Source organism: Lagopus muta, chromosome 1, assembly GCF_023343835.1.
Source record: "Lagopus muta isolate bLagMut1 chromosome 1, bLagMut1 primary, whole genome shotgun sequence".
Classification (NCBI taxonomy): Eukaryota; Metazoa; Chordata; class Aves; order Galliformes; family Phasianidae; genus Lagopus; species Lagopus muta.
This window is the reverse complement of record NC_064433.1, coordinates 163,976,904-164,093,024: the sequence shown is the minus strand read 5'-3', so window position 1 is coordinate 164,093,024 and position 116,121 is coordinate 163,976,904. Positions and strand designations below refer to the sequence as shown.

Below are 116,121 nucleotides of genomic sequence, written 5' to 3'. Positions count from 1 at the left end.
GTTCACAGTGTCTCCAAAACACATTGGGCTGAGTGTCACGTTGTGAGTTGTTCACAGCATGGGTCACCACTGGTTTTACAGTGGAGTGAGAGATTAAGTCAGGTAGAGTCAAACTTGCCATGCAACAACAGTTGGGTGTCAGCATTTAGGTGCTGCTTTGGCAAGCTTCTGTTAAAGGCCTATTTTTCCCCAAACTTTAGCTGGGAACTAGATGAGCTGAGAAAGCCCAAGAGGTGCAAGACTTACTCCTTTTGCACCTTTTCTCTGCAGTGCTGAATACAAAATGGCACATCTGAATGGGATTCAGGACCCACATCTGCCAGCCTTGCCCCAGTGGTGCCAAATATAGGCACAAAGATTTTAGAGGGCTTCATTCTACCACTACTGCCACATCTTGAGCTTCCCTTTCCCTGCTTCCGAAGGAAGAAGGATGGTTTGCTTCAGTTGGTGGAGTTGGGGTCAAACTTCCTTTAAACCAAGAAGTTGACTTCCAAAAGATCTGCTCAATTTATCCAACATCTTTATGAGAACTTAGAAGTCATCGCATTGCTTGCCAGAATCTTCAAGGAGTTTGCACAGCAGCACACAACTGTAGGCTCCCATATAAAGGTATTTTTTTCTCCCTTTAAAGGTAACCCAGCACCCTGGGGCTGCTCTTCTCGGAGCCTAAAAGAGGATGGAATCACCCAGGTGAGATCGTATGGGGACCACAGACAGGAGCAGCAGAGAAATGCTGACCTGGTGAACACAGATACAGGCACATACCACATAAATATACACTTTTTTCCCACTTCTCCAGTTTCATGACATTAGATAAAGGCACCAAACATGGCTCTGCAGGTAGGCTAGCAAATCCCACACCACAGGAAATGGGGATGTCTGGAGGTTTGACATCTTTTTTCCATTAGGATTGTTGTAATTCTGGCACCGAGATGAGCTAAGGGCATTGGTTTCTTGATAATGGAGAAAATACAAGTTAGACAGTACAGTAGTTGGAGAAAAATCCAGCAGTAGTCCTTGTCTGAGGAGAGATTTGTTTTCCTCCCTGCTCCCATTAGCACAGTTGGTTTGCAACCGCACACTGCTACTACTTATCAGGGCTCCTTCTTGATAAAAAGTTGACATTTGCAAGACTGGCAGGTTTGTTCCTTTGCCATTTGGAGCTCACAAAAGCCAAGGGAAATTAATATTTATCTTGAAAGGTATTTATTACTTTGGGATATGGTCCACAAACTGTGGGGGAAACCATCTGAAATAATAACAGACACGTATTGCAAATGGATTTTTACTTTCATGTGTAAAGCATGAACTGTGAGGGGCTCAGGGAGAGAGGAGCAGTGGCTGAGAAAGGAAAGCAGCCCCACGCCCTCAGTATCCCACCCATCACTTCCCTGCTACTGCAGCTTCACCTCTGCTACCAGCCCTGGCTGTAAGGATTGTCATCATCATGACTGATAGGAAGTGGTTTCAAACTCAATGAGTAGTGATTTAGGTTGGATATAAAGAAGACTTCTACAGAGAGGGTGGTGAGGCACTGACACAGATTGCCCAGAGGTGTGGTGGATGCCCTTCCCTGGAGATATTCAAGGTCAGGCTGGACTGGGCTCTGAGCAACCTGATCTGGGTGTGCTTATCCCTGTTCATTGCAGGAGAGTTGGACTGGATGACCTTTAAAGGTCCCACCCAACTCCAAGGATTCTATGAATCAATGATTCTATGCCAAGCTGCAGTCTGAGCTTTTGTATGTGCATATGCAAGGATACATGCATGCAAACCCCACAGATCAAGGCTAAGGAGGAACTGGATCCATTCAGAGCGTTTCCCAGTTTGAATACCATCTTTACACCATCTGCTTGGAACTGAGTGAAAAAAGAGAAGAAGTTCACCTGAAAATTTCACCACAAGCTGGATGGGAAGTTACAGGCTTGACATGGAGGCACACCAAAAGTGAAAATTTCTGCATTAAAAATATCTCAAGGAAGCTTCACAGAAATGTTCGGGTGTTTTTCTTCCTGCCCTCCCCAAACTTGTTTCACGGAGTGCACATCACAAGACAGCACAGAAGCTCCACTGTCCTATTGTATTTTGAGTATCAGCCAATATTCAGTACTGAATTGAAGCACCTTTTTTAACGTCAAGCTTTCACTACGCAAAAGCCGAGAGACATTTCAAAACAATGATGTTATTCACAATGCCTGGGGAAGTCTGTCTCTTTGGCCTGGAAACGTAACATTTATTTTTAGGCAAAAAGCCGGCTGTTTTTGGAAAGGTCAAGAGAAAGCACAACTGGCAGATGCTGAGGTTGGCTGAACGGCTCCTTCTTGCTGAGCCACCCAGCTGTGAGGATGGGGCAGAAAGGCAGAAGGCTCGGTCCCTGCTAGGAGAAAAGCTTGGTTTAGCCCCCTAAACAAGGCCAGAAATGGACTCTGGGAATGAAATTGGAAAGACTGAGCCACTTCATATTAAATAAATACTAAAATGGATCTGACATTTTAAATACTTTTCCAGTTGAGAGTGCCCATTATTTTGGTGTGCGTTCCTGCCTCATTTGTCCCCATCTCCATGGAGACATATATGTGGGGCCTATCCTGTAAATTTGAGCCATTTAAACACAAAGAAAAAAAGTAACAGGCAGCAAATTCCAATAACCTGGTGTCCGTGCCCTTAATTGTTGAAATGTGTGTGGGAGAAAATACTCTCATAGATGAAGACTGAGCAGTGGATATTGCTGGAGATTTTCTTTCCACAAGGGATAAGGAAAACAAAAAGCCCAGTAAGGATAAATGCTGTCATCCAGCTGTCTTCATGTGCACAGTTAATGTGATTGTTAGGAGAATTTAAGGGTCTGGGGGGGAAAGAATGGCCTTTCCCTACCACACAATTCCTTTGGATCTTTTCCTGAGAATTTCAGAAGAAATGTCCAGAAGAGATTACAAGAGAAGCACAGAACGCTGAGTACCGTAGGAGTTTAACAAACCAGTTCCTATGCATCCATGTGCTCTTGCTTTACTCAAGGTCCTTGAAGTCCTGTTCCTTCTTAAGCCATGGACAATACTCTGATTTGCATCTTCAGGCTGGAGAGATGTAAAAGTGAAATATGTGAGAGCACTGAGATTTTTAAACAAAATTTTCTGGTGTCTTCTTCTAGCAGCCCCACTGAGTGGCTGGTGTTGGTCTTTGCTGGAGCTGACATAAGTCTTCATCAGCATTCAGCCTGCAGTTCTGCTTTGGTTGCAACTGAAAAAGAATAACCTGTGCCATCTTCTCCAAAACCCAGAATGAACGTTTGTCAAGGGCTGGGAAGACTCATCAAGTCAGAGAGGTCACCCAAGCACACAACTGCAAGGGACTGCAGGGACATGTACATGGGAAGGAAGTCCAAAAACACTAGGATAACCTGAGGCAAAAATGTTAATTCTCTGGGTACAATTGCATCTTCCTTCCATGATAGGCTAATTTCAGCATGACCAGGCTGCCTCTCCCCAACAAAATCACTTTTACAAAGACTCTTTGCAATTCATGTTACTCTCGTTAATTCTGGCATAGGTGGCATGAAAGACTAAAAAAGCTGTCATAAAGTCGTGTGTGATGATGAATTTCCAAGGGACTTTCTGGTAACTAAAAGTGTGGTCTCATCTGCTGGGCAATGCTGGGCAACCATGCCATGGCTCAGCCTTGGATATAGCGACTAAAAGCTGGGGTTGGTGAAGCAGATGAGATTCTCAGCACCAATAAGGGGTGTTCACCTCCACATTGATTTTAAAATACTAAAACTTGCAAAGGACCCCACCAAACAGAAAGAGGGAGACTACAAGCTAGAACATCTGAAAGTGGTCTCAAAAACCCTGAGATATACAGCCCCTTTCTTACTTCAGTGCTTGATGCTGCTCTGGTGCCTCTGAATGTTTGGGAAGGCAAGAATTCAGGAAACAAGATGTTAAAGTCGTGTTATACACATTATGTAGCCCTGCACACCTCCTAGTGCTCTGTATGTTGATCCAGGAAGAGGAGAAGTATGCAGCCTCTGGCTCTCTCCTCTTGCCTTTCTACAGCACTGAAGAGGTTGTGATGCAATTTGGCTTAATGTGAGAAGGGGCACTGGAGGGAATGCTTTTGACTACCTACACAATAAAGCTGGGTCCGACGAAGAGCTCATGGGAAGCATTTTGTGCTAAGAGATAACTTGCACAGATGGTAAAAGTATGAAGAACCGCAGCATCCCTGGTGAGATGCATGACTGAAATGCAAGGATACGGGTGTTTTTTGGATGAGTTTCTGGAAAAGCACTGAACTCTGCAGCTTCCACTGCAGTCAACAGGGCTGGAGCTGCCCTGTAGCAAGCTTGGAAAAAACACCCATCTGCTTTTTGTGCAGTGAGAGCTGGCAGGTACCAGAGACACTTGCCAGGGCAGGGAGTTCCTTTGAGATCGTTTAAGGCTGCAGAAGTGCTGTGAGCAACGCACACAAACAGCTCTGAGAGGAGCTCTTGGAGTCCCTAATCCCAAACTCGGCTCCAGTTCAGACCACCAGCTTCCTTTGGATGAGCCATGGGGTGACAGCCAAGCTCTCATCAGCTCCCTCTGAGTTTGAGTTGAGGCACGCTGGAGAAATTTGCCTTGTTCTTTAAGTGGAATTTAACAGTGCGTGCCAAGAAGCTTTGAGACAGCTGATGTGTGGCTACTAACGCCTAATAACCCAGTGGTGTATTAGTAGCACATTGTGCCAGCTGTCAACACAATAAATGAGCAGGGATGCTGTTTAGAAAGAGCTGAGCCCTCTAAGCAAAATGTGCGTTCTTTTTTCCTATAATAAACTCTGCAGATAAGCAAAGCTACTGCTCATAAATCAGTTTTCCAAGTGCATAAAACTATTAAAATACACACAGCGTTAAGAAGCCAACTATGAACAAAGACTGCCCAGATCAGTGCTTGGTGCTGCAGGAAAGCCTAAGACACTCAGAGCTTGAAACACTGCAGCCATGGGTCAGCTCTTGGTATAACCCTGCTTTCAGGGGACAGCAGTAAGACATGCTGGCTTTTGGGCTGTCCTTACATTAACTCTGCTGTTTTCAGAAATGGAGTGGAAAAGCAGGGGAGAATATGATCATCCACTTGAATCTAACCTAGGTGTTCAGATAGTGGTCTCCTGAGATGTTTTAAATAATGTCCAGAAACTTGTATTTACGCTGTATAATAAAGCTGACACCCTCAAGCCTTTCTGGAGCACCAAACAAGCCACTAGCCCAGCACAGCACACCAGTCCTGGCACAGTTAAATCCCAGCCCACTGGGGTCAACAGAAACTTTCACTACAGCTTTCAGTAGTATCCATTTGGTCCACGAAGTCACTGATTATAAACCCAGAAATGATCTGCAATTGAAATAGCCACTTGCTATGAAACACTTCCTTACCTGATGCCTTTACAATACACACTGTAGCACGGGGACATTTCTGGGGACTCCCTCTCCTTGTAAAGGCTATGGAAGGAGCCAAGGACAGCACCCTTACTGCAGTGTTTTACATCAGCACTTGGGTCAGGAGCGTCAAAATGATCAATACTTCAGTTTCCAAAACAGAAGTGAAAGAACAAAAGCAGCCAAATCTGTATCAAGTGGCCTGTTTTAATCCCCAGGGCATTTAACTGGTGACTCAGAGCCTGTAAGAAGAAAAGGGTCCTGATGTGATCTGTTCTACAGCTCTAAACCCTTGAGATACAACAGTCGGTATGCTCTTACATGAACGTGAAGCTACTGAGACAGCTAGAACTGTTAGCCAAGCTGCAGTGAAGTCAGTAATGTAGAACGCCTGTTAAAGTAACACAGAAAACAGGAGATCTCCCCACTGAGGATATAGTGTTTGCAATATTAGTGTGCAGAGCTGGATTTGGCTCAGGAGCTGTTGCTGTCACACTGGCTTTAGGACAATTATTCTGCTTCCAAGCACAGCAAACTGTGAAGTTGGAAGTTTCTCCCTAGCAGATGTGATGTCTAGCATATTTTAAGCACCTTCACATAAATTACTCTCATGCAAAACAGGCTCCAGTGTGGCAAGAATAACTCTTGGGCAGTAAACTGAGTTTCTGTGAGCTGATGGAGTCTGAGTTCACCTACAGAGACCCACGTGAGGTGGGTTTTTCCCCCTTCAGAGTGGTTGAAGCAGCAGGCTGATAGCCTAAAAGCAGCAATAAGAGCTAAGAAAATCTGTATATGCAGACACAGATGTTTCCCACCAGGAAGACGCAGTCCCTGTGTGTTCTCTCTTTGCAGATGTTTGATACTGAAAACAAAGCTGAAATACAGCCACCAAGCAAGTATCCGTGATGGAGATGAGGAGAAAGCATGGGCTCTAGAAGCAGGCAGAGGCTGCAGCCTTTCAAGGCAGAGCCTGATTTTCCATTTGCAGTCACTGACAGCACTACTCTTTTCCTACCTCACAAGGCCTCACCTGGCTGTAGGTGCACCAACAGCAGCTTAAGACACACAGGGGAGAAAAATCCTTCCTTCAGCTCTTCTCTCCCTGCTATAAAAGGCTCAGAAAAATGAGTATGTTAGCAAGCTTAATGAGTTACCACATATCAGCTGAGCCTGGGTGACCGCACTGAGGACACAGTCAATAGCAAACTCAAGATAAGACATATTAGCTCAAGCCTCAGCAATAGAGATTTAAACTAATCCATTTAACCTTGAATTTGCAGCAGGTAAGGAGCATACTTGTAAATAATTTTGTGCCTCATCCTATGCGTGTTAAACTGGGGCAGTATGTCTGCTTAGCCTAAACCTCTCACTTTGAATTCAGAAAGAGTGGTGTTGATTGAGAGACTGCTCTGAGTCCAAATTCTGCCTCACAGTTCAAGAAGGTCAAAACAAGGATTAAAAAGTCAGACTGGCCCACAAGGACAGTACAGCCTCCAGCAATACAGATAGAGTATCACAAGAACTTTTCTCAGCAGCACATTGTTCAGTGACACGTGTAATTAGATGATAAACTTAAATTGTAAGTATACTCCAGTGAAATGACATCTATATTAGTGCCTTTGTTCTGACACAATAAGGCTTTTGAAATAGAGCATAAACCGAAAGGAATTCAGACCATCAGCTTCACCAAAGACACTCCCATATTTTGTAGCTGATGACCTCCAGAGCTGCTGTGTAAGTAGGCAGAAATCACCACCTGTTTATGCATAAATAAGATTTAAAAAAACAAGCAGATGGTGATTTAATCCCCAACTCCATCCCTAGTTGACCTCACATTACACAAAATGAGGAACATGGCCTGCTTTAAACCTTTGCTTGTACGGGAAAAGGCTTCAGGATTGGGTGTCTACAAGGACCAAGCACTGCTCTTCCCCCAAAACTGACAGTAGTTGAAAGACATCACTCTGTGAAGGGAAACAGCCAGTTTTAAGTACTGCCCACAACATAGCTTCACCAAGGGCAATCCTGCCTGATCAACCTAGGAGCTTTCTGTAATGGAACAACTGTGTCATTAGTCAGTGGAAGAGCCATTGACATCATCTAACTGGATTTCATTAAGGCCTTTGACAACAGTCCCCCACTACATCCTTCTCTCCAAATTGGAAAGGTATGGATGTGATGGGTGAACTGTTCAATGGATGAGGAACTGGTTGTGAGACTGTAGCCAGAGATCGGTGGTCAATGGCTCAATGTCCAGATGGACACAGTGGTGTCCTTCAGGAGTCAGTACTGGCACCAGCAATGTTTAGTATCTTCATCAATGATATCAACAGTGAGACTGAGTGCACCTTTAGCAAGCTTATGGACAACACCAAGCTGTGTGGTCTGGTTGACATGCCTGGGATGCCATTCACAGAGGCCTAGACAGGCTCGAGTAGTGGGTCCAGGTGCAACTCATGTGGTTCAATAGATGCAATTGCAAGCTCTTGCACCTGGGTTGTGGCAACCCCCACTCTCAGTACAAGATGGAAAGTGTAAGGATACAGCACAGCCCTGCCAAAGAGGAATTCAGGTACTGGTGAATGGCAAACTGGACACAAGCCAGTAATGTGCCCTCACAGCCCGCAAAACCAACCGTACCCTGAACTGCATCCAAGGAAGCGTGGCCTGCAGGTCAAGGGGAGGTGATCCTGCTCCTCTACTCTGTGCTGGTGAGACTTCACTTGGAGTAACATGTCCACATGTGGAGTCCTCAGCACAGAAGAGATGTGGATACAGTGGAGCACATCCAGAGAAGGACCACAAAAAGAATCCAAGGGATGGAACACCTCCCTTGCAAGGAAAGGTTGAGAGAGTGGGGGCTGCTTGGTCTGGAGAAGGCTTGGAAGAGACCTGACAGCAGCCTTTCAGTATATAAAGGGGCTTTGTAAAAGAAGGGAACAGGCTCTAGCAGGGTTTGTTGCAATAAGACAAGGCTAAATGGTTTCAAACTAAAGGAGCAGAGATTTAAATTGGCTATCAGTAAAAAAGCTTTACAGTAACAGTGGTAAAGCACTGGAACAGATTGCCCAGTCCCTGGAGACATTCAAGGTCAGGCTGAGAAGGGCTCTGAGCACCTGATTTAGCTTGTAGGTATCCCTGTTCCTTGCAGGGGAGTTGGACTAGATGACCTTCAAAGCTCTCTTTCAACTCAAAATGATTTTGTGTTTTGATGGTCACAGGTCAGGCATTCAGCTGTGTCAAGCAGCAACTGAATGAGCACAGGGAAAGTGGAACACTCATGCTCAGTACCTCAAGCCATCTGACTTGAGTGATGAAGAAGCAAACAGCTGCTCATTCCCCTTCACCCAGCCATCATTATGTTGGCCTCCTCTGAAACACGTGGCTTACCTAACACACTGAGTTTGGTTATTTCTTTTGGAGCAGTAATATCCATGACCCACAGCCACATCTCTCACCTTACCAAACAGTTCAAAAGTGGAAGAAGAGAGCTAAAACTTTAGATGCTATTCAAGTAGCTTTAAAAACATGCCTTATGCTAGCAATATTTCTCAAGCATGAGCCAAGTTCTCTCCCAGGCATTCCCTTTTCTGAAAGGCAGCATCCCTCCCAACCTACATAGCAGCAAGTCCTACAGCAGATAAGGGAATTCCCCTCAGTGGCTTTGCACAGCAAAATAAGTCTTCATATGTAGGACCAGCAAGAAGAGACAGATTCCCCTGTTTCACAGAAGGGTCAAAAGGAAAATTTGCTCCTATGTGGAAAGTGTGGTAACATTGAATTTCCACACGGCTCTTTGCCACAACAAACCTACCTTGCTGCTCAAAGGTTTTCTACTGTGGAAGAATCTCAGTAAGGTCCTAGAACACACAGAAGCACACATCACTGGGACTTCCCCATGTTCCTGTAACACAAATTATTACAGTTCTTCCAGAACAGCAAGAAACCTCACTTTCTTAATCTTTTTAATTTTATCACCATTATTCTGCATTTATACTCTTACTATAGAATCATCTGCTATTCCAAGTGTCCTGGTCTTTAGCAGAAAGCCAGCTCACCCCATTTCTATTCCAAGTGACAAGTTAGCAACTAAATCTGCCATAGGAAACAAAGGAATTTTTCTTGTTCAGGAAAATACTCCTTCTGGTTGAAAGAAGGAACAGCTCAAACAAGTATTTTAAGAGGTTTCAGTCTTATTGGCATGGACGCCATTTCCATTTTCTTATCTGTGAAGAAAACCAGAAAGAAAAAATATCCAAACACATTACACTTAACACAATCCAAGTTCTTGATTATTTGTTTGAAAATCCAAAGCAGAGGGGTGGATTTGATCGTGCTGCTTCCATTATCAAAGAACACAGACTATGCTCCCCCTAGGTTGCAGAAGACAGGTCCAAATCCACCTGCTAAGCCCCTAAGCAACTGGTCACTGTGCCATTGGTGCAGATGTATCCTTTTCCAGCCATGGCCACAATTTTAGAGATAACAGCTCCAAGGGGCACAATACTTGAACCATTTCTGTGACTGTTCACTAGCCTGCTACAATCAAAATAAGACCTGCAGCTTAAACAAGTCTAGCTCACTTTGCCTGAAAGGATTAGAGGGCAATCACATGAGCAGCTTGGACAGCAGAGCTGAGTGTAATGCCTGCAGCAGCTGAAGGAGAGCTCACACATTATCTTCAGTGCTTAATGCATATGGAAAGAATCAGGTTCCTTATACAGAACAAAAGAATACAGCTTCACCTTCCACTCTTGCAGCGAGACAGCAATGGTCAGGCAGTCCTTTTAAAGGGATGGAGACTATTTTGGACACAAGTGTTCAGGTTTTTCTGACTCTGGACATTTGAGCATTTTCTCAATGCTGCAGTATCTCTTTAAACTCCTAGGCCTAAATTCCTAACCTCCTAATTAGTACTTAATAGAGAATGACATGTAACTTTAAAGACAGCTTTTAGACAGGGTTCAAACTAGGTGTTATTGTTCAAATCTGTACTAAGTCAATGTTATTTCAGATTACCTTTAATATAAATAAAAACTAACTTTATCTTCCTGACTGTAGTAAAATTTTACAGAGTAAAAAATACTTACTCAAGCAATTTGATAGGAACAGTATGAAGTCCTGTATGAAGACAGTGTAATACATTTTGCCTAATAAAAAATACAGTCTTATCAGATATTTTCAAGCTCCATGTAAGTGCATAATTTGTAATGATGTTTCACAGCTCACATGTTCATATGAAAGTTTCAGAGATCTGGATTCCAGTTCAGGGTTTATTTGTATAAAAATATATTATAATGGAAAAAAGCATTAAAAGTTCTCAACTATATAAAATTACAAATATATTTTCATAAAAGCAACTTTAAATTAAAATTCAAGCTATATTTTAAAGTAAAATATAGCTGGAAAATTTAAGTTATCTGATTCCAGCTGCTGCAAAGTAACAACACTGATGTTTGCCAGTTAAATACTTGTAGGAGTTTACAAAGGTTGTGTTCACAAGGTGAATATCTTGGGTAGCAAAGTTATCAGACAAAGGCAGCAGTTCTCCACCACTGATGTCACTTATCCTTCAGATGACATCCACAGGCAAGCAGTGCCAAAGATTCATTTCACATACCTGGAAATACAAAACAAGAGCAACTATGAAGTCTGTATTTAGTAAGATTGCTAGCTGCCTGATAGGCACAACTATTGGGTTTTTTTAATGTTTTTTAAGAAGTAATACAAAAAGGCAAAAGGTTAACATAAGAACTCAGGTCTATTATTATTCTAATAGTTGTATTATGCTTCAAGAAGCTGCTACAAAAGTCTGTGTAACCTCAAAGCATGTAAATAGTGACTCCTCAGAAAAAAAAGTGAAATATCAGATGGAAATTAGACTTTCCTAGAACTTGAACGTATGAAAAAGATGGCACATCACTGTAAAACTAGTGACCCTATAAATGAGAATCTGCTGAGATAGCTAAAGGTTTCTTTGTTGGTAAGAACTAGCACAGCAAGTAGCAATTCCTAGCCTCACTTTAGCTGTGCTCTGCAAGGAGGCAGTGAAGTCAGTGCACTACCAGCCCCTTCACAGTTAGCTGCAAGACAGCCGTGCAAGACAACAGCTAAGTCAAATTTGGAGATTTATAGAGAACAAAAATCCCCAAACTTGCAAACTCAGAAGTTTCTCAGAAGACCAATCTGTCAATTAAGTTGGAGTGGTAAGGACAGTTGGCTCAAGCATGCATATAAGACAATAAATAAACAAATAATCAGGAAGCTAGAAATCTCTTGATCCTGGTTTCACTTCTGAGATAGGGAAGTGGGAAGCTTGTAAGGACAGTTCTCTTGAGTTAAAACCAAGACAGATGGTTGCGGCTTCAAGAATTATGGGGAAAGGAAAATACCTCCACAAATACAAAAAACCCAGCTCACAGCTTTTGAACACGTGGCTCTGTAGATCTAGTCCTATGTTTTGTTGTTTTGGGTTCTACGCCCTGGTCCATGGGGGAAAAAATCACCCAGTATCACACCTCAAACAGCACAGGAAGAAAAAGAATAGGCAGAATACGTTGTGGGGAACATGGTATTGGGTTGGCTTCTTTATTTTGTTTACCCACACTCCTCTCAAATCATAATGAAGAACTCAGTAGGCAATTGGAATATACAACTTCCACCAATACACTGGCTTTCATCACCCCATGACTGTAATCAGAGACAAAGCAATAAGCAGTCTCCTAAAAACTTACTTACTTGCTAGTGTCCTGTCAAGATCAGCTATGAATTCTTCCAGTTCTTTTGTGTCTCCAAGTTTTGCTGCAGATTAGGAAGGGATAATCAGTATTAAGACGTGACAAAAGAAACCTCTGGAACCACACAATCCTCCAAATCATTTTTAGTGGTATCAAATCTGCTCTGGATTGCTTTTGGAGAAGTTGATGGTTGCTGCAGTGTCCAAATGCATTCTTAGAGAAGAAGGTAAATAACTGAAAACTAAAGCTTTTGATCATTTTGACAAAGGCAAGCCAAGCCTGTTTAGCTTCCTTTAAAAGAACACACAGAAGATGTGGGGAAAAAAAGCTGTAGGTCAAGTTTACTTGGAATAGCAAGGTCAACCTTGCTAATGTGGAACTTTTATTACTGCATTCAGATATTGCATTCATGTCCTTACCCTACTCAATTAGCTCCTAGTCCTGCCCAAATCCAAACCTCATCTATCTGTGGTTTGCTAGATGTTAGATCCTCTGATCAAGATCCACACATGTTCAGTTTACATCCAAGCATTTACTCAAATTTCCACTGCTGAGAACATCACTGGTTCCATTCAACCTAGGTTTATTTCAAGTGGCTTCCTTATCTCACTTCCAAGGTCTATTGCAGGGTGGTCCCAACTATTTCTACCTTCTCATCAGGAAAAAGGTCTTGATCTCATGTGCAACTCCTGGCCAAGTATTAACTGAGTAGTACCAGTTTAACTGAAACACTTAACTCCCTACTTCTCATTAACTATGACACATTTCTGCCTGGCATCTTGGTAATTAGTAAAAGAACTTTTTATTTGTTACTTGCAACCAATCACACATTTCAGCCCCACAGCTAACACTTCTGTGCACAGATGGGACACTAAGGCTACTTAGTTGCTTAAGTTAGACTTGTTAATTCTAAAGTGAGTATTCTGTAAGCAGTTTTGTAACAGATTTGACTAACCAAAGAACTTTCTGTAGCTGGGCAATTCAAAACCAAAAGCCACTGAATAACCTGTGAAGAAGCATGGATGCCTCATGACATTGTGTTGACCATAAGCAGCAATAATTCTTGCACTTGTAGTGTGCTTATCAGTAATCCTTACTTTTGAATGAAAGCAAAACTGAGAGTTCATGCATAAATGTGTATCTTTGCCCAAAGGGAGAAGCCTATATAGTTGAGAATTCAGGAGAAACACTGAGGATTTAAGTTTACCTTTACAAGGAGTTACTGATGGAGATGGCAAGCTTGGAGTAGATGCAGTTGGAGAGTTAAGTTTTTCATCACTGAGGCTGAAACTACTCCTGTAGAGTGAATCTGCACCTGTTAAAACAAAAAACAAACAAACAAAAAAATCATTTCAAGTTAAAAATAGCACTGTCTCAAATTTTGCAATAGGATTAAATGAAAAAACAGAATGTTTCTCACATGGGCTTCAAAGTCTGGAGAACTGAAGTTTACCAACTTGAAAGCCAGAGGGGTGAGTAAATAACTTATTGTTTGAAGGCTATTGTTCCCACACCTACTGTTTAAAAGGAAGAAGTCCTGGGCCCTTTCCTTGTCTCCTGGAAAGGAAAGCATCCCCTGCACTTAGCATCATCTAGGGAGTATTACAGCAATCACCCTATACCTAAATTAAATCTCACAAGGCCGGAATGATTCACAGTATTCTGGGAAATTTCAGTAACCAGAATTCTTCAGAAGTTATTTTAAAAGTGAATTAAGAGCTCTGGGAGAGAAATGGTTCCTCAGAAGCATCGCTATTATATGAGGCATAATTATATCACTTGCTGTGGCAATAACATACAGAAAAAGGCAGTGCCTCGTTAAGGACAGAAATGCTGACCTGCCCAACTGTCTGCTGCATCACACAACTGCAAATGCTTACGTGAGAGGCTTCACCCTGGCAGATCTTTTCTCTTGTACATATGTATATTGGGCTATCACAGTATCATCATACCTCATCATACAGTTCCCTCTGCTATTAGCTCAGCTCCTGCTACAAGGGCACGTGCTACTCACAGCACTGTGCAAACAAAATGGCATCTGATATCTGAAATGATGGCTTGGCCAAGTCAGCTGCTGGTACTTCTGGTGCAGAAGTGGAATGATGCTTCATATTAACTTTTCATCACGAGCTCTGCAGCTTCAGCCTTAAATGCCTGCTCTGTCTAAACCTGAGAGGATCAGAACTAGCCTACTTGAAACTTCTGGCAGATTTGGGGAATACAGGGCAGAATTGAGAGCTTCAGAAAGAAAAAGCATTGAAAAATGACATAAATGTTTTTTGAAGCAGCTCCTAAAAAGATTAACTAATCCTCATAAGAAGTGAGAGAAGGAATCTGACTCTGCTCTGCATCATCATCTTCTCAGCAGCATTGTACAATGAAATGAACCCTAGCACATTAGTGGGTTTCAAGTCATAGTTAAAGATATGACAAATCTCTTCCTGAAATTGAGCAACTTTCAACTAAAACCATATTAGTTTTTAGCCAAGATGCAAACCCTATTGAACAAGGAACTCAGAATGGAAAATTTTAACTGGGATAAAAGCCCTGCCATTATGAAAAAGCCAAATAACACCTCACACAAACAGGGCAATAGCCAAGGATACAACCCAATGAAACACCAACAGGACAGACCAATGATGAAACACATGTCTGAGGTAACATTTGGGAAGAACAGGCTGCGAATTCTCAAGGGATTTATTTTAAAGGTTTGGTGAATTCATAAGAAGTAATCCAGAGAACAAAAGCTATGAAGTCGAGTACGCTTTTACTGCAAAGCCCATGCTACTGGTATCCAGGCACCAGATGTAGCGATGCTGGGAAGCTATTACAAACCTGTGCTTTTCATGCATTACATCCAAAGCTCCTGTTGCTTTTACCCATGGCTGAAATAAAGGCTTCTTTTTGAGAACCCCTGTGAAGGCAACTCAGATTTCAGAAGACTACTGTGCCATTTAAATTGACCTCAATCTATTTGTGCATTTTTATGTACATCCACACACACATGCCTGAATTCTTCATCATCCTGATTCCTGTTGTATTTTTCCCTGTAGTCCTTCTATGTGCACTTGGAAGTACTGACCACTGACCTCACAATGTATTAAAAGCAGGGAAAGGTGAAAAGCTTTCATAGAACAGAGATACCCTCTGATGGGCTGTAAAATTAAACCATTTCAAGCATATATGGCTATTTATCTTTCACAAGAAGCAGAGTGGTGTTTTAGGTAGAGCCTTTGGCTTATGCTTGCCACCAAGCAGCAGTGATTTTGGTGCTGGGAATATCAACTTTGCAAATGAAAACTGAAAACAAAGCACTGTTGAATTCCTGTGGTCCCCACAGTGCAAAACCACCACCTTCATAAGTGATGTAAGCTCTGGGGCAGGCAGCTCTGGGAAAAAGGACGCTCCAGTCCTGCCACAGCCCAGGCTCACTGACTTGCCTTCAATAAGGGGCCCTGGAAGACTTCCACTGCCATGCAAATATAACATCCCCTGCAACTTAATAGCTGGAGGCTGATGCCAAGGATCTCATTGCTGCTGCCCTTCTTCATCCAACCCCTTCCCTCTCTCTGCAATGCAAGTTCATCTTGCATCCATTAATGGTTTTGGCTTTGTAGTTGGATTCTTTTGCAGTTGGATTTTGGAGAAGGTCCAGAGGAGAGCCACAAAGATGATCAGGGGACTGGAGCACCTCCCCTACCAAGACAGGCTGAGGGAGCTGGGCTTGTTCAGCCTGGAGAAAAGAAGGCTGTGGGGTGACCTCATTGCAGCCTTTCAGTACCTAAAGGGAGACTACAAACAGGAGGGGAATCAACTCTTTGAAAGGGTAGATAACAGCAGGACAAGGGGAAATGGTTTTAAGTTGAGGGAGGGAAGATTTAGGTTGGATGTCAGGGGGAAATTCTTTACAGAGAGAGTGGTGAGGTGCTGGAACAGGCTGCCCAGAGAGGTTGTGGATGCCCCGTCCCTGGAGGTGTTCAAGGCCAGGTTGGATGGGGCCCTGGGCAGCCTGGTCTAGTATTAAATGGGGAGGTTGGTGGCTCTGCATGCATCACAGAAGTTGGATCCTTGAGGTCCCTTCCAACCCTGGCCATTCTGTGATTCTACTGCCTGTGTGCCATGTACAAACTATGTCTCTTAGAACTGTCTTCAAAAAAAAAAAAAAAACCACTTAAAATCTGATAGTTAAGCAACTGAGCTAAACGAAGCCAATAGAGGCAAAATTAGGGGGTTGCAACAGATATGGGTGTATTTTACTTTGGCAACGTAATCTGTAGTTAGCATTGACCTTTGGTGTTCCAGTATATAAATAAACCACAAAAAGAGCAACACTGCAGTACCATGAAAGTATAAGCATGTTCCCATGATGTGAACAACTGTAAGGTTCTGGACAGTAACTAACTGAAGGAGGAAAGCCTCCAAGGCTGTCTGTTTTAAAATGAAACAGAAGAGACCAGCTGTCTGATTTCTTTATTATTATGTTATTTATAGAACCACAGCACAGGACATGGTACGAAGAAGAACTGGAATCAGTAAAAGTTTTGACTATAATTTGCAATGAGTGAAGTTGAAGAAAAATACCTCATTCCCAAAGTCTTCAGAGAAAAAGGTCTGCAATTCCACTTAAGTCTGCAAACTGTGAGTTCGTTATGTAACAATATTCAGCACTTAATGAATAGACTGCATAATTAATTGCGAGTCAGAACACAGATACGTGCTATAAATAAAACATCTGGGTTTGAATGCAACCCATAGAAGTGAGAAATACTCACCACCCAGAGCTCGCTTCACAACATGCATGTTGTGGCCCTCAAGGAGAAGGCTTGGTTCATCACAATCACACTTGCATTTCATTGCATTGTTTCGCTGCTTTTGCCCAGCCATCAACCATCTGTTACAGCACAGCCACTGGAATCTCACACCTCTCACCATTGGTATGTGTAGGCTGAACAGTGCAAGAGATTTGAGATCACACAGCTAATAGTTACAAGGAAGTGATCTTGGACATCTGAAACTCAGATGTGCAAGATCAACTTCTCATTATTTCAAAGCTTATCATCTTATTCCTCCATCATGCTTACTACTGGTGAGGCAGCATTGCCAGCTCCAGTCATCCCCTTCCCTAAGGTTTCCTTTCTGAAGGACAGGAAAGAAATAAGTATGCCAGAGAGGCAAGAACAAGAAACCTTACCAAAAAGCACAGTTCTCATTAAACTGCAACACCTGGCAAGAAGCATGTGTACCTGACACCCCTTGGCTTTCTTTCCCTTAAGTGTGTCAGTAACCTAAAACATTATTCAGATCATTTTTGCCCAGAGAGGCTGTAGATGCCCCATCCCTGGAGGTGTTCAAGGCCAGGTTGGATGGGGCCCTGGGCAGCCTGGTCTAGTATTAAATGTGGAGGTTGGTGGCCCTGCATGTGGCAGGGTGGGGTGGAGATTCATGATCCTTGAGGTCCCTTCCAACCCTGGCCATTCTTTGATTCCGTGATCATTTGAGTCTTGCTGGCTTAATTTTATTTTCTTATACTGGGCGAGGTCGCAGTCACTTTCCTGATGTCATTTGGGATGTTCTGGAAGACAGCTTGCCCCCACCCAAGCCATCTCATCTCTAGGCTGGCAGCTCAGTCTAGTCAGTCATTTGGAAACTATTTCATCTCTTCACTCATTTCTGTCGTCCCTCTGCAACTTCCCTACATACTGCAATAGATCACATACGTAAACTGGCTTTTCAGGATGAGTGCTGCAGCGGCTGAAGCTTCAGAGAGGCATCAGCCCAACCCCACAGACTTCCATGCACGTAACTATGACTCCTTGCACCATGCCTGGCACTGCACATTAACCAGTGATTCAGCCCCTGAAACTTGCACCTGCTCGGCTTTGAATTAAAGAATTAAGAGCTCCAGATGCACTCATGGTCTTTCATCGTGTTTAAAAGCCAGGAGGTATTGGTCAGAAAGCATTTACATGCCCCTAAAAATAGCTATGCACTGCAGGCTACATCAGTGCAAGAACTGAATTGACATATTTTATTTTGCAGCGCTGTTTAAGAGGCAGACTGGAAGCCAAACCTGTTCCAGAAAAAACAAAATGCATCTGTAGCTGATGTCTAAACAATTCAGAGTATACCATCAAATTATGGTAATTGGCTTCTAGATGTTATTGAAGCTTTGGTAGAATGCTAAAGCATTTTTCTTCTCTACCTCTTGTAGTATTCCTCTCTGTTCATTATTGTAAGCCTAAACTCGATTGTCCTGACATTAATATATGTACTGTAAAACAAAATACATCAAGTGAACACAGAATTTGCACAGGCAAGCCTCTACTCTTCCACAGGATCAAATTAGTTGGAAGGATCTCCCAAGGACCATTAACTCCAACTCTGGCTCCACACGAGGCCACCCAGACATCAAACCCTGTGTCTGAGAGCAGCATCCAAACACTCCTTGAACACCAGCAGCTTGGGATTGTGCCCACTGCCCAGAGCAGCCTCTTTCATGCCAACCACCCTCTATGAAGAACCTCCCCTTAAGGCCGAACCTAACACTCCCTAAAACAGCTCCAGGCCCTTTCCCTCAGGTCTTAAGCTTATTCCAACACACCAGCAGCAAATGATAGCTGTAAAGTCTATAAATTCTGCTGCATTTATGCTAGCAGAATCTAACTAGACTGCACTCTCTAATCCAAATCCTATTTTATCACAATGAACATACACAGCGAAAAACAAAGATATCCCTCAACTCAGAGGCTTCTGCACAATCAATAACCTGGAGCATGAAGCTGCTGTTCTTTCAGTTGAATTCATCAAAGTCAAAACAGAATTGGTATTCATCCAAGAATGCCTGTTGGACTGAACCCCCAACTGCATCATGGTTTCCAGCAGTGACTCAATCAGCTGTTGTGGTTAATGTAACACTTGTGTGCCAAGCACTAACATCATCATGAACATCTGCACACGCTAGCATTTTCATTACCGTAAGCTCTAGAGTCTAGTGTGTTAGATGTAATGCTTAACCACAGCCAAGACAGACCTGGTCCAAAGATCATCTAATCAAACATCAGGGTGAGAAGTGGGAGAGCCAAGCACTATCACATCCACTTTCCAAAGTAGCATCTTCAATCTTCTTTTTTTCTTCTCCTTAAGAGGTCAGAATACGCCATAGAAATTTTTCCATTAGTGCTGTTGGTGCCATCTTCTCCAAGAAGAGATTTTTAAAACGAAGAAAAAAAGAAAAGCAACAAAACCCCCACAAAGCACTATTTGCTGGTTTAACTGCACTGAAAACAATCTTTTGTAAATCCTTCTGTTTAAATTAAATGGAATCACCCTCACGGCAGAAGCCCCGGGAGAGTCCTTTCCTTACCACACTGTAAAACAGTATTTTTATGACCATTTGCTATCAGCTACTAGCTTCTAGAAAAGTAAATTGTAGACCAATTGAAGTGCCCTGAAATTGAGTTACAGCTTAAAACATCCCCCCTCCTCTCCTCCCCCCCCACACACACCCTCCAGTCAAAGATACCACCACGGGAGTGGCAGAAATCCTAACCTTCAGCTACTTCACATCAGCAGAGATGAGATCAGTACTTTATCTTCTTGATGGGAAACTAAAACGTAACAGTCGGAACTGCTCTGTAAATACATGACAAGATATTCTTAGAATAGTCTGCAGCAATGCATAATAAGACTTTGCAGAGACAGAGCCTTCATGAGCAAGACTATAAACCAAACCATCTGCAGATAACCTTGCTGGCATTTCTTTCACCTTGTTACATTGCAATTACTTGCTCTTTCAGCCCAGCTTCTCCTTGATCCTGAAGTGATGTTTAACCCACGTGTTACCAATAGCGAGGTCATGAATTTAGCACTGCACTTGTGCTGCAGGACAGAGACCAAGTGAAAGGTAGCCCTAGGGAGAAAACTTCAGTCTGAATGGAAAGAGCCTGGGTAAGTAGAAAAGTCCCTACACCTATTCTTGAAATAGCTACAGGGAGCATTGCTGGATTACATCAGACACCAGAGCCTGTTTTGTACAAGGAGCTCTTCATAAATCCACAGTCCCTCTCCAACCCTGCTCTCGCTTCAAAAGAAAAAGTTGCCTGCCCTGAATGAAGCCTTTTGCAAGTGTTTTACTGGGACTTTTCTGAGAAAGGAGGAAAGCAGACTGATGTTCTTTTCCTTTTCCTGTAAATATACCCTCATATGGTTGAGACAGCTGGATCCTAATAGGACTCTTAGCGCACACATGAGCACCCTGAAAACTTCCAATTCTTCCATAGCCATCCCCTTTAGACATGAGTAAGGGAGAAACTCAATTACATACCAGGACTGGGCATTAGACAAGATCCTAAGTGAAGATCCTTTAGGACTTTGCACAGAGCCTACTCTTTTCTACTGTGCTATTCCACTGATGTATTCAGTCTAAATCAGCTCACCCTTGTGATAAGTTATTATTTTCCAGATCTTCCTGAAGATCTCATCTGCTGATTTACGAGAGCATGCAGTCTCTCACTTGATCTTCTGCCCCAATCAGAAGAACACCTCTGTTTTCCCCAAAATGCCTTTCATTTCAGCCCTAACAGAGCAATTAAGAGCACTTGTTCAAGACACAAGTCCCATGAGTCTCCCCAGGACAAGGGGAAATGGTCTTAAGTTGAGGGAGGGAAGATTTAGGTTGGATGACAGGGGGAAATTCTTTACAGAGAGAGTGGTGAGGTGCTGGCACAGGCTGCCCAGAGAGGTTGTGGATGCCCTGTCCTTGGAGGCCAGGTTGGATGGGGCCCTGGGCAGCCTGGTCTAGTATTAAATGGGGAGGTTGGCAGCCCTGCCTGTAGCAGGGGGTTGGAGCTTCATGATCCTTGAGGTCCCTTCCAACCCTGGCCATTCTGTGACTGTGAGTCAGAGCAGACATGCCAAGTAACCACAGACAGCGGTCTATCTTCTTCCATAGACACAACTTAAGTTCCTGATGCTGTTTTCTTGGAGTTTTCTGCTGTTTGTTTGCATTTCACCCCCTCCCTTTCCCAATAGGAGAGCATTTCCCTAGTCGGAGACTCTCAAAGCGACCAATTTAAGCGCCTCTTGTTTTGCACCAGAGCGCAAGAGCAGACAGCGCCTTACAACGCCGCAGACCGCTCAAGGAACAGCAACGCCAGACACATTACGTGATCATCCATCGCATCTTCGCTTGAACGAAGGCAAAATCCAAAGCAACTCTAAGAAAGTTTTCTGCGCGGTCTGCCCGCAAGCACAGACAGACAGACAGACAGACCGACCGACCCGCACTCACTCTCGGAGTCGCTGAGGCCGCTGCCGTCGCTGACGCTGGCGCTGCTCCGCCGCTTCATGCGCTCCAGGTGCTCCCCGTAGTGGAAGCGGCTCCGGCCGGCGGGGCAGGCGAAGTCCTCCAGCACCGCTTCGAACTCTCCCAGAGCCTCCGCCAAGCCGCCCGCCTCCTCCTGCAACGCCGCGGGACGCCGGCCGCCCGCTGAGGGGGAAAAGAAAGCGGCGGCTGAGCGAACCGCTGCGCGGTGAGACCAGAACCCTTCCTCCTCCCACTGGATCCCGCCGCCATCCCTCAGTCCTACCTTGGCCCGCCGCACGCTGCGCTTGAGGCGGCTTCATGGCGGCCACCCCGCCACTGCCGGCCCCGCCGCCGCCGCCGCCTCTTATAGCCCGCCCGGGTCGGGGGCTGAGGGGAGGGAGCGGGAGGCGGTGCTGCCCGCTGCTGCGGGGAAGGCGGGCGGTGCAGGTGCGCCTTTCTGGGGTGTTGTGCCTCAGCCTGAGTGGGTTTCGCAGCCAGGAGCTGGAAGAGCTGCGTGGGAAGGAGCAGCGATTCCTCCTTGCTCGGCGATAAAGGTGTTTTGTGTTGCTGGAGCTTCAAGGATGAGCCCTTTAATCACTCTACAAATACTGGGTGCTTGCTCTGAGGCCGGGCTTTGGAGAGCACTTGGGTACGTCCCCAAGTTCGCTGCTATCCCAAATAAAAAGATCACCTCTTTTCCCCTGATGGCCTCCATCCAGAAGGACCCGGGCAGGCTGGAGAGGTGGGCCCGTGTGAAGCCAATGAGTTTTAACAAGGCCAAGTGCAGGGTGCTGTCCTCGGGTCAGGGCAATCCTAGATACGTGTACAGACTGGGAGAAAAACTCACTGAGAACAACCGTGCAGAGAAGGACATGGGTGTTCTGGTGGATGAAAAGCTCGATGCAAGCCAACGGTGTGCATTTGCAGCCCAGAAAGCCAACTGCATCCAAAAAAAAAAGGGGTGGCAGCAGGGCCAGGGAGGTGGTTGTGCCTTTCTGCTCTGCTCTCGTGAGGCTCCATCCAGGAGTGGGGCTGCCAGCACAAGAAGACCCTCTCCACACTGTTGGAGAGGGTCCAGAGGAGGCCATGAGGATGAGCAGAGGGCTGGAGCACCTCTCCTATGAAAACAAGGTGAGAGCTGGGCTTGTTCAGCCTGCATGAAGGGAAAGCTCTGGGGATACCTCACCACAGCCTTCCAGTAATCAAAGGGAGATTATAAATGGGAGGAGAACTGACTTTTTACCCAGACTTACAGTGATAAGACAAGCTGTCCAGAACAGTTATGGGTGCCCCATCCCTGGAAGCACTCAAGGCCAAGTTGGATGGGACCCTGGGAATCCTGAGCTCCTGGGTGGCAACCCTGATAATTGCAAGGGATTGCAATTGGATGGGCTTTAATACATCTCTTCCAACCCAAGACATTCTGATTTTCCAAAGAGGCAACGTCCTGTGTTTTATTGCTGTGTGATGCACTGTGAGCTTCACGTGTGGCTATGGCACATCACTACACTTCAGCTCACTGCCCACACTTACCTAAATCTGCCCATGCTGTCCTGTGCTTGTTTCTTGGCTCGATCCATCACTGAGCTGTGAATACAGCCAAGGGGCAGCTGGATTAGAGCATCACTGTGGTGACGTGAGCACAGGAGCAGGTGGAGAGCAAGGCACAAGGAGCTGCTAAACACACAGAGCCAGGGTACTCTGCAGTGGAGGGGTTTCTTTAATCAGAGCTGAACAATATTGGTTTGTCCTGAAGTCAGGTTAACATGATGTTTATACGTGCCACAGCTGCCACTGATCTTGTGCTGCCTCTCAGTCTTTTAAAATAAAAGCTGGCTGAGCAGCTAAAATATCTGTTCTGTAAAATGCCTGTTGGGCAAGATGCTGTCACATTTTGTTACAACCAGTGGTACTGAAAACAGACATCAGGTGCTATTCCATGCGTATGCGTCAGGAGCTATGATTATGTTTGTGTGTCGATGAGGATATCTGGAACTAAAATAGAGGTGCTGGGAACAGGGAGAGGGAAGGAAAATTATCTCTGAGACTTCTCGAATGTGAAGCTGTAACAACATTTTGAGACGTATTGTCAGTGCTCCTCGAAGACGTACAATGAGAAAAACAATGTTCCAGACAACAAATAATCTGTATTTAGCAGGTTTGTTCACCTTTTTCACCAGCTGACATGGAAGCACTTATTTATTTTTTCTGTGGATCAAAAGAAGTTCTCATGGTAATGTTCAATTCTTATTTATTCTGTGGTTTCCTCCTTTCTTGTGGTCTTCCTCTGTTTTCCTTTCTGCTAATAGAAGTGGTTACAAACAATCTTTTTTGAAGACCATAGTGAGCAAATGAGGTTAAAAAGCGGAGAAGAAGAGATAAGAATATGACGTCAAGAGCATGAGAAGGATGAAAGACAACAGGAACAATGGAGAACTATAGGGCATGTGGCTAGGAAGAACTCATAGCCTCAGAATACAAGGGCTTGGTCCCATAGCTGGCCTCAGTTCTCTCTTGCCCAAGAACCTACTTAGGCCACATCATCACAAAGAGTGAAGGCTGAGGCAATACAGCAAGGCTGGAGTTGCTCAACAGAACCTCTGCCACAGAACAGAGAACAGCTTCTCCTCCTTCTTCCTTCCCATATGCTAAATTCTCTGCATGCCATGTGTAATGGGTTTGTCTCACCTTACGCTGAGCCAGTTCAACACACTGGAAGAACAGAAGGCTAATCAAGAAAGAAATTGAGCAGCTTTCTATTGGATTGGGTTGAACTGTCTCAGCTGAGCCAGGTGAGCTCCAGAGCTGATAAAAGCAGAGAGCAGAGGGTTGCGGGCAGGGAACTGCTTCCCAGTAACAACACAAGAGCTTTTCCCTGGCCTTCTCCTTAATTGCTGCTTTACACACAGATTTACTATTTTTGCAATCATTTCTAGGCATGTTGAAGAAATAGCTCCCTGAACTTCCTTTCTTTTCTGTTTTGTGCTTGGGGATTTTCTTTTCCTAAGAAATCCTTGGTTATGCTCCATAGGCAAGTGTCAAAGCATTTCTTCCACTAGATATTCATATCACCTACTGCAGCTCTTTCTGTCTCCTAAGCAACTGTGGATTCCACTGATTGCAGCAGATATACAGCTGGTGAATTTTAATTTTCTGCATAAGCACTTAGCTTATGCATGTGGAATTAAAGACTGCCTTTTATGCCTTTTTTGTTCTATGTTACAGCGCACGTGTATCCACAGGTCACCGTAAGTATCACTGAAGGATGCTCCAGCTGAGCCTGATGCATTTTTGCCATCGATGCCAAGAGGAGCAGCCAACATCTGGCAAAAGGGAAAAGTCCCTTCTAAGCACAGTGCCCTGAAATGCTGCAGACAGACACGTCCGTCTGCTCTTGTTTGTTGGTGGAAGCCTCCAACACAGCCTGTAATGTAAACTTCGGCTACTGAATCCCTCCCTTCTTCTAGGCAGCAGTCCAAGGTGTATTTAAAGTGAGCGTCTTCTTGACCATTCGACACAGTGTCTCCAGACCTTCCTCAGCTGGTGCTGCAATGTTGACAGTGGTTTCCTATTGCATTTTTGACCCGACAAACTTGCGAGCCACAGAGCTATTTAAACCAATAAATCCGTTCTGTAAATATTCTTCACGGAAATACTTTTACAGCACCAACAGATACTCTGGCACTGCTGGGCTGCCATGCTTATAAGGTGCTAGTCTTCTCAGTCAAACACCAATGCTGGACACAAAACCTTGTCTTGATGTGCAAGAAGGGAAATCTAGGGCTCATTTACACAGACATGGATGCTTCTGCTGGAGTGATATGGTGGTTTTCAAACCCAGGGATACCTGCAGGTTCATAGATAACTTATGAAGCATTGGTGTAAAAAAAGGAAAGAAAAAATAAATTTACTGCAAGCAGGGCATGTGCAGCTCCATTGGAAACTGGAGCTGTAGAATGGGGGATGGGTTGCATGTCAGAGGCGGTTGAAAACTTCTGGTCTAATCCATCACTTCCTTTCCCTACCTCAAAGATCAGGAGTACCCCAAGGTATTGATCCTGTTGAGTAAGTACCATGTGCTCACAATTAAAAGCAGATGTTTGGTGAAATTTCATCCTGTGTTCTCACTGGCATTCATCTCAGACAAAAGCTAAGGTGTCAGATCCCTGCCTGTAGAAGCAGTCTACAGCTCTTCACATATAACATCCCAGAATCTTCTAATACATTTCAGCCTGTTAAAATAATAGTTATTTTAAAAAGTAGCATTGCTAGATAGTTGATGTAGATATTGCATTTAAAACCCAGGAAAGACCAAGAGAAACCCAATGTTGTCAAAATTATAGCCGAAGGAAAGTCAGGGAACCCAACATTTAGACAGCCATGAAGGAGAAAAAAATGAAAACTATCACAGGATGAAAAGGCACAGCCAGACTGACAGCTGGGGAAACCTAAGTCCTGGAGCCACAAAGCAGGAATAGCCTAAGCATCATAGGTACAACTTGTCCCCCAGCTCTGAGCATCACGGCCCTGCCCTCGGGGTGCTGCTCTGGAGAGCGAGCCAAAGCCAGTCATTAACCAACAGTCTACATTAATACACCAATCTATTTTATCCTTCACGCTGCAACTGCAATTGACTGTTTGGGGAAATTGCTAAGCTTGTTCTTTAATGAAGGCAGCTGCCTAATTAAAACTTGGTGGAGATCACACATGCATTTTACACAGGCTACCTAGCTGCCAACAGAGGCACAACCTACCATAGCTAATGGTTGGGCTAAATACATGCCAGTGACCTGCAGCTCCATCCATGACAACAGTGGGGAGCGTGCATGACTCACAGCAGTATAAATAATCTGAGAAACCACAAAGAAAATCTTCTGCCAGAAGTTTCCTCTCCTTCCTCTCCTCCCAGCCTTTCCTGGCTTTCCTTAAACCTGAACCTGGACCACAAACCAGCACAGTTCCTTACGTTTTTCTCTCTTGCTCTGATTAACAGTGCTGCAAACTCATGGACCAGCTTACTGACACCCAGAGCCACAACCAAAGCAAACACCTTATTGCTAACTTCTGCCAAAACCAGAACTTTCCTTCTGCAGCCCATTACTCTTATAAACTTCCTGCTTGTTTACCTCTTAAATGGGAACATAATATCATCGTTTTCCTCTGCCTTTTAGTAACTTGAGACAGCAGCTCTAGGAATTTTGAACGGATGTATTTAAATAAGTTATTTACTCTGAAATGTGCCTCTGGTGGTTTAAATGTAACCACAATTGTTCCAATTGGGTTAAAAGTCACTGAAACAGAATGGTGTAATAGTCATCCGTACCAAAATCACTAGAAGGGACAGTTCAGTGTAAGCTTCTGTCCGCAGCCAAAAGATATGCAAAATTGCTGAAGAATTTGGAATTTCTGGGTCGAGGGACTTTGAGTATTGCATGGAATGGGAGTAGAGTTCAAGTGAGGAGAGGGGTGGTGGAGAGTAAACAAGATAAGAAAAGTTTATAACAATGTGACCAGACTCAGTTTGGTGCCTTCTTGAAAGATGAAAGGAATAACATCATTTAATGAAAGCTCTGCTGCTTTATGAGATGGCTTCAGTATAGCGGAAACCAACCAAGCAAAACACTGCTTGAAAGCTGCCCTAGTGCTTCTGAATCTCAATGCAGGGGGAAGGATGCTGTCTCGTAGGCTTTCCTCTATCAGTACAAAGAAATAACCAGTGACCAAGCGGAGAAGAAAGGTCAAAAAGACAAGAAGTCAGCAAGAGAATGTAAGCAATAGGATGCTGATAAGGTCTGTGCTGTGCCATGAGCTGGAGAAGAGCAATCAATACCTTTCTGCCAGTTTTGCTTCTGAACTGTTCATGAATATCACTCCACGATGATTCAAATATGAATGAGAAACTGTTTTCCACGTGTTTTTTTCTCTGAATTGTTGAGAAACTGAGGAGCCAAGATTGCTGAATGCTGTGTTACTTAAAAACAACCAACAAAACAGCAGTTTTGTCGAGAAGGAATGTTGACTCAACAGCAGATAATGACATGCAGGAAACAAATGGGAATTTATGCCACAAGAGGCCTGTATTATATGAAAAGGATCTAACACACAAACCACTCTGGAAACAAACTGTAAGTCTTGTGAACTGAAACATGTAAGGCAGCTCTTTGTATTAAAATAATAAGACATCTCCCCTAATTCATCTCTTTTCTAAGCAAAGTAAAAGAAATAAGGATCATAAATTGAATTGATTAATAAATACTGTGGTAAAAAGTATATTTGTGGCCAAAATACCGGTCTGAAAAGATATTAACCACACACAAGCAAAATATTTCTTAGATTTCCCTAGAGACACTGAATTCCCTCCGAGCCTTGAGTTTACTTTTTTCTTTCTAGAATTTACTTGGGGTTCTATTTTGTTCATCTTGCTCCTGTGTGCCTAGACCAATGCTTTGTCTTTTCTATGGTCCAAAAGCATCGTTCTCTTGTACTGAACCAATCTCAAGTTAACTCAGAGCAGTACGGTCACAATAGAGGTATTCAGGAATTACGGGGGGTGCTGGATGCCATTCCCATCCATCCTACTGCAGCAAGCTCAGAAAAATTGAGTTTAACTTCCCCTTCTCTGCTCTGTTGGCACTGGGGCAGTAGGAGGCAGAGAATAAGCAAGAGCACTTGTTTGCTGAAGGCATGTGGCTGCGTATGTCAGAACAGAAGTGCAGCTCTTTATGTATTTGTGTTGCTGGAGTGCCAATCAAGGGCCGGGACCCCATTGAGCCTGTCACCATACAAAAGTGGAACAAAAGCCGTAAGCCTTGCGCTTCAGTTAGCCAGTAAATCACCCTCCTTTAAGGGACGGGGATTTGCATATTTCTGGTTGGGAAATAACCATGCTTTAGGAGGTTGGAGCCTCTCCTGTTAGGAGCGCACAGGGGGTTGTGTAGTTGGGAAGAAAAGGATCAGTGTTACAGGCAGAAACCACGTACCACATCCAGCTCTTTCCACCGAGACAATTGCTTTTCAGTTTAAGAATCATTCTTAAAGGTCTTGGGTTCTTTCCCTTTTCCTCAGCCTTGAATAATTTTTGTGACAAGCTATGGCAGCATCCTGTCTTCCTCACAAATGAAAGTTAAACAAACCATGCTCTAATTCTCCCAGCCAGGGGGATGATCTGTGACAGCAACTTCTTCCATATGCTCATTTTCTATTTTTCACTATTATTCCATAAATAACAGGATTTCAAAATTGCCTACTGCCCAGTACCCATTTATTAGTTGTTGGTTTTTTTTTTTCCTATGGTAGGGGATTTGCATATTAAACTAGTCAGAGTATTCATTAAAAAGTATTAAGAAATAATAGAAATAAAATACTGCTGGAAAAATCACAGAATGGCCTGGGTTGAAAAGGAACCACAATGATCATCTAGTTTCAACCCCCTGCCATGGGCAGGGTCACCAACCACCAGACAAGGCTGCCCAGAGCCACGTCCAGCCTGGCTTTGCCACTGCAGAGACCCGAAAACAGCAGCTCTGTACATCCAGATCTATCCTGCTATGGTACTGAAAAATGTGTATTGTATCCAGGATTACTGAAGCCACAAGCGAACTCCAAAGCTCACATGCCAAATTAGAGCACGTACTGCCACTTAGATAAGGTTGTATTTGGCCTAGCACTTGATCCGAAGATAAATTTCTTGTTATGAAGAGCAGGGTTATGAGCTCTCAGCATGAAGGATGAGACAAGAGAAGGGAAAAAAGCCACATCTCCTCAGCCAACCTGTGCAGCAGTGGGTCATGTTTCCAGTCAGGCTTGCACCACAGCCTTCTGTCCTAAGGAAGACCAGCTCTCAAGATGGACAACACTGAGGAGAAGTTGGCTGAAAATAGATTTACACAGAGGTAGCTTTCCTTCAATGAGTTATTTGTTGCTGCCATTTCCCCAGTACCTTTCACCCCTCAGAGGTGGGAGAGCTGTGATCTTTCCATTAGAAAGAAACATGCATGGCCACAGCCAGGGCTCTGCCTCAATAATCCTAGCAGGAGCATGGCTTCCTCCCAAAAAACATGCTTTCTATGTTTGGAGGCAAGGGAGAGGAATTTCTACCTTCCCTGAATGGAAGGCTGTAAACAAAGCATTCACATCCTGATTCACCTGTGTGTGGGCATCTCCTCAAGTATTTGATCAGACATCACTGCCTGCACTATTACTGCCAGTTACTGACAGACAACCAACCCACGTTTGCTGGGTTAGGTACCTGACAAGCTGTTGATTTGATCCCGCTCACAAGAAGTGAACAGCAAGTGCCAAGGCCCCTGTAGCAGGGGGAGAGGCTGGAGGAGGGATGCCGCAGGGAGAAGACAACCTGCTGCTCAGCTTTTAGAAATGAAGAAATCCTCAGGGAGGCTGAAGTATCGTGTGGTTGTGCATCTTTCAGCGCAGTACGTTACAGAGGAGCCTGCACGTCACAAGCAAACAGGATTTCAGCCTTACACATCCTGCTATCAAAATAATAAGGGTTAGAAGTAGGCTGCCTACAGTCCAAGCCAGTTCACGTGCAGGTGCACTGCCCAAGCTGACTAGCTAGATCATCTCTGAGGTCTCTTCCAACCTGAGCCATCCCAAGACTCTATGATGAGGCACTCTGTGCTTGTATGAAATACAGTCATGTGTGGATGAGGTAAAACTTGATTAGACATCTCCAGTGACAACAGATTCCTTTGATACCTCCCACACTGCAATGCACAGAGCCAGGACTCACGCAGTTAGTCTGCTGTTCATGGGCAGGTTTTAAGGCATACTGGTGAGCCAGGTCTGCCTCATGCCTTTGTGCAGAGAACAGGCAGGCAGCTCCTGCTCTGAGCATCACCTCCTGGTTACTTTAGGTTGGACCACTTATCATCCACAAACCATTCCAGAAACACCATGTTTCCTACTCCTCATACCTGAAATACCTCTGCAAACCTCTCAAAACCTGAACCTCCTCCTGAACCTTACCAGCATGCTCTCAAAAACTTTGTCTAGGCTTGAAGTATGTTTAATAGAAAAAAAAAAGGTGTGAGCAGTGAACAGGCAATGTATTTAGTCCATGACTAAATGCTAATCCTCAAGGCTGTTCTGCCTCTCTTCCAAGGCACAGGGGTTAAGGCAGGAACTAGGCTGCCCAATGCTTTCTGCATATGAAGTGAGGTCTCCCAGGTTATTCTGACCAGACAGGGGCTCAGATATCCTCTACAGTGCCCTCTGTTCTCCATCAGTTGGCACATTTGGCCAGGCTCCCAGCTTCAAAACTCCAAGTCAAGGCCTATGGATGCCTGGGCTACATGAATGCGAATCTGATTCAGCCATTTAAGCAAACGACCTCTCTCTGCTGCCTGAAGGAAATAAAGACATTAAACATTTCCTTGTGTTTGTCCAACAATATCAGAAAACACCTGAAAACAGACAGATGGCTGCAGGCTTTCATTACTATAAAATCATTCTAGATGCAAGACTTCCCTCTAGTGGAAATGCTACGAGCTGACAGCTTTGCATTGAAACCTGCGTACAGACAGGAAAAAGCAGTGCCAACAATACTTAAAATCACGATGGTGAAACAGTAAATGCTAAGTTGCATGGTTACAGGCTGAAAAGAACCCTAGGGTTTGAGCTTCCACGTGCATTCATTTTCATTTACCACGCAGACATTTTCGTTTATCACAAATTACCACAAGACCTGCCCAGACAAGCAGGTCCTGTGTTCTGCAGGCAGCCTCTCACTGCATTTGCATGTTCTCATTCTGCCTGGACAGAAAATCCCATCTCCAGGTAGTTCTAGGCTGCTAAAGCAGTCATCACATCATGCCCACCTGGACCACAGATTAGATTTGAAGGATGTAAGAATGCACCTCAAGATCTTAAAGTGTTTGCATTATACTATTACTAGTATGCATAGTCTTTAGTGCTATATATAATGCTATTGATATAATCAAAAATGTTTCTTGTTATTCTATCAAACCTTGCCTATATAGAAATGTCAATATGCCAGAGCAAAACAGTATTATTTATTTGATTAGTCAAAGCCTTTAAAAAATGATAATAATTGAGTATTTTCAGAGGAATAGGTGGTGGCGAAAATAAGAAACACCCTGAGTCTCAGCTCTTACCTATTCCTTCTGGCTTGCCTCCTTTCAGAACTGATAACCAGACTCAGATCTGAGGTCAGACAACAGAAAGAGTCCTCTGGGGTGAAGGAGATCTAAGGCTGTTCAACTTGCAGGTTTCCTCCACAAACTGACTGGATCTGGGTTGTCCACAGATCCTTGATGCATTCAAGCAATTATTTCAATGCCAGCAGACTGATAAGAAAAGATCAGCTACCTCCTGGCATATCACATCTGCTACAAGAGCTCAGTATGTTGGAATGTGAAATACTGATTAGACATACATACACTGTTAGCATTTATATATTATGGCATGCTTCCTCTTGGAAGGCTTATCAGGGCTGTTCAGCTTGATGCCTTTTCTAAATTCAGATTTACTGTGGACACCAAATCATTTCATAGTATTTTAAAGAAAAACATATTTGCTTATCATTTGCTGTTCTTCCTTACTTTTGTTATTCATGCCATACTACCTTACACTTCCTCTGCAATGATTTCTACCTGTAAAGACAGCCCCAAAACTCAGCAGCTTACGCCTCCAGAACTTCCACAGGAAAAACAACCACACACTGGGTCATAGAAGAATGAATCCCTATTTTCAGGATTCTCAGAACAGGACCTACAATTCTGGAAGTCCAGAAGTCAAGACTATCAGTTTTCTCATGCAATAAACTGATAAAAGAGAAGCCAAGTATTTTTGTTTGAGTTTGATCTGCAAAAAATGCAAGCTTAACAGATGCTGGAGGACTGGAATAGCAGCCTTACCTTCACATCCATACTGCTGCAGCTTTCTTTTGAAGATCTGAATTACCTTTCTAGCACCGTGTCATCATGCTAAGACAGGAAGGACTGCACCAACGTCTCCACTGTATGCAGGCTGATAGGTGGTGCCAGGGGTCAGCTGAGCCAAAACGACTCCATCATGGTCAGTTACCATTCCCTGCCTGAGACACAAGCTGCTCAACAGCGAACGGCATGGGGAATACATAACATAAAGATGTCCTGCTGCATTTCTAAGGGCAGCACATTACTACATATGAATTATACATCAATATGATAAATACAGCCATTACTTTTCAACTATTTCGAGAGTCTGGGTTAAACCAGTGAATATGCAACTGAAAAGAAAACAAATTAACAAATGTGTGATGGGCTGATGCTTGATGTCCATAAATACACAAGAATTCCAAAGCAAAGGCAAGTGTGTACAAAATAATTTATTACAGCATAACATATGTTGGCAATATTTTACAGTGAGTCTTCCATTCAACAGTTTTGAATCTAAATAGATGACACACAAAAGAGAATTTTAATTAGAACAGTTTATTTGTCTTAATAAAATCCCCTCTTCGTGAATTCATATTTGCCTTAGAGGGGCTAGTTAATATTACTGAAATTATTTACACTGCAGTGGAATAAAAACAAAACTGACTGAATGATTCCATTACAGTTTCCAGAAAATGGATTTTCTGTACAAGCCACAGTATAGTTATATTTTGATAGCAGTTCTTTATAGAATGTAAAGCTGTCATATGTAGCCATTTTGTCCAGCATTATGCTTTAAATAGGTATATTAGATTCAAACTTCCATTTTCATGTCGTGTGTTTAATAGTTAATGCACCAGAATAAAGAAAAAGATTCATTGTGATTTGTAGTCATCCTCTTCGTGCTCCTTTGAACAGCTTTTAAATATAAAACACACTCCTGACATACTGCTTGCTTTGCAGCACCTACAGCAATAGTGTTTAGGCAGGAGAAGTGCTGATATATTGGCCATAAATTCACAACTAAGACTTTTAATGGAGGTAATACAGTAAACTTAGCAGTGAATTTGTAGGATGTAGAGGGGAACTGCATCCCCCTTTACTGTACCTTATGCATTTACCCAATATTGGAGCAGCTTTTTTAACTTAAATGTCAGTAAGTGAACAGATGGGGAGAAATCAGAAGTGAGAGAAAGAAGGGGAAGATGGAACAACAACAATAAAAAACCAAAACAGACAACAGTATTAAATTCATTGCATTTTCAGGGAGTTGCTTGAGAATACTCAAACAGAAAACGTTAAACTGATCATAAACTTAAGAAATAATAGTTATGGAACACAAGGCAGATAGAATACAATTTTCAAAAACCCTTAGTTTTCATACAAACCTAATCTTCATATCCATCAACACCGGTTCCATGAGACACACACCTTACAAAAACATGCAAACCTCCAACGTCCACTGTGCTTCAAAAGAAACCAAACTGAGCAAAGGTTAAAAAATAAAAGGTAAAAAAAAATAAAATCCCAAGAACAAGAGTAGAAGATGAAGAGGGTCATTCAAGCAGCACTTCTGTCTTAATCTGCTAAAGATGCTCAAAAGATCATTTCTTAACAGGATATGATCACATTCATATGTATATGCAATGACACTTGTGAAAGCAGTCTAACATCCATCATTTTCCTTTTTGTGAGGGAGGGCTGATGGATTATTAAAAGACTTAAAACTGTACAAGTATAAACATGAAAAATGCTGATTAAAGATCATGTTTACATAAATATTGGCAGTTTTTGTTGGGAAGAAAAAAAAGTAACTAACAGGATACTCCATTTCATTAAGCTAACCAAATATTTCATTTTAGACCTGTTAAAGATATTAAAATGCAACCTGGAAAAGTAACCCTGATCCGTATCCAGCCAGCATGTAATGACAGTCAGAGTTTTGTATGTGTGTGTGGGTATGTAGGCACACACACACGGGCTTGCATATGCTACTTCATATTTCATTAGACAGTAAGTCGTGGTTAATGGCTGTGTGATTCACAGATGCAATGCTGCTATCATCTTCGTTTGTGGCAGGCATAAAGGCAGATGTAAAAGGAAACAGTTTATGACAGGCTGCTTGATATTCTTCACATTGAGTGTGGCAACTTCCAAAACTGCCGTCAAGCAGTGCCTCAAAAACCTTGGTTAATGTCTACAGAAAGAAAAGGAACAGTTAATAACTGTTAATGCCTTTACATTTTACTAATCTGAACAAACACAGGTATTGTGTTGGTATTTAGATATAATTACCTTTTTCCAAAGTTCAAAAACCTCACTCCTCTGAACATTAATTTATCGTGACAAATAAAGCATGTATGTTATCATTCAGTTAAGTACACATTCTTTTACACACTTCTCTCAATACTGCATTTTTTACCTTCACATTTTTGTCTCTCATGTTTTTATCCAATCTAGTAGCCACAGCAATTGCTTTTTCTTGCCTCGATTTGTCCAGAAAATACATCATTTTTGCACCTTATCACAAAAAAAAAAAAAAGCACAACATTGAGATAATAGCATTACTAAATGCAATGCTGCATATACAGACACACTCAATCCTGTAGAATTACTAGGACAAAATAAACATATTTCCATAATAACATGCAAAGAGAAAGTAGAACCTGGAAAACATCCAGTAAGATGCCTAACAAGATGAAGAGATTAGAACACCACATCTGAAAGAATCAGGAGCAAACATCTGCTGAGATACCTGTACCTGACTTCCCAACACCTGAACCTGCTCAAAGGGAAAAGGGTGCTAGTATTTCTCTCAAGATGCTGTTCTGAAACAGAGCTCTTCTAAGTTTGGGGTGACTTACCCCAAACTCCTCCTCTAAGCCAGGCCATTGGTTCTCTGGAGCTAACTTTCTCCAGTGAACCCTGGCAGAACTTGGATAACTTTTGCAAACTAAATGAGATCAGTACTGGAAATTGAAGAAAAAAAAAAAATAATCAAGTTTTCTCAACTCCAGCAGCTGTTCATAACTTTTCCACAGAAGTAATATGAATTTGTCATATTTGCATGTTTTCACTGTTGCCTAGTGAGCAGAAAAAGAAGTTTGTCCTTCTATTTTGATTCACGCTATTGCTACTTGACAAAGTTGTGACAATATCCCGAGACATTCCAGTTGAATAGAAAAGAGGAGGAAAAGCACTGCTTTTGCCATGTAAGATTTTTATAATTACATTTGCTAGACGTTCTTGTTTTGCTTTATATTTTCTAATTATTTCAACATTAAAAGCTGAAACAGAAGAGATGACATTGCTTCCATGCTTAAGCTATCAAATCCACTACAGGTGTTCTGCTATTAGACTTCAGAGAGGTAAGCAGCAGGTTCCTTATGCATCTAATGCACAAAGTGAGTAAGTTGTGTGGGGTTTTTTCTGTTTTGTTTTGTTTGCTTTAAGTGGTACAAGCAGGCAGAGGAAAAAAAGTAAACAGGCAAGTTTCTGTCTCTTTCCAACCGATGTATAATGAAGAAACTGACTGGTAACGTGAATCACTGAAATCAACACGTTTGCAAAAGCACTGGAAAGTTAAACAAACCTGAAAGTTGGTGCTGAATGGAGGTAGCATTGTGTTTGAGAAACTCCTCATTAAAACTTTCCAAGTTTTTATTGACAAAGATTTTCTGCATTTCTTGAGTTAGGACCTTGCTCACAATTTCTGGGAGGTTACTGTGGTCAGATACTGGAAAGGGGCAGGGTAAGAGGGAGAGGTGGGAAAAAAAAGTACTTTCAGACAACTGTAGGAAACAATGTGAAACAACAAACATCACTGCAAAACTTTCTTTTCTAATTCACAAATCTGTGCCCAGAAACAAATCTCAGATCAACAGTATTGTAAGTCAGCACTTCAGTATACAGAAAACAAATCTGTCAGAATGATTACATTTTGAAACATATTTGTTGCAAACACATACATGTTCTGATGAAAACATATGCTACTAGTCAGAGTGAATTTCAATCACCTATCTGTGAATGAAGTCAGCAAGAAATATTCAACTGTTTGTCTTTACAGTCTTATGTATAGTTTATCATCCTAGAACATTTAAGACTTCACATTAAAGTCTGATAAGCTGATATATATGACAAAAGGAAACACTTGGTTTGCTAGTGCTTCTTCTGGGGAGATCTCATTGTGGCCTTCCAATATTTGAAGGGAGTGTATGAACAGGAGGATGAAAGACTGTTTACAAGGGTGGACAGTGATGGGACAAGGGGGAATGCCTTTAAACAGAGACAGGGGAGGTTTAGGTAGGATATTAGGAGGAAGTTTTTCACCCAGAGGGTGGTGATGCACTGGGATAGACTGCCCAAGGAGGCTGTGGATGCCCCATCCCTGCAGGCATTCAAGGCCAGGCTGGATGTGGCTCTGGGCAGTCTGGTCTGGTGGTTGGCGACCCTGTACACAGCAGGGGGTTCAAACCAGATGATCATTGTGGTCCTTTTCAACCCAGGCCATTCTATGATTCTATGATTTAAGAAATTTATAAACTCTATAGTGCTTGTTCAGTTTCTATTCTTCATAATTTTTTTTTACATTATTTATTAATAGGCTTCTAAAAATCAAAGTAGTTGCACGTAAAAAGAAAAACATGCACTTGAACAATTTCATTTTAGCTCTATAAATGCATTACAGATGCATTTATATACGAGTTATTCATACAAGCTCTCTGCTATGTGTATTTTCTGCTACCTAACACACCAAGCTCACAGCACATACTTCAGTCAGAATCTCTCTCTCATATTTGATACTTGCTTTGTTAAAACATTTAGGAATTTCAAGGGACTCTGGAACACCTACTTCTCTGTAAAATCTAACCAGTGACTTAGTGGGTCCACCTGCTGGATTAATGCAGGAAAAAGTACATAAAATTCATGTATATTTTACCCTGCATAGCACAACCTGTGCTTTCTTAGGTATTGCCTAGAAAAACAAACCATTCATTTTTGTCTTGACTTCAGTTTGTGTTTCAAGAGTATATTTACACATGACAAAAACATGTATTTATGTATTCATTCACATTACCTCCTATATCCTTATACATACATATGTACGTACTTCCTATACACATACCAGCTTTAGAGAATTTAATCAAGCACTCATGAAGCCATGGATTATTACTGTTGATAGCAAAAGCTCTTTTGACAGACTGTAACATTAACAGAAACTTTCCTGTGGGAAGGGAAAAAAAACAAAAGCATGTTGAGATTAAAAACATGCAACTTCTTCTAGTTCTCTGTGTTAGCTACTGTTTTATTTAGTAAATCTGGTAAAAACATGAGAAATATGAAGGTCTACAGAGAAATCAGAAAGATTTACTTTTTGCACTCAACCTTCTTAAGGATACAGAAATTCCTAAAGATGAAACTGACAAAACTGATAATGCTTCTGTTTGGTTTTGTGTTCCCCTAAAGATTACACTACAGACATATTCCTATAGCATTCATCAGGGTATGCTAACACTTATTTTCCTCTTAGCATTTTGCATTGTATATGCCCCACAATTTCTGGATATCACATATCCCTGCTTCAGTCAGTTAAGGAATTATCTGTTTCAGGATATTTTAGACAACAGTCAAGAGGGGAATTGGACCAGATGGCCCTCAGAGGTTCCATCCAACTCTAAGGATTCTGTGATTCTGTAACAGTCAAATAACACAGGTCACAGTGAAGAATTAAAAATCTGTAGAGCAAAAAGAAGTGATACTTTACCTTTTCTAAAGTATATTTCAAATGCTAATAAATGGGTGTCTATGTTATCTCCAATAAGATTCTTAAGTGGAATAAGGAATTTAATGGCTTCTTCTAATGGATTTTCTGCCTGTTAACAAACACACAATGAGAGTAAAGAATACAAATAAAGGTCTGACACAATCTACCAATAATAGTTTGTTCTTCAGAGCATTTAAACAATCAGAGGCCAAAGGTGAAGTGTTCAAGCACTATTCAAACAAAATTCAGAAAGCTAAGATTTCAAAGTGTGTACTCATGACTTCATACTGACAAAGGCAACAGCAGTGCTAACTGTGGCACCACTCATGTAGTGCAATAGGTTATGGTCTAAGTTAGCAGTTAAAAAGAAAACATGACCACCTCAGGCAAAAAGTTTAAGCTTCTGAAGTTACTTTGATAAAGGGAAATTCTTTGTGCTTAAGGAAATACTGGCTTTGTTTTCATACTCTGTGGACTGCAATCATTTCGGTTAACTTCTTTCTTTTCGCTGTATGAAAACTAATGGTGCTTTGGGCAAGAATCATCTTTTTGTTCAGAATCTGATGGAAGACGGCTTACTTTTGGAAGAATCAAGATTTAAAGCAATAATATAAACACAGAATTTCAATTTATCAGAAAAAAATTATCATTCTTCAGTATAAGTAGCCTATAAATAAAAGGTATCTTTGCACACAGAAATTGATGGACTATTTTAGAAAACCTGTATCAATCTGTATCAATCAATCTGTATTATAGGTTTGTTAAGGTAATGACCCAAAGGTAACAAAGACACCATGCTAACCCTTTCCAGTTTTTCAGGAACTAGTTCTTCCCTAGGTCCACTAGTTTCCTCTTCCTCTTCATCTCGCTTTTTCTTTTGATTCTTTTGCTGTCTCTCTCTTTCTGCATGCTTTCTTTCCTCTTCAAGTTTTGCTTTCTTCTGTGCTCTTCTTTGCTTGCTAAGCATCTTCTTCAGTTCTTTGGCTGAGAGATTTTCTACAGATTAAGTAACAAACACAGTAATTGTTTCATTAAGATGTGTGTCTCAATCAGCCCTCAGGAATGCTGCTATGCTCTTCCATCCATTTTGATGTACTTTTATTTGCCAGGGTATCATATCACTGCAGCATCCAACTTTACTACTGGGTTACAACACAACAATTGATCTGGTTTATTTACCCTATGAAAATTGTTAAAAAAAAGCCTCATCTACTTGAAAGATTAACTACAGGAAGCTTTTAAATCCACGTGACAGATTTTGTCATAGAAAATGAATAATGACTTTGAAAGGTAATACTGAGCTCACGTGTTGACTCTGGCTCAGCTTCTTTCCAACTTTCTGACTAAAGCATCCTGACTGATTTGCATTTCAACTTCAAACAAGCCTGCCACCTTTCATTAACATGCCTGATCCATATACAGCCTTGATAACAGCCTTCGTTTTCTACATATCATCATTATAGCTAAATGGATGCAAGCAACCAGTGTAGTTTCGAGGTAGAATTTCTGGTATGTGTTAAATACTGCCATTATAGGAGACTTCATGCTGTTTGATGGGTTCAGATTTATAAATGAAGAATACACAAAAAACATGATTTCCTACAGGCTCATACAGAAGTGAGAAGCCTTCACTCTTCCCCACTCCCACTTCAGCTGGAATTACACTCATTTCCACTTGGCCTTCTGTCATATTTCACAGACAACAGGATTTGCACAAATAATGTGGCAAGGAAAGAAGAACAAGCTACTGAGGGACATGCATGTTTTTTGTGGCAATGGCATCACATCTACTGGGCCCATCCTGGGGCCAGCCACCATTAAGATGGTGGAGCAAGGAGAAAAATGTTTTATCCCTTTTTTTCTTCCCCTGTGGATAAGTCTACTAAATTGCAACACGAATATTAACTACATGACTTCACAATCTTCCTCACTTTAATTTTTATTAAATACTGCTACATTATATACAGAATCAAAATTAAAGGCAGAGTGGAAAATGATGCAAGTTGAACTGTGCTGTGAGGTGTGACTCTTTTTGTGTGTGCTTCATACATATAAATAAAGAGGGAAAGAACTCATTCACCTCAATAAAAGGTAAGACTCAATAAAAGGCAACATAAAAGGCTTTTGAGTTTAACATTGGGTTCAACATTGTTGTTGTTATTGTTCTTTAATTTCCATGTCAAATATCCTTCCCTTTGCAAAAAGCTAAGTATTAATTTAATCTCTTCTGTCTACTACTGCAGAGTTGACAGTCATAAAGACTCCACAAAAGAACAAGCAACTATTTTCTTAAGATAAAAAATAAAATCCTCATAAATCACTTGTCATTGAATATTCTGACATTCATGCCATGCACAACTGATTTCCAAAGGGACTCTGCATTCTCTTTACGGACTAGTTTCAAATGAATTCACAAGTGTATTACTTGTGCTAATACACACTTGTCCATGTATTTTTTGGCCCCAAAATTACACGAAAAATGATACATGTAACGCAATGCTAACTAGTATCACTATAATGTAATACTACCAAATCTATAAAGATTAAATACATGTTAAAATATAATTCTTACAGCAAGTCAGACTGCTTTCCCACCATATCTACCCATTATGTTTCATAATTCACCAGTTATTGACACTTATCTTTTGTTTAAATGTATAAATGGCTGAATTCAATTTGATTTTCCTCTTATGGTTCTGAAATACTACTCCTCTCTCAAATACTCTAGCTGCAGCTAGGTTCATTCACACACTGGTTTTACAATATGATGTGGGGAGCATAGAGGGGAAAAAAAAAGCTGTACTATGTTATCTATGATTTCTTTCCAGTTACTGATCAAATAATAAGCAACAGAAATGGAACAAGGCATTTATGTTACAACTCACTGATTCTATAGCACATAACTTATATAGCTTAAAAAGCTTTTACTTTTCATACACATATGAGCCTCCGTTATAGTCTAGATACCTGAATTCACTTCTTGTTCTTTGCTTTCATTGGTAAGAGGATTATCATGAAGCTTCAAGTAGATTTCAATTGCTGATCGAGCAGCTTTGAAGTAGAAGGCATGTTTCCTGAGCACATCTTCTAATCTCAAAAGGTCTACATAGGCACGAAGAGTCATCTTTCTCATGCAGTATGTGTGGAAGTCAAATTGATCATCCGTTATCTCAAAAAAATGCTTCAAGGAGGGGAAAAAAAGGAAACCAAGTCTAAGGCATTTCCCTGGCTTACTCTATTTTTAATATAAATGGAGATAAAATTATAACTGATTCTACAGGCATTATTTAACAAGCATAGAACTATTCTTATAATACTGACCATCCAAGAGAATCTGTCAGTAGGAAGAATAAACCCAGGAAAATCTCATTTTGTTTGCAAAAACTATAATGATAATGTTCAAAGGCTTAGGCACTTTTTAAAAGCCAATTGAAATATGATTGCTCTTATTAAAAAACAATTAGCAAAAAGACAGCGTGAAGTTAGTGCAGAAGTAGTAGGTAAGAGACAACATTTTATACTGAATCCTTTTCACTATTCCACAATAGTTTTACACATAACAGATAACAGATGCCATCCTTAGCTATTACAATAAATCACCAAGAATTAATCTGCTTTAGAAACTTTTAGAAAACTTGTATGCAAAGAAAATTGTGCTGTTTACAGCTGCAAATATCTTTATTAACAGGAATAAAATAAAGTGTTTTTACCTACTTACCCTTTCTACTTCGTGACACTTTTTCAAGGCTTCACCGTATTTCCCTAGCCTTTGATAAGCTGCAGCACATTCAGTCTGGAACCACATACACTGCATCTCATTTAGGTTTTCCATAGCAGAAGTCCCTTCCTGAAATAGGTGCTATTATCACTTTTTGCCATTAGAGTTTACCATCTTTTTTCAAACATGACTAGAACTTGTTTGTTAGCCCGACAAAACCTGTTTGGATTCATACTTCATGCTTTTTCATGGGAAGCATTATTTATATATTTAATATTCAAGGTCGAGAACAAACTGGAAGCACAATCCAAATATCAAGAATTCCAGTCACTGAAATCAGAACATTTTACGGCAACACAAAGAAAATCCCATTCAATTCATTATGTTTAAATATTTAGGAACAGATCTATCCTATCTTACTACTGGTATCTACTCACTTCTTGCCCTTGCCTTCACACAATCATATACAGTGACTTCACAGAATGCCAGAATGGCTTGGGTTGGAAGGGTCCTGTAAGACCTAGTTTTAATCCTCTTGCTGTGGACAGGATTGCATCCCAATATACCTAGCTAACCAGGGCCTCATCCAACCTAGTTTTGAATGCATCCAAGGATGGGGCATCCACAACTTCTATAGGCAACCCGTCCCAGTTCTTCATCACATTCTCAGTGAAAAATTCCATCCTAATATAACATTTAATCTAAATCTCCCTTTTTTTCTTTTTTTTTTTTTTTAAATTTTAGTACTACTCCCCATCGTCCTACTGGTATCAGACCATATAAGAAGTCAGTCTCCTCCCTGTTCATAAGCTCCCTTTAAATTCTAGGAGGGAGCCTGAGCCTGTCTTCATAGGAGAGGTGCTCCGATCCTCTCAATCATCTCTGTGGCTCTCCTCTGGACCTGCTCCAACATCCCCATATCTCTCCTATGCTGGGGATCCCAGGCCTGAATGCAGTACTCCAGGGGGGTCCTCACAAGGGCAGACTGGAGGGAGACAACCCATCCCATCATCCTGCTGGCCACCCCTCCTTTGATGCAGTCCAGGATACAGTTGGCTTTTTGGGCTGCAAGTGCACAATGTTTGTTTCAAGTTTATCACCATAAGAACTCCTAAGTCCTTGAGAGCACCCTTGCAGGGAAGGAATTCTCTCAGTCTGTACACATCTGGGATTACTGCGACTCACGTGCAACACCTTGACATGGCCTTGTTGAACCTCATTAGGTTCACGTGGGCCCACTTTTCAAGCTTGGATCTCATCCCTTATATCAAGAGCATCACTCAGCTTAGTGTTGTCAAGCTTGCAGAGAGTGTACTCAATCCCACTGAGCTTTAGCAGTCAAGTTTCAAATGGCTCCCAAAAATACCAAGGAAGCTTGGATTCACGTTCAATTTTTTTCACACTTAAGAAGAATTAAAGAGCCTAACTTACATACGTGTTTTAGGAAACCCCACCAAGTAGCTGTCTTTCATAGTCAGTTACACAAATAATATGGAAACCCAGACTTGATGAACCTGAATTTTATATAAATATAAAAAACTATTACCACATTTAAACTGTTTGCCCTGCTTTTTATAAATGGAACTGCCTTATAAAACTGTAGTCTGTAGCACTAGTTTCAATGAAACGTTCAAGTCCAAATTACATCTACGTAATATAATTGAGTCATAATGAATGCAGTAGCTTGCACATTCCTGTGCAGTTAGCTCAAATTATATTATTGGCAAATGGCAGATTTTGCAAACAAGGTATTCACCGGGGGCATTTTCAGAGAGGTACTTTAGAAGTATGTCACTACAGAAGTACTTCTGGACAAGTACCTCTGAATAACCATTTTCTCAAAATTTACTGGCTCTTGACAGTTATTTATCACTAAGTGCAAGCTATGACACGCATTATTTTAAAAATGGACACTTGAAAAAAAGATAACTTCCTGATCTTAGTGAAAAATTAAGACTTATATTAACAAAGTTAAACAAGAACTGCCAAAAGCAAACAAAACCTCCCTTCATTATAACAGGAAACTTACCCTAGTGAATTTAGAACACATCTCTTCTGCATCCTTCACCATATTGGCTCGCAGCATGTATTTAGCACATTTAGAATTGATAAATCTGTCAGCAGTATCCAAAGATTGTGCTTCATCCATCCATTTGGCAGCTTCCTTCAGGTTACCTACATGCTGTTGGAAGAAAGTAGTTATGGAGAAATTAAATAACTAAATTTCAAGATAAACTTTATATTGACCAACTCTTGAAATCTACAATTACCGGCATCTCTCTTTCAGAAGTAACAGAGACAATATTGTCTCAACATGTCCAAATTCACTTTTTACCTTGTAAATTTTTGCTTTTAAGTAGAATAGTTCTATTAATGTTGGAGTGCTTGCAATTGCAGCATTAATGTAATCCAAGGCCAAAGAACACTGGCCAAGTTTGTCAAAGTGCTGTGCCAGGAAATACCGAACCCAGAGCAGCGTCGTTGGGGGCTCTCTCTCTCCATTTTCTGGAACAAAACAGAAAAGGTTTCATTAACCAATTAAGACTGAACACAGCACGTGGAAAACATACCAAAAAAACCCCAAATCGTAGCAAATTCATCAAGTATTTCCTATAATGCTTTCATTTACTAAACATTAATTTATTACATCCTTCTCTTGCAAAATAAGTTTCAGCGTTACAACAATTCTTCTTAGCTGCCATAAACAGTAATTACATCATCATTAAGACAAGAATCAATGCATAGAAACTTACCACATGGACCAAAAAGGTCACATGTTCTCAAAGAGGCTTCGTAACCAGTAACAAGTTCTTGGATTGTAGAGACCTGCATATAAAAATAGCAACTTAACTTCAGCTTTACTGTTGTTTCTATGTACATTAAAACACTGAAAAAATACCTGGGCAAAATTTGAGAAGCTATTCTAAAATAATTTCTTAATTAAAAAAAAAAATACTGTAGATATCATCACATAACTTAATTTCACTTTCAGAAAGCATCTTTGATCACGTTTTAACTGGGGATATTGCTGAAAGCAGGTGTAATCTTTGGCAGCATATTTACAGGGGGAAGTGTATTTGATCAGTATCCTTCACAAGTTACACTTTAAAAATTGTATTTATTAAGAGCCAACTGAAACAAGGTGCTCTGGAAAAGAATGGGCACAATAATGAAGATAAGGGCCAGGCTGTTTTAGTTTTCTAGCAAATGATAGGTACTACTGAAGAACTATTATTTTATTAGTAAGAAGGCATTGCTGCTTGGAATACTGAGTGCATCCCTTCTACGTACCCTCTAAAGATTGATTAAGGCAAACACCTTCTGAAACCATACCTTGTTCACAGTATCATTACTCATTCCAAAGCTAAAGATTCAAAGTTCATTCTTAGTTTTAGTCTCGCACTACTAAAGATTGAAATGTGCAAGTGTCAGTATCTATCTTATTTATATTATCTTTTCATGACAAACAACTATTCCAGAAGCAAATCCATGGCTTACAAGTGTCACTTTGGATTTTTAAGCTTTTTATCATTCAACCTGTTTTGTTGCAACATCTGAGACGTGCCTGCCACACTTAGCGAGCAGATAAAGCCTCTTAATGAAACAAGAACAGTACTAACAAAGGAAGAACTATGACCCATGTTTGTATACCCAAAATGCTGAAAATGGGATCTTGAAAAATGAGATCTGGCTGTAAACATAATAGGATAACAGCTACATTAACCAATCAAGTCAAACTTACAGGTTGTAAAAACCAAAATCAAGAGGTAAAAAAGACGAAAAATAAGACGATCCTACATTAAAAATATGTGGTTACAAGAGTAAAATGAGGAGAGAGCAGAATTACAGAAGTAGGATTTGTCAAAGCACCACTTCATGATGCACTTGGGGAGGAGCAGGAAGGGGAGAGAAATCAACTTTGTTCCAGAAGACCAAAGCAGCACCATAGGCAAGAAATGGTGTTTGAAAGAGCAGAGGTGCCAGGCTCAAGTCACATGCAGCCAATGTAAATGTCTCAAAAAACATAATAAAATGTATAAGCAGATATACACGTTCTAGAAAACTCTGGGCAAACCTCATGAGAGTTTTCTGGTAACAAAAATCTCATCAAATACAATAAAACATTACTAGACTTCAAATCATTGCCAGATTATAAAGAAACAGTAAGAAATCACAAGTACATGGATAGAGGCAAATAACTGCATTAAGCTGTTCCCTGGCCTCAGATGTGTTTTCTAAAAGAAACCTCCAGCACTCTCGGAATATCTTTGAAGACTGACTTCCCTGAAATGAACTTACATGCTGAAGTCAGCAGCTACTGCAGCAGGGCTCTAGTACAGACACAGAGTGCTGTTTCCTTGCTGCTTTTCACCACAGCTTCAGAGTATTCCCACACTTATCTTCACCTGACTGTTAACAAACTTAAGTATCTCTCCTTTTTGCTAGATCTCAAGTGAGCTGTGTGAAGGAAGAAACAGACCCCTTCACCTTTAGAAGCCAGATTGCCAAGTTTTAAGTACCAGTTTTTCTTCTACTGCAAGCAGATTGAGTATACAACTGGATAGAGACCATGCTACCCCTAAAAAGAATATTCCCCTGACTCCTAGGTACACATGTAGCCAGACTCTGCCTTGGGTCAGAGCTGGTGGCTGTTTCCAGGCTTACAAATGATTTTACTCCCTGTTTTGTCCCCGTGTAGTGATGACCCACTGCCAGCAGTCGGCAAAGGACAGGCGGTACCATACAGACATACAGAGGGTCACAAGTCAGTGTACAGCAGAAGTGAAAGGAAAACCTCTAATCTTGAGGTGACTGACAATACCAAGTGACACCAAGTCTTAACAAACGCCAAGATCTTCCACATTCAGAAATCTCTTGTGGTTTTGGGTTCTACGCTCCGGTGCTGGAGTTTTTTTTTTGTGAGGAAAGCTGGTTTGAGAAAACACTGCAAGGATTCAGTAAAAGCAACAACTATAAAACTGTGAGACCGGTCATTAAAGTATTATAGGTATTCTTGATGAAAACAGTATCATGTTTCTCATGATTCACAAAACTTTTTTTTTTCTTTTTTATTTTGATGCTGTTTTGCCTCAGTCTCTTCCTAGCAACTTAGGAAGATGCTTTCTGGTCCATAGGCTGCTTCATAGAACTAATCTGTATGCTAAAACCATCACTTCCATCCTAAAGTATTCCATCATTTCGAAGCAATGCATCATTCTTCATAAAAATCATGTTAGAATTCCTGAAGAACAGAAGTCAAACTGAAATACTTGGAAATAACACAGTACTCATCCCGATTAATTTCAAACAGCACTCTCCCAGAAAAAAAAATCACATTTATCCTTCCCATGCATCTGAGAAAATATAAGTCATTATGAAAAGTATCTTAAGTCTGGTCCATAGGCTGTTTCATAGAACTAATCAACAAATCTCCTGTTCTGCTATGACAAGAATGGAAATAGTTCTACAGCTGGGCCCAAATACTGGAGAGACTACACCTACTTATTACTGGTGGATATGCATCTTTACTCACCAAAGAAGCCTCCGGATACAATCAAAATTCAAACCTCACACTTTTCCATTGGTTGCTACCTGCTACTTTAGTATCATCACAGAAGAACAATGAACTAAGAAGCATGAATCCAAAAATCAGAAAAACTCGTTTCCCTTTCTGCAGCTTATGTCTGTATTAAATCTGCATGTGCTCCCAAGGCAGTATAGATTTTGCAAGAATCCTGAAAGTTCCACACACCGACTTGAAGCAAAGATTCCACGAAGGTCAGAGTGGCCTCTCAGTTCAGTTCCATGCAATTTATTTCCATTTGCGAGCATTTTTTCCACTAGCAAAACTGGAGTCAATTTCTTCAATTAAGTACTTCAGGAAGAGTGAGACTGCAATAAATACCTACTTATCAATAATTTAAATTAAATGTTCAAATGTGAGCAACAAGAACACAACTCGCTCTAACACCAATTCTGAATTACCTTTCTATTTTGTCCCCTCTTTTGTAACAGACTACAAGGCCTAAGGGAAAATTCTTTTCCAAATAAATGGCTGATGGCTAGAATTCTTCTACTGTCACTCGCAACTATTACGGTGGTACCTTTGGCCAGCCATTAAGTGGAAATCTGTGCCATGCATTATATAATTTTCCTTTAGGCAGAGCAAGAGAGGACTATCACACACAGGAACAACGATACGGGGATGAAAAATGCAATGTTAGGGCTACAGAAGCTTAAATTTTATTTTCTTCTTATTTTTTCTTCACATTAAGTTGAATGAAATGACAAATAGAAGTAAAGAGGAACATGTTAAGGAAAGATTTTTAAGAGGCAAACATATAGAACAAAGGTGAGGTGATGTATGCAATGGGAGATGATAAAACAACCCACTACAAATAGCAAATACTGAAATTACTAATGCAAAACATTAGTTTTTCAAATAAAACTAAGCCGTTTTCTACGGTTCATTACTAAAAAAGTCAGATTACTAAATTAATTGCATATCCTCTTATTGCAGCAGCCAGGTAAGATAGTTTAATAGACTTCTGTTTCAACAAAAATCTTCAAAAGATTAACTCTATTTCATTCTTCAATGAAGTAACTGTAAGAAAAGGAACTGAATATAATTACCAGTACAAATAACACAGTTTCAGTTACTGCCACTGTAAGTCAGTACAAACTTATCAGCACTTCTAGTGCACAGATCAGAAGCTGCTTCAGGCAGTTTCAGAAGCAACCCAGACATTTCACATTTGGCACTGGCTTGCATCCCTGTCATTTGAATTCCTTAGAACATGTTTTACTCTACTGTTCTCAAGAGATTTTCTCCTTTTGTATTTCTAGAATCATACATCTTTTTTCCTTCTGCAAAAGTTTTGTTACTTGATAAATGTTACTTGGCTGTGAGTTAGCATGCTTACGTAGGAGATTCCTCAAGCACACACTCTCAGGTATATTACAAGAGAGAGAACTGGGAAATGCCTTCTGCATGCTTAGGTCGAAGATTGAATTATTCAGTGATTTTAATGAGGTTAACTTTGTCTTCTCCTTCAAGCAGCTGCACACTCCACTGCAATCAAGTAGCAAGTAGCAGCTTTAAGAAGATGCTGCCTTCCTAGAGACAAGTCCAATCTTGCCTCTGTGTCAAATGCACAAGCATCTGAAATTTCAGTGTTTCAAATAGAATGTGATGGATGCTACAATTCTGAGACCCCACAACAGGGCCAGAAACTTCTACACATGGGAAGGCTCTGGCTAGACCATTCAAATATTGTCATGAAGAGCTAAAGAAGGAAAAATTAACCAACAATTCTTCAGCTTCCAGTCATTGATCCAGCACGGCTTAAGAATTTGCTCTATTTTTCCACCTCAGCAGTTACAGCAGAAAGGCTTGCTTAAAAAAGCTTCACGAGAATCTCTCCTACTCTTGGACTCACCTGCCTCAAGAAACTCAAATTATGCTGTAAGAAAAAGACGAGTTTCTCTATTCAAATAGAATTCTGTAGCAGTACTTCAAATGGAAGAAGAGCCAGAAGTGTGGGCGCTTCTCATTCCTTATCTACAAGAACAAACATGCGCCCACTGCCTTCAAGGCACTCAACTCAGATGAATTGCATAAAACCTTAGGTAGCAAGAAAAACAGTAGGAATATCCAGGAATCAGAATTGTCTTAGCATTACCAAGCATTTTTCAAATAGTTAGCAGCCCGAAAGGTCAAACACTGTATTTTGGCACAAGTATTGTATTTCCAAGCAGAAATTCCTTTCACGTCAGAGGCAGGCGTTACACAGATTAGGGTTTCTGAACACTGGTGCAGAGACAATTTAAGTCAACTGTAAGCCCTCACGGGGAAGGGGATGGGCTGCTGCCTACCAAAATGAGGGAGTAATTTCAAAGAATAATCTTCCCCAATACTGACAAAGCACTCTGCTTTAGCAAGAAGATTTCCACTGCAGAAGGACCTGCGAAAGAGAGAAAAGGGGAGGTAGAAATGGATAGAGAAACGAAGTGTGGAATTGTTCATCATCATCATAGGATGAAGACAGTCTTCTTTGCTTGAAATGAACTAGGACGTTTCCCAAGACAGAACCTCACAATTTGGCTCGTATGTCAAACTGTGACAACTCCTTATGACTTAAGATGTCAACATGAGTGGTTTTCATCACCAGAAAGGTTGTTTTTCACAGCTCATTCTGAAGACCCACAGAGGGAGGACTGCATAATCAACTAACAAGAACCACATTCTTGTATCTTGCATTTTCTTTTAATGTGAAAGATACATATAAGAAAGAAACATGCATCATATTCAAAGACTACGTTATCTGTGAACTTGGAGTTCTGGAAATCTGTCCTGTAAACTTGGAATTGATCGACTTTTCCTCTTACAAAGGTCTCCATAGCAGTTTCTACTTCCTAAAACAAACAAACAAAAAAATGCAAGCAACCCTTGTTGCTTTTGTTGTTGTTGTTTGGGTTTTTTAGTCAGCAATAGAAACAGATCCTGAACAGCCACAAACTCCGTCTTACTAGCACAGGTATACCCCAAAGCTGAATAAAGTAAACTCCTTCTTGTCATCTCCAAATGAAGCTGAATTTTCAAGGTATTTCCCATTACCAACACTGCATATGGTAGCACTTGAAAAAAAGTGTTCAGGCTGTGAGTAAAATATGTCAGAGCATAACTGGGTTTGATGCTACCTTTCCAACGCAGCAGAAGAGGTATCCACTCAACTTGCTAAGTATACTGATGTCTGTGTGAAAAACCAAAACAGTTGCATCTTTTAAAGTATGTAAAACCATCTGCAAGTTGTTCAGCTACAGAGTACTCAAAGGTTGAAATCACTGTAGTGCAAAACTTCAAAACAGACCACACCATCTACAAAAGCTGGGATAACTAAAGACCAAAGGGCAAGCTAGCTTTGCAACAGTAGCACTGGCATTTTCCTTGGGCCAAAGGAAAGTTATGTTGGCATTAACAGATAAATACCTGCAGCCAAATTTATGGGAGTACTTTCATACATGCTTTAATCTTCCACAAGACAGAAAGTATCCGCTGTGTAGCCTGAAGCAATACTCTAAATTCTCGTGGGAAATGGAGGAACAATAGAGAGAAACTACATCAAAACTTCCAAGTCTTTCTACAATGAGATAAAGTGTTTATAGCATGCAGAAACAGTATCAGTGTACCTTGAAAAATATTTCAGAAAATTAGTACCTATTAAGTTTAGGCAAAAACAGAAAGCAGCTGCTAACAAAGGCTTTGGATGACTGCTTTTTGAACAGGCCTTGTGGCTGGTCTGTGGTGTGCAAATAAAAGCTGAGCTAAACCACCTCGTTCTTGAGTTGTCTCTTTTATCAGTCCATCTTTGAGATGGTGGTGATTATTTACACATGTAAACAAAAACCAGTCAAAACGATGGAGCTGAAAACTGAGGAGTTTAACCACAAAATAATGAAAGGGAATACAGTGAAGCGTGGTTTGTAGCTTTTATTTTGACGCTATGTACCATTCTGAACAGAAGAACATCTTCTAAAGTGACATTTCTTGAAAATTCATTTCTAAACTCCATTTGCTCACAGCAGCATATTCATGGCCTGAATGAAAATCGTTACTTGATTTGTGATGGACAGAAGAGACATACAGATTGGAAGGAACATGCATCCTCTCCTGTAAGTTCCTAAAGGTAATTGAAAGGAGAATCCTGGGTTTAAAGCCAGCCAGACTGTACCCAAAAGGTAAATTCCCAACCCAGAGTCTCCCCTCTACAGATACATAGTCATAGATCTGAACATTCAGGCCTCCAAAATATTGAAGAATGAAAATACTTCAAAGCAGCAGATGATACCCAGCACAGACACATCATGTGAGTAATAGTATTTCAGTCCAAGGGATGCTGAACATACCTTACTGGAGAGATATACTGGAGAGTGAATACTGTGATTCTGTGATACTGGAGTGATACACAGAGATTAAAGAAGCGTCAAATAAAGAAGCTACTAATCAACTCAAAAAACAACAAAGAACTCAATTAACAAAACAGAACAGGTCCACAGACAAAAAACCAAAGGTTTTGGTAAAGCTAACAAAGACAAGAAGCATCTTCATCTATAGCCAAGAAGTGGTTGGCATGAACTGAGATGTGCTTTTCATCGAGGCAGCAAAGAACAGAGCATGCCAAATATGAGCCAGCTGGCACACAGGCACTGTACAAAAGGTCTGACTTCAGGCTCTTATGGTGTATCCATACAGGAAGATGTACATAGGCAGCTACTTGAATAAGAAATTCCATTTCCTGTGGCTTACTACTATAAATTCATCTAAAGGAATATCCAAGATGAGAGCATGTATAAGTTCACAGAGAAACCAAAAAATGATTTCAGCAAGAGCCACAGTGCTTGATTTTTTTTTTTTAATACCTTCTATAAAAGCAGTAAAGAATCCACATTTACCAGTGCAAAAAGGAAAGGTATGGGGTATGCACATAAATGAGCATCTCCAGTTACATCCAAGGCAGCTACACACTGACTGCACTACTTGCAACCAACTTGCTTTGACTCTCTTGAAAAGTTTCTGTTCCATACCTTGTTACATATAAAATTGACAAGCTCCTTTGAAGCTGAGGAACAGTAACTGGTATAAGATCAGTTTCACATTAAACAAAAACTTGAAGATGACTATACGAGGGGGAGCCATGAATTTAAAGTGCCTCAAATCTAAGAGAATAAAAATTAAAACTAAATGTAAGGATTTGCTTTAAAGCAACACTCTTTGAATACCTTTCTTACACTGTCACGGCATCTGAATAACAGTGCTGCTGTTAAGGTACCTTTTGGAATGGAAAAATGCAGGACTCAGCAGCACTTGAAAATGAACTCATAAATTCCATATTGCCGGGAAAATTCTGTAACAACTGAGTCTTTTTCATTAAAACTTCTATTTGTTAACAAAATCAAACATGAGGTGGGGTGGCCAGCAGGGACAGGGAGGTGATTGTGCCCCTCTACTCTGCTCTTGTGAGGCCCCACCTGGAATACTGCGTCCAGGTCTGGAACCCCCAGTACAAGAAAGACAGAGAGCTGTTGGAGAGGGTCCAGAGGAGAGCCACAAAGATGAGCAGGGGACTGGAGCACCTCCCCTACAAAGACAGGCTGAGGGAGCTGGGCTTGTTCAGCCTGGAGAGAAGAAGGCTGCAGAGTGACCTCATTGCAGCCTTTCAGTACCTAAAGGGAGCCTACAGACAGGAAGGGAATCAACGCTTTGAAAGGGTAGATAACAGCAGGACAAGGGGAAATGGTTTTAAGTTAAGAGAGGGAAGATTTAGGTTGGATGACAGGGGGAAGTTCTTCACAGAGAGAGTGGTGAGGTGCTGGAACAGGCTGCCCAGAGAGGTTGTGGATGCCCCATCCCTGGAGGCGTTCAAGGCCAGGTTGGATGGGGCCCTGGGCAGCCTGGTCTAGTATTAAATGGGGAGGTTGGTGGCCCTGCATGTGGCAGGGGGGTTGGAGACTCACGATCCTTGAGGTCCCTTCCAACCCTGGCCATTCTGTGATTCTGTGATGACTAGGTTATTTACATTGTTTCAAATTCAACTGCACATCTAGCTATTATTATTTATAGTTTAACTTGCCTCAAAAATCTCGTACTAACTTCAAAGAAAATTATCCAACATGAACAGGTTTAAGAATACTCATGCTCACTAAAATGGGAGCATCCTATTCTGGCACTACCTGAAACAGTTTATTTCCTCTCCTCTCCATTTATTTTAAAATTTCCCTTATTTAGCATATACTGATACTGCAGAAGTAATGTCTTCCACTATGAACGTATCAGATATTAACCAGATTCTGAGCGAGTCCACATACCAGATTTCGACTCCTATAATTTTAACTCAGCCATCTTACTTTTCTATCTACAGTTAAACTGGCAGTCAGCAGAAACATGGAAGTATTCCTTGGTTGACTGGACCTTCATCACAGAGTTACTTCATCTTAAAATGTAGAGAGATTCAGAGCAAAACTAACATTTTTCTTACACAAACCACCAATAGTTCAGAGGGCAACTACAAAAATGGTTGCAACTCGTTTAACTCCTTTAGCTCGCTATATCAAGGAGGGAAGGTGCTCTTTCTTGTAAGAGGTAAAGAAAAATCTTTAGATTTTTCTAAACACTGTTGTTTCTGATGTTTCTTCCAGCCACACATTCTCTCATCCAGTATTTCCTCACAGTCTCCATGTTTCAAGCTGCCCTGAAAAAGGGCACATGTGCTCTAATGTCGGGCTTCAGTGGAATCAATGCACCTGCAACACAATTGAAGCAAACCTTGATGTTGACTAATTGAAGACCTTTACTCTTGGGATTTCTATCTTGTGGATATAGAAATCAATGTGTGTGGAGAACTAAGGAGCACTTGTGAATAAAGCTCAAGTACAAAGAGAATGACTGCTGTGGGGAAGGGGGGGTGTTAGTACTTCGAAATCTCCTGTGAGGAACAGTAAGGAATAAGGCTGTTTGTAGTTATTTGTGATACAGACAGTAGTTTACAGAGTATGAAAGCAGCTACATCTCATGTCTTCTCACACTCTTAAGGTAATTAGCTTCCAGCAGAACAGTTCTGTCAAGGGCCACAGCTACAATAGCCATGAATAGTAGCTTAGCATGAAAAACAGAACTCAATCTGTTGTGGGCACTCCTAAACACAAATTTTTGTTTCTTGACTATGCAAGAGACTACAGCTTCATCTCAATACAGCACACACCGTGTCAACTGTGTAAGTTGACAGGCACTCAAATCAGCATATGTAGTTTAAATTATTTAAAAACTAAAAGCCTGACAGATAAAAGTTTAATAAGACTCCACAGTATATAGCAGGCTTTTGAAAATAAAAGTCTAGGGTAATAGAAAACTTGATAATTGACCACTTAGCTTAAACTTTTCTTTTAAAACTTCAGAAACTGAAGCACCAGACAGAGTAAAAAACTGTAAAAGTACTTACAGTATAAAACAGCCTTGCAACTGAACAGCAGGTCTGCTACACCAGCAAAAAGAATAAGACATCCATACCAAAATACTTAACATACATGCTGTACTGAAACGTTCTTCTTGTAAATGTCCCATGGTTCCTTCAAATTTCTCACTCGCATATCAGTTCTTCAAAAGCTTATTGCAAAAAACCTTACAAATCCTGAAAACACAACTCAATACTACTCCAAAAATATCAGCCATCCACAAAAATCCCATCTTATTCACATTTAAAGACGTGCTTTATTTGTATATTCCAAAGTTCTAGTGGAAAACAGAGTACCCTGGTTAGAGGGGGGAAAAACCCACAGAGGCACAAGTTTCTTTATGTAGAATGGTGCTGCCCTTTCATTATAGTCTTCTGTCTGCCATGCCTATAACTGACTCTTTTTATTCAGTTATCTACAGTTCCCATCATTTTTAACCATTGACTAAGTAATAGAGACAACAAATTCACTTTGATATGCAAGTTACCTTTATGGTGTACTTATCAATCAGTGATACAGAAATTCAGTATTTTGTGGCAAGATCAAGAAAAATCAAATGAATAAATAATTTCCAGAAGCAGCACAAGTATGTTTTAAATGATATTCTTCTGAAGTAAAATGAACTATCTTTTCTAGAAATAAGTACAGTTCCTCAAAGCTTGCTATCAACAACAGCCCTGCTATACAGAAACATCTCCCTCAAAGCACGTGAACTTCATTTATTTTAACCATGCAATAGGATCTTTCAAACGGGAATAGTTTATTTTCACATCTTTGATCCAACCATCCTAGAGAGATTGACACTGCAGAAATGGTTCGATTGCTTAGAAACATAAAGCTAAATAGTAAAAACAAAGAAAAACAAACATGAGAACAAATTGAAATAAACTGCTGCTTCCACAAACACCTGAGCAGTTCCTTCAACAAAAACAAACAAACAAACAAACAAAACACAATTAAAGGACCTGGGCAGAATGAACAAGTGGGAATAGGAACCACTCTGTCCCTAAGTCTGGGTCCTTACATGAATCAAATCCCTCAGCAGCAGTATCTGCTGGAGTCACAAAAGCTCCATGCTTGTTACTCTCTCTGTCAGCATACAGAGCATGCAGTGATCACAGTATTTTCTAGGGTAGAGCTCACATTAATTAAAAAACCAAGATGAAGACGACAAAGTCTGGGAGTTGTGTTACCACCTTCTCAAAGAACAGGTTGGTTTAGGGTAAAAGACAGTTTTCTCTTTAACTGCATATCATTGCATACTGTACTACAAAGTACTGCATAACTTCTGTAAGTAAATGCCATTGCCGCTGTAGAAAGCAAAAGTTACTTAGCACAGTGAGTATGAGTTAGAGATAAAAGTCAAAGGCACTGGACACTCAAGTCCACTCATCTCCATAACACAGAATCTAATTTAACTGCTGAAAGCTTAGGATATGGTATTTGTCAAGCCTTGCAGAGAACTGCTCCACTGAGCATCCCAACAGCTGTTGAGTATTAACACAATTAGCACACCACACAATGATCCATTGCAATACTGTACCAATCATTCCTGCTGTTTACATTACAAACACCAGCAGGTTTGCCCAAGCAAATTGTCTTCATCTGCAGGCAACTCACAGTAAGCATGAGCTATTTGACCTGGGAAACAATTCCTGGGATAATTATGACTCAGGGCCAAAAAGATGATCAAAGAGCTGGAGTACCTCTCCTATGAAGAAAGGTTGAGGCACTTAGGCCTGTTTAGCTTGGAGAAAAGAAAGTTACGAGGAGACCTCACTGTGGTCTTCCAGTACTTGAAAGGCACAAGCAGGAAGAGACCAATTTTTTTACACACTCTCATAGTGACTGAACAAGGAGGGGATGGCTTTAAACTGAAACAGATGAGATCTTGGTGGAAGAAAGGATCAGGTTGCCCAGAGAAGCTATGAAAGTGTACAAAGCCAGGTTGGATGGGACCCTGAGCTGGCTGATCTAGTGGGGGTCAATCCTACCCATGGCAGAGGGGTTGGAGCTAGATATCTTTAATCTAAACCATTATATGATATGATTTTAATGACTTCACTGGAATTTTACTGGCATCTCTCCTCCACTTTTCCTTCAATACAATGAGAGCAAATTCAGCATCGGTGAACAACTCCATCAACAAAGCAGCTAATTGACTGATTTCTAACAAGTACAGAACATCTTTATACAGCTCTTTATCTAAAAGAACAGGAAGATAATCACTGATAAAACATCAAATGCACAATTGTTACACTGTCTGTTAGAATGTGCACTGTGGAAAATCACAGAAATAAAATGGGATGCTATATATGCCATTTTGAGGATTCCAAAATCCAGAATGATGAATGGAGGACTGTACTGAAACAACGAGGAGGTTCCTTTCTATCAATAGCACCCTCAGCCTAGCCAGATCACACACTTGAATAAGCAACCTACTCTTCTGTAAAGTGCCTACCCTGCAGCAGTAGTTACAGATGCTTCACGTGCCATGTGGCAAACCATGCATGTTCTCACATTTAACCTAACACTAATGCAAACCTGCAGCTATTCACCTGTATTTGAAGTGAACCCATTTCTAAAAAAGCAGGTTCTGTGGAAAGTGCTTATTTAACTCTTCATGAATGATCTGAGAAAGGAGAAGCAAGAAACATTAGGAACTGACTGGGAGCTTTGCTGATGAACAGATATAAAACCACTAAGATTCCAAATCACAGCATGCCAATTGGTTACCTCAATGCTCCTGCCTACATGCATTCAAGGCACGCCCATCTTTCTTTTACACTTTTGCACTGTTTACTCTAAGATCTTAATGTTGCCAGGCTTGTATAAAAAGCATTAACCCCAGTACTGAAGTACAGTTCATGGAGTAGCTTGCACTCCAGCAAGTCAAAAGCTACAAGCTGATCTTAAACTTGAAGGTAAGACTCTGTACAGAAGTACTTACACAGAACCATTAAGGCTAGAGAGGACCTCTGCAGACCACCCAGTCCATCTCCTCCCTTTACAGAACAGGGCCAGCTGAAGTCAGTTACTCAGGGCTAGGTCCAGTCACATTCTGACTGTCACCAGGGACAAGGGACTCTCTCACTCTGTTCATTGACAGTTGTCATGTACCGGTGAGCTCAGAGCTACACCCAGCACTCCAGATGCACCTCATGAAGGGACTGAGCAGGATTGGCCTCCCTCAACATCGTGGTGCTTTTCCCCAGGCAGCTCAAGGTGCTGTTGGCCTTCTTTGTCACAGGGGCATGCCACTGGGTTACGTTCAGTTTGTTATCTGAACCTCCATGTCCTTTCCTGCAAAGCTGCTTTCCAGGGTGAATAACCACTTCAGTAATCTCTACTGAAACACATGTATAGGTGAACTACACTATTTTGATTAAACCAAATACTTGTGAAAAGATTAACTGAATGAAATAATGTAAAGAAACGTGTTATATCCTTTACTACGAACTACATAAAGAATTCTGTATATAGTTATAGTACTCCTGGAAATATTGGAGTAGCAAAAACACTCTCTGCCTTTAACATCCTTTGTTTAGACATCGCATCCAGTGATGCATCAGGCAAAAGGATTTGAAACAACAGTTCAAACAAAAAAATTCAATTAAGGATTTGATCAAGGCATTATTCAGCCCAAGGTGTACATAAGATGTAAGCACTATATCCTTAACTATATCCTTTCTTATTGCCTCATCATGATTGCATGCTTCAGAAATGTTTGCACTGACTCCAACGCATTAAAAAATATTTCATTAATCTCCACAGAGATTGTCAACAGATGTTCAGTGAGAAGCCAGAAACTAAATGCAAAAACACCTTTGGACCTGTTACAATCTAGGTAAGAAAAACGCTGTTTCTAAATCTCAGCATGCAAATTAAAGCATCTTCTTGACTTACAATATCTGAAGCATGATCCTAAGATGCACTTAATGTACATACTTAACCTAGTGACTTATTCCTTTCCATACTGAGTCATGTAGTAAAGATTCCAGTGTCATAACAAACAGGTTTCAAAGCGCCAGAGTTGGATGTGAAAAATCCAAGGCAACAACTTACCATCTCCTGAGATATATAAAAAAAATAAATCTCAGCCTAACACAGGTTTTGCATATTTCTATACTAGATTTGAGAAGCAATGGTACAATGCCTACGGATACAGGCACACAATTGACAGCAACGTGAACTGCCTCCTATGCTTCCTGGTCAGATGAGTTCTAAGTGGTAACATGGATGTCTTAGCTGGGTTTAGATGACAAAGCCACCATGCCTTTGAGCAATTTGAAGTCTGTGCTGCTGTGATCCCTGTCTTGATTCAACAACTCTGGCACACTGTTTGTGTATTCACCTGTAATATTTACTGTCCTTCACAAACCTAGCGAGAACACGCAGAAAAGTGATCGCACTAATGCAAAGGATTTGTTTGCAGATGGATTGAGCATGAAGCAGCTCAGTGAGCTGTGTACTGATGTGAAGAGAAAGAAAATTGCATGACCACAGGGGCAGTTGAGCAAGCAGCTGTAAAATGATGTTCTGTTACTTAGACAAGGTGGGTAACAACTATGAAGGTATACAAGGTATAGTTATTGACTTAAAGAAAACACAGCTTGACTGAATTTCTTCCATCTTCAATAACTTACAGTACTATTACTGTAAATAAGGCGACTAGCAGATAAAAACAAAAACCATCTACTGCACACTGAGACATCAAGATTTTACACTTCTGAAGCATATGAACTTATCTGAGGTGTGCCAAAATTGATGCAAGTTCCTACACTACAACAGTGTCATCACAGCCCACCCCCACCTTGATCCCTTAAAAAGTAAAACAATGATAACAACATAAACAAACCCACAAAAAACACTTTTTTCCCCTTCCTTTAAAGAAAAAAAAAAAAGCTTTGTAAACAACCGAATGGATGAAGTTTGGCTTCCTATGTTTTAACCTGCATACTCCAGGCTGTTCCTTAAAATTGTTACAGCCTGAAAAGACAGCAGCGTTTAGTACTGTGCTTTGAGCAGCCTGCTGAGTGCTAACTCATGACTTACTTTAGGAATTCATACTTACTGCCCTTCTAACAGAATAAGCATTCTTGAATCATACTTAATCACACTCTCTATAGAACAACTCAAAAAGAGTACAGCAGAAAGTACCAGGAAGGATTTGCCTCTGCTATGAAGAAAGATTGGGGGAAGGCTTGTTTAGCTTAGAGAAGAGAAAGCTCCAGGAAGACCTCATTGTGGCCTTCCAATATTTGAAGGGAGCATATAAACAAGACTGTTTACAAGGGTGGATAGCAATAGGGCAAGGGAGAAGGTTTTCAAATTAAGGAGGTTTAGGTTAGATACTAGGAGGAAGTTCTTCACTCAGAGGGTGGCATTCAAGGCCAGGCTGGATGTGGCTCTGGGCAGCCTGGTCCAGTGGTTGACAACTCTGCCCATAGCAGGGGGATTGAAATTAGATAATCTTTGAGGTTCTTTTCAACCGAGGCCATTCTATGATTTTATCAATCAATTCTCAGAACATGAATGTAGTGTTTGGGGAACTTGTAAATTAAAAATTACTCGAGTATTCTTGGATTTGGTTACTCGCTTGTTCAGCACTTACCTTTAAGCCTTCAGTTACTCAAAGAATCTTTGATCAATAAAAACTAAAATACTAAAACACCACTAATTGATCATCAGTCAAACGTTATAAAAGAACATTTGAACTTTAACTCTGTAAGCAGCCCCCCCAGAAAGTGGGAATTTCTACTGTTTTCTGATATTATTTCCACAACTGCCACAAATACAGCAAATCTGTTTTAGATCTTTATAACAACGTGTCTGTTGGAAACTAAAGCATAATTTCCAACCTTGGTATTTGTGGTCTAAGCAGAGTAAGTACAGAAGAGTTTCTAGAATTTCCTTGAGAAAGCTTCACTCTGATCCTGGTGCATCCTGGAGATCTGCAGCACAGTGTAGCTGCAGTACCTAAATTACTACTAAGTGCTAGCAGAATATAATCTGGTTTGAAATTGAAATATACCAGTAATCTTTATGTAAATCACTTAGTGTGAAGAACCACCTCCAGTCAATTAAATACCAAACAACATTTTCCTCAACAATTCAGCAAACATTTACTTTTCACATAACCACTTTTCCTCTATCCCCTACAAACAGGCAGAGAGAGATAGACATCGCATATCTAGAACCAGCCACTCTCTACATTTTAGATTCCTCACTCAGGTTTAAGATGTGTTAACGTCACAATGTTCAAAGATACAGAAATCTAATCCTCCTCCCAGCTGAGCAAATCAAGTTACATTTCTTCCCCCTTATTCATCTATATTATTGCAGGCTTTTAAACTCCTTTCCCACCTGTGACACTGGCACAATTTTGTCTGATACAACCTGAAGGCTTCTATTAGTCTAAGCATCACTTATTTTACCCTTTTTCCTGAAACCATGCTATGCGAAAGACTCTGGACATCCCTGGAGTTCATGAAAGAACCTTCTAGGCTTACATAGAAACTCTTCAATAAAATCATCTTATCTATATGGTCTCAGACTGCAATTGCAGATTAGAACTGCTTCTGAAAATCAGAGGACAAAATGTACATCTCCAACACTTTTAGAGAACTTATTTCCTAATTATCTATAAGGCACAACATGATCTTGAGTACAATTCTTTCAGTTTTCAGTGAAAAATATACGAATAACTTAAGTTAGAAACTAGCATTAAGCATCACCTTAGATAAGTTAGATACCAAAGTGCATTTTCCTAAAAAGCACACATTAGCTGTCACACTTTTCCTTCCCATAACCCCTGAACTTATTTGTTATTGCTAAATTATATATATATATGTATATGCTAAATTATATATATATATATATAAAAATTATTGCTAAAACTGTCAAACATGAAAATTTCTGTTTCAAACAGATTTCTGTTGTGTTACATGAATACTCAACCACGTGAAATGCAAAACAGACTCGTTTTGAGGAAGAGAAGCAATAGAAGGAGAAGGAGGATGTTTTTGCAGAAGACAGCACTGCACACAAATCTGAAAATATCTGTCAAATGTGAGGCTAAAATTAGTATTTAAAATCAAGCTCCTCAAGTCCTAATAGAGGACTTGATCCCAATCTTATGTGATCAGACCAGTGATCATACCGAAGATAACTAGCAAGAAAGCAACTACTCTGAGTGAATCTGTCCCCAGCCATGCTAGTAATCTTTTTACTCACAAAACAGGTGTCAAAATACCTTTCCAAGCACAATGAGACTGTATCTTTTACATACATCATTATCAGAGGTAAAACTTTCGCAGTACTTCTTTTCTTCTGTCTAGGTACTCAATGTGTTGACATTTTAAAAAATTCAATCCGGTTTCTAAAGTTTACATTGAAAGCATGCATTACCAGTATGCGTTGTGGAAAAAGTTTGTACTGCACAGCATGCCAGAATTCCTTAAGAATTATGTCAACTTACAGGAAAAAGGTACAGATAATATCGAGCTGTTAGAGCAGGTCCAGAGGAGGCCAGGAAGATGATCAGAGGGCTGGAGCACCTCTCCTACAAGACAGGCTGAGGGAGCTGGATTTGTTCAGCCTGGAGAAGACTGTGAGGAAACCTCATTGCAGCCTTCTAGTATTTAAAAGGGGGTTATAAAAAGGAAGAGAAAATACTATCTCAGATAGATAGTGATAGGACAAGGGGAAATGGTTTTAAGTTGAAGGAGGGAAGATTTAGGTTGGATATTGGGGGAAGTTCTTCACAGAGAAAATGGTGAGGTGCTGGCACAGGCTGCCCAGAGAGGTTGTGGATGCTCTCTCCCTGGAGGTGCTCAAGGCCAGGTTGCATGGGGCCCTGGGCAGCCTGGTCTAGTACCAAATCTGGAGGTCAGTGGCCCTGCATGTAGCAGAGGGGCTGGAACTTGATGATCCTTGGAGTTCCTTCCAACCCAAGCTGTTCTATAATTCTATGAATAATTCTATGAATATTCTCAAAACAGAAGCATTTTGAAAATGATAGGAGATTCTCAAAGTCAAGAATAGCCAAAGCTGGTTGATAAGCATCATATATTGAAGTTTTTCTTCCAGCTATAAAAGCTGTTCCCAACTGGAATACCAAGTGTTCTTATTGCCTGTAGCAAAAACTGAACATCTGAATCAATTTTTTCATTTGCTGCACATTTCATTAACCTTAATTTGAAGCACTTACTGCACCTTTTGAAAGCTTGGAAGAAATAACTCAGTCTGAAATAACAGCTCCAGTGTGATACAATTTTTCCAAATCTAGGAGAATTTAAAAGTGTAGAAATTGAACACTAAGATTATCCAGAGACTGAAATGGGAAACAAGCCTTTGTGGTAAATAGTAACAATTATGTATCGATGCAACTCAGAAATATATGTAGAATATTAGCCATCTGTATGATATTTTAAAATCATTACTTCTGGTGACATCATAAACCATAAGCTGAATGAATCCTGACACACTTGCAGAGTACACATATTTACTGGTTACCTTTGAGCTTCAAAAAATAAAAAATGAATAAAGATCAGTGCAACCTGCAACCAGGCTTCAAGTATTTTCAAATCAATTATCAACAGAAGTAAAAATCTTGTCACAGATGAAGTATCACCCAATGATGATTCACATATGACAAAACAGCAACATTAGGGAGAAAAGTGTTCAGCAGAGGTTGTTTGCAAGAAATAGTAAAATCTAAAAACAAACATTTAGATTAACTTTTAGCAATTCAATACGGAAGACTTCATTAAAGCAAAGTAAGTACTAAACTTTACCTTTTCTGGATTGTAATATAAAGATTTCAAAGTGGTAAACAAGGGTGGGCAGCCTTTACTGAAGTTAACCCTCAGGAACTTATCCAATAGTTCTCTAAATTTTTCACCTAGAAACAAAAGTGTATTTGGTTATATGTCAGTGATTGCAAGTGTTATATAAATATTAGCACTACTCCGTGTACAGTTCTGGATAATAGAGCAACTGAAAAGCTGTAGTTAAGGGTTTTTATCTTTTAATTAAGAATGAGGTGCAAATATGCTCTGGATTAATTAAAATTAAAAAAACAGAAAGGAAAGTGCTTAACTTGCTAGCATTTAGGAGACCGATGACTAGAAGACATGGTAACAGTCTTCAAATCTGTAACAGCTGTTAAAAAGGGAAGGTATTAAAAGTTTTAATACTGCACATAACAAGGGCATTCAAATAAACACTGGAAAAAACATAGTGGTAAGAGTAACTAAGCACTGGAATAAATTACCTTGGAGATCTTGTAAAAGCTTCATCACTAACTTTTTATGATTGAATTACACGAATGTGAGTTAGCAATAGCACAAAAATTATCCTGCACTGAGGAAGAAGGATGGATAAAATGAGTTCTGCACCTCTCTTCCAGTCTTTTTTTAATAAGTAGGACACAACTTCAAATACAATGATTGTTTCTGGAATCAGAAACAGGACATGTATTCAGAAGCACCGTATCCACAACACTTAGTAAACTTAATGAACTTTTTACATTTTCAGGTTAATAAAAGTTGTAGTACTTGCAGTTTCATGTTCCTGAGAAATGCTGTTTGTGAAACAAAGCTAGACTTCAAAGAGAAGGCATCCAATGAAAAATAAAAATACAGCTGCTCTTCATGTCTGTATCCCTATGGAAAACAATGATTGTTTCCAATTGTTTCAATTCATTGTTTTTTGCTTCACTTTGCTTTGAATAGAGATGAGGCTGTTACACTTCACTGATTACTGTTGTGGACTTCTCAATCTTTAAACATAATGCTAACACATGCTCATAAGACTGTTGAAATAAGCCTCAATTCATTAAGAACATAACAAAATTTGATTAACACATGGCTTTAAATATCCAGGAAAAAAAGGCCCTACTGCTCTGCATGCAACATTTCTAATGTACTTCTACCAATTCTAAACTGTCCTCAACTTGTTATTGGCAACGTTACTGACACGAAGTTATAATAGAAGCTCTTTAGTAAAACAAACTGCTAAATAAAGGAGCTTCTACCTGTGGATGAGGGATCCATAACTTGACCATAAGCCCAGGCTTTATGACAGGTGGTTTAATTGAAAAGTTTTCTCACTCTACAAGGAACTGCTCATTGGCAACCAACCAACCAGACAAAACACTTCATTCTTAATTTCTTCTGTTGCAATATTCTTGATGGAATTGTAACTTAGAACCTAACAAAGCGAGGTTCAAGTTTCCATTAAGAATGTGGGTGGGTTTGGGTTTTTTTTGTATAGAAAACAGAACAGCCTTGAAAAAGAATAAGAAACATTAAAAAAAAAAGATGCACCCTACCTACAACATAAAGTTCAGCATTCACTCTTCAACTGATACACAAAAGAGACTTGACAGACAGACAGAGACAGAACAGTGAATCTATAGCAATTAAACAGATCTAAAACTGGATTGCCAGACTCCATTTCCCCATCTTTGACTGCCCCCAAGCTCCCAGAAGGGGGTTTCCAGCAGAATCAAGGATGTGATTTGCACCAATTACAAGGTTATTGCGATGGGATGCAAGGTAAGCATCTGGTCACTAAACACACAGGGACAGCAACTTCAACCAAATATTTTCCTCTCTTTGAAATTTGAAAGCACATTTCCACAGAAGTTTGTCTCTACATCTTAACATTTTCATTATTAACTTCAGCCAACAACATTTCTTATCTGCTCAATTTACAACACGAGGCATTTGGAACAGAAATGCAGACCTATCAGGTGATTTTCTGCAGGCTCAAAAACAGCCTTATTCAATCTGACCAAAGCAGACCTAAAGGATCGACAGAGAAGCTTTAAATCAGGGAATTCTTATTTATTATGAAAACCACAGAGTCAAATTAACTGAGAGATTTCTCTCAAATTTAGTTTAATTGTAAAATTAGATTTAATTGTTAATTATTTGGCTTTTGAAACAGCAGGAACAACTGATGTCTATAACAAAACTCATTTCTACTTGAATGAACACCAGCTGTAAAACCACAATGTCCAATGAAAGAGTAACCCAGAACAAAACATACAGTGAAGAAGTCAACACAAAGCACACTACTAATAAAGATATGGAAAATCATTTTGAAAGATACTAATCATTTGCTATGAATTGGTGTAAACAACTGGGTAACAAAAGAAAAAATTCTGTCATGTGGCTTTTTAATAAAATCTAGCTTAACTGTCATGACATTTTGCCTTTGTAGCTTCAAGAAATGTAAGATATCTGGGATTAACTGAGGCACAAGGTGTTAATTTCAGGGCTAACCTCTCATGAAGTGCCTTGTGCTTTCATACAAGAATGGTGTATGCACATTTAGACTCCTAAGCAGACAAGTGTACTAGTAATGTTTGGCAGTATTTAAAGGTACAGTGTATGCAATGCTCAGTAAATGAATGAAACCAAAAGCAAACCTTAGTTTCCTTCCTCCTCTCTTGGAACAATACAGTTTTGTGTTGTTTTTGTTTTTTCTTTCAACTATATTCCTTGCAGAGCTGAGGGTAGTTGGAGCTTTATTTCAATACAACTTGTAAAAGGATAGAATCACTGAAAAGAACTTTGTTATAAAACTAAAAATACAACAACCCATTACGAAACACTGCACATCTGCTTTTTGTTCCTGTTCTTAAATTACCAGCAACAAGTTGATAGATTTTGGATAAAAATGGCTCTAGACAAAAATGCTGCAAAAACACTGTCAGATTCACAAAAGTGACTTGGTGTTTTCTGGTACATTAACAGCATTAAAAAGGTCATGAAATTCATGCTTCTTGATTATAATATGCATCTTTTAGAACTGCTTTCTGTGGTTATAAATCAGAATGTAGGTTAGCCCACATGCCTGTGCATGTGTACAGAGACACAGAGCCCTGCCTCCAAGTGCAGCAAACTCCTTGCCTTTTATTTGATGCTCTTTAAGTTGATGATGGAGAAAAGCAATATGCAATCATTCACAAAATAGCTGGACACTATTCTGTCCTGTAATTTCATCAATGAAAACAGCATTACATAGTTGGTACCACCATATTAGAGTGTGTGAACTTTTCCTATCAAATCCTAAAACGTAACAAATACTTTTGTATAATCCAGAAAAAAAAAAGCATTTGTCTAATTTGTGTACATGCAAAAGTAGCAATTAAATGCACATCTAACAGCCTACCAAAAATTAAGAGAAAAAAGCAAAAAAAAATTATTATGGAACAGATATGCAACGTGTTACCTGAAACAAAGTTTAAAGGTAATCTTCTAGGTGAAACTGCTCTGGGATGCCTTTTACTAACTTCTTCATAAATCTGAAGCCTCTCTTCTAAAGTGCCTATTATCAGTAAATACAATAGATATAAGTAACAGATCAAAATCTATTCTTCTAAAGGTTTAAAACGTTGAGAATTGTTAAGATTCAGTATATATTTTGGACTTTGAACCATTTTAAACATTTCAAGCTCTCTTTTTCCCCAACTAATCAAAAACACTGTGAAACAGTGCACTGAAATCACTGTCAGAAGTACCAGCATAATCACTGTAGGGGTAAACTGCAAAAAAAACCCCAAACAACCCAATTACCACTCATGTTCAATCACTGTGTACACTGTGCAGACCCATTCATACAGTATTTTGTTATTGATAGCTTCAAAACATGTTTTTCACTATGCATTCAGGAAAATACACTGTGCATGTTATTTGTATACCTCCAATTTAGAAACTATACAAGCATGTCCTCATCATAAAGTCCTTTGGTGGCAGCAAAATTAGAGCACAACACTGCCAGCACAGACACTGGGCACAACAAGTGTCAATACCTTAACATTTAAAATAACTTTATTTTTCTTAAAGATTTTCTTCCCACTCCTCCCCTTTCCCCCATAATATGCTTTGGAGCTCCAATGTGGTTAGAACTTTAAATTAATCTGGTTTTTGAAATGCCATTTTCATACAACTACGATCAATTTTGCTTCAATGTTTTTCAAATTCATCAAGCAACTTCAATAAAAATGAATGTTTTTCACATCAAGACTATGGCACAACAGATGTTTAATGAATATTTCCAGTTTCTTTTCTAAGAAAAACGATTTCTGTGGTCTCTGAGCTCTGATATTGGGGAAGGGGGGGAAAAAAATATATTACCCAGCGGCTCCAAGAGATGCGCAGTTCTAATAGCAACACTGAAGTAATGTTTGAATTGGAACTAAAGCATATAAAAAGCCTAATTGAAGTCACAAGTTGGAGCTCCAGAACTTACCATGGGGGAGGAAATAGTCCTAAGACCACCTAAAAAATAAAGTAGCATTATTAGTTTTATAAATTAGTGAAGTTTTATGCTATAACCAATTTTAATATGTCAAATAATCTACTGTATTGGTTACTCGTTAAAAACCATTCATATCAACATATTCTATCAAGCAGAATAATCAATTTTGGATGATTAATTTTGAAATATTAACAATTACCATCTTTTCACCTCTAGAAATACACTAGGAAAAACATTCAAAGGGCAATGGTAGTCTCTACATAAATGCAACAAATGTAATCATCTTCAATTCCCAATCACAAGCTGCAATTCCAGACATTATTAAACCCAAAACATAAAACTTTCTGGAAGCTGGAAATACAATGCAGATCTCATATCTACAAACAACATGCTTGTGGGCTTATGATTTATGATGTCATCAGAATTATTCCAATAAAACTTCCATTAATTAGTCAACAGTGAAATACAAGGAATGCATTCTAGTGTAAAAGTAGACACTTGGCAAAGTTATTATTGCAAAGTATTTATTATAGTATACATGATTGCAATATTGTGGGATTATTTTTTTTTTAAATCCAATTTAGGTCATTTCTTGAAAAGACAGACCAGCAGTAACATGAAATAGCCCTGGGAGCAGAAAAAAAAACCAAACAACAAACAAAACCAAAAGGCTTTGTCACATTTATCACTTCTTTTTCCAAAGAACAGTCAGCTTCTAACAAAACTTTCTTATTTTTAAGAGGATATCTGGATTAGAGGTTTACTAATTATTTCCCTATATGTCAAAGTGGTGCCACTCAAGTTTTACAATGATAATTTTACTTCCTGGAGTAATAAATAATACTCTGACAATCAGATTGATAAGAACAAATTGCAATTTGGTTTCCAAGCTCACGCTCAGAAAAGGTCCTTCAAATTCTGAAGTAATTCTGAAATTACTTTTCAGAAAGGGTGGTCAGGCACTGGAATGCACTGCCCAGGGAGGTGGTGGAGTCACCGAGCCTGGGGGTGTTCAAGGAACATCTGGATGGTGTGTTGAGGGACATGGTTTAGTGGGAGCTATTGGGAATAGGTGAACGGTTGGACTGGATGATCTTTTAGGTCTTTTCCAACCTTGGTGATTCTATGATTCTATGAAATGAGCATATTAAACCAATGGCAGCTTCAGGCTCCAAGAAGAAAAAGACTTGCTGCTGCTGATGTCATGCATACAAGTGTTTATTCATTTCTTAAACGTTCAATGGAAAGCAACTATATCAAATTTAAAATTAGACAGTAAATGTTCTTCTGCTGAGTAAAGCTTTTTGAACTCTATTTGCAATACATCACGCAGAAGGTTTTGAGTATGTCCTGGATTGTAGGTATTTTCATTGTACCAGTACATTTTAACTTACTAGGTTGCAGGGACTTTTCCAGGCCTTCATAATAATACCAGTTTTCTGCATTGCGCTCAATTAACTCTTTGTATACTTCACCAGCTTCTTTTAGTCTTCCCAACTTCAATAGCATTTCTCCTAAAAACAAAGCAGTAAAGAGCTATGAATTATGTGAGGAAAACACAGCGTGGCAGTGAAATCTACAAAACTAAGTGAAAGCAAATCAGGATTTATCATAGATACTGAAAAAAACATTTTACAGAGGCATTTACAGAAATGACAAGTGCTACTTGAAGTCGTCATACCTACAGCTCAACACAATTTGGAGCATTAAGCACTGGTGAAAAACAAGATTTGCATGTCTTTAACTACATATTTAAACCAGTTATTCAGTTTATTGCAAAGAAACAAAGAAACTTCCTTTCAGAACTGCATAATATCATGCTTAGTAATAAAAAAAATATGGAGAAAGTTTGTTTGGGCAGATGGTCATTGCTTGAAGACTAGCTGGCAATCAGTCTGCTTCTGGAAGTGCTGTGTAATTGCCTATGTACTTCCATTTTGTTAGTTGTTCTTCTTTTTTCCTTCATTTAAGTTAACTTGATCTAACCCATAAGTTTTCTCCACTTCTCTCTCCTGCCTGATGAAGGGGACTGCAAGGCATGGGAATGAGCAAGCAGCCAAAGAATACATGCTATTACACTACATAATTGTGCACATTCAGAACCCAGTACTTCAAACCCAGAGAACAACTATGGGTGGTTTTAATTAAAAAAGTCAACTTCAGTATTCACTGAAGGCAGGGAATACAAAATAAATGCATTGGAAGGCTCACAAAGGAAACATTTTGTTATTTCAGTTCCAAAAAAAAAAGAAAATCAGTGTTTGTACTACAAACAATATTCTTCATTGGAGTAAAACTGGATTATAACAGCTTTGATTAACAAAGCCACTTATGCAAACACTAATACCACCACCTTCAAGATCTTTGTTCCACTGTCAACCCAAATTAAGCTACCTGTATCCACTTGGTTTTCCATAGGGAAAACTACCGAGCACAGCACTGTAGATCCTGTTTTAACAGTTTCCCAATATTAATTGCTCAAAATTAAAGATTTCACATTTATTCTTTGAACACATTACCATATCTGAAAGCTGGTAGCAAAAGTTTAGAACAAAACTGACTGAGACAAGAACAACTTACCTTTGATTTCTTCTACTATTAGTTTATCACATATTTGCTTTTCGTATGTCTCTATATGTTCCAGAGACTCCTGAAACAGATCTGCCTCTCTCATCACTTGATTTTGATATAAAATCAGTTCACTATATTCATAATCTATTTTATTTGGAGGAATCTAGGGAAAAAAAAGCAATCGATCAGTTACCACATGCCATCTGCCTGTATCTCAACTATATGCAATGTTACAGAACACACAATTCAGAGACAACACAATGTATCATGTCTATATACACCCTCCCAGGCATTCAGAAATGTGAAAATCTCTATATTCACAAACAAATTAAGCACATTCAGGATACCCACTGTTGTTATTTCTCTACTTCACTTTTCTCTACCACTGTGGCCAGGCCAATAAAAACAGAATTCTTGCATTCCCTCAGAGGAAGGTCTCAGCAATCTCGCTCCTTTTGAAGGACTCAGGTACAGCACAGTAATTTTGACCTAAGCTCTGCAGCAGGTTCCTTAGATTTCACAATACTGCATTTCAATATAACGCAAATTCTGGAATGAATTATTTCCAAAGAACAAGGAACCACTCAAACATTGGCCTCAGATTGAAAAACTTGCAGTTTTTTCATGTAAGAAACCTGAACTATTCTTTTCTAGCTAAACACTCTGTACTACACTTGAATTCCATTGAAAGTAACAGTTCACAAGCAATGCAGTGTCTTCAAACAACAGCTAATTCTTTTGAGGCCTGCATACATATAGTAAAACTAGTGTGCCACCCACTTCCCACTAATGCATCAGCCACTGAAAAAGGATGACACATTCAAAAGTATTTCCTTCTCCCTTAAATACATTCAGGCAGTCATAAGTCTTCCTAGAGTCGTGATAATTTCATTACAAATGGTCTTTGCTAATATGCACAGAAGTTGTAAATTGCAAGGATTTCAGAGAGCAAACATAGAAGCAATGGACAAGGCCCAGCACACCTTCACAGCAGTTCATTATTATTATGAAATCGAAGAAGAAAAGGCAATCACAGTCTACATGTAGGAGATTTTGTTACTTTTTGTTCCACTGTAGTAAAAATAGACAAACAGCAGCTCAGCTTGAAAAACTGTTACCAATTTTCTTTCCTGTGACACCATATATTCTGTTTATTCCTCAGCAAACAAGACTTCTCAGTCACATTGGTCACCAAATGCTTTACAATTACTGTTCCCTGAGTAGGACTTTTCTACCAACTTCATTGAAAAAACAAAGAATTTACTAAACAACAATAAACAAAAGACATTTAGCTGGTTGAAATTAGTGTTCATATTAAAAGAATATTGTCCTCAACTCTTCCTTCCAGCTCTTCTGAGTACGATCCAGATTTGAGATTTAACATTGCTGCTTACATATTCCTTGAAAAAGCAGCCCAGAGGAAAATTTATAGTATGGTATATATTTAAGAAGGAAGGACAGCATAAGTAAATACAGTGTTGTAAAGAAGCACGTATCTGACCATGAACATCAGGTTTGGGGCTGAAAGTAGCAGCATTCTTTTATTTATTTATAACTATTGACATATAGCAAAAGATGACTAATGGAACAAAGGTGATTGGCCTTGCCTTGCACCCACTAGAGTCAGCAGCTAGCAAGAATCCTATTCTTTTCTTATATTTCCTCCATCTGCATTTCCATTTCTGCTTCTACTTTTGCTCATTTTTTACCCCTATTAAACATCAACAAAAACAGCATTACCTGGAGAGCATTATCTACTTGTCAAAACAGCCACACACAATAAGCATTCACACGGGCTTTTCTGGTTATCAGCACTGCAACACCACAGAACTGAAGAACTGCAGAGCATCCGTTCTTTTTCCTTCACTTCCTTTATAAAAATACTGTCCCTCCAATTCAATACACTTATGTTTAAGTTACTCAGGTAGCACAGTTTTCTGGCACATTATCAATCATCTTTAAATGGCCTTTAAAATAAAGAGAGATGACCCCAACAACCTTAAAAAAAAATATAGGGTAGATTTAGAGTAGATATTAGGAAGAAATTCTTGACTGTGAAGGTGGTGAGACACTGGAACAGGTTGCCCAGAGAGACTGAAGATGCTCCCACCTGAAAGCATTCAAGGCCAGGCTGGATGGGGCTTTGAGCAACCTGGTGTAGAGGGAGGTGTCCCTGCCTACAGCAGGGGGTTGGAGCTGGATGATCTTAAAGGTCCCTTCCAACCCAAACCATTCTAATGTGCTGTGATATCAAAGATGAGAAGTAGATATCAATTAAACTTTCTCTGTCCTGGCTTGGCAGGACTAATAGAAAAGAAATTGTGAAACAACAAAGAATCACTGACTTCCTTCCTTCTCAAATATAGGACAAATCCACTGGAAACTTACTGTGCTTTCTGTCTCCCAGAGCAATTACAGATAAGATTTCAAAATTCTCTCTAAAAAGAAACCTTTCTGAAAATCTATCAGGTTAAAGACTGCTTAAACATGCAATTCATCGGAAGACAAACAGCTTAAGACCTCAGTGCTTAATCTGAACAATAGACTGTCCCAACTGATTCTATAAAAAGTTCCTCCTCATACACACTCCATTGCTATTGCCAAACAACACATCTTTATTCTTCCCTCCACCCAGGAAAATTACGAGCCTTGCTGTATATGAGATGCTCAACTTTCTCTGGAGCTCAATTCTGCTCTTTCAAGAGAAAATTCTTCCTCTCCTCAAGAGCAACAATAAAAAAAAAAAATCTGTTTTACAACTGCAGCCACCCTACCACAACTGTCACTGAAAGAATGTGACAAGATGCAGCCAAAACATACCTAAGAACAAACCCCCAGAACTCCAGAGGTTTTCTGTCCATATCTGTAATTGTGGGCCTGATGCAGAAATTAGGAATAAAATAAAAATGAAGAGTATAAATTCTGCTCTGGAAAGGAAAAATGGGAAATGTAACAGTAAAACAAATTGCATAATTGTTTTAAACTTTGGTTCCTGAAGTTCAGATTTCAAAGCAACTCTTAAACCATTCATTTAATTTGTACAGCACAGACTCTTGTATTTCCTGTAGCGATCTCTGCACTCCACCTCATCACCTGTTTTTGGCTGAAATCTTGTGCATCTGGCTAATTTACAACTTCCAGACGGCAAGCAGCATTGATCTAGATCTTGAAAGACTAAGACAGAAAATTCACCATTCTTAATGTTAACTTAACCACTAGAATTAAACTGTCACTGATGGAAAGTGATTTATCATTCAAATTTGTTCAGCCTCCAGCCACTATTTGTCCTTGGTTTTCTCCTTTCTCAGTAACCTCCCTGATTATCATTCTTCCCTCAAAATCCCCCCAAATCAGTACAGACCAGAATCACCTTTTTTTTTCCCCCTGCTTGCAGGAAACCAATGGGGTCTCCACCTTTCATCAAACAGCATTTTCTCTAGTGCTCTCATCTTTCCCTATAGCTTTTTATTTTCTAATATCATCAGAAAGCCATGATCTCCCAGTAATCAGACCTCAATAGAGCAAACCCCTGTTTCTTCTCAGAAATGAAGGTCTTTCCTGCTTATCACCCAGAAGCAAGCACTGAGAGACGATTTTACAGTAAACTAAGCCAACCCAACCATAGCCTGGATCAACAGAGGCAGTCCACTTCCCTCCATTATTTCCCTTCCTTTTCCCCTCTCACCTCACAGTTCAGCCAATGACTCCTTCTAAAAAGTGATTACATCTCTGTCTTTTTGCTTCCTGAACCACACGAGCCAAACAGTGCTGCACAAAGAAGCAGTGGGAGCACACTGGACATCAGATTGCTGGTTTTGGCAATGGCTCGCAGTTAATCAGCTCTGTTATTCCATAATACTGCATCTTAACATATTCACTATCCATCTACAATCAGTAAAATGTCTGTTCCTTCATTTTCTTAGTTTTAGTGCTTGATTTTGGCTGCATTAACTCACATTTCAATGGACAAAGTCGCCTGAGTAATCCAAGGAAACGGCTATGATCACCAACATTGCTATTACTTATCAATTATTGTGACAGCAGTATTTCACATTTATTCCTTTTTTATTCATTAACAGAACTGGTAAACAGTATCAAACCTAACACAAATAGCCATAACACTCCTCTAAAACATCAGTCTGCCCATGACTGCCATTCACTAGTGACTTAGAAACCCTTCAGTTTCAAACACTGAATACCAGCACCATTTGAAAGTGATACACAATACTCCAAGTCGGTCACAAAAACACATCCGTTAGGCTCAAGTAAATACAAAGCGTGGGGCAAGGGGAGAGATTTATCAATTAAAGCTAACAAACACAATTCCTCAAATTCACAAGTATAGTGAGCTAAACCATTTTAAGCACACAACTTAAATATCCAGAGACTGCACCAGCAGCACACTTGGGAACTACAGAAGGGCCAATGTGTAGCAAAACTGAGCTGTGATTTTGCTAAGGCTCTCTTGAGTGCAGAGAACTTAAACTCTGCTCTATTCCAGCAGCTGGACTGTATGTGGGTTTGCACTTCTCAGAAAGCTTCTACAGCAAAGCACAAAAGCACAAGGCACAAAACGTTTTCTGTTTGCAAGACACATGGAAACTAATGTGGTCAACTGTAATGACGTAGAGGAGAAAACAGAATTCATCACATAACCATATCTATCAATCACAAAACACTTGACATAACTGATTTTCTACAAACTCACACTGTCCAGCACTTATGGTATATTTCTGTCCTCTAATGCCTGAACATCTGCTGTTGGTCTGGCAAGTATTATGCTAAGCAACAGTAAAAATAGTTCACGTTGCTTGTATTATTGAAGTATGAAGCTTTGTCTTATTTACTGACATTTCCCAAATCTTTCCAGTCTTCCAAAAAAAAAAAAAAAAATGGCAGCAGAATTACACATCTCAAGATTTATTCATTTTTTTCTTTTTCTTTTAAGGATTGTGATAAATTCCACAGACTCAACTGATTTAATATTATCTGTGGCAGATGGTATTCAAATCTGGCTTGGTTACTACACTGAAGAGTATATGGCCACGACTGCCCTCAGATAAACATATTTACACACAGTCTTTAAGAAAAGGCAACAGCATTAGCAGCATCACTTCCACTCTCTCCAGAGAGTCAAGACTAATTTTAAGTGCTCTTTGATATTAAGAAAGCCTCAACTTCTTACAATTTGTCATTTGCAGTTTTTACATCTATTATACATTATTTTTAATTACAAAATTCATTTCAACACTGAGCTCAGATAGGGCTCTGCTGATTCATTAGTGAGCCATAACTTCTTGGCTGTCAAACACCCAAAAAATGACCCAATTTTTATTTAAATAGATTATTTTCAGCTTTTATTCAACACTGGAATGACAGCTCTCCAGTAATATCAAGCTATGTATCCCTGGCATACAAAGCCTTCTACTTGACCATGATACATGATCAACACACAAACACTGGACTCTCTCCTAGCAACTGCTGATTTCCTTTTCCTAAGTTAGTCCACTTCTGGCAGCACAATGGGATCTCAAATGCATTTATCTCAGATCGGATGCCACATCTTTGTTAACACAAAACAACAACCACAATCTATAGATCAGGTAATATCTTAGCACCCGTGCAAGTTCTCAAAAAACATGGTTTTAATTTCTACATTACAGGTTAATCCACTGTTATCATTCATCCAACTCTGTTAATTCAAACTTTACAATTCCAAGTCACTAATAATAGAAATAAATCAAACCTCCTTTTAAAAAAAAAGAGTTTTACTCAGGAATCTTGGCATTGATTTATTCAAACAAGTTTCAGTAACACCAGATCTTTTGGGCTGCACCAGAAGAGGAGCTACGGGAAAGAAAGGTACAGACTCTTTAGCAGGGCCTGCAGTGATAGAACAAGGAGAAATGGCTTCAAGCTCAAAGAGCATAGATTTAGGTTAGATATAAGGAAAAAAATCTTTTACAGTGAGGGTAGTGAGGCACTGGAACAGGTTACCTAGTGATGTGGTTAACGTCCCAGCCCTGAAGACTTTCAAGATAAGGTTGGATCAGGCCCTGGGCAACCTGATCTATTTGTGGTGTCCCTGATCATTGCAGGGGAGCTACACTAGATGCCTTCAAAGGACCCTTCCAACTAAGGATTCTATGATCTTCTCAAACATAAGGCTTTCTATCTCTGTTTTCTTGCAACCCTGATACCAAGGACAAGTGAATAGCATACAGATGTACATAAAACAACAGCAGTTTCTTTTCCTGATATTTGTAGAGGTGCAATGAAATCCAGGTTATGGCAGAAGAGACAGAATGTGTGTGCACACATCCAATGTTAAATGGTGCTTTCTGAAGTTTTACCTACTATAATGAGACAAGATCAACAGTGGTTTTCTTTGGCTACAGGCCTCAGAGACATTAAGTTATTTCACATCAATCTACCTGACAGCTTACTGCCAGGGAACAAGTGATCCTGTATAATTTGCATCAGCTGCTAGCTCTTTGAGATATCTAAATGTTCAAAGGAAAAAGTTCCAGAAATAATAGAAATGTCTTCCTAATTCTTAAATGATTCATAATTTGGTTTCCCTAATTATGAAAAACTAATTCACAAAGTGGCTTGGGTTAGAAGAGACCTTAAAGATCATCTAGTTCCAGCTGCCAGTTCTTCAGATTCTCTCTTATCTGTAAAGAATTTCCTGAATAGAATAGCAAGTCTTACCTGTTGGGTTTTTCTAAACTCTTCAAGTAGTTTTAAGGCCATATCATAATCTTTAAGTAAGTGGTATGCAATTGCATATCCGATCCAGGAAGCTCGTTGTGTGGGGCGCAGCTGAAGTAACTGGTATCTCGTCTCCTTGAGTAAAAAGAAAGACATTAAAAAAAAACAGAGAGGTTAAGTTACTACATTATTACCACAAACTATCATATAAATCTACATTTTAAACATAGTCATGGCACAAAGAAAAAACAACACTATTTTTTGGTACATAAGAAGTGTCATTTTAAGAAGCCTCTCTTAGGGCCGGCCTTATTCCCAAAGCTAGAACACTGAAACCTCAGAGGTGTGTCATTAATAAACACTAGCTCACTGCCACTGGAAAAGCTGTCCCACCCTTCTCATGCCCAGGCACAAAGTCCTGCTACTTACATTAAGCACTGCTTCTCTAATCTCCCTTATTGAGCCGCGCCACAGCTTTAAGTCAGCTATCCACTCTTCCTCTATTTGAGAATTCAACATGATCAGTGAAGGAAACCACCTAATGCTAAAACCCACAGTCCAGTCCTCTAACACTTTGGCAGCCAAATACATTCAGCCACTTTGAAATCACTGACTCAGTTCTTACAGAAATTTAAAGCTGTTATTCATGATAAAATCTGTATTTGAATTCAAGAAAGCAATTAGCACAGGGCAAGTTTCCCACATACTCAATAAAACAGAGTGCATTTTACTGAAGGGAGAAGGAATCGCTATATAATAATGCTCTCAAAACAGAATAAAAGCAGTTTCATGATTCCATAAGTCATACCAGTACCCAAAATATTTTAACATCCTTTTTTTTCCTACTCTGCTTTGAAATATCATGACTGGCACAAGTTTCTACAGACTTTCAGAGTAACCTGGAATTATTTCTGTGTGATTCTGTGATTTGTTTTTTTGCAAAAGCCCTTCTTGTAGGTTAGGGATCATCTCTATCATAATTCCTTTGACTTAGAGATATTTCATTTCCTTGCTCATTTACAACATTTTAAAAAGTTCACTGGAGTGAGAATGTATTTCTCACAAGAAAACACCCTCAGTACTTACAACCAAAACATTGCTTGCAGTACCTTCCAGTAACACAATACATGTTAAGCTTTAGGTCTTATACTTTTTATTTTAGTAAAAAATGGTGGATAGCCTGAATTTTAAAAGGTGATTCACTAGTCAAGTTTTAAAGAGTAAACGTACTTCTGGGGGTGTGTTCTCAATAGAGAATAACAGAGCCCTACTGCAATTCATTTTCATACACAAACAAGAACTTAAAACACTTCCTACTTTGAAATATCAAAAACAAGTAGTAACAGAATGACTACCAATAAAAGAATTAAAAAATGGAACATAAGAGAATACAAACAGCAATAAATAGGAGTTTAAATAGAATACTTACTCTATATCCTTCTAAATCCCTCATTTGAATCTGCAACAGTGAGAGATCTCTCAGGATCTGCAGATTATCCTTATCCAACTTGAGTGCATTCCGGTAGCACTTGATGGCTTCATCGTATTTCTTATCAGAACGCTGCAAAAGACCATAGACGTGCCAACCTAATACATGTTAAGGAAGACACGTCCACAATTTACACAGAGTAACTACAGTGCATTGGTGTTACAGAACAAATAACTCTGCAGCTTCCTTGAAGATCAGTACCCTCGTAAATTAAGTTTGATTACTGCAATCAGACTTTACTGTCAGAAGTTAAATTGAACGGCTTCCAAATATGTAAAACACATCATAAAATCTTCCATTAAATCACATTCATAACATACCTCCCCACCAAACTTTGCTATACAGACTAAACAACTCAAAGTCTTAAAGGCACCCTAGAGAAGTATTGTTTAAAAGCACACTACTGTAACCAAAATGGGACTTTTCACCCCAAGAATTATCTCTGCCTACAAATACAACTGGTGCACAAGTTTTACCCTTCCATCCCTGCCAATCTGCAACCTTAGTGTCCAGATTTTACAGTAAGGGATAAAAACAGAGCTACCCTTTATTAATTGAGAAGAGGATATTTCAACATTTCTGGGCACTGAAGTATTTACCAGATTCACAGGATCTCAGACTTCCATCAGTGTATCATTTCACATTTCAATAGACTTCTCTCCCCAAGCATCTGTTTAAATAACTTTTTCTTAGGGAGAAAAAAAAAACAACAACAAACAACTGAAAAATTGGAAAGGTTTTGAATTAAAAACATGAAACCAAGTGGTACCATAGCAACACATTATCTATCCTGTGTGTTTACAACAGTTTCCTAGAGTTATATTAACAAAGATATTGCTTGATATACTACTTGCTACTTCAGGATATTAGTAGCTCATTGGGGCAGCACTAGTAAGTCTGCACTAGTAACTCAACACATTCAAATCAAAAGTGGCTCTTAAGTTCTCTCACGAGGCTCTCCAATGTGCTTCAGAACCAGCTGAATCCAGTTGGGAAGAGCTATAGGCATCCTTAACCCATTTTCAGTTTAAAAGACAAAAAGCTCACAGAGCTAACAGAGAAAAAAAAAACATTTAAGATGTCTCATTATACTGAGGTGAAAATGAAGCAACTGTTCCCCCTAAAGATGCTATTGTTTGGAAACTACTGAGAAAGCATAGCAAGAAAATTCAAAGCACTAACACGGACAAATAAGTAGAAAGGTAAGTTCCTCCTTACTTAGAAAGGCCTTAAGTTCTAGACATTAAGAAAGGCAGTTTGTAATTATGAATGACAAAGGACAAGTCTCCAAAAGTGTTTTAATAATCAACAGTCTGAAGGAAGCAGATAATGTACAAGCAAGAGATCCTGGCTTCTGTCCCTACTGGAACACGAGCCATTGACAAACTCAGTATTCATCCTTGAGCCTGCTAGCAGAGCTGCTGTTGCTGCCATAAGACTAAAAGGAACAAACAATTTTGGATACAGTGAGAGCAGCTGGCCTAATGCTGCAGCTACTGTCTATTGATGCTCCTTGTCTCTTAGAGACAAGTATTAAGGACATGGATCAGACTTAAATGCAGCCTCAAGCCTCCATATCAGCCTCAAGAACAAACTACTGATAGTTTAGATTCCTGCCCAGAGCAAGACCAATCAGTGCAAGAGAATTTGTAGCCTAATGAAGATAAGGCTTCAAGTAATTTATGGGGTATTGCTATTATTCCCAGATCCAAGTGGTGTTCCGTTTCAAATCTCCATTAACCACATTCCTTACAAAACAATCAAGTAAAGAAAGGCAAAAACTCCTTTGGAAATAGGTCTGCACAATGGCAGAAATCAAGCACAAGAAAATACAACAGCCAATATAGGCCAATAAAACACAACACTACTAAGAAATCATAGTAGACAGCTTGGGCCAGCCTTGCATGCATTCCCGTAGTGCACTGAAACAATAACACATCACTTCCTGATGCACTAAACACCAAAGTAAGCCTATAGCTCTGACCAACCATGATTGAAATTATATTCAAAATGGGTCAAAGCTCATCTGTAGCTCGACAACAAAATTTCACAGAATCACAGAATGGCCAGGGTTAGAAGGGACCTCAAGGATTATGAATCTCCACCCCCCTGCCACATGCAGGGCCACCAACCTCCACATTTAATGCTATCCCAGGCTGTCCAGGGCCCCATCCAATCTGGCCTTGAACACCTCCAGGGATGAGGCATCTACAGCCTCTTTGGGCAGCCTGTAATGTTTCCACATTTCTGAACAGTTTAGTTTTATTTTCCTCCAGAACCTCAAAGTGGGAAACTATGTGAAATGGCAGAGGAATTAAAACTTTCTTCCATTATTCCATAAACAAATCAGAACTCCAAGGTGACCAGTCATACTTTAATCATCATCTGCCATATGTTTTTAAAAAGTACAGAGGACAAAATACATCAAAAACACTTTCAAACATTACTGCTAGAAAATAAAATAGATAGATTGCTCCTCCTTGAAACCAGCTTCTCAAAAGACATGATTTTAGTGGCTAGTCCCAGCTTCTCTGTCTAATCAAACTGACAGGCATTAAGATGTCAGTGCTTCATTTCAGGGGGAATGTAAATATTATTTTAGAGATCTTCCCAAGCTCTGCTTAGGTGGTACGGAGCATCAGTTTATTATCAAGCTTCCATCAGAACATCAGGGCTGGTCATAAGCCCTTACAAATTATGCAGAACAGACCTTTATTATTAGAAAGCTAAGCCTCAAACTGAGTTTCTCATGGGACAGAATACAGTCTCTTCTCTTGACTTTGTACACACTGAAGTCTCACCATCAGAGGAAATATATTTGGGCAGTGACACTGTGATTGGCAGCTGCTCTTTTAAGCATGGTACTAAAAGACATTTCCCATTTCTTAATAACTTTCCCATTTCTTAATAAATTTCTTAATCGTAAGTTGACAACTGAAATACTGTGTCAAACTTCCCATATCTGTTGGAAATTGATTTGTTATTGGTAAGCTTTTGCTCAGTAGAAATGTAATTCTACAGGCAAATTGCTCAAGACATGAAGGGAAACTTTGGAGAGCTACATAACAGCTGAGTGCAAGAGGTGGTGGTATGCTTAGTGATAATGCTACGGATACAGCTTTAAAAAAAACAAAAGGAAAGGAGGTAAACAAGGGAATGCATACCTAAGTGGATTCAGATGGGTCTACACTACTTGAAGTCAGAATAAGAAAGAATACCTTGTGGTCATCTTGTGGTAAGAGAAATTCCAGAAGTCAGTAAAACAGTGAAAAACTCACAAGAACTCCCTTATGGAGTTGTTTGGTTTTTGTACAAGTACTTTGCCAGGAAGCATCTCTTTGGCTCCAACCCTTGAAATAAAACCCAATTCTTGCAGTGAGCCCTCCCAGCATTTGAAAACAAGGGTTCTACATGGTTTAAAGATAGTCTTGCAGGTAAGAATGGAGGTTGCAGATAAATCCCACACTGGAATTTTTGCTGGAAGAACAAAAACACTTCCTTAACTCAACCACATTATTTTGCTTCCCGACTTAATCTGTGAGAAGTCTTCCACAGAAGAAAGTTGCTTTGGTATTTCTGAGATGTTCAACCCTTTAGATTGGGAAAGTACAAGTTGTATTTGCTTGTTCTATGGGTTGTCCTCTCTCTACAAACTGAAGACTTCTCTGTGCTTAGAAGTGTTTCTTAGCCTTGTTATGTTTTCCCATAACCTCCAGCTTCCTGGGAGTTTAAAACAGGAGTAAACAGCAACTGCACTGTGATAACCACACAGCACTTCAAGTATGATTCCTAAGGACAATTTTATCTTTTTTATGGTTAAAAAAAGACAATTGGAAACTCATCCCTGAGTAAGCTTGATATGTGTGCAAATGTATACAGCAAAGCTGAAGTAGTCACCTGCCTGTGGCATGACAAAAGACAGCTACCCCCAAAACTACTGAGTATTTGGCATGTCTCTAAGTTGCAGATTTTTGGAAGATAAGCTGAGAAGAGAATGGCAGTCATCAAGCCAGTAGCCCCAAAATCACTACTCAAAATTCAGATTTCCAAATAACAAGTATATGTTTTCACAGTACCTCTAGACAAGATTTCTTACACTCTCATTAAGAAAGACAAACTCCAGAAATGAGCCACATTTTACACACAATTTCCTGCAGAAAGCAAGCACCCGTCATTGTGTAAGAAACTTAAACATGAAAGGCATTTTGTTTTTCTTAAAGATTCTGTATGATTGTATAAACGAAATAGAAGTTCTACTTGAAGTACTTGATTGCAAATTAACAATCATCACACACACCTCATTTCCAACTTCCTTTTATATGTAGACCACATTGTATACTTCAAAAGTAAAGGCTGATGCAGCACCAAAATCATGCACACAAGTGAGAAGAAAGCAAAAGAGATCAGGTTTTGTATTACAAAGGATACAGACGTGACTCTTTACATCATTACGGAGTCCTTTACGAACAAATTCATATGCTTCTTCCTTCTTCCCTAAACAGTTCAAAGTCAATCCTTTCATAGCCAGCGTCTCTGTAAGAAATATCATATACTTATGCTCTTGATTTCCCATATGCCAGTTTCACAATACAGATATCCTTTGAAGTTGCTACACAGTGAAGTTCCCCATTAAATGATAAATTTAGATCAGGATAGCTGCCTAGCACAGCTGAAGACCGTTATATGGAGGCATTTCCTTTCTTGAAACTGAGTTTGAAGTCTTTTGCAGAGCTTAATACAGATGTGACGAATGCAGACAACACAAATTTTATTCGCAAAAAATGCATTTATCTAAGTGAGTTAACAATTAGCTACAGCAGTTTTAAAGTGCTTTTCATTATATGTTAAGGTTTCACATAGGCAGAACAACAAATTATTTAGGTTGTGTCACACCATAAGAAACAAAAATCTTTGTCACAGTCTGTTTATTTACTGCAGATTGCCTCAAAATCATAAGTTAAGAGGACCATTTTTCCTGCTATAGCACTTGGGAGAAGAAAGTCTCTCTAAGTAGGATTTTAATCAGTACTCTGAGAAGCAAAAGATTCCAAATACGTTGATATGACTATCGCTCTTCTTCCTCCGTCCTTCAAGTAACACTGAAAAACAAGCTGTATGTAAGCATGTGCTGTGCCAGAAAGCTGTTGCAAATTCGTGGGTGGTTTCTTTTAGATCATCTTCCCTACTAAATAGGAGACCGCTTATTTTTGCCCACTGCCAGACAACAGTTTCATTTTCATCCAAGTATTCCATTTTCCCTCAAACTACAAAGCTTGTTAATGGAAAGGGCTTGTGATCAAGTTTAGTTGTAACACTCACTTTAACTTCATTAGTAGACCTGTCTCCAGGTGTACTTTTAAAGAAGTGAACAATTATTCAAAGACAACTTTTTTTTTTTTTTTTTTTTTTTAAACAGATTGCCCTATACCCATACTCTAAGTTAACCACTGAAAGACAGAATGATACCTTTCAGTAATATAAGGAAGGCTGAAAAAGCACATCTGTACTGTGTGAATCACAGAATTATAGAATGGTTTGGGTTGGAAGGGACCTTTAAGATCATCCAGCTCCAACCCCCTGCTGTAGGCAGGGACACCTCCCTCTACACCAGGTTGCTTAAAGCCCCATCCAGCCTGGCCTTGAATGCTTACAGGTGGGAGCATCCTCAGTCTCTCTGGGCAACCTGTTCCAGTGCCTCACCACCATCACAGTCAAGAATTTCTTCCTAATACCTACTCTAAATCTATTATTTTCCAATTTAAGACCATTTTCCCTCATCCTGTTGATACATGCCCTTGAACAAGTCCCTCCCCAGCTTTCCTGCAGGCCCCCTTCAGGTACTGGAAGGCTGCTATGAGATCTACTTGGAGCCTTCTCCTCTCCAGGCTGAACAGCCCCAGCTGTCTCAGCATGTCCTTATAGTGGAGGTGCTCCAGCCCTCTGATCATCTTTGTGGCCCTCATCTGGACCTGCACCAACAATTCCATGTCATTCTTGTGTTGGGGGCTCCAAAACTGGACACTATACTGCAGGTGGGGTCTCATGAGGACAAGCTACTGCTACCTGCCCGCACCAGGGAGATAGCTGTCCAGTCACAGCAATCCATGTTTATCACCTCACTCAATTCTTTATAATCCCTCATCTCTGAGGCTAAGTGTGACAACAGCACAGCTTCCCATCAGATCATTTCGCTGGCTTAGTTCTACTTCAGCTGTTCATTTCAGGCTTTGCTCCCAAGCTCCAAAGCCACTCATGGCTTAGAGCCCATGCAGTATGTGGACTGCCAAGGCAGCTAGCTGTTCTGAAGAAGTTTAAGACAGCAAGAGCAGAAAAGATACAGAAACACATAGTAGGAGGTTATAAAAGCACAAGTGCTAGCAGAGACAAGTGATGAGGTCTCAGAGGCAGAGACCACTCCCTAATTTTGAGACAACAAAAAATCTGTTCTTTTATCTCTAGGAAAGTAACGAAGACAACCAAGAAACACCAGGCACAGACGAAAGAATGACTAGTCAAACATTTTGCCAAGATTTGATGAGGTCAAACAGCAAAACAATTTTGACTCAGTACATGCACAGTCTGTGTTAAATTGCTCCAACAGCAGACAAACAAAAAATGCCTGTATCAAAAGTATTCCTTGAACCATGCAACAGATATCCTGTAATGCAGCAGCACTTGAGTATCTTAGTGAGGATTAAGTTCTGAGAGATGTAAATAGAACCAACACTTTCCTGTCCAATTTCCTGCAGTATTTATAGGAACAGGCCAGCCTTAACACCACAACTCTTACACTTCACTCTGTTTGTCTTAAGTAGCAATGTGATCTGCAGTACAAGAAATTCAAAATATCTAGTTGACAAAAAAAGAAAGATTTAATTCCTTAGCAAAATACCTTAGTGTAGTGCTCAAAAGAAGGTAGGGCTTGCAGTTAAATAGAGATGTAAGAAAAAAAATAAAACAGTACACACTCACATTCTAACCTGAAAATCTAGAAAAGCAAATTAAGTGGAAGCTTCACTCAAATGTGCTTCACTGAATCATTTGATCCTCATGCCACAGAATGTTCCTGACTATAAGCTAGTGTGGAAATTTGGTATGAATGTGCTACATTTGAAAAAAAAAAAAAAAAAAAAAAAAAAAAAAAAAAAAAAAAAATCAAGAGTATTATTCACTTGCAAGGACAGAACAAAACTCAGTGACAGGCTGCATTCTCTCTCAACAGTACAGAACAGAATGACTAAAACTCAGGACAAGAAAAACAAAAACTTGTGAGTTGAGCAGTTACCTCCATGTTCAGCAAATTTGGGGTTAGAAAGGATCATCTTGCAGAACTTGAGTCCATTTTTGTACTGCTTTTGTTCATAGCATTTCTGGAGGGAAAAAAAAAAAAAAAAGAGGTGAATTACACACTGAAAGGCATTTAAATAATATCTTAACATACTACTACAAATGCAGTAGTAAGTTCAGTGAGGTAATGAGGTCACAAACAAGCTCTAGTTGAATATGACTATCCACAACACAATACCTTTTTTCCAGGATTCAGAACAATATCTGCCTTCATTTACATGCAGCCAGTGCTCTGCCTCATGGTCTCCACTGAAACTGAACTGCTGGTACCAAGTTAGCTATTCCTTTTCAACAGAAACAGGAAAGGCAAAGAGGAGTGCTTGCACTTTGATGAAGAAATTCTTAAAATGGAGAGCCAAGTTACAGATCTTGACTCCACAGAACTTTTGAGAAGAGTCACACACAAAGAATCCAAACACTTCTTTCAATATCTTATTTCCCCAGCTTAGCAACCTCTCTGAGTGAGATCTCAGAAAGAAACCTTTGGTTGTCACTAATCTAGACTTTGGGGAAGAAGAGAAAAAGCCATGCAGCAGGACAGACCTGCTGTCACCTCTAAAGAGAGGCATACAGAGAACTTACCTGGGGATTAAAATATTTAACCAGTAGTTGGAATAGCACAACTAAAGGCTACTTTTACCTTTGCTGTAGGGTACTTTGTAACCTACAGTTACATAAACTGACAAATAATTCCACAGTGGAAATGAGAAAAAATACACTACTTCAGTTCCTCTTATTCTAAGCAAGGACACTGCCTCACAATAATGAGTCAATGAGATTTTAGTCATTTAGATCACTACAGCTGATCACTGTGTAAGCCGGTTAAAAGCATGCTTATATCAGTAAGCATGAAAGTGAATTAAGGTCAGCTAAGTTATACTCATGATTTCTTAAGTTGGAAGAAAAAAAACCTCAACAGGCTGAACTTGGCACCATTCTGTTAATAAGGTGTATTGTCCTGCTCCAATTTAGACAGGAGAAGTTACGTAAGATCAGTTACATACTTTAGATCTTTAATTGTCTGTAAAGGACCTCTCCCATTCCACCAGCCTTCCAGCACAGAGAGAAAGAAAAAAGATATACGTAAAGTAAATGCATTGTGCAGTAACTCCTTTGGAGTCAGAATCCACCATACTACTTCTCAAGGTACAGGCAATAAAAAAAAGCATGCCTAAGCTTACTTTGGTAATGAGCTGAGATGCTAAACACAAGTCCTCCCCAAGTCTGCGTGAAGGGACTTCGCTGCAATCAGTTTTTAGACTTAGCTGTCTGAAATTCAAGACAGTTGTAGTTTACTATAATTAAGTGGAAACTAAATCATGCAATAACTTCGACAGGCAGAAACCTTCAGAGGTCACCTAAATCGCCTCTCAAGGCAAAGGTGGGCTCACTTGGCATTCGATCAGGTTTTTCTGCCTGGCTGACTTCTGGCAGGATGGCCATGGAGTTCCCATCAGAGGCAAATGATGATACGATGGCAATTCGCATTTAAACAACAGCAAAATCACTCTGAGATCTTTTAAGCTAAGAAACCAGTTTCCAAATCATTATTTGAAATAACCCAGGCTGCAGCAAACTTTCAAGTCCCCTCATGGGACTTTTGTTCCTTTTTTCTCAACATAAAATGTTTAGTCTCTTTTATAAAGACTCGTAAGAAAATATCAGCAATGCTTTAAGTAATGCTTTCTGAAGTTATTCAGGTATACCTAAAAAACATAATAGAACACTGAACATTCATCCGTGATACTACAACAACTCTTATTGAATAAAATGTCAAATAGACAGTAATGCTTAAATACCAAACAGGAGCTATTTGAGCCAAGAGTGCCCTTACAACAGATTAACTACTTGAAATACACATCTATTATTCTCATTCTAATGTTTGCATTTTTTCCCTCCTACAGAGCTCAGGCACAGAACAAGACCTGAAGCCAGATAATCAGTGCCAAATTTCACATTTCTAGAAGACAAACAAGATCATGTTTTCCAAAGACTAATGGATGGACGGAAGTCAATGCTTTCCACCAGCAGGGAAGCACAAGCTCATCATTCCCATAGGCTTACAGATCATAGAATAAATTAAGTTGGAAAAGACCTTAAAGATCACCCAGTTCCAAATCCCTGCCATGGGCAGTGCTGCTACTCAGGTGCTCAGGCTGCCCAGGGCCCCATCCAACCTGGCCTTGAATGCCCCCCAGGATGGGGCACCCACAACTTCTCTGGTCAATGCAGTCAAGCCTCTCACCACCCTGTAACAATTTTTTTCCTAACAACTAAACTAAACTAAACCTCTCCTCTTTTAGTTTAAAGTCATTATCTCTTGCCCTATCAGTATGACACCCTGTAAAAAGTCAGTCCTCTCCTGCCTGTAAGCTTTCTTCCAGTACTCGAAGGCCACATGGAAGTACCTCTGGAGCCTTCTCTTCTCCAAGCTAAACGAGCCCAACTGCCTCAAACTTGCTTCATAAGATAGGTGCTCCAGCAGTTTGATCATCTTGTTGGAGTGGTCCCTCCTCAGGACCTCCACAACCTTCTTATACTGGAGGTCCCAGGCCTGGATGCAGTACTCCACACGGGGCCTCACAAGAGCAGAGCAGAGGGGGACAATCTCCTTCTTCTCCCTGCTGGCCACCCCTCTTTTGATGCAGCCGACCTTCCAGGCTGCAAGCACATACTGCTGGCTCATGTCCAGCCTTTCATCCATCAGGACTCCTAAATCCTTCTACGCAGGGCTGCTTTCAAGTTTTCCTCCTAGTTTGTACACGTATCTGCGATTGCTTTGACCCAGGTGCAACAGTTCACACTTGGCTTTGTTAAACATCACTAGATTCTTGCATGCCCACTTTGCAGGCCTGTCTAGGTCCCTCTGGATGGTGTAACTCCCTTCTAGTGTGTCAACTGCACCACTCAGTGCCAACAACTCCCAGATAAATATAACTTATTTACAAACACATATGTAAAATATAAGAGAAAAGAGACCTTATTCAGCAATCCAAGTTATTTAAAGCTTTTCAACGTACACAGATATCCCAAAAGCCTTGCAGATATAGTTACATTGACAAGCCTGAGGCTTTGAAGTATCCAACCTTTCTTTGTGAATGAACTGCTTTTAGACTTCCACTTCTCAGAACTGTGAATGAGCACACCATGCTCCACCTGGAACTTGTTTACAGGACACAGTATCAGATGGCATCAAACTCCAGTCTTATCTCATTTCCTACTACAGATGGGAATTTCATAGATGAGAAACCTGATGTCTCCACGCACATTCGAGTTCGGTACTTCCCAGGACCAATATAACTGCAGCATGTTCATTAGGATGCCTCCCATTGAATTAAGCCTTTTGATACATCAAAAGCTCAAGCTAATATGCTGGCTCTAAAACAAAAAAAAAAGAAAGAAAAAAAGAAAAACAGCCTGATGTGCTGTGCTTCATGTGAGGCCTCCATCACCCGTTCATGGCAATGATTTCCTGCTAAAAACTAAAGCCAAATCACAAATGTTTACACGCCTGGAAACCTCAAAGGGAGATTCTGGCAAGGCCAAAGTGATACCCAGAACTTCTGCTACCAGATGTTCCTTTAAGGACGTTACCTCCTCTGGCAGCTCTCTCATCCTGGTTTATTCCCTTTGTCAGCAATAACTCAGATAAAACCAACTTGCAGAATTTGCTATGCAGCCAGACCAGACATCACTGTGTGCTTCCAGCTAAAAAACAAGTGCCACTATCTAGAGGCTGAACTGCACAGCAGCCAGGAAATAACTGGACATTTAAAGACTAAAAGAAACCAGTAACAAGTATACAACACGTAGGGCTAAAGAAGACTAATATTATACTACAGTGCTTTGCTTCTTTTACTCAAGGAATCAGCATTTACAAATTATGTTTTAATTATTGTATTATACCATCTTTTTTTAAAGACAAAACCTTCCTACTCATCAACAGCCAAAATCCCTTATACTGTTCATTATTAACAGAATCACAGATCTGAACAGCTCACTAAAGCTACTTACAAAGCAGCAACTTTGTGTAGAACTAATCAATTGCATATATATTATATATATAGATATATATTGCATATATATATATGTTGCATATATAGATAGATAGATATGGGTAAATCAAACTCTTTGCAACACACTACGCCACACCAGACAACGCGTTCGTCACTTCTAGTCAAAATGGTCTTGTATTGATGGAACAGCTACATTTTGAACATACTGAAGATGAAGTTAAACACCCAGATCAGCAATTGTACAGCTGAAGAACACCTCATTCTGTTCCTCAGGCATTAGCACTTCTGAGAACTGTCTAAACAAGAAGCTGCAGTTGCCATAACCAATTCCTTGCCCTTCCTTACTCCCCGTCCCGAGGGCCCATGAACATATTGAAGTGATACCATACTACTTCATACACCATTTTCAAGTGAAGGCCAAATAAACCAGAAGACTGCATTCAAAGAATCAGGACAACTGTCACATCAACCCAAACAGCTTGTGTTAAGAATAGCAACAAGATTCTTACCCAAAAGTAGTTCAACCCAAATGAAACAGGCTGACCAGGCTTACGATGAGCATTTGACATTTTATTTAATAACAATCGTGCAATTCAAAACTTGATTCTGCTGTTTCTTGACAATATCTAAAGGTAAAGACACCATGTATCAAAGCCTACGGAAAGAATGCTAAAAGTAGTGCTGGAAGCATGTCCAAGCCATAGTGGTGGTGGATAAGTCCAATGGTAATTAATCAGCGATAGAGATTTTGAGCGGTGTCTTTTCCTGGGAGCTGACGGGTATTTAGTTGCTGTTCAAATTATTAATAGACATTTCTGACCAGAACCAAGAACAATCAATATAAGGACATCAGTACTCTTCTAGACTGACTTAACAGTTGGACCTCTTACGGTCCATTCTGTTTCACTGCACTTCTACAGAACGTCATCTTATGCTTCTAACAGGGAAACTAGCGCTCCTCAATGCAGCTGATGAGCTCAGTCAACTAAATACCTCACTTAGATTTGGGGTAGAACTTAAAATACACTGTTCCTATGATGACAAATAATTACTAGAATATTCATCAGTTCGATAGCAAGGTCTAACACCATCTTCTTTGAGTAATAAACAGTTAAATTATGAAAGAGTTCACTACCTGTATTGCAAGTGCTCCTTGCATCATGAAAATGTGGACACTTGGTAAGATTGATATAGCAAAAAAGATCATCACAACACTCTCCAGTTTGAGGGATGTTCTAGGGATCTCTGCATAAGATTTTTCCATACAGCAGTCCTCTCCACACCGATTTTTAAGTTCTTTACAGAGAGAGTGGAGAGGTGCTGGAACAGGCTGCCCAGAGAGGCTATGTGTGCCCCATCCCTAAAGGTGTTCAAGGCCAGGTTGGATGGGGCCCTGGGCAGCCTGGTCTAGTGTTAAATGTGGAGGTTGGTGGCCCTGCATGTGGCAAGGGGGCTGGAAATTCATGATCCTTGAGGTCCCTTCCAACCCTGGCCATTCTGTGTTGATTCTATGATTTCAGTTCACTGTTTTGAGAGAACAAAAGAAAGAAACTGGGGAAAGGGAAATTGTGCAGAAGAGGCTTCAGCTCATAGAGGCCAAGAAAAAGATTCATTACTATATGTCCATTCTCACAGCGTTCCACACTCCTAGTCCCAGGACAACCTTTTTCCAGTATCAGCACGTTCTTCAGTCCTTTCCTCCAAGCCCTACCAGCAAGCTGCATATAGAATCATAGAATGGTTTGGGCTAGAAGGGACCTTTAAGATCATCCAGCTCCAACCCCATGCTATAAGCAGGAACACCTCCCTCCGGACCAGGTTGCTCAAAGCCCCATCCAGCCTGGCCTTGAATGCTTCCAGGCATCTACAGCCTCTCTGAGCAACCTGTTCCAGCTTCTCACCATCCTCACAGTCAAGAATTTCTTCCTAATACAGAGTCTAAATCTACCCTCTTCCAGTTTAAAACCATTTCCAGTTGTCCTGTTGCTACACACCCTTATAAAAAGTCCCTCTCCAGCTTTCCTGTATGCCCCCCATCAGGTATTAGAGGGTTGCTATAAGGTCTCCTCAGAGCCTTCTCTTCTCCAGGCTGAAGAGCCCCAGCTCTCTCTCAGCCTGCCATCAGAGGGCAGATGGTCCAGCCCTCTGATCATCTTCATGGCCCTTGTCTGGACCATGCAGGATCAATTCTGCTTTCCACACAAAAGAGCAGTTTACCTCAGGAATTGAAAGGAAGATGAAGACAACCTACCCCCAGCCCACCTCGCCTCAGCTTGGTCAGGCCACACTGGTTCATTCCTGCCCATAGCCATGGGCTTGGCAACACAGAAGCTGAGTCAGGCCACAGATGGCAGCGTGCAATAGAACAAGTGGCCAGCATCAGGCAGAGTGGAAATATTTGGTCATCAAGGAACTAATGTCATAGTTGTATTTTAAGCTTTCACTATCATGATTCTTCATAAACAACAGAATTCCCCCCCCCCCCCCCCCTCCCTTTAACCAGATTTTTCCACTTGAAGTTGCCACAGAACATCATACTTTCACCTGCATTCTGTGCAACAACCATTGTGATTATTATTCGTATTCTATGCTGTTGGCAGAACAAAGTTGATATTGCATTTACTATCAGGATGAATACATGTAATAAGAGAACAATGTTTCAGTGTTTTCTAAGAATCATCTTTCAACAGCCCTACAAACCACTCCCGTTCAAGTGTGAAACTACTTAAAAATAATTGTCTTAACTTATAATGAGGTCTCACTCAGTGAGATACACCAACATTCAACACAATTGGAGTTGTTGGGATATCCCTGGCTTCAAACAAAGGAGAAGAAACAAGAGAACATTTGGTAAAGAGCTCTTAAAAGTGCTGTGTGGAAGCTACGGCTGTTCAGATGGGTTGTTAGAGCTACTCTGCATTTTATGAACATGTGTATGCCTCTCCAAAACAAGCCATAATAGCACACTAAAAATTAGACAAGTCACAGCCCTATCACACATTTTATAATGGTTTTTAATCTGCACTTTATGTAGGATTGGAGAGAGCAATCTGCCGCTTCTGGGACAGAACTGCAGCGTGACCAGCAAGAACTGAGGCTGAGCAGGTGCTGCACAAGCCTGTGGGACTGCATCTGTGAGCAATAAAGCAAATGAAACCACCAACATCAGCGGTGCTTTAAAAAAAATAAATAAAGCTCTCGGGCTTTAATGAAAGTTATGTTTTTAATCAGAAGTCCTAAAAGAAGCTTACAGCAAATAGCGATATAAGCCTAAAACCTTAAACCCATCTCAACGTTCTCTGTAAGATTTCACAGTGATTCAGACAAAAAAATAGCAGGAATCATAACAGATCACATGCCAGAGCAACCAGACCCACCTGGCCCATGTCACTGGAGACAAGATACAAGTGATACATCCCTCCAGAGCATCCTCAGCCTCCACTTACTTGTGGCTCACCCGTTCCTGGAGCCAAAGGGTAAACCTTTACACAAGCATTTACAAGGACTTGCACCCCATGAACCCGTGCATGACTATAACTTCCAGCAGGTGTTGCACTTTGTTGTACACTGCACTGGAAATGTGGACTTGAGTGGTGCCACAGCAGCTCCTATGATTTGCTGGCTTTCAACTGCTGCACAAGGAAATTGGTTTCAACAGAACCCCTTCAGATCCCTAAAAACCTCCTCTCTTCAGAGTAATCCATCTCACAGCCAATAACACAGTAGAGTTCCTTAGCGTAATACATTCATTCACACAATCAATTTTACCCACTATGAGCCAACTGAATCCAGAATTCCTCCTGCAGGCCTTCTTATTTCTGCTTTGAATAGCTTACAACAACTGAACTCACCTTGCTACTCTTTTTTTCTATTCAATGAAACTGTAAGCAATTAAGAAAAAGTTCCAGCACGAAACACAAGAAAAAGTTACTCAGAACATTTATTTATCCATACAGGAACACTAAGAAATCCCGTGTGAATAAACAACCAGCATCACTCCAAGAAAGCCCAGCTTATGAGCCTTTCAGGATGGCATTCAATTCCTTTTGAAAATTAAACCAGGAATTTGTATTTGGGATACAGACTTCTCCAGACCCAACTTGCTCAAGTCGCTAACAAGTGAGAAGCATGGCCTTACCTTACAAAAGCTTTACTGACTCTTATCAGTAGTCTATGATATACCCTTGGCAGTTCTATCATCTCAGAAGCCTGCAGTTTGACCTGGAACCCTTGTCACCTCTTGTGAAAGTTAATATCAAGGAAACAGCCTGCATTTTTCCTGTGCTGCCCTCCACAACAGCACAAGCAACAGTTGCATTGCAACTCAGTCCAATGAGCTACACCAGGAGCCTGGGCTGGTTGTTGGTGATCCTGCACAGGGCAGGGGGGGTTGAAACTAGATGATCATCGTGGTCCTTTTCAACCCAGGCCTTTCTATGATTCTATGAACTTTGCTGGCAGCTCTGTTCTCCTCTCTTTGAGCGAGAGGATCTTTAAGAGACACTTTCATCATCCCCTGCTCCAGTGGTGGATTACAATGGCTATCTTATGTTATTCATCCGGTTTAGGAGGCATTAATTAGCATACTATCATAGCTTCCTAATTACCAAGTTTAATGGTTCGTGGTAAATCCCCATCATTACTAGGAAGTGAACCAGTTGCATGCCCATAATCCATTATTATCTCACATACTATAGTTCTAGCATTTCATGAATAATAATTAATCTAACTCCTAACAAATACGTGCATATTTATCTTTTATCATACTTATCTTAGGAGAAGTAGCCTAAGACAGCCATAAAATCCAGAGAGCAAAAGATAATACAGAGTTGAGCAATTCCTCAGGCAAAGGCACTTCAGATAGAATCCGAGTTTTCTTCCCCCCAAAAAGAGGCATGCCTGCATGAATTAAGCAGTAACAAGGCACTGCTACAAAGTGATACATCTGCTTTTGTGTTCCCTTGCTCCAGATCAAACAAGTAGGTGGCTAAACAGTTCTTAGAAAGAGTAATGCCTTGTCAGAAGGGGGACTAGTATGTAGGCCTTTCTAAGGGAAACATTAACAAGGTAGCACTTCAATTAAATTTTGCTTGTTGCAATTAAAGCAACAATCCTTATTTCATGCAACATTATGGTCAATTCACACACTCAAATGCATGGCAGTATCCACAGATACTGCCTGCTGTTTCTCTCATAACCTCATGCTTCATACTAGCTGGTAACAAGGCAGACACCAATAGCTATTACACTACACTCCCCAGTTCTTAGAAACAGGACCAGTTCAGCAAGTAAGCCCTGAAGATATGACAACAATCCCACAGCCTTCCTCTAAAACACCTATAAGGACCATGGCCACACCCAGATAGAGCTGATTTGATCCCATAAAGCCAAAACTCAAACCCCATTTTAAGAGGCACAGTTTATCATCTGGGCTCTCAATCTGAGAGGATCAAACTTGCTTAAACTAAAACACACTTTGAAGGTAAATGACACTTCGTTTTAAATATGTGAAATAAAAACCGCCTACGTTTACTGTAAGCAAGCTTCAAATGCACATTACTGAACTCCAATGTTAACAGAAAGCATTTTTAAGTTACCACACTTGCATGTTTATTTTAGATTGCATCTGCCCCACTTAAAGTGTCACAGGAGCTGAAGACTGATTTTATGCTGCAAGAGACACACCAGAGTTCCTGCGTTAATTCTTCCTTATGGATGCCTCCCTCCCTTCCCATAAAAGGGAGAGCCAGGAAGCCTTCGAACACTTCCTCCACGCCTTCTGCGAGACTGAGAAGCACAGCACAGAGGAACCTCCAGTCGCCCAGCCCCTCCCTCCCAGGCAATGTCTCACCTCTAAGTGGAGGAAGAGCACTGTCCAAGAGTGAAAGCAAGGCTTAAGTGACCAAACAGCCCTGGAAGTCAGGACAGAAATGAGTTATGGCACTACATCTTACAGCAGTTACAGAGAAACTAGGTCTGCTACCTACATGCTAACATTTTACCTATGTTGCAATTGCTGTTGGTTATGCAATCACATCACACCTAGTTTTGAGCGAGCTTGCTCAAGCACTGCTAAGCATGCAGCATAGACTCCTAAACTAATTATCAGGTTCTCCAGATAAGTTTCTCATTTCACAACTGTTAATTCTCTGTCAAACGTTTATAAAGTCACTTAATACATAAGTAGTTACCTTTTCCTCTGTTCCAAGTGGTTAAATCAATCTCTGTATGCTTGTGCGACCTTATTATACAGCCTTCCATATAAATGATTTCATTCATTTTCATTTCTAAAATGCCCACGGCAGCACCAGCAATTTCAAGATTTCCAGCAGTGCTGAAAGCTCCCTCCATTACAGAAGAGCAATCTGTAGCGTTACTATACCGAAATACTCTTCAGTGCCAACAAAAGGGTCAGCTTAGACTATCAAGGTTTTACTCTTCCAGGAAAAGAAACCTTTGAAAAAGTTAAAGCTACCTATAAAGAACAGTGAGAAACTGAACTTCAGGAAGTATTAATAATGTAAACCGACAAACTAACATCATAAAGCTCAGTGGTTTCCTTGCCTAAGAACTTGTTTAGTTCATTATTTAGTAGACTGAGAGTTTTTCTGAAGTCCAATTTTTAAGAAATTCAGAAGTGATCGCTACTGTGAGCTTGTTTGCTACTAGTAAGAATAATCACTTAACTGTTCTAATATTAGTGACTTATTTTTAGCAGAGAGGAGTGCTAGAATGACTTACTAAGATGCATACCATAGGCATGCAGTAAGCAACAAATCACCCTTAAGCACCATTAAGTCTTAAAAAAAAAAAAAAAAAAAAAACCTATGAACTACCTAAAACAAGCAAAAGAAAACACTCAGAAACTCTTGCTGAAACGCACCAGTCGCAGAGCACGGAGGCTTACACACTGTTTGCTCTGAGATCAGCTTCCTGAGGCTGAACCACACAAAATCACTGCATTTAACCCAACAAGCTCGGTTAAAACCAAAGAAACTCGCACTGCCAGCTGTGCTCTGCCTGCAGAAGGCCGAACAGCACCGGGAGCCTTAACTTCTCTGAGGCCGCAGCTCCCCTACTGTCACACCGAAGAGCTCCTGAGGAACGGGCTTTACCCACGGAGCGGAGCGATCCTCCAGAAGCTTTAACAGCATAGCAAACGAAGCTGTTCGAACGGAAGTTAAACGACTTGTTTCTTTAAAACCACCACGAAGTCTCAAAGGGACGCGGATAGCAATTCAGACAGAGCTCTGCAGCTCGGCACGTGGAGACCTACGGCATTTCGGAGCCAGGATGCTTTTCCTCGCCGTCTGCCGGCGGCACCGACCCGGGGCTGACAGCTCTCCGCCTCCGCCGCCCCCCGCTCCAGGGCCGCTGCCGCCCGCTTGCGGCGGGAGGCGAGGGGAGAGACGGAGCGGCGGCCCGAGAGCGGCCCGGAGTTACCGCCGCGGGCGGAGAGCCGCGAAGCCGGGGAGCGGCGGCGACGACTGCGCGTCCCTCCCCGCCTCTCGCCCGCCCTCCCCTCCCGGCCGCCGCACGGCCTGTTCGGCGGCCGCAGACAAAGGGAGGAAGCGGGGACGAGCCGGGACAAGGAGGCGGCGGCGGCCCCGACAGCCGCATCCTTCCCCACTGAGCAGGAGCCGGCGGCGCGCGGCGGGAGGAGGACGGGCCGGGGGCTCACCAGGATCCGCTTGAAAAGGTTGCTCTCCTTGGGCGGCAGCGGCACGGACGGCATGATGCGGGCGGGCGGCCGCGGGGCAACGCGGCTCGAGGTTGCGAGGAGCGGCTGTCGCTGCAAGAAAGGGAAAGGAGGCGGGGGAAAGGAAAAGGCGATCCCCAACTCGGCTCTCGGGCGAGCGGCGGCGACTCTTCAACTCATTGGCCTGCACCGCCCGCCCCGCCGGCTCCCCTCGGGCGCAGCGCGCGAGCGCGGCTCCTCTGCGCAGCTGCCGGGGAGGCCTCGCCGCCCGACTGACGCTGCAAAATGGCGGCCGGGGTCCCCCGCCGCGCATGCGCACCGCAGCCTGGCGCGGGGTGGGGGGGGCGGGTGGCGCCGGGCTGTTTGCTTCCCGCCCGCTCCCTGTTGTGTGGAGGGGTTGGTTGGGTCGGGGTTTGCTTTTTTCGTTTTGAAGGCAGCGCTTGGTTGTTTCTTGCTGGCTTCGACCGCACACTGAGGCGAGGGGTCCTCGAAAGCGCCCCGAGTGGGGGAGGAGGAGGAGGATGGGGAGGATGGGGAGGAAGGGGACTGCCGCCCTCAGAAGGTGTAAAAATAACTCCGGCTCGCTGAAGCCCTGAGTCATGGCTATTTCAAAGCCTTCGAAACTGGATGCTTTTTTTTTTTTTTTCCTTTCAGCGCTCGGCCTCGCCCGGCCGTGCTGAGATAAGGCAGAAAATCTCTTTGTCTCCTCGCAGCCTCCCCCTCTCCTCCGGCCCTCATTGCCCGCTGTTGGTGCCCGCTGTCAAGCTGGGCTCTGGGTGAGCCGCCAGCCCGGCCTTTGGGATGTCATCTATGGCATCAGCTCTTTGTTCAGTTGCTTACACAAAGCTTCCCAGCATTACCGTGCGTGCTTAGAGCAGTGTTTTGTCGTGGCTTGGCTCCTCCGACAAGGGAGGCTTAAGGTCTTTTGAAAAATGACTTTTTCCTTGTCATTTGCAGAAATAGCTTTTAAATGGATCTTTGCACAGCTAAAGAACAAGCCAGCAGCACTGAAACCACACAGCATGGGGTGTTTCCTTGGGAGGGAAACTGGTTAAGCCGTCAGAGTTGCAATCAATTAAAAAGATCGTGCTGGGGAAGGAATGGTGGGGCGGAAATTAAGCAGTTTCAATTAGAGTCCCTGTTAACCACTTTTTAAATACATTAGTTGTGTTTTAAAATAATATTATTCCTATAATAACATGGTTATCACCTACTTACTTTTATAAGGGCGTATAGCAACAGGAGATGAGGGGAAATGGTTTTAAATTGACCGAGGGCAGATTTAGATTAGATATTAGGAAGAAATTCTTTGCTGTGAGGGTGGTGAGACACTGGAACAGGTTGCCCAGAGAGGCTGTGGATGCCCCCTCCCTGGAAGCTTTCAAGCCCAGGCTGGATGGGACTTTGAGCAACCTGGTCTGGTGGGAGGTGTCCCTGCCTACAGCAGGGAGTTGGAACCAGATGATCTTAAAAGTTCCTTCCAAATCATTCTGAGATTTCTACTGCTCCGCTGATGAGCTTAGTGGATGCGCATAGCAAAGCAAGCATGTGGAGATAACAATTAGGAAGGCTGTACACTTAACAGGCTGTATTTGGTTACACAGAGCAAGCAGTGGTATGGCTGAGGCAGCAAATCCCAAGCAGCGTGTCCTTTGACTTCTCAGAAGCCTTGCTAAACTCCATGGACATTGGTCCTTCCTTTCGTGTTGGAGGGACAGAAAGTGGGCATGGTTTTGGAATAGTAAACTGTAAAGCTAAGCCTAATTCAGGGTCTCAGAGTCTGAATTTTTTTTCTGAGCAGGTGTACTGTTGACAAGGACAGCTCTGCTGCATCATTTTCAAGGTCTGCACCACAGCACTGAATTAGCACTGATTGTAACTAGTTGGAGCCACGGCTTCATGAACTCAGATCTTCTGTCCTTGCAGTAGGCTTTATGCCTTTGGTTGGTTTCTGTGGTAAACACCTCCAAGATGGTCAGGTGAATACTGTGCTCAGTGAACTTTTGGTCTGAGACAGTAAGGCTGTTCTTTATAGCAAAGTGTCAGTTCCCTGCTAGTCCAAATACTGGAACAAACGCCATCTGAAAACAGGCAAAACTGCAAATGAGAGGCAGGCATTTGATCTGCATTTCAACATGTGTCTGTATTACAAATCCGTGTTGAAAGCAGCAAGAAAAGGAGAGCAAGCTGGCAGTAAAGAAACAATTTTAGACTAGCTGAGAGAGACTAAAGATAGAAATGAGCGTTGTGGGGGGGGCAGAGGGCTGGTTGAAAGTGAGGTTTGGAAGTACAGTCAGGAAAACTTCTTGTCATTTAATCCCACTGCGCTTGGCCAAACAAAGCGCTTTCTACAGGCTTTGTTAATAAACAGGGCTGTATTCAAGGCATGTGTGATTCTGTCACCAGTTTTCCCTACAAACAGAAAGAATTCAGAAGTCTGTCAACAGATTATTTAGGTCAAAAGCGGGAAGAAACATCCAAGCACAACTCTTATGAGGAGCGATTGAGGGAACTAAGATTGTTTGGTCTGGAGAAGAGGAGGCTCAGGAGAGACCTTATCGCTCTCTATAAATACCTGAAGGGAGGTTGTGGTGATGGGGGGGGGGAGGAAAGGGGGTCAGCCTGTTCTGTGTAACTAGCAATAGGGCTAGAGGGAATGGCCTCAAGTCGTGCCAGGGGAGATTCATATTGGATATTAAGGGAAATTTCTTCTCTGAAAGAAAGGTTAGGTACTCGAATGGGCTGCCCAGGGAGGTGGTTGAGTCATCGTCCCTGACATCTAATCTAAATCTCCCCTCTTTTAGTACAGCCCCCCGCAACCCCCCTTGTCCTTTTACTATCTGACCATGTGACTGTGTGAAAAGTTGGTCTCCCTCCTGCTTATAAGCTCCCCTCAAGTACTGGAAGGCCTCAATGAGGTCTCCCCAGAGCCATCTCTTCTCCAAGCTAAACAAGCCTGGCTCCCTCAGCCTGTTTTCACAGGAGAGGTGCTCCAGCCCTCTGATCATCTTCATGGCCCTCCTCTGGACTTACTCCAACAGTTCCTCATCCTTCTTCTGCTGGGGGCCCCAGGCCTGAATGCAGTACTCCAGATGGGGCCTCACAAGGGCAGAGTAGATGTGGACAATCCCCTCCCCCCCCCCCCCCCCTTGTCCTGCTGTCCATCCTTTTGGAATCAAGTTGGCAGCTTAAAGTTGCCAGATTTGAATTTAAAAGCACATCCCAAGTGCCATGTCCCATTCCCTGGAGCCTGGGAACCTGCTGCTGTCACTTCCCTACTCTGCCTACTGGCCGAGGGCAGCAGCACCCTGCCCTGAGCACCACCTGCAAGCCACAGGCCTCACCAGCTCTATAGGCCAAAGTGAACCATAAGGGAGGTGGAAGCACAGGCAGAAATGGAATTTCCCATCTTTTATACTCAATTCCCTTATTCCATTTCAAACATCATCCTGGAAACGGAAGGAAAGAGTGTTTCTATTCGCTGGTATTATGAGATATGAGGAATATGTCCCCTGAGTCCAGCCCGTGTCCAGTCTGCTGGCTGCTGGGGAGTACTGAGAATCTGTTAGCCTGTACTGTCATGCACAGAGTTAAGATGAAGAACTGCCAGCAAGGATAGTGAAAACTGAATCACGATTGCTTTTAATCAGAGGGTTTAATGTAATAGCTGTTTCTGGCTGCAGTAGGAGCTGATGTGATTTTTCTTGGCCTACCCTCTTCTTTTTCATTCTGTTTTGTAATTTTGAGTGCATGGCCTGCCTTTAGTTTTCATGTTCTTATTAGCTTTTTGGTTGATTGCCCATAGATCATCTTTTCAAGATTTTTAAGTGTCAGATTGAAGGCTCCTGGAAGGCTGCAGGGAGCTGTTTGCTGTGGCCTCTTTGTAAATTGGATGGGCTCTGGGATGGCTCCTGCTTTCTGAGGCTGTTTTGTAGTCTCTTCCCTTTGCCTCCTGTCCTCCTGAGGGGCTGAGCAGAGCCAGGAGCAGCCCTGAGAGTGAAACAAGAGGCTGGTTATCCTTTGTATGCTGGTGAGGTTTGGTACAAATCTTCCCATCGTCTCATTTTCAGCCTTTTAGGTGTATTTACCTCACCAAAACTTGTTGATGTTATATGTGTCAAATACAGTGTTTTATATATATATATATATTTAACCCTGTTGAATGACAGCAGCTAAGAAGAAAGAAACCTAAAACCCAGTGTTCTCTAAGGCATTTACAGTGGAGTTGGATTTGCTAAAACATAAAAAAGATAGGGAAAGTTCCTGTAAAAGAAGCAAACTTTGGAAGAGAGAAGGACTTCTTAGTGCAAGCTGTGCACCTAGGGAGAATATAAGAGTTTCAGGGAGTTTTTCATCTGAGGTTTGAATACATTTTCCTCCTATGACATGCATAGGAGTAAATTGGCCTTTAGGGTGATTATAGGTATAAAAGACATTGTTACGTAAAGTCTTTTTAGAACATGAATATAATGAGGGGTATAGATAATATCAAACAGATTATACAACTGCCTGCTAGCTGAATGATGAGAACGGTTGTGTTGAGTAGCATTTTATGAGTGGTGTTTGCCTTGTGTAGTGTAGTCCTAATTCATATGGAGTATAATTACAGCCAGCCCTGACATGAAGTGGAACTTTGATTTGAGTAAAGTTTACGTAAAACAACAATCTCTGCATAACCAGATTTGAAACTTGGGGTATTTTCAGCCCATGTTTTGGGAACATACACAGGAAAGTCCACTTATGTCACAGCACAGAACTTGGAAACAGGACTATTCCCACTTGTTGGTGCACTTGTCATTAGACAAAGCGTGTGCAGCTCTGCAGCTGTGCAGAAAATATTGAGAATGTGGGTCGAGATTCACTTGTGAGATCTTTTAAAAATTATCTCGGAGCCAGCATTTCACAATTTACTTGTAAAGCTGTTAAAGCCGTGCTTGCAAATCTGCGATCGCTGCTCCCAGGGTGATTGCATCCGCGGGCTGGAGGAGAGCAATGCGCTGGAAGGACAGACGGAGGGACGGCCGAAGACAGGCAGCTGCTGCAGCACGCCGGGAGTTGTGTCTGTGAGCAGGCATGCTGGGAGTGCGAGTCTTTCCACTTTACTTCCTGTCTGCAATGGCCTCGTGATGTAAGGCAGGACCTGTCTGGCGCTTCCATTTGGGGAGGGTGAGTCTGTAGGCTCTGTGTGCGACACGGAGCCCGCTCTCTGCCCACTCTGGGTTGCAGGGGCTGAGCCCAGCCAAGCCAAGGCAATTACCGGCGGCTGCCAGCCGGCCTCTGGCTCACAGGGCTGCCCTCCTGCTCTCCCAGTGAGCCCTGCGCTGGGGAGGGCTGCACGGGGTTCTGTGCCTGCCTTTTGCAGGAGGGCTGCTTGGTGTAGCTGAGGTGGGATGCAGAGGGCTGTGAAAAGGGGGCTGAGGGCCCATGAAGCCTTGAAGGCACCTCTCTGAGGCTGCATCACTGAAACCCTTCCCTTATGCGTATGTATTCTTATGCATCTCAGCGGAATCGGTTTCACTGTGTTAATAGTATCCTTGATCATTACAAGTGATTTTTAAAAGCTTTTAAATGAGTTACAGCCTTGGTAGTTGTTCCTTAACTAGAAATGAGCTGATCTATTTATTTTCGTAATGAGACAATCACAGCTGTCGTTGTTACAGACCGGTTTTGATTTGTGATGTGTTTATGTTGCCCACTGGGTAATTTTGTCATGTTCAGAAAGTTGCTAAGAACTAGTTTGAGAAGCAGTTAATAGGCAGTCTGCTGTACGTGACTCTGTAAAAGCTTTATGTGGGCTTATTTCTGCACAAATGCAGGGTGACAGCATCTCTCTAAGGAGGAAACAACTTTGTTTTGTCAAAATAATAATAAAACAAATCTATTTCAAAATCTCTGACTCTCTCGAGGATTGGTGTCATGCAGTTGCTTAGTTCTCTAGGCGTTTGAAAGTGAGTATTTTACTTCTGAAAGCTCAGGCAAAACTCTGCAATGAATTAGTTCTTATTTTCACACGTTGTTAGCTCTAACTACAGCAGCATTTCTCTTAACAGTGGTTACCACTTGACTGGACGATGAGTGGCTATTCTGACTTGCAGTAAATAGAGGCAACACCACTGAAATCAGCATAATTAAATGTTTTGAAGTTAAGTCCAACATGTGCCCCAAGGAATTAAGTCCAGGAGTGCAGATGCTGAGTCTGACTTGTGTATTCTAACTTATTCTTGGTGAAGGAAGTGGTGTCCCTCTACTACTCAGTCACTGGAACAATCCATAAGGATTACTGTTGGCTTTCTGTAAATCCAATTGTCCTTAAAAGTGCAGCTGTGAGTTTGGTAGTGCCTGCCACCTGCCAAAGTTGTATTCTCTTATGGTAGTGGGTCTGATATTGTATATACTGCACATTTTGTACCTTCTTCATATAGAATTTGATGTCTGCACTGGAGATGTGTTTTCTCACAGCAGCATTTTTGTTTTGCCAGTAAGGCAGGAAATGGTTCAGTTTCTCCAGTGAGAAGTATGGCAAATGAAGCTGTTGTCTCTAAAGCAGCATCTAGAGTAGATCTTCTATAGCATAAACACTGAGAGGGTAAGGGAAAAGATTTTTCCAAGCCTTTGCTGGTACAATGTTGCTGATAAGAGTTTCTAGTTTAAACTAAGACTGAAAGGAATAGTTCTGTCCATAACGGTTCAATCTGTGTTGGTGTAGTCAAGAAAAGAATTTGGGCTTGATACAGGTTGGATTTTTATTATTATTATTTTAACCAAATGCTTTTCTATAGATGGTGAAAGTGCTCCGTGTCTCATACTGCTAATTTCAGGCAGTGGAAGAATAAGAAACGATATGAAACCTCCACAAAGTGTCTGTTTTTTCAAGAACCTGCTTTCCAGTTTCTACTGTTATGGTCAGCTTCACAATTCCCTTCTTCCTTCTGTTGCAAAGAAGATGAGTTGTGTGATGAGGCTGCACAGCCGTGGATTTTGGAGGCCAAACTCTTTGCTGGACACAGCTGGATTCACTCTGTCATTTCACAGTCAGCTTAGGAAGAAGCATCAGGACTCTCGAGCATTGTGGAAGCATGAGGCTGTGCAGAAGTATCTGGAAACTCTGAGCAAGGAATACCAGCAGGTTAATAGTCTGCTAAATGCTGATTCAAAGAATGAATTTGAGCAAAGGACCCTGAGGAGAAGACATGCTGATCTGTCCCCAGTCGCAACTGCATTTCAAGAAATCAAAGAGGCTGAAGGCGAGCTCCGGGAATTAGAAACCATGTGTAGAGGTAAGGAGTGCACATCTGCTTAGTCATTTTGAAAGAGTGGCTTTGCTTGTGATAAACCTCATTGCTCAGCCTTCATGGAGAGCTTTTAAATGAATTAAGCCAGCTCTGGAACGCTCTCTGGTATTGTCTGTTCCTGGGAGCCTGAGTCCCTTTAAGGCTTTCTAGATCCAGACGTTTCCTTTTATTTTTATGCTATCTCTCTTAATACAGGTCTTAATGCAGCCAACTTGGGAAAGTAGGGGCTGTTTGGACTCTGAGGGCTATGCATCTTGCAGAAATAGTTTGGAAATCTTTGCTTTAGGTTCTCTTTTGGTAGAGCCAAGAGCAGTACGAACTGCAGGATAAACATCAGCAAGTCTTGCCTGTTGAATAGACACTGACTACAGCCATGCCACTTAAAATGGGATTCCAACTAGCCAGTTTGATGCTTAGTAAGCAAGCTATGTGAACTGCCATAATTAGGTCCTGAATTGGCAGCTTCCAATGTAAATGGCAACATTTAATAGGTCTTGGAGGATATTTGAGAAGTCCTACGGGGAAAGCTGATGGTTATCCAAAAAGCTGCTGCTTTTCAATACTATGTTGCAGTAAAAGTTGGGGTAAAAAAAAAGAAAGAAAAAAAAAAAGGAAAAAAAAGAGCTTGACCCTCTTTTTGATACTATTGAGGAAGAAGAAAGTAGGTGGGCAGTAAAAGGACTTGTGGTGCAACATTTTGAGAAGATACACTAACACACTGTGAGAAGAGTGAGGCACTGTGTACAGCAGGAAGGAAGAATGTGGGGCATTCTGCTACACCAAAACAGACATTAAGATAAGATAGAGTGACCTGGAAAAAATGGGACTTGCACTAACACAGTTAAGGAAGGGAAAAGCAAAGAAGGAGAAATGGATACGTAGCAGTTTAAGAGGAGGAGGATTGAAGTTCCTGGTAATTCTGGGAGAAAGAACCATGGAATGTTGACACATCAGTAAAAGCCATGTTGAAATAAAGCTTGTAGAAACATAGCTGGTAACATTTCCTGCCTGCTTAAGAAAGACAGAAAATACCTGTGTTCCTCAGTTTTGGAAATAAATGGATATGTTTGTGCTTTAGAAACAGTGGCTATAGAAAACACTTTACAGAATCACAGAATCACAGAATGGCCAGGGTTGGAAGGGACCTCAAGGATCACGAATCTCCAACCCCTCTGCCACATGCAGGGCCACCAACCTCCCCATTTAATACTAGACCAGGCTGCCCAGGGCCCCATCCAACCTGGCCCTGAACACCTCCAGGGCCGGGGCATCCACAACCCCTCTGGTTTCAGTACCTCAGGCAGGGGGGTTGGAGATTCATGATCCTTGAGGTCTCTTCCAATCCTGGCCATTACATGATTCTGTAATTCTATGAGAATTGATAAAGGTCAGGGAGGAGGTAGGAATGGGACAGCAGTCATTTGTACCCCAAGCTTCTTGCCACCAGCCCATTCTTCCATCTCTGCTGACAATACCTCATCTGATACTTTCTATTCAACCAATCCATAAGGATGCTTTTCAGACCACCTCGAAGCCTCCTGTTCAGTGCCATCTTTTGGTGGAGCTGTGACATACAGGTAGGGTTACCTGTGTAGTTCCTGCATTAAGTACAGAGGATGCCTGGCTCACGTGTTGATCTGCCATATTTTATTTAAAGAAAAACAAAACCAACCAACAAACCAAAACGGAATGTAAATTATAAAGCAGAATATGAAGGAGCTGCCACTATCCTTGTCCATACAAGGCTGGTTCAACATCTCAGCCCACTCCGTTCTTGGGACTTGCTGCTGAGGAGAAAAAAATGAAGGGGTGCTCCCTATTCTGGCATTTTGGTTTTGATTCCAGCCATCTTTTAACAGTCCGTTTAGTGCATGATCTCGTGCATTGGCATCTTCCATTACTCTAAACTGGAGCCTCTGTAGTAGAAAAGATTTGGAGCTTCTGTTAGCTCTGTTTGAGAATGTTTTGCAGCTCTAAAATGAAGGAGAGCACAACTGAATCACAGAACTGTAGGACTGATTAGGTTGAAGGAGACTTTTGGAGGTGATTTTGACTGATGTTCTACTCAAAGCAGGACTGCTTAGAGCAGCCCGACTGCGGTCTTGTCCAGTTGAATAGATCCAAGAACAGAGATCCTACAGCTTCCCCGGGCCCATTTCAGTGTCTGACAACCCTTAGAGTCAAAATAATTTTCCTAATACCTAATCAGAATTTCCCATGCTCCAGCTTCTATCTTGTTTTATGACAATATACTTTGAAAAGACTTTGTCTTGAACTTTTCGGTATCTTTCTGTGAGTCAGTTGTACACAGCAATAAAAACTCCCCTCAGTCTGCTCTTCTTAAGGCTGAACAAACCCAGTTTCATAGAATCATAGCTTGGGCCTGGGTCGAAAAGGACCTCAAAGATCATCTAGTTTCAATTCCCCTCCCATGGGCAGGGTCACCAACTACTAGACCAGGCTGTCCAGAGCCACATCCAGCCTGGCCTTCAATGCATCCAGGGACGGTTTTCTTGACCTCTCCTAATATTTTCTTTGTTTCCATCCTGGACTATCTCTGTGGCTCTTAGCTAGACTCATTCCAGTATCTCCATGCCTTATCTGTACTGGGGAGCTCAAAACTGGACAAAATACTCGCCTAGGCTGAGCAGATGGGAAGGGAATCTCTTCAAGCAAAGAGTTAAAGTGAGGTCTTCCACATCCTGATGGCTGAAGCCATAATTCTCATATCTCATTGATTGCTTGATTAGCAGGAGGCAGAAGGTTAGAACCCGTGTAATTGTCATCATACTTACATTTTTAATGCTCGTCCTAATGAGCTGGCTGCAAAGTACTGCACAGATAGCAGTTTCTATGCTAGTCTAGAAATGGAAAGTCTTGTTGCATGTGAAATAGTGGTAAAGAAAACTGAGGCACTCTTTTCTCCAAGCGTGTTTTTGACATGTTTTGTTAAATCTCTTGGTGGGTTTGCCTCTGCACTGTCAGTCTCTGTCACATAACTGTCAGTATACTATAATTGGCAGCAAGTAACTGTTAGGTGGGACTGGCATTTGTGTGATGCTGACTTGGAGTCATAGCCAGGAGACTGGGAAGTAATATATCTCAGCTCCTTCCAGCACCTCTGGAAAATGCAGTCATTTAGTTAGCAATACACATCCTGGCTTCAACTGCTCTTCTTTGATATTTCCTGCTGGCACAATGGAACTGCATGCACTGCAAGCTTTTAAATGCTGTAAAGTGTGTCTTTTGACAGCTGTGTTATGATCTGCTGTAAGCTAAGTAAGATTGGCTAACATTTATTCCTGTTGTTGGAATTTAGAGCTGGGCAGCAGAGAAGAGAAGCAACTGCTAGAGCTTGCCTTAGAAGAGAAGGAAACCCTCGATAAAAAAATCAACACGCTGTGCAGAAAGGTGAGCCTGAGGTAAAAATACACAGCTTCATAAATAAATGTCAGGAAAATGTTCCTTTGTGATCTTGCCAATAGACTCTGACACTTGCATTTAATGAAACAGAAGGCCAGCTTCTCTATTTTCCCTGAGAAGACATGGCAACATTAATTACTGGTAAGCTTCTTACTGACAAATGCATCTTGGAAGCTAATTATTTTAGGCATTTCTGCTTGCTTGCTTGTCCATCTGGAGATGCTGAAGGGGATGTGAAGCTGTGTGTGCTGTTGAGACCTTGCGTGACATCCAAGTAACTCTTGTGGCAGCAGAGCGTGCATTCTTGAAAAGGTTTCTGATTGGAACCTTCAGTATTTCATTTTCTCTTCAGCTGGCAGCTCCCCATGAGCAGGAACATAAATTATAAGCAGAGAAGCTGAAAAAGTGTGGTAGAAAGCTCTGTGTTTGGGCTCATTTCTATGTTGAGATTGAGAAAATGGGAAATAGAACCTTCTGAAACGTAAGGTTCGTGTTTGTGTGAAGAGTGGCTGGGCAATAGCTGGTAACTTTGTGCTCCAAGGTAGTTGGGGCTGCAGTGGGTGACCAGGCACCTGACGCTGTGGGATCGAATTTTCAGCTAGCTTTCCTGTGGATGCACCAACGTATCCCATTTCCACACCAACTGCACTGAGCTGCAACAGCCTTTGGACTTGGACGGTTTTTAGTCCTACTTATTCATTTGCCAATAGAAATCCGTGGCTGTGCGTGCTCAAGCCGTGGCATTTGTGAAGGCTGGCTATAAACTTCATTAAAAGGAGATAGAGTCATGAAAGAGATAGTGACATTCTTTTTTTTTTTCCTCTCCCCTTCTTTTCTCTTTTCAGCTTTTCCAGCTTCTAGTGCCAAAGGAGAAGTATGATAAAAGTCACGTTATATTAGAAGTGACAGCTGGCAGAACAACTGGAGGTCAGCAAACTCTCCACTAAAGATTACTCCGAACCTTCATCCAACTTTTTAAGTCTCTTATGGGTTAATCTTAATGCGTTTTTACACTTCAGTGGCACAAAGCCATACTTCCTTAATCTGTATTATTTATTATCAGCATTAATCTGTTTTATGAGCGCGAATACAGTTGCAGTGAAATCTTCAAACCCGTGGCTGCCGTTTTGCAAACTGCTATTTATGTTGTAGCGCCTTTATATTTATAGGTGACATCTGCCAACAGTTCACTAAAGAAATGTTTGAGATGTACCAGAACTATGCGGGCTATAAATGCTGGACCTTTGACATTCTGAACTACGTGCCAGCTGAGATAGGTACAGTAGTTCTCCAGACGTTCCATCCAGACAACGACACTGAAGGCCGTGTTTGTGGGCTGTGCTTTCCACGCGTTATTTGTCTCTATAGGTGGGTTGCATCACGCGGCTGCTCATATTTCAGGAGATGATGTCTACAGGCATCTGAAATATGAAGGAGGGACTCACAGAGTCCAGCGAATCCCTGAGACCGGGCTGTCATCGAGAATGCAGCGTATTCATACGGGGACAATGTCAGTTATTGTGCTCCCTCAGCCAGAGGAGGTAACTATCTGTTCATCTCAGCAACAAGGAAGTGTGTTGCTGGCACTGGAGTGGGTGTTATTTAAAACCACGGTACTGTTAGGGGATTTTATTGAAACCCAAGTGCTTTGAGCAAGTCTCAGCGAGTAAAACCACAGGCTCTGTGGTTCTGGAAGGCAGCAGGACTTGGCTGTGTACCTTACATTTTTAAATGGGTCGTCAGAAGCGACTTCACAAATGTTTGCTACTGCCTGAAAAAGCGAGCGCATCGGTGGTCATTTCAGTGAGTGTTCCAGCCCCAGTGCCTGCAAAACTGGAGCGAGCCAGCTTTGAATTAAGTCACGTATTAAGATGGGGGATATATCCAAGAAAATATTCAGTGTTGCCTAGGAAAGTGACTCAGCAAGCCCTTTACTACGTTTTTGTTCATTTAAATTGTTGGTGTTCAATCAAGGACTGTATGCTTTGCATTTGAATGAGCATGTTGGGTGGTCTTCCTGAGATTTTTCTGATACCACCAGATCTCTCTAAAACTGGCAAGTTATGCAAAGAATAACCAAAACCAGATCTTGTAGACTTTTCCTGCAAATTCTCCTGCTTCCTTGTAGTGCTTTCCTTGCAACACTTGTCAGATCTGAATGTTGCTTTCGTATCCACTGAGCTCAAACTTGGTCCACATCATCATGGTCTCCTATCCTTAGCTGGATCTGGATACACCTAATGTTTCCCCAGGTAGATGTTTTTAATCAGTGTTGCAAAAATCCCTCAGGCTTAACTCACAGAACTCATTCTTTTAGCTTCCCATGCAGACATACCTTGTTTTCTGAGGGATCTGGAGCAAGAGCAGGTCCAGAAGAGGGCCACAAAGATGATCAGAGGGCTGGAGCACCTCCACTATGAGGACAGGCTGAGACAGCTGGGGCTGTTCAGCCTGGAGAGGAGAAGGCTCCAAGTAGATCTCATAGTGGCCTTCCAGTACCTGAAGGGGGCCTACAGGAAAGCTGGGGAGGGATTTGTTAGAAGGGCATGTATCAACAGGATGAGGGAAAATGGTTTTAAACTGGAAAAGAGTAGATTTAGACTAGAGAGTAGGAAGAAATTCTTGGCTGTGATGGTGGTGAGATACTGGAACAGGTTGCCCAGAGAGGCTGTAGATTCCCCTCTCTGTAAGCATTCAAGGCCAGGCTGGATGGGGCTGTGAGCAACCTGGTCCAGAGGGAGGTGTCCCTGCCTGTTGCAGGGGGTTGGAGCTGGATGATCTTAAAGGTCCCTTCCAACCCAAACCATTCTATGTTTCTATGATAATGATTGTAGCTGATACTCAAGCACAGTTGAAAATTAGTGGGTTTTTAATAAGTGATTTCTTTTACTCTATCACTGAAAAGGCAGTCAAAATAATTTAGGAAGAGCAGAAAACAGTAGTTTTCTTTGATTTTAGGTTGATGTTAAAGTGGATCCCAAAGATCTGCGTATAGACACATTCCGGGCCAAAGGAGCAGGAGGGCAACACGTCAACAAAACTGACAGTGCTGTGAGGGTTGTACATCTTCCCACAGGTGAGTCTGGCTGCGGTTGGTAATTCTAAGCACTCTGCATTCTGGAATGAAAGCTTGTGACTCTGTAAGTCTGCAGGGTTGTGCCAGGGTTGTGTACAGACCAAGAGGTCTGTAGCCCCTTTTTGTTCTGTCGTCTTCTAACAAAGCGGCGTGTGGGAAGAGGAACTTGAGGAGTGGCACGATGACCAACATGCTGCTGTTATGCTTAATGAACACACTGTCTTTGAAGGATGAAAGAATAAATGGAGGATCTCGGGGATGGGATGGAAAATGTAAATAATTTGTGCTGACTGATTCAGGAGTAACGGCCATTGTCAGCTAAGGGTGAACTTTGCCTAGCTGCAGCAGGCAGAAAGAGGAGCTTGAAGATTTCCATTCAGTACTAGATAATGCTATCCAAAGTTAAGTAGGAAAGAAAATGTGCTGATGGGAAGTTAACATAGGTACTGAACCACTCTGTCTTTCTTAGGATTTACTTGTACTGAAGTTCAGTGGGCCTGTATCTGTCCAACCTGAAAAAAAGCCTTTGGGCTTTTCATTTTGGAAATCAGGCAGGAAGTAAAAAAACAAAAAATCAGACCTTTTTATCTTATTTCATTATTTATAATTCAGCTTAAGGCTCTCTAGTATGGCTCTGGTGCTCTCCTCTTTTAAAATAAGGAACTTTCCAGTTTCCAAGAGCTCGTGTAGATGAAGACATTCAAAACCCACATTACATTTTTTTAAGCATGCTCTTGTAGATTCAGCAACTTCACTTTTGCAATGACAGCTACCTGGAGTAAACCTGTCCTCTGGAGGCAGCGTTTAGAGAATGATAATTCCAATGAGAACTGTTTGCTTTATGGAATCTCACAGTATCCCTAGCTTTTCTGTAGCACCAAACAAAGCTCCTGGTGCAGCTGTGAGGAGTTTAAAAACATGCTAATGGCTTGAGACATTGTGTTAAAATGACTTTCTATCCTGCAGCTGAAAGGCCCTAAAAATGAGCACTCCTAGAAGGTGTCATTTGCCTAATGCGATTGAATTAATTTAGCTTGTTTGTTCTGTGTTTGAATGGGCTTTTTGCTCTGCTCTATCTGATATTCTACTGTGAAGGGGTGGTGGTTGAGTGCCAGCAGGAGAGATCGCAGCAGATGAACAAGGAAATAGCTCTGAGGACGCTGAGAGCTAAGCTGTACCAGCAGATCATTGAGAAACAACTGAGTCAAGAGCAGAGCGCCAGGAAACTGCAGGTGAGAAAGGATGACTGATGAACTTGGGAAGGGTGCTTTGTTGTAGGGGTGTTTCTCCCAGTGTCCGTGTCTGATAAATTGTGCTTAGAAGGAGAATCCTGTGTTTGGTGTTTGACAAGCTGGTGTAGCTTCTGGGAGAAACAAGTACACAGAGGAGCCTGCCATTTCACAGCTCTGTTTGCTGTGGGTTAAGTAACCTCTGAAAGAAGAAACTTCAAATCCGAGTTGCCTCAAGTTGTGCTGCAGGCTGTACTTTCCTCTTAAGTGTGCCAACATTCTTTTCCCATTCTTTGAGTATTTTGCTGTTTGCAGTGCAAACTTCAATAGCGACCAACAAGAATAAAAATACTTGGCAAGACCAGAATTCTTCAGCGTTCCACCGCTTCCAGCTTAGCTATTTAATTGCTCACTTCAGGCTGTGTGTCAGTGTGTTGTTCCTGCAGATTATTAACTCTGTCTCTGTAATCGGTGAGCCATTTATCTGCTGTTAATCATTTTTGCTCGAGAGTTCTCAAGGCTGCACTAAAGGACTTGAGATTTACATTTATGTTAATGCTGTAGAAAATCAGGCTACAGTGAATTAGCTTTTATAGTGATTCAGAATATATAAAATCCCTTTTTATTTTTTGAAATACAAATGTGAGTGCAGGTGGAATTTAAAAGAAAAAAGCAGCTCGTACAAGTAGACACTCATTTCTCTTAGTAGTTTTCAGCGTGTAGTTCTCCTTTTTAATACAATGCTTAACCGTGCAACCAAGCTATGCTTGGAGTTGAGCATGAAGTCTTTTCGAACTGATTGCACTGCTTTACTTCACCACCAGAGGACTCCTCTGTGTCCGCTCGATTTACTCTCCGCTGTTTTCTGACGGCCTGATGTTAGCAAACCCCTTTGCCACCCTCTGTGAAGCAGACATCGGTTGTGCTGCTACTGTTACGAATGGCTCCCACTCACTGCCTTTTGTGGGAATGCCTTCTGCCTTCCATGGCTTTTGAGACTGATGTAATTCTTGTTCTATTCCTGTGGTGCTCTGCTACAGTTGGGAACAAGAGCCCAGTCAGAGAGAATTCGTACTTACAACTTCACCCAGGACAGAGTCACTGACCACAGGATCTCGTATGATGCACGCAATATCAAGGTAATGGTTGCTTAGGAGGGTTTTAAGACTTGGATACTTAACTGTGCCACGTAAAGCAAACTGCAAGCTTGTGAAAATAATTTAAAATATATGGGGAAATCACATGGCTATTCACATCTAATAGAACACGACTAATTCAAGAAGCCTACACTGCTCTGCCTTTCTTCAGGACATAACGAGCTGACCTAGGGCTCTGTGTATTTCTCTCCAGCTATATGAATGAATGATGCTCAATATGTAGTCCTCCTTAGTGAGCTCTGTGAGAACTCCTGAAGTAGTCCCCACTGCAGAATGGTACTGAAGTATCCTCTGTAATGCTTTGGTCTGCTGTTATTTTCCCATAGGAAATTCTGAGTGGGAAAGAGGAACTGGATAAGCTAATAAACAGGCTGCTGGAGTTTGCGGAGATGGAGGCTCTCACAGAGTATCTAGAAAACCTGCAGTCCATGGGAGGAGAAGGATGCTGAAGATCTTGTGTGGAGCTAAAGCAGAACTGGGTTTGTAACTAAATAAAATGGGCATACTTATTGGATGACAGATTGATTAAAATCTATGCCTCTGTTTTTCAATATGTGCTATTGCTCTTTTCACGCCTTGGCACAAATGAATTTTATGGGTTGAATTTACTACATCTCCCCTAGCAGAAAAGAAGAGTCACTGATTACTGTGTGCACATACCTTCTGTCTTGGCAGCAGGGCTTTTTGAAGCCAGTTCTCTCGTCCATATTGCAGCTGGACAGATGTACAATCGTGGTGATGGAGAAGAAGAAGTACCACATACTGCACATTTTGCTCTGGAGGTAGGAGATGTCCATCCCAGGCTGGATGTGGCTCTGGGCAGCCTGGTCTGGTGGTTGGTGACCCTGCACATAGCAGGCGGGTTGAAACTAGATGATCACTGTGGTCCTTTTCAACCCAGGCCATTCTGTGATTCTGTGGCTCTGTGATTTCTGTGATCCAGGTGAAAGAACCTAAGCTCCCCTTACATAGCTTAGAATCTGACTTTGTCAATAGCACTTATTTGTATCATTTTTATCCACCAATGGAGGTGGATAAACTCATGCAATGAGCCTGCAGGGGGCTGCAAACTCTGTGTACGTGCCTTGCACCTTTTTTTGGCCTCAGTCCACTCCTCACTTCCAAGGAAGTTTGAGTAGGCTCTGTCCCACGGGAAAATTCCTCTCCAGAGATGATCCTCCTGTCTGCAGCCAAGGCAGGAGCTTTGCTGTAGAACTTCTTAAATGGAGTCCTTTCAAAAATCACTCCATGTTAGGATGCTTAATTTTGTTCCAGGACACGTACAAAGTCAAAGCTACTTTGACAAGGGGCAGCTGTGCCCATCAGTGCTCTTGCAGGCATTCTTGGGTCAGCTGAAGGTGGGTGTGGAGCACGTGCTGTGCTGGGTGCAAAAGTGCTTGCTATAGAATCAAATAAAGGTGACAACACTTTGGAAGGAGTTTGACGATGACACCGGGCAGCTTTCTGCTTGTTGACAGAAAGCGAGTTCACACCGTCGATGTGTTTTAGTAAATAAGGTGCACCTGGAATTCAGCTTCTGCATTGATGTCTTTGGGAATGTGTGCCTGGCTCTGAGGGCAAACAAGGCATCTGTAGAGAGCTCAGCTTTAGCAGGGCCTGCGTTCATGTTTTCCCCTCAGCACGCATCGTGCAATGTGCTCAACACGCACTGGTGCGTAGGCAGGCAGCAGGCAGAAGCAGACATGCTCACTTCTTGCACAGCATCCAATATTACACAAGTGTGGCACTGAACCAGGCTGGCTGCTGGATCAATGCATCCCTTTCTTTATCCTGCTCTTCCCAAAGTGTGCTTTTCAATGGCTCTGCACTCTGTTTTGGATGTGAAGAGTCCATTCATTGTTACGACTTAAATGACACTTAAGCCAACCGCAATATCTGCACGTCCACTTTGTAATCAAGAATGATACAAGAACTGAGAAAATATCAATTATTTCAAGAAAAAAAAACAATATTTCAATACTGAATCTTCT

General features: G+C 41.1%; 3 protein-coding genes across 9 annotated transcripts; 1 reads left to right on the top strand and 2 right to left on the bottom strand.

Moving 5' to 3' along the window:
• Positions 1 to 10,668: 10,668 nt before the first annotated feature.
• RGCC (regulator of cell cycle) lies at positions 10,669 to 22,014 on the bottom strand. Its single transcript, XM_048932912.1, has 5 exons — positions 21,738 to 22,014; positions 21,440 to 21,637; positions 13,358 to 13,465; positions 12,152 to 12,214; positions 10,669 to 11,033 (listed from the first exon to the last, which is right to left on the bottom strand). Exons 1-5 carry the CDS (start codon positions 21,772 to 21,774, stop codon positions 11,026 to 11,028), a joined length of 414 nt encoding a protein of 137 aa, XP_048788869.1. The 5' UTR covers positions 21,775 to 22,014; the 3' UTR covers positions 10,669 to 11,025.
• A 10,770-nt stretch (positions 22,015 to 32,784) lies between these two features.
• NAA16 (N-alpha-acetyltransferase 16, NatA auxiliary subunit) lies at positions 32,785 to 98,295 on the bottom strand. 2 transcript variants are annotated; one of them, XM_048932738.1, is made up of 20 exons: positions 97,936 to 98,295; positions 86,177 to 86,261; positions 83,320 to 83,424; positions 78,832 to 78,989; positions 77,403 to 77,537; positions 70,698 to 70,851; positions 69,512 to 69,631; positions 67,089 to 67,184; positions 63,641 to 63,747; positions 44,588 to 44,660; positions 44,170 to 44,339; positions 43,864 to 44,016; positions 41,835 to 41,963; positions 41,084 to 41,297; positions 38,919 to 39,112; positions 38,117 to 38,225; positions 37,463 to 37,576; positions 35,945 to 36,088; positions 34,775 to 34,872; positions 32,785 to 34,549 (listed from the first exon to the last, which is right to left on the bottom strand). In XM_048932738.1, exons 1-20 carry the CDS (start codon positions 97,987 to 97,989, stop codon positions 34,349 to 34,351), a joined length of 2,613 nt encoding a protein of 870 aa, XP_048788695.1. In that variant the 5' UTR covers positions 97,990 to 98,295; the 3' UTR covers positions 32,785 to 34,348. The 2 variants fall into 2 exon arrangements, with proteins under 2 accessions (XP_048788695.1, XP_048788706.1); XM_048932749.1 differs by having other exon boundaries at positions 37,478 to 37,576; positions 97,936 to 98,275.
• Positions 97,384 to 114,681, top strand: MTRF1 (mitochondrial translation release factor 1). Of its 6 annotated transcripts, none has more exons than XM_048932851.1 (11): positions 97,384 to 97,953; positions 102,915 to 103,081; positions 104,733 to 105,230; positions 108,565 to 108,656; positions 109,514 to 109,595; positions 109,838 to 109,945; positions 110,037 to 110,209; positions 111,627 to 111,744; positions 112,840 to 112,976; positions 114,014 to 114,112; positions 114,457 to 114,681. In XM_048932851.1, the coding sequence occupies exons 3-11, from the start codon at positions 104,795 to 104,797 to the stop codon at positions 114,577 to 114,579; spliced, it is 1,368 nt and encodes a 455-aa protein (XP_048788808.1). In that variant the 5' UTR covers positions 97,384 to 97,953; positions 102,915 to 103,081; positions 104,733 to 104,794; the 3' UTR covers positions 114,580 to 114,681. The 6 variants fall into 6 exon arrangements, with proteins under 6 accessions (XP_048788808.1, XP_048788800.1, XP_048788804.1 ...); XM_048932843.1 differs by having other exon boundaries at positions 102,915 to 103,119; XM_048932847.1 differs by lacking the exon at positions 102,915 to 103,081.
• The last annotated feature ends 1,440 nt before the right edge of the window (positions 114,682 to 116,121 follow it).

Coding starts and splice junctions, on each gene's coding strand:
- NAA16 (XM_048932738.1), bottom strand. CDS start 97,989: ATGCCGTCCGTGCCGCTGCCGCCCAAGGAGAGCAACCTTTTCAAGCGG. Junction 83,425..86,176: donor CAAATTTGCTGAACATGGAG/GTAACTGCTCAA, acceptor TATTTCTTACAG/AGACGCTGGCTATGAAAGGA. Junction 37,577..38,116: donor TGAAATATACTTTAGAAAAG/GTAAAGTATCAC, acceptor CCCTTCCCACAG/GAAAGTTTCTGTTAATGTTA.
- RGCC (XM_048932912.1), bottom strand. CDS start 21,774: ATGAAGCCGCCTCAAGCGCAGCGTGCGGCGGGCCAAG. Junction 13,466..21,439: donor CGGCCTCAGCGACTCCGAGA/GTGAGTGCGGGT, acceptor TTGTTTTAACAG/GTGCAGATTCACTCTACAGG. Junction 12,215..13,357: donor ATCAGTAACTCCTTGTAAAG/GTAAACTTAAAT, acceptor CCTAATCTGCAG/CAAAACTTGGAGACACAAAA.
- MTRF1 (XM_048932836.1), top strand. Junction 108,657..109,513: donor TCAACACGCTGTGCAGAAAG/GTGAGCCTGAGG, acceptor TTCTCTTTTCAG/CTTTTCCAGCTTCTAGTGCC. Junction 109,596..109,837: donor AGCTGGCAGAACAACTGGAG/GTCAGCAAACTC, acceptor TTATATTTATAG/GTGACATCTGCCAACAGTTC.